Source organism: Musca vetustissima, unplaced genomic scaffold, assembly GCF_032173495.1.
Source record: "Musca vetustissima isolate MV318-11 ecotype Yass unplaced genomic scaffold, APGP_CSIRO_Mvet_v1 utg17544, whole genome shotgun sequence".
Lineage (NCBI taxonomy): Eukaryota > Metazoa > Arthropoda > Insecta > Diptera > Muscidae > Musca > Musca vetustissima.
In genome coordinates, this window is record NW_026874082.1 from 18,844 (window position 1) to 157,291 (window position 138,448).

Genomic DNA, 138,448 nt, shown 5'->3' on the forward strand with positions numbered 1-138,448 from the left:
ATAGTAAACAGGCAATAATCAATTTAGTGTAAATTATCGTTGCGAGATGTTAGCGGGTATGTGGAAGTGTTGAGAATATCGCTTCACTCCAGATAAAGCAATCAATGGAACATTTGAGGCGACGCACGCAGTTTTGAAGTGCACATTGGAAAAACCTTTATTCACTCAATATGTCTAAATTTTGAAAAATCATAAACTATGTATAATTGGTGAGCTTTCTTCGATTTATTGTGAATTCGTAATGGTCTCATTATCTATAAAAAAGTAACCTTGCTGCTTTTTATTACCATTACATTTTCATATCCCTAAAGCATTCTAGAAAAATCCCGAGTGGAAATTCGAAATAATTGCTCAACATTTTCCAACAGTCTATAAAATTAGAATTCTTCAGAAAACATATATCTGTCATAATTTCCAACATTTAAATAATAACATCGAAATCTCTTTAACATTTCTTTAAAACAGCTTAAATTGTTAAAAAAAAGTAAAACAAATATAAAGTCTGTTCTTGGTAACAAAAAACTTAATCCTACTCACCTGTAATTTGTAAATAATTACAACAGAAATATCTTGCAAAGAGAGCGGTAGGGGAAAACAATTATAAGACGATTCAAATTGAAAAACAAACACATATATACACGTTAAAATAATATATATAAATCTTCATACATGCATATTCTACCGAAAGTAAATGTATGTGCCATACGACGACTGTTTTATTTCATTGCTTGCACTTTATTGCTGGGGAAATAAATTTTATACTCGTTTCGCAACATAAATTACATGGCATTGCTGTTGAACACCATGATAAACGTAATTAGTATTGTGTAGTACAAAAAAAAAAAAAAAAAACAGTAAGGAAAGCAGTAAAGTCGGACGGGGCCGGCTATATGATCCCTTCACCACTTTGGGTATATTCAACAGATGAATCCTAACAGGCGTCGCATTTTTAAAGGACCAGTAAAATTAAGTTGGATCCATTAACATGTCATTCTGCAACCGATACTAAATTTTTCATTTGGTCAGATATAGAAGCTATATCTAAATCTATACCGATTTCAGGAAACTTAACACACATAATTCTATACCTAATTCATTACGCTGTGCCAATTTTCTTACAAATCGAACGATATATAGGGACTTTAGTGCACCATTTACCTTAAATCGGACGGAGATATATATGGGAGCTATATGTAAATCTGAACCGATTTTCAGGAAACTTAACACACAATATTCCATACCTAATTCATAACGCTGTGCCGAATTCCGAGGAAATCGAAAGATATATAGGGACCATGGTGCACCATTTACATTAAATCGGACGAAAATATATGGGAGCTATATCTAAATCTGAACCGATTTTCAGGAAACTTAACACACGCTGGCCAAATTTCGTGCAAATCTAAAGATATATATGGACTTTGGTGCACCATTTACATTAAATCGGACGAAAATATATATGGGAACTATATCTAAATCTGAACCGATTTTCAGGAAACCTAACACACATCATTCTATCCTAATTCATTACGCTGTGCCAAATTTCGTGCAAATCGGAAGATATATAGGGACTTTGGTGTACCATTTACATTAAATCGGGTGAAAATATATATGGGAGCTATATCTAAATCTGAACCGATTTTTCCCAATTTCAATAGGGTTTGTCCTTGGGCCAAATAAGTGACCTATGTCAAATTTCATCCAAATCGGATCATAAATGTGACCTGTACTTTGTTCACAAAAATACAAGGACAGACGGACATGCATAAATCGACTAAGAAAGTGATTCTATGCATATTCTCTAAAGGAAACATGTGTCTATCCCGTTTCCTTTTGCCTGTTACAAACATATGCACAAAGACATAATACCCTGTACCACAGTGAAGGGTATAAAAATCCTACTGAACAGACTCCAGTACTTGTAATGTAATTTAGGAACATTTAAGAAAATACTATTTGGTTTATTGTACTAAATTAAGTATTTAACCCTACCATTTGCACTGTGAGTATTAAACGGTAATAATTGTAAGGATGGAGATTTTTTTTCTGGATAATTTGTATTATTCGTGATGGTAGTGAGGAACATTTAATTTGATTATACATTTTCAAGCGAAAATATATTCACCTCAGTGTGTATAAGACTTTTTTATACCCTTCACCACACTGTGGTACAGGGTATTATGTCTTTGTGCATATGTTTGTGAATGGTGCACCAAAGTCCCTATATATATTTCGATTTGCACGAAATTTAGCACAGCGTAATGAATAAGGTCAGGAATGATGTGTGCAAAGTTTCGCGAAAATCGATTCAGATTTAGATATAGCACCCATATATATCTTCGTCCGATTTAAGGTAAATGGTGCACCAAAGTCCCTGTATATCTTTCGATTTGCCCGAATTTTGGTATAGGGTACTGAATTAAGTCTAGAATAATGTTGCTTAGCTTCGTGAAAAGATCCATAGCTAGGCCGATTGACACAACGTACTGATGTTATATAAATTAGCCTCTGGCAAGTTTCCCTGAAATCGGTTCAGATATAGATTTATAACAAACCGCGTCATCTGTTAGGATACATATAAAATATACCCAAAGTGGTGAAGGGTATCATATAGTCGGCCCAGTCCGACTTTACTACTTTCTTTACTGGTTTTGTTTTGTATTGAAAGACTTTTGGGCTGTTGATACAGAATGATTTTAGTTTTCTATAACAGGGCCTATTATCTTCTATTAGTAGAACGTATGATTTTTTGTAGAAATAACTTTTATTTCCTATAAGCAGATGTATCTTAATATTCTTTAAGAACAATTGGTCTCCTATAAGAATATCTATTAGTTTTCTATAAGAAGACCTATTGGTTTTTTTTATAAGAAGGCCTATTGGTGTTCTTAAAGAAGATCTTCTATTAGAAGTTTTATTGGTCTCCTATAAGAAGTTTTATTGGTCTTCTAAAAGAAGACCTATAGACATTCTGTAAGAAGACATTTTGGTATTCAATAAATAAACCTATTGGCCATTTGTTCTACCATTAGGATACATTTGGAAATTATAAGAAAACGTATTGGTTTTCTATGAGAAGATATTTTGGTTTTCTAGATAAATATCTTCTTCTAAAAGGAAAATTTGGATTTCTATAGGAAAATCTTTAGGTGTCATAGTATAAGATTTTTTATATTCTACAAGACAACTCTAACTGCTTGATTTGTATACAGATATATATCTGTATACAGAGATATATATAGCAGATAATATTCTAGTCTTTCATGACAAAAATTTCTCAATGGTTTTCTCTAAGAAGTATTTTTCCTGTATTATGAAGATCTATTGGTATTACCCAAACAGACCGATTATTTTTCTAAAAAAAACATTGGTATTCTTTAAAAAATATATATTTGGTTGTATTGTATGATCTTCTCTAAAATGATTTTTTCTATAAAATTTATATTTTGTTTTTTTTTACAGAATTATACTATGTGAGTCTAATTAGAGTTTCAACTGTGAAATAAATCTTCAGTTCATTTTAAAAACGTCTTGCTTTTCTATCATTCATTCATTATCGTCCAACAAATACACTTCTAATCTTTCATCAAGGTGATCTACCTTTATTTTCACAATAATTTTTGTAATAATTAATTACTATTTTTTCTCTCACACACACAAAACCTTATTAGGAATTCCACTGAAATTATTTTATAACAAGCGACATTTTATGTCAATGCTATTATATAATGAGCAAAAATAAAACCCACAACATATTTATTGTTTGTGTGTGGTGGCGAACAAAACGAAAAACCTGCTAAGCTCATATAGCATTTTCCACACAATTACCAAAAGCCCTCCACACCACTTGCCCATGACATCTACCTGTAGCCCATAAGTGGTGTAAAACCTTCTTGAAATACTAATGACCAGAATTGTAGCCATGGCAAAAATTAATAACTGTTTTGCTACAAAACAGAATAAACAAGACAAAAATGACAGTGTGGAGCATAAGTGTTTGTGTTGATGTTGTTGTTGTTTGGTTTCCATGTTTTGTCATCTTCTTCTATGCCCTCTCTGTAAAGAACACATTCTAAATGAAATTCTGTGAAAATCTACCCTCTTGACTTTACGCACACATATACATTTTTATTTAAATGGAAAACGCAGATGTATATGTGGGTATTCGGAGTAGGCGGAAATTGGGTTGTCATTTGAGTAAGGATATCATTTTCACACCCAGTACGTCATTCAATAAATGATAAAATGTTATAAACCACAAATTAATGGCATAATTGTAGAGAACACCTTGTAACCATTGGTTGTATAAATGGAACTGATTAAGTAGATCTAGCTTAGGTGTAAGTGGAACATTTCAATTTGCTGTGCCAGATTATTTAAATATTCAGACACAATTGTATGATGGACCAGTGAGCGGAGCAGTATAGCCGGGCGAGGCCGACCATACGATACCCTACGCAACTACCACAAAACTCTTTTTGCCAATTTTTTTATATTTCCTGATAGTTGTACCCTCTTTCCCGATTAGAGGTCAACAGCACCTCTTCCTTACACTGACATATTTTCCGAATATTACCAATATTCAGCACAGCCCTTCTAATTACTTGTCCATATTCCCTTCACCGTGGGTTGTGTTGTGATTTTCGGCTTATAATTGTAGCCTATAGATCGAATCGAAAAAAAACAAAAAATAAGTTTTCGGTCCAATTCATCCCAAAATTATTATCTGATCATCACCGAAAATTATAGGCGTGGTCCTTGGTTTATTAAAAAATATCTGAATACGTAAGTACCTATAAATATTTACGTATAACTCCCACATTCGAGTACATACGACAATATAATTGGTATCAATTTAAAGGGCAATCACTCATCTTGGATATACTATCAACTTCTCGGCTCTATGTCCTACAGGAGTAAATATATACGCTGTAGAATACAAATTTTGTCATTTTCACACAAAAGACAGAGTCCATTTGGCCCGCTAAATATTGGCCGATCTTTATCAAAAAAGACATGCTTCTTTATGTAATAATTCGAGATGTTTGGGTCATAATTGCAGCCTCTGGAGCGACCAGAAAAACCGACAAAAATTAAGTATTTGGTCCATTTCATCCCCTAAATATTAACCGATCTGTACCACAAACAATAGGGGTCTTCATTGGCCCAAACGCATCCTACATGCAAAATTTGGTGAAGATTGGTCCATAACTGTGGCCTGTATCGTGTTTACAAATTATAATGGACAGACGGACGGACGGACACACATGTCTAGATCGACTCAGCTAGTCGAGATATGACGATCGGTATACTTAAAGGTGGATCTAGGACCAATATTTCGCGGCGTTACAAACTCTTGGGGCTGCACAAAGATATAATACCCTGACAACAAAGTTGTGTAGGGTATAGAAGTATTATATGGCATAGGTATAAAAATGTTTTGTTCTAATTAAGACATAAATGAGTTAATACTATACGCATAAATATTTCCTAGAGGGAATATTATTTTTGGATTGAAATCGATTATTTTTTTATACGAAGATATTCCAGAATAAAAACTAATGTACTATATATAGGCCACGTAAATTGTGAACAATTCTCACCTTTTTTTTTGTTATAATAAAACACAGCGTTGACTGATTGTGTGTACACTGTGGCGTATACGCATTATTGCCATTCGTAAACAATTTGCTATATAAATCATACGCCACGGTGGAACCCTTGACAAACCCTTTGAACGTAAACGATAATGTATTGTTGGTAACTATTAATAATTTATTAGCTGACAAAAAATATCAACAGGTGTTTTATTCAAATAAAACACCCATTGAATATTGAACAAGTTAAAAAGCGTTAACTTCGGCCGGGCCGAACTTTGGATACCATCCACCATAGATATACTGACAGGTACTGCACGCCATGTCCAATATTGTGCAAATCGAAAGATATATAGGGACGTTGGTGCACCATGCCAAATTTCGTGAAAATCGAAGGATATATAGGGACTTTGGGGCACCATTTATCATAAAATCGGACGAAGATATATATGGGAGCTATATCTAAATCTAAACCGATTTTCAGGATAATTAACACACATCATTCTTGACCTAATTCAATACGCTGCGCTAAATTTTGTGTAAATCGAAATATATATTGGGACCTTGGTGCACCATTTACATAAAATCGAACGATAATGTATATGGAAGCTATATCTCAATCTGAACCGATTTTACGGAAACTCAACATGCACCATTCTAGACTTAATTCATTACGCTGTGTCAAATTTCGTGCAAATCGAAAGATATATAGGGACTTTGGTACACCATTTACATTAAATCGGACGAAAATATATATGGGAGCTACATCTAAATCTGAACCGATTTTTCTCAATTTCAATAGGGTTCGTCCTTGGGCCAAATAAGTGACCTATGTCAAATTTCAGCCAATTCGGATCATAAATGTACTTTGTTCACAAAAATACATGGACAGACGGACGGACATGCATAAATCGACTTAGAAAGTGATCCTATGAATATTCTCAAAAGGAACCATGTGTCTATCTCGTCTCCTTTTGCCTGTTACAAACATATGCACAAAGACATAATACCCTGTACCACAGTGTGGTGAAGGGTATAAAAACAGGGTTATACGACTACAAAATGCCAAATTGCAGCAAATTCGGTTGGAAAAGGCGCTCAAAAACCCCAAAATACCGATAAATGGTTTTACCCTCCGAAAAAATTTACCTATTTCCATAATTCTTTGTGGAGATATTCGGTACCCATTAAGAACTCAAAATACTAAATTACAGCTAATTTGACAGAAAAATACGATCAAAACCCCCGAAATATTGAAATTAGATGCTACCGTTATATGGGGGCTACCAGAAAAATAGACCTATATTTATAAAAAAGGGGGGTAACCTTATAGGGGTGGTATCAAAAAAATAAAATAATAAAATTGTCCACTACTTGCTACTTTTATTATTACAAAAATCGAATTCAAATTATTTCGAAAAATTAAAGAAACATGTCGGATTTTAATTTATAAAAAAAATAAACATTGCACTTTGAGAGTTTTCAAGCACATATACCAACCAGAGACCCTGGATTCTATATTAAATTTGTCATTAGGTGTTCACGACATGGAAATATTCTGCGGAGATAAATATAAACTGGGTGATCCAAGTAGACTTACATTTTTTAATAACTCTTTTTTGACACATCACGTGATATTCGTGTCATGCTATGTGACTGTAGTCTGGCGTTTCCGGTTCATGTAGTGTGAAGAATATATAGAACGTATTCAATATTGATCCATGTTTTGAGATAGTTCCCATATAAATGAGTTCCCATTTAATGACGTTTTTACTTGTTAGAATAAAAAAAAAACACTTGATGAACACTAAATGATGAATATGAGTTCGCACTTTATTGCAAACATCCTGTATCCTTCGCCGTGATTTTTCAAAGCATTGCTACAATTTTAAAGAGGTGTAACCTTCACCTTGAAATCTCTGACGGATAGGAGGGTTTTAGTAGCAACAAGTGAATTTACATCGCCCGAGAGCGTTATTTATATATATTGCCATTGAACTGTTTTGAACTGGATGTCTTCCACTTGATGTGTCAGCAAGCTGTGTGTAAACCTACCTCTAGAAAACTGGTTATAGTCTCCAAAGTGTTACGTTCACACTTCAGTGCAAACATCCTGCATAACTGCGCTGGGATTTCGAATTTTTATTTCCTGTTGAAAATGCGCCTGCCCGGTAAGTTTTTTTTTGTTGCCAGTATAGAATTTCCACCATATACAGTCCAACCTGAAAATGTTTTCCTCGAAGCCTTGGCGGAGTTGAATGTCTAAACAGTGGTACAGTGGGTTCCGCTTTTAAGTTTGAAGTTTGGATCTACGTAGAGACAACACAAAAAGTTCTTATATTGAATACACATATCTCAGGCAATTATTGTCCGATCGACTCGAAATACGTGCAGCATATTTTGTAATTTTTTATACCCTTCGCCACACTGTGGTGGTTTGTAACAGGCAAAAGGAAACGAGATAGACACATGGTTCCTTTTGAGAATATGCATAGAATCACTTTCTGAGTCGATTTATGTATGTCCGTCTGTCCGTCCGTCCATCTGTCCATGTTAAATTGTAAACAAAGTGCAGGTCGCATTTATTATCCGGATGAGATGAAATTTGGCACAGATCATTTATTTGACACAAGGACGAACCCTATTGAAATTGGGAAAAATCGGTGTCGATTGGCACGAAATTTTGCACAACGTATTGAAGTTAGAATAGACTAACGTGTACCAAGTTTTATTGAAATCGGTTCAGATTTAGATATAGCTCCCATATATATGTTCGTCCGATTTTTCGCAAATGGTGCACCAAAGATTTAAAGTGTGTCCGATAGACACAACATTACGCTCAACGTATCGAAATTGGCCTGGGTTAACCCTTATATGGGGGCTACCCGAAAAGTGGACCTGCAGGCAAGAGACAACTTTATGCAAAATTTTGGCGATCATTCTCGAAAGTCGGTCCCATCCGACTTTACTACTTTCCTTACTGGTTTTTACTTTAAATTAGATTTTTTAAAGTGGTAATAACCCCTAATCATGTGGTGCAGATTAATTTGTTGCATCAATCGTACGCAATGTAAGAAATTTGATGTGTTCCTCAAATTAAGAGATGTACTGATGTCCAATTTAAATGATAACCTATTTATAACCTATTTGAATCCCAACAAAAATATCAACATCATCCGCAGATTATTGTGAATTTTTATGAAATGTTAAAATATTTATAGAACAATAAAAAACTTCAGGAATGAAATAAATAATTCATCTTTTTCATCAGTGGTGTGTGTGTATGCGTAATTCACAAATTAATTCCTTAAGTATACATCACTTTCACCACCACCAGATCGTGTATTCAACAACCATTGACTGCTGCCTACATTCAATTCTGTTTGAATTCCTCGCAATACTTTTTTATAAGTATGAATTATATGTCTTTGAAAATGCTTATGTTTGTTTCATGAAAAAAAAACATTGTATGTGTTATACCAATTATCTCACACATATGCAAGCTCTTCACGCAAATGAGATATATTTTAAGGATGATTCCAATAATAATTTTGTTCTAGTGAAGGCGATGAAATACTTGTTAAATGGAAATTCTTTTCTTGGCTGTTTTACTGTATTCTTAAATGGGATAATCCAAATCACACCTCCTGGTTTGGATTATCCTATTTATGAATATTCAAAGTGTAAAACTTTTAAGAATCTTTTTAATTCAATATGGATGAACAATCCATTGGAATGTCCGATTTGATCCAAAGGTAAGTCGTAAATCGTAACACTTTTATCAAATGTAGACCATGGGGACCATTGGTTATATATTTTTAAGGCATCATTGTGAAAGTAATAATCTTGTCCGAACAAGTGAAGTGGAATTAAAAATATTAATTTACAAAAAGTGGCAAGAAGTCAAAGTCAAAATTTCTATCTAAAAAAATGAACATTTTTTATCCGTGAAAACAAAGAGAAAAAAAAACATTTTTTGTCTGATAGATTTTAAAAATTTTTCCATGGGAAAATAAATTTTAAAAATCGGCATTCTACTTTAGGTTCCAGAAAAAATTATCTTCGAAAAATACACGCCTCATTTGGCCTTTGAAAAAATAAAATTTAAACCAGTGAGCGGAGCAGTATAGTCGGACGGGGCTGACCATACGATACCCTACACAACTACCACGGAATTCAAATTTTCTGCGGATGTTTATTCCGAGTCTGGGCAATATTTGCACCCTCTTGCCCGATTAGAGGTAAATAGCGCCTCTTCCTCACACTGACATATTTTCCGAATATTACGAGTATTCAGTACAGCTATTGTACAGATTCCCTTCACCGTATGTTGTGTTGTGATGTTCGGCTTTCATTTGTGGTTTATAGATCTTCTCGAAAATAACACAAAAAAATTAAGTTTTCGGTCCAAAATTATTATCTGATCATCACCGAAAATTATAGGCGTTGTCCTTGACCATAACTGGAACCTCATAGAACATTTCAAATCGATCAGCGCTATAGTTCCGCTCTCTAGAGTGATAATGGGGTTACTACATAATATATGAATACGGAGATACCTGTAAATATTTTGGTGTAACTCCCACATCCAAGGACATACAACAATATAACTGGTATTAATTTAAAGATCAACCACCCCTCTTGGATATAATATGAACTTCCCGGGTCTATGTCCTTCAGGGGTAAATCTATACGCTATACAATACAAATTTTGTCATTTTTCACACAAAAGTCAGGGTCAATTTGACCAGCTAAATATTAACCGATCTTTATCAAAACTGGCATGCTTATTCTTTGGCCCGATCCCCTTCTCCATGCAAAATTCCACGATGTTCGGATCATAACTGCGGCCTCTGTATCGACCAGAAAAACTGACAAAAATTTAGTATTTGGTCCATTTCATCCCCTAAATATTAACCGATCTTTCCCAAAAACAATAGGGGTCTTCATTGGCCAGAACCCATCCTACATGCAAAATTTCGTGAAGATTGGTCCATAACTGTGGCCTGTATCGTGTTTACAAATTATAATGGACAGACGGACTGGCGGACGGACACACATGTCTAGATCGACTCAGCTAGTCGAGATATGACGATCGGTATACTTAAAGGTGGGTCTAGGACTAATATTTCGCGGCGTTACAAACTTTTGGGGCTGCACAAAGCTATAATACCCTGACAACATAGTTGTGTAGGGTATAAAAATTGTTTTAATTCAAAAATTCATTTATTTTATTTTCCGATATCTTCATGTTTCTATTTGTTTTTCGCGACTATTTAACCGCATTTCAGTGTGATTTGACTAGTATGCAAAGAAAACAATGGTGTTTAAGCATTTGTGAAGAAATTCGCGAATTACAACGAATAGGAATTCATTTATATTTAAAATACGAGATTTAAAACCGCTATAACTTTTGTGCGCAGCATCCGAATTTGTGAACGCGAACAGATTTCGAATCAGCATATTTTTCTTAACCTATGTACCAAAAATCATAAATGTGCTCGCAAAACAATTTTTCAAAATTTTTTTTAATGGAATTTTAAAAGAATTTTGTTATTTCCCATATATCTTTCGATTTGCACCAAATTTGGCATAACGTACTGACTTGAGCCTAGAGTGATGTCTGCCAAGTTTCGAGAAAATCGGCCCAGATTTAGATAAAGCTCCTATATATAGTTTCGTCCGATTTCATGTAAATGGTACACCAAAGTCCCTAGACATCATTCGATTTGCTCCAGATTTGGCATAACGTACAGAATTGAGCCTAGAGTGATGTCTGCCAAGTTTCGAGAAAATCGGTCCATATTTAGATATAGCTCCCATATATAGTTTCGTCCGATTTTATGTAAATGGTCCAACAAAGTCCCTATATATCCTTCGATTTACACGAATTTTGGCATAACGTACTGAATGGAGCCTAGAGTGATGTCGGTCAAGTTTCGTGAAAATCGGTCAAGGTTTAGATATAGCTCTCGTTCGACCGATTTAATGTAAATTTAGTCCAGAATGATGGGTGCCAAGTTTCGTGAAAATCGTTTTAGATTTAGATATAGCTCCCTTTTATTATAGATTGATTTTAAGTAATTGACGTACTAAATTTTGTATAACCTAACTTGTGACAAGTTTCGTTGAAATCGCTTCATATTTGGATATAGCTTCCATATATATCTTCGCCCGATTTTAAGTACATTGGGCATCAAACTCCTTATGTTAGTCAGATCGAAATCAAATTTTGTACAACGTACAAAATTGAGCATAAAATTGTTGCTTTTTCAAGAAGTACAGGCATAGTCCAACGGATGACCTATTTATATTTGTTTGAAGTCGATTTACATATTTTGTCCCATTGTAACAAACGAATGATATGTTTATGGATAGATCTAGGTAGATTCACATTTAAATAAATATCATCAGCTGTTTAATATACTCATTGTGGTGAAGGGTATCATATAGTCGGCCCCGTCCGACTTTAATACTTTCCTTACTGGTTTAAGGTAGTAATTGTCAATTTTAAATCCTATAAGTCATATATTATTGTTAAATCTGATGTACTTTGTCGAGTGAACCTAACACATTTTTATAAACAAAATATTGCATTTATGTTTAAAAAAGATTTCATATGTTTTTAATTGAAACATATCTTTTGTTAGTTGATTTATAAGGGTGTTTTTTTTCATATACAATACTGGTGGGGAATTTATATTAAAAAAAGAGCAGAGAAACAATATGTTTATTCTACTAACAATGTCATAAACCATTTAACTGAATAGCAAAACAAAAAATACGACAAAAACAACAAAATGTTTAAAGCTAAAATGACAACAAAAACACGGCCAGAATAACAACAACAACAAACTCCTAGATTTGAGACAGCTGAACAAAAGACCATCAACAAGTTTGAACTTTGCCTGGCAGTTGGTACTTCTGGCCATACGTGTCGTTGGCTGTGTGTGTGTGTGTGTGCGAATGTGCGCACTCAGCGAATATATAAAGCCATACAATCAACAATGACACACAAAAATACACACGGACATACGTAGTGGATATGCGAGCGTGTCTATAAAACGTAGCGTAAGCATTAAAGCACAAGACATTGCTAAGGCCATTATCAATAACCATCTAAAATGACAACAAAAATAAAAGCGTATACATCGTTTAGTTTAGAAACTTGCAGGCAACAACCACGCATACAAGCACACTCATACATATACGCACGCCCACCCCCTTACATGACACGACCCTCTAAGCTACCCACACCAAAAAAGTTTCTTTGGCATGACATGGTGCAAAACAAGACCAACAAAAAATAAAACGAATGAACAAACGAACACATAAACGGAGATTAATATTTCAGATTATACAAACACACCTCACTTCACCTCACCACACACACAGATATATACATATAGCTTCTTTATCAGAAACGTCCCTGGGTATGGGAACGTCTCTTGGTTTGGGTAGTTGGTGAAAATATATACGTTCGTACGTGACGGTGTGTAAATATCCACTCAAGTTTTATTTATAGCAACAAGTTATGCTTACGCTTCTCTAGATGACTGGCTTTCTGTCTGTCTAGCTGCCTGCCTGTCTACTGTCTGTCCTTTTACTTCTGCTTACTTCAGTTCTGTTCATCCATTACCATTACAGTTTATCCGGTTTTCTTAAACTGGGTTAGTATGCATTCCGACATTTTGGAGGGAGGAACACATGTAAGGATATATATGGAGAAAGGTGATTTACATACATATAATATTTTATATATAAGAGAAAAATATATGTTAAAAAGAACAACAAACACATAACTTGTTTACACAACAAATGAAAGTCGAAAGAAAATTCATGGTTGCAATGAAGAAGAAAACCCTGCATTTTGTGTGTGAGTGGAACTTCTGGAGAGCAATATCCAATGGTATACTTTTTATTTTTTTAATAATTGTGACACTTTTAAGATTATTCGTAAACGTTTCCAATGCATATTGAAATATGTAATTCGTTTCTATACCCTCCACCATAGTATGGAGGGTATATTAATTTTGTCATTCCGTTTGTAACTCATCGAAATATTTATTTCCGACCCTATAAAATATACATATTCTTGATCAGGGTAAAATTCTAAGACGATCTAGCCATTTCCGTTGTAATCACGATTCTGAAGGAATTGAGATAGGGTGCTGAAATATTATTATTTTATATATTAAATCAGTTATCTAATTTGTTCCGCGTTCTGGGTTTGGTTCTAAGACTCTGTTGCAATCATTTCACCTGCGGAGGATATCGAGATACAAAAACTAGAACGTAAGGTTCGATAATAAACTATATATGAACTATAAACCGCATTTAGGCCTAGCCCCTCTTTGGGAGGTACCAGCGGACCGCTATTCCCCATCTTCGAATTTGAAATAAGTTTGGAAGAAATAATAAGATGGTCAAAGTTTGGATGAAATCAAAATTTTCTGAAACAAATTTCTAGTCTAGAACCAATATTTTCGAGGCCCATTTTCATAGTGTCAAAGTGTATACACCCTCATTAGCCATATGGCTGACGGTATAATTATCCATTAAAAAATTCTGAAATTTGTATCATGGTTTACATAATCGATTTGTAGAAATGTGGGTATGAGTCCACACAAAATGTTAAGTTTTCGGTCCACTTCATCCCAAAATTTTTATCTGATCATCACCGAAAGTTATAGGCGTTGTCCTTGACCATAACTGGTATCTCATGGAAATTTTCAAAGCGATCAGCCCTATATTTCCGTCCTCTAGTGTGGTTTTGGGTTAGTAAATAATGTCTGAATACGTAAGCACCTGTAAATATTTAAGTGCAGCTCCCACATCAGAGTACATACGACCATATAATTGGTCATTAAAGGTCATTAAAGGTCAACCACTCCTCTTGAACATACTATCAAGTTTTTGGGTATAGGTCCTTCAGGGGCAAATATATACGCCATAGATTACAAATTATGTCATTTTTTCACACAAAAGTCAGGGTCCATTTGACCCGCTAAATATTGACCGATCTTTATCAAAACAGACATGCTTATTCTTTGACCCGATCCCCTTCTATCGCGGTGTTTGAGCCATAATTGCGGCTTCTGGAGCGACCAGAAAATCCAACAAAAATAAAGTTTTTGGTCCATTTCATCCCTGAAATATTAGCCGATCTTTTCCAAAAACAATAGGGGTCTTCATTGGCCGGAACCCATTATACATGCAAAATGTCGTGAAGATTGGTCCATAATTGTGGCCTGTATTGTGTTTACAAACACACATGTCTATATCGACTCAGATAGTCGAGATATGAGGATCGGTATACTTAAAGGTTGGTCTAGGACCAATATTTCGTGACGTTACAAAAAAAATACCTTTGTAAGTTTTTTTTTCGCTGTAGGATATTTTTTTTTTTAATTTTGATTTTTAAAATTTATTGATTACAATATTACGATAATGGTCGCCAATCTTCATCAAGAAATTGAAGAAAGCTTAGTTGTCCTACCATTTCTGTTTTAACTCAACAAATTTTGTGAGAATGGAACAAAAACGATTGGACCTGGAGGCTTCATTTCTAGAATCCATCATGGTTTTGTAGAGCGTTATGATGTGTAAAGTTTTAATCAGATTGAATAATCCAATCGCTTTCTCTGGAATTAATAAATGTTCAATATGCCGGCCCTTTGTGTGGGAGATTCCCGAAGGAGTGGAACGAGAATTCTTATCAAGATTTCGTAGAAATTTTACTATGTACAAACTTTTGAATTAATTCGGATACTCCGTATACATTTTATTGTATATTTGAGGACTAGGTATTAGAATGGCCTGTGTAAGTCTCTCCATCTTCAAGTGCCGTTTAAGTCGTTGTAGACATATGTGTCCATCCGTTTGTCCATCTGTCCATTGTAATTTTTAAACACAGTACGGGCCACAGTTATGAGACAAATTTGTCATTCCGGTGCGATTCAGGCCACAAACGATCACCATTATTTTTGGCAATGATTCGTTAATATTTAGCGCATGAAATGGATCAAAAACTTTACGAAACGAATTTTCTGATCGAAGTGTCTGTACTTAGTTTCCTTAGAGGATCGAAACCTCTTGGCAGACAATCCGGACTGATTTTATGTATTTTTGAATGAACAGCTCATAAGGTTGTCATATCGAAGTCTATATACCCTCACTAGCCTTAAGAACGTCACTAAATAAAATGTTTATGTTATCATATGCTTCAAGACTAATTCATAAATAAATATATTTGCAAGTAATAAGTTCATGGCGTATTTACATACTAAGCAAAAGTTTCACTTAATTAAATTAAATATAAATCTCCAAAAAATTCCCCTCTCAACTATTTGTAAATGTACACATTCATTTGTGATTTATATAAAAGAAAATTCTGCACTCTTCTAATATAATAAATAATTCAAATATTATTACCTCGGCGCTGCCAGGATTTTTCGCCAGTGCCGGCTAAACGATAAATAAATTGTCACAAGAAACCATGATTAGGGCGTTTTACAAACTCCCCTTAGCTTGTAATATATTTACATATTTATACTCTCTATTTCTCCCCCCATGGATTATTTACAAATATTCAATTAAAATGTAAATAATTTTAAATTACAATGACAACAAGTTTTTATGCCGCGGCAGTGTGGTGGAGGGGAAATCGTTAATAGAAAAATTCCATTACAAACATCTTGAATGATTTCAATGACAGCAAGTGTGGGTAAATGTCCACCACATCTGTACTATTCGTCACATCGTCATCAGCATCGTAGCTTAAGGTCATAAATAGTATAAAAAAGTAAATTCCCTGAAATGGGGACACCAAATTCCCCGAACAATTTTCAATGTTGTTAACAATGATTAGTAGTAGCCTGGTGTTGAGACAAGTCAATATTTGTCGTTGACAAGCGTTTTATAGAATTATGGACTAATACAATTATTGTGACATTTTTTTTATGAAATTATTATGAAATTATTTAGTTTTCCTTAAGGTATTTTCAAATCGTATGTGTTTGTGTATAACTTGATTATTATCAATCAATATAATTAATAATTAAAAGTGTTTTTGCATTTGTAGACCTTGTTTATTATGGCGTGAAATTATGGCAGACTATTTATTGATACTTTTAATGATCGTATTGGTTCGTCGAAGTGTAATAAAAATTAAGTTAAATATTTTCTTTTCAGGAACAATAAAAATAGTAGATTTGTCAAAAATCGTGTTTTTAGTGTTAATAATGCTGATTTCTATACCCTACACAACTATGTTGTCAGGGTATTATAGCTTTGTGCAGACCCACCTTTAAGTATACTGATCGTCATATCTCGACTAACTGAGTCGATCTACACATATGTGTCCGTCCGTCTGTCCTTTATAATTTGTAAACAAGATACAAGCCACAGTTATGGACCAATATGCACGAAATTTTGCATGTAGGATGGGTTCTGGCCAATGAGGACCCCTATTGTTTTTGGGAAAGATCGGTTATCGGCTTTTTTCGGTTTTTCTGGTCACTCCAGGGGCCGGAATAATGGCCCGAACATCGTGAAATTTTGCATGGAGGAGGGGATCGGGCCAAAGAATAAGCATGCCTGTTTTGATAAAGATCGGTCAATATTTAGCGGGTCAAATGGACCCTAACTTTTGTGTGAAAAATTACAAAATTTGTATTCTATAGCGTATATATTTATCCCTGAAAGAAATAGACCCGAGAAGCTGTTATTATATCCAAGAGTAGTGGTTGACCTTTAAATTAATACCAATTATATTGCTGTATGTGCACGGATGTGGGAGTTACACCTAAATATTTACAGGTATCTCCGTATTCCGTATTCCCTTTATCACTCTAGATAGCGGAATTATAGCGCTTATCTCTTTGAAATGTTCCATGAGGTAGCAGTTATGGTCAAGGACAACGTCTATAATTTTCGGTGATGATCAGATAATAATTTTGGAATGAAGTGGACCGAAAACATAATTTTTTGTGTTATTTTCGAGTCGATCTATAGACCACAAATGAAAGCTGAACATCACAACACAACCCACCGTGAAGGGAATCTGGGCAATAGCTGAACTGAATACTCGTAATATTTGAAAAAATATGTCAGTGTGAGGAAGAGGTGCTGTTTACCTCTAATCGGGCAAGAGGGTGCAAATATCACGAAATATTGCACAGGCTCGGAATAAACATCCGCAGAAAATTTGAGTTCCGTTGTAGTTGTGTAGGGTATCGTATGGTCGGCCCCGTCCGACTATACTGCTCCTCTCACTGGTTTTGCTTACGGTTGTGTAAAAAATGTTGATGAATATTTCTTACACACTCTTCCTACCTACCTTGTACGTATTGAGTAAACTGAAAACTAAAACGGATTGTCTACAAAATAAATTTTTTTGGCAGCAAATAAGAGATATGTTAGAACAAATCGAACACATCAGAATAAAATGCTATGTCCACTTATCTGTATCCCTCAATTAGATAGATGAGTTGTAATTTGGCACTATGGGTTTACGAAAGGTGATAAACATCTCTGCAGGAAATGTTCTATGTCGGTCCATGGTACCATTTTCCATTATATTTTGTTGAAAGGCTTTAGGCGGACTTTTTAAAAAGAGATTTAAAGAGTGCTTAAAAAAATATGCGTGTTTTTAACTAATGAGAATTAGAGGACTCTGAAAGTGTTACACCATAAATAGAGAACCATTTTACAGATCATATCCAGACCGTTCTAGAGGACTTTTACAAATAGAGAACACTTGGAATGATGTTATATGGTACGAAGGAATTATATATTGATCGAGTTCGCCTAGCGAGGCACTCTATAGATAAATGACTTTTGTAGAGAGAATATCCTGGGATTTTACATAGAGAAAAGATCCCTAAAACTTCGTGAATAATAGAATTTCAAGAAAGCCTTCATATCAAGAAGCCCCTTACGAAATATTCCAAAGCTAGACTTTTTTAAGATCTAGTGAAGACCTCCATGAAGGTATTCTAACCACCGCCGATCCCCAGAAGACTTTCCCATCACACAACGCCTCTAAATGTTTGATCATAAGAATATTTCAAGTTCTCAGTGAAAAAATCCCCACTTCCTTCCTTTTGTCGTACCTCTCCATTTTCAATTCCCAATCGGATCTTCTATATCCCATGAAGCTATCAACCCTTTTTTGCTTCACAATTATTTTCCCACATCAATAATCGATCAATGCATCCCGAAGTCATAAAGAACAAGAAGACGACGTATATAAGAAATAAATAAGGGAGATGAAAAAGAAACAACAACAAAGAGAATACCTTCATCAACAACAAATTAAATTGTGAAGAGAAAGACTTCAAACAAATATAAATAGGTCATCCGTTGGACTATGCCTCGACTTCTAGAAAATGCAACAATTCTATGCTCAATTTTGTACCTTGTGCAAAATTTGATGTCAATCTGACTAACATGAGGAGTTTGATGCCCAATTTACTTAAAATCGGGTGAAGATATATGTGGAAGCTATATCCAAATAAGAAGCGATTTCAACGAAACTTGTCACCGGTTAGGTTATACTAATTTTAGTACGTTTTGTCCCTACCAGCCTATTGGTTCCTTGGTGCATCAATTAGTTAAAATCCATCTATAATAAAAAGGAGCTATATCTAAATCTCAACCGATTTTCACGAAATTTGGCACCCACCATTCTGAACTAAATTTACATTAAATCGGACGAAACTATATGTGGGAGCTATATCTAAATTTGGACCGATTTTCACGAAACTTGGCAGACATCACTCTAGGCTCGATTCAGTACGTTACGCCAAATTTTGTGGAAATCGAATTATATATAGGGACTTTGGTGCACCATTTACCTAAAATCGGACGAAACTATATATGGGAGCTGTATCTAAATCTGGACCGATTTTCTCGAAACTTAGCAGACATAACTCTAGGCTCAATTCAGTACGTTATGCCAAATTTCGTGCACATCGAAAGATATATAGGGACTTTGGTGCATTTACATGAAATCGGACGAAACTATATGTGGGAGCTATATCTAAATTTGGACCGATTTTCACGAAACTTGGCAGACATCACTCTAGGCTCGATTCAGTACGTTATGCCAAATTTCGTGCAAATCGAAGGATATATGGGGACTTTGGTGCACCATTTACGTAAAATCGGGCGCAACTATATATGGGAGCTACATCTAAATCTGGACCGATTTTCTCGAAACTTAGCAGACATCACTCTTGGCTCAATTCAGTGCGGTATGCCAAATTTGGTGCAAATCGAAAGATATATAGGGACTTTGGTGCACCGTTTACATGAAATCGGACGAAACTAAATATGGGAGCTATATGTAAATCTGGATCGATTTTATCGAAACTTGGCATACATCAATCTAGGCTCAATTTATTACGTTATGCCAAATTTCGTCAATATCTAAATATTTTTAGGTCTTTTGTGCACCATTTACATTAAATCGGACGAAACTATATATGGGAGCTATATCTAAATCTGAACCGATTTTTCCCAATATCAGTAGGGTTCGTCCTTGGGTCAAACACATGAGCTGTGCCAAATTTCATCCAAATCGGATTATAAATGCGACCTGTACTTTGTTTACAATTTAACAGCAACACACGGACGGACGGACATGCATAAATCGACTCAGAAAGTGATTCTATGCATATTCTCTCGATTATTTTTGCCTGTTATAAACATATGCACAAAGACATAATACCCTGTACCACAGTGTGGTGACGGGTATAATGAGCCTGAAGTTTCAAAAATAATACTTCTTAAGATTCTCTAAGGAGAATATTTTCTTAATTTTTCAATAAGATGAGTCGTTTTTTTAAGGAATGTTAATGTAAGGCAAAAGAGAAACGTGGATATTTTAAAGACAAATTTTTGAGGATCTGTAAGAAGTAGATTTCTAATAAAAAATATATTGAAAGTCTATAAAATAATATTTCTTGGCGGTCGATAAAATGCAGAATATTGTATATTTTTTTTAATTTATATAAGACGGATGTAGTATTAAAATATTTTAAAATATTTTCATACTTTACACAAGTATGTTGTCAAGATATTATATCTTAGTATAGCCCAAGAGTTTATAACATTGTGAAATTTTTGTTTTATATACCGATCGTCATATCTCGACTAGCTGAGTCGATCTAGACATGTGTATACGTCCATCTGTTCATTACATTTTGTAAACTCAGTACTATTTGGACCAAATACGCACCGTTTTATTGTATGATTTGTTGCCATTTTGTAGGTAACTTCAAAATAACTGATGCCTCTCTCATAGTCATGCTCTCTATTTGCCAAAAACTCTAGTAGTCGATTTTCACAATCATCCTAGATACCAATTTTTTATCATTAAAGAAATTTTGAAATGTAAGAAAAAGATGATAATCTCTTGGTGCCAAATCCGGACAATATGGCGGATGCATTAAAACTTCCCAACCAATCTAGAGTAATTGTAGATGTGTCTGGCCTAGCGTTGTCCTGGTGGAACACGACACCTCTCCTGTTGGCCAATTCTGGCCTTTTCCGGTCAATTGTAAATGGTTTAAAACTGTTTTATGGTACATTTTTAGCTCCTAGGCGATTTTACGACAGGTAACATGCCGGTCAACTTTGATCAATTCTCCGATTTTATCAACATTTTCGGCGACCGGCCTACCTAAAACCAAAATTGCACACAATTGGCTGTTACAGTATCGGATTCACCATTCACATTTTTAGCCGCTTCTCGTTTTTCTGATCGCTCCAGAGGCCGCAATTAGGACCCCAAATTGCCCAAAAACTTTATTTTTTTCTCGTTTTTCTGATCGCACCAGAGTTATGACCCGAACATCACGAAATTTTTCACCAGAAGGGAGTCTGGCCAAATAATAAGCATGAATGCTTCGATGAATATCCATATGTTATCCAATGGACCCCGACTTTTGTGTGAAAAATACCAAAATTGTATCCTGGGGCGTATGTATTTAATCCTGAAGGACATAGACACGAGAAGTTGAAAGTATGCCCAAAATGAGTGGTTGAAATAAAAAGAAAATACAGAATATTTGGGGTACCATTATATTGGGGCTATGATAAAAAGTGGACCAATATTAATAATTATAGTAGTGCAATTTTACACCCAATTCAAAATACCAAGTAAAAATATCATACTGGAATATGAGGTTGCAAAAAAAATCATAACCCTAGTCTACATATTTTAGTATTGATTAGTATTACCATTATCAGAATATAGGTTGTAAATAATGTAATTTTGTACTAGAATTTCGAAACTAATAGCCTCAGTATTTATGGCAAAAAAAAAATATATATTTCAATCCAATATGATACTTTTCACCCAAAATGTAGCCATTGGATTTAATATGTCGACACAAAAGCATTTGCAGATTTGTTAATACACACACATTCACATATTCGTAACAAGAATAGGTACCATTATAGGAGAAACACAACCGGAAAATAATTCCGCTGTTAGTTCCATTGAGTATTGTTATTCTATTTTTTTTATTCTATGAATGAAATGTTCGATTCGAGTATTAATTGCTCAAATCCTCTTGCTTTTATTGTTGTTGTTTTTTTTTTTTTTGTTTCTTCTTTACTAAGACAATACCGATAAAGATAGAGACTAAATGTTGCCACAACAACATAGCTCCGGGTGCCAGCTATTGGTAGATTGTGTTGTGGCAAAATGAATGTCATTGTTTTGAATAATGCTGTCGTTATTGACATAAAAGATAATGTCCTGTCGACATCGGCAACTGTGGCAATAGAAAAAAGTACAACAAAAGATGGCACACTAAAGATGTGCAACACGTACAAACATTGAAACACTCTGAAGGAGATAATTTGTGCAACGTGCCATAAAAAATGTCACAACACTTAAATGAAAATACTGAGAAGAACACAATTGAGGGAAAATCCAAACAAAGGAAAACTTAAGAAAAGTTACGAAACAGAACATAAAGAAATTATGTGTAAAGTTGCTTGTAAGAGGTTTACAAATTGATGTAGGGGAGACTGGGGCACCTTCGGCATCGGGGCACCTTCGGCAATCGCGTTTTCGATATGAAGCTCTCACCGTACATCACTAGTTTCGATACATATGTATCGAATATCGAAATAAATAACGGACACAAAGTTTGAAATTTCTAGCTAATAAGCTTATTTAGCTACATAGGTTTTTGTATTTTTGTAGATGTTTCTGTAATATTTCAATTCCATTTCGTAAGTATTTCGTGATAAAACTTTTAAAATTTTTAAGACAATATTATTAAAAAGTGGTTAACTACGATGTGTATTATTATAAAAATATTTAAAAATATATCGATTTTACAAATATTATCGAAAAAAATGAAAAAAACTATAAAAAGTACATTCGGGGTACATTCGGCATTTTAAAGTGGGGCACATTCGGCCATATACAGATTGTGCAATATTATTTCCTTAAAATGTTTTTGAGTTTGTCTTTAAAACTAATCCTTTAATATGGCTCGAAATTGCATATATAAGATCAAACGTGCTTGTTTTGACGAAAATGCGATAGAAAACCCCTATTTCTCATAGTGTGTGCGACCTTGAGATGTAAACGTCCGCCGCTAGAAAATAAAGCCCTATAATTCAAACATTGTGTGGCGTATTAAAACCAAATAGATCCTTTAGAGGATCAGCATTTCAACCAGACTGATAGCGATGACAATTACCAGGCTATGACTATGGTGCCGAATGTGCCCCATCAAATGCCGAAGCTACCCCGGGTTGGGGCACATTCGGCGAATTTGACTTTTTTTACAAAACTGTAAAATTTTTTAACTAATACTATTTTTTTATATCTTTTTGGTACTATCTTTTATAATTAAGTGTCAGAGGACAATAATCAGCCATAAAGTTGTTATATATGTTGAATAAGTACTGAGATATAGAGCTCTAAAAAAAAAGTGCCGAAGGTGCCCCAGTCTCCCCTACTATTATTTTGGTAAAGGTATTTAGCAGATATTAAATACAGCTGTTGCAGGTACTTACACTACACAAATATATTTTAGCCTAACTGATTGTGTTTTTAGGTTGAAACATCTTACACTACACAAGTATATTTTAGCCTATCGGTTGTGTTTTTATGTTGAAAAATCTTCAATTTATCCTGGCTGAATAAGGTTTTCTAGAGAAAATCGTAAATTCAGCAAAGTTAAATAAGGTTTTCTATAGAAAATCTTCAGAAAATTTTCAATTCAGCAAAGCTTAATAAGATTTTCTATAGGAAGTATACAATTCAGCGAAGCTGAATAAGGTTTTCTATAGAATATATTCAATTCAGCAAAGCTGCATAAGGATTTCTATAGGAAGTATACAATTCAGCAAAGCTGAATAACATTTTCTATAGAATGTATCAAATCAGCAAAGCTGAATAAGGTTTTCCATAGAATATATTCAATTCAGCAAAGCTGAATAAGGTTCTCTTTAGGAAGTATACAATTCAGCAAAGCTGAATAAGTTTTTCTATAGAATATATTCAGTTCAGCAAATCTGAATAATGTTTTCTATAAAAAAAAAACTGTATGACGTTTTCTATAGAAAATCTTTGATTCAGCAAATGCGAATATAAAAAAAATCTTCAATTCAGCCAGGCTGAATAAGGTTTACCAATTAAATTCTTCATTTTAGTGTATTGAATTTTCTAGCAAATTATTTGTTAATAACGCAAAATTACTATTTCCTACGGCTAATCGCAAAATCCTTCCGACAAAATATGATTCCTCTAGAGTATTTTCCAACTGTAAATAGTTGAAAATAGAATTGTTCAATGATTGATTTTAATTGTAGAAAATCTCTTGTGACAAAAACAATGCACACAGATGAGCATCCGCAGAAATATTCTAAACTTGACATTCTAACGAACAAAACTGAAGTCATTAACGGTACAATCAATGGCTCATTGTTTTTAATGTTGGGCGTTGTTATCAATATAAAATTGAATGTCCCAGCAGTGTGTAAATATAGAATCACATCCAAGAGCATGCACATAGATTGTGTGTAGGGGTACACATGCACATCAGATATAGGTTGCAGGCAGCGCGTTGCAAATGCATATAGCAACCAATTAAAATATGCGTAGTCCGTAATTAATGATAATGCGTGCTTGACAGCTATGCTGGATAACGTCCGCTACGGGCAGAAATCGGTGTGGAATAAAATGTGTGTGATATTAAAGTTTTATTACCGCAAAATATACGCCCCGTTTTCTTTAAAGTTAAATGAATTTTTAATTTTGTGAGCCATCATTTACTACACACTTATAATTAAATAAAAAACCAGTGAGCGGAGCAGTATAGTCGGATGGGGCCGACAATACGATACCCTACACAACTACCACGGAACTCAAATTTTCTGCGGATGATTATTCCGAGTCTGAACAATATTTCGAGATATTTGCACCCTCTTGTCCGAATAGAGGTAAACAGCACCTCTTCCTCACACTGGCATATTTTCCGAATATTACGAGTATTCAGTATAGCTATTGTACAGATTCCCTTCACCGTGGATTGTGTTGTGATGTTCGGCTTTCATTTATGATCTGTAGATCGACTCGAAAATAACACAAAAAATTAAGTTTTCGGTCCAATTCATCCCAAAATTATTATCTGATCATCACCGAAAATTATAGGCATTGTCCTTGAACCTAACTGGAACCTCATGGAACATTTAGTGATAATGAGTGATAATGGGTTACTAAATAATATACGAATACCTGTAAATATTTAGGTGTAACTCCCACATCCGAGCACATACAACAATATAATTGGTATTAATTTAAAGATCAAACACCCCACTTGGATATAATATCAACTTCTCGGTTCTATGTCCTTCAGGGGTAAATATATACGCTATATAATAATATAATAAAAATTTTGCAATTTTTCACACAAAAGTCAGGGTTCATTCGACCCGCTAAATACTGAACGATCTTTATCAAAATAGGCATGCTTATTCTTTGGCCCGATCCCCTTCTCCATGCAAAATTTCACGATGTTCGCACCATAACCGCGGCCTCTGGAGCGACCAGAAAAACCGACAAAAATTTAGTATTTGGTCCATTTCATACCCTAAATATTAACCGGTCTTTCCCAAAAACAATAGGGGTCTTCATTGGCCAGAACCCATCCTACATGCAAAATTTCGCCAAGATTGGTCCATAACTGTGGCCTGTATCGTGTTTACAAATTATAATGGACAGACGGACGGACGGACACACATGTCTAGATCGACTCAGCTAGTCGACATATGACGATCGGTATACCTAAAGGTGGGTCTAGGACCAATATTTCGCGGCGTTACAAACTTTTGGGGCTGCACAAAGCTATAATAACCTGACAACATAGTTGTGTAGGGTATAAACCGTAAGGGAAGTAGTAAAGTCGGACTGGGCCGACTATATGATACCCTTCACCACTTTGGGTATATTCTACATATGTATCCTAACAGACGTCTCGTTTTTGTTACATATCTATATCACATCATTCTAGACCTAACTAGACTAATATATATGGAGCTATATCTGAATCTGGACCGATTTACACGAAACTTAGCACACATCATTCTGGACTTAATTTAGTACGCTATACCAAAATTCGTGCCAATTAAAAGATTTGCAGGGATTTTGGGTCACCATTTACCTTAAATCGGACGAATATATATATATATATATATATATGGAAGCTATATCTAAATCTGAACCGATTTTCCCGCAACTTGGCACACGTCATTCCAGAATTAATTCAGTACACTTCGCCAAAATTCTTGCATATCAAAAGATTTCTAAGGAATTTAGTGGACTATTTACCTTAAATCGGGCGAAACTATATATGGAAACTATATCGAAATCTGAACCGATTTTCACGAAACTTCGCACACATCATTCTAGACCTTATTCATAACGCTGTGCCAAATTTCGTGCAAATCAAAAGATATTTAGGGACTTGGGTACACCATTTACCTTAAATCGAACGAAAATATATATGGGAGCTTTATCTAAATCTGAACCGATTTTTACGAAACTTAACACAAATCATTCTAGACCTTATTCATTACGCTGTGCCAAATTTCGTGCAAATCGAAGGATATACAGTATTGTTCGAAACCTAAGCAACTTTTTCTTAGTAAGTAATCATGGTCTTTTATTATCTTGTTAAATTGAATTATGAAAAGTACTTATTTTATTTACTATTGCATTATACAGTCGACACTCTACAGTCGACTAAGCTTTACTGAAACGGAAAAAGATCGGATTTTTGAACTGAAAATAATTTCAGTTATCCGAACTCATCATAAGTGAAACATTGTTTACTTTTACGAATTTCAATAATCTCTATATCATAGTGAATTTGTAAGTTTCGATTTTTTTAAGAAAATAGACGATAGAAATTAAAACTGGTTAACATGTTTACTGCTTATGGGAATTTTATTATGAACTGTAAAACTTATGAACTTGTAAGGAAATCCATCGTCTGCCTGTTGCAATCGTAAGACCTATCTTAAATACAACGTTTGATTTTAAGAACATAAAATATCGGCCGATTTTAAGTCTTTTTAACAGCTGGCTAAGCTGTAATACCCAATATGAGGATGTAAATGAGTATAATACTTCCTTGCAAAACTTGACACCAGACCTCAATCCCATTGAGAACCTTTTCAGCATTTTAAAACGAAGGATTGGAACACGTCGCCTTAAAAACAGACAGGAACTAATGAACTGCTTAAAATCAGTGTGGGAAGCTATACCAACAACAATTCTAACAAATCTTGTAGAATCAATGCCATAAAGATGTGTGGCAGTGATAAAAAATAACGGGTATCATACGAAATATTGAAAGTTGCTTAGGTTTCGAACAGCTGCTTTGTGAGTTAGTTTTGTTTTCATTTGTTTATTTTTTTCCAAAGAAATATAATTTAAATTTGTTGTTATTTTCAGATTATAGACACATAGTAAATAAAATATATATTTTTTATAAATCAATTTAACGATATCATATAAGACCATGACTACGTACTAAGGAAAAGTTGCTTAGGTTTCGAACAATACTGTATAGGGACTTTGATACACCATTAACCTTAAATCGGACGAAAATATATATGGGAGCTATATAAAAAACTGAACCGATTTTTCCAAATTTCAATAGAGTTCGTCCTTGGGCTAAACAAATGAGCTGTGCCAAATTTCATCCAATTCCGATTATAAATGCGACCTGTACTTTGTTTGCAATTTAAGACCAACAGACGGACGGACATGCATAAATCGACTCAGAAAGTGATTCTATGCATGTGTGAACCATGTGTCTATCTCGTTTCCCTTCCATATGAACAATAGACTTAATACCCTGTACCACAGTGTGGTGAAGGGTATAATAATATTAATAAATATTTTCCTTTACTTAAACTTTGTATAGGCAGAGTAAATAATATACATATGTCTAAATATATACCAATACCATATATAAACACGTCTATTCCATATCAGTGTATGTAATGTCGACAACACAACATATGTCATGCTATGAACTTTAATGTGAACCGTAAGACGTGATCTCATTACTCCGAAAGGTAAATGCACTCTGAAATGTGAGCTAAAAATATAACTTACCGAACTAAAGATATTAAAACAAAACACGTGCAATGAATATAAGGTAGGGCACAAATGACAGAACTTGAGAAAAAAATTAAAGCATAAACAATGTATTTTTTTAGGTCATATATTCTCAGCCGTTTTGTTCTGAAAATTTCTCATAAAAATATATGTTAAAAATTCAAAACATATTGGTCTGCAGAATTTTCATAAAAGTAGTTGTTAAAAATTCAACGTTTATTCTTCTAAAAATATTCCTTAAAAATACACGCTTCTTGGTTTGTACTAATTTCCGACTGTTGAACAGGGGATAATTGATAATTGTATTGAATTGAATTGTGAAAACACACTGAATTGTTAATTGTTAATTGTATTCTTTATTAAAAAAAATAAACATTTATTGTAATTTCAGCAACAAAAAAGGACAATAACACATTCAAAAAAATGATTGCTTTTGTTTTTTGTTGTTGTTGTATTTTATTTGTTTTACAACACAATAAAAACATTTTACACTTCATATACAAGCACAATTAGTTCATATGGCATCATTTACTCTTGACTCATGTTATGGCTCGTTGAAATGTTTTCATTCGGTTTCTGGAATTGGCTAACGCTTGTTGAACACAATCGTACACATACACCCGCATACACTTCTATACTTAAATTAGCACATTTCAAGTACCAATGTACTTAGGTCCATGATATTCATATGCATGAATAATTTTCAAAGTACCAGAACGGTAGACAAGCACACACGCACACACTCAAATACCTAAAACCACAATTCATCAGAGCATAAACAATACCCAAATTATGATACCGTATAGATGCCGACAATGAAGAATACTGAAATATAAAAGGCCATTGTAACCGTTTGACATTTTTGTCCTCAAATATTCCCATAAAAAGTTGTAGCAATGTGGCTATATTAATTCGCAGTAAATATTCAAAAGTACATTCGGTTAGGGTAGAAAAAATATTAAATTGCTTCTTAAAATATTAGGATGTCCGCATCATACAAATGTGCGCTTATTGGTCTGACATATCAGCAAAAATTGTCCCAAAATCCATAATTTTTAGTCCAACATATCCTCAAGAAATCTTCTAATTTTTCTTTTAGGCCCTAAAAAACGATGTTTATTGGTCTGATAGTACTTATGGATAATATTCCTAAATATTCAGGCCTTTAAAAAATATTGACTAAAAATCCACGTCCATTGGTGTCCTTTAAAAATATTATTTAAAAATCCACGCTCATTGGTGTCATAGTCCTTTAAAATACATTATTTAAAAATCCCAGCCTATTGGTGTCATGGTCCTTTAAAAAATATTCTTTAAAAATCAACGAATATTGGTGTTATAGTCCTTTAAAAATCCACGCCGTTTGGTGTCATAGTCCTTTAAAAAATATTCTTTAAAAATCTCAGCCTATTGGTGTCAGGGTCTTTTAATAAATATTCCTTAAAAATCCACGTCTATTGGTGTCATAGTCATTAAAAAATATTCTTTATTCATATTGGTGCCATAGTCCTTTAAAAAATAATCTTTAAAAATCTTAGCCTATTGGTGTCAGAGTCCATTAAAAAAATATTCTTTAAAAATCCACGCCCATTGGTGCCATAGTCCTTTAAAAATATTCTTTAAAAATATCAGCCTAATGGTGTCAGGGTCCTTTAAAAAATATTCTCTAAAAATCAACGACCATTGGTGTAATGGTCCTTAAAAAATACTCTTTCAAAATCTACGCATATTGGTGTCATAGTCCTTTAAAAATGTTATTTAAAAAGTCCATTGGTGTCATAGTCCTTTAAAAAATATTCTTTAAAAATTTCAGCCTATTGGTGTCAGGGTCTTTACCAAATATTCTTTAACCAGTAAGGAAAGTAGTAAAGTCGGACGGAGCCGACTATATAATACCCTTCACCACTTACAACAGATAAGTCCTAACAGACGTCGCATTTTTTTCATTCTGCCAACCGATACTAAATTTTTCATTTGGTCAGATATAGAAGCTATATCTAAATCTGGACCGATTTTCAGGAAACTTAACACACATCATTCTATCGAAAGATATGTACACCATTTACCTTAAATCGGAGGAAAATATATATGGGAGCTATATTTAAATCTGAACAGATTTTCAGGAAACTTAACACACATCATTGTAGACCTAATTCATTACGCTGTGCCAAATTCCGTGCAAATCGAAAGATATATAGGGACTTTGGTGGATCATTTACATTAAATCGGACGAAAATATATATGGGAGCTATATCTAAATCTGAACCGATTTTCACGAAACTCTACACACGTCATTCTAGGCCTAATTCATTACGATGTGCCAAATTCCGTCCAAATCGAAAGATATATAGGGACTTTGGTGGACCATTTACATTAAATCGGACGAAAATATATATGGGAGCTATATCTAAATCTGAACCGATTTTCAGGAAACGTAACACACATCATTCTATACCTAATTCATTACACTGTGCCAAATTTCGTGCAAATCGATAGATATATAGGGACTTTGGTGGACCATTTACATTAAATCGGTCGAAAATATATATGGGAGCTATATCTAAATCTGAACCGATTTTCACGAAACACACATCATTCTATACCTAATTCATTACGCTGTGCCAAATTTCGTGCACATCGAAAGATATATGGGGACTTTGGTGCACCATTCACATTAAATCGGATGAAAGTATATATGGGAGTTATATCTAAATCTGAACCGATTTTTCCCAATTTCAATAGGGTTCGGGCCAAATAAGTGACCTATGCCGAATTTCATCCAAATCGGATCATAAATGGGACCTGTACTTTGTTCACAAAAATACATGGACGGACAGACGGGCGGACAGACAGACGGACATGCGTAAATCGACTCAGATCGTGATTCTATGCATATTCTCAAAAGGAACCATGTGTCTATCTCGTTTAGTTTTTCCTGTTACAAAAATATGCACAAAGACATATTCTAAGTATGTATATTGACTTTCCCTCCAAATGTCTATTATTCGTATTCCCCACACAAAAAATAAAATCTTCTAGATTTGGTATCACACATGGTTTCTGTCTGTCTGTCGGTTTTTTTGCCACACCTTTTCACATTTGTCGTAATAATCCAGTTTCCACGGCAAACATAGAATAAAAACGTTCTCAACCCAATTCCGCTACCGTCACATGGAATGTTATTGTTTTTGTTGTTGATTGAATTTGAAAGGATTCGCCATTGGGGATATTTTTATTGTAAAATTATGAAACACGATTGTTTACTTAACACAACTGCTGGTTACAGGCGGAACGATGGCAATAACTATAGCATTGCAATCCATGTTCCCAGACACACACACACACCGACCTATACGCTAGCAGAGATATAACCGTAGGGCAATTGAAGGAGGAGAAGAGCAAACGTTGCTTAAAATCAATTCATTCAGTTTATATCAATAAAAATAAAGAACTGTCACATCGAAAATTGGGGCTTTTGATGAATATTTTTTAAAGAACTACCAAATGTAACATGTTTAAAGAAATGTTTTTAGAAAAAGAAAGAAACGAATATCTGTGGAATTTTAAAGAATAAAAAGCGTGCATTTTTTATTTTCAGAATTTTTAAAGATTATTTTAAGAGGGACTTGTGGATTTTTAAAGGAATCAGAAAGTCATTGGGATTGGATTTTAAAGAATACTTTTGGAGAAAGTAGCAGATCAATGATCGTGGACTTTTAATGAATATTTTTATGACAGTCAACTGACAAATAAATATTTTTAAAACAGTGAGTGGAGCAGTATAGTCGGACGAGGCCGATCATATGATACCCTACACAACTTCCACGAAAATCTAACTTTCTGTGGTTCTATATTCAGAGCTTTGATAATATTTCTCGTCCAATCCAATAAAACACAAAAAAATAAGTTTACGGTCCACATCATCATAAAATCCTTATCTGATCATCACCGAAAATTATAGGCGTTGTCCTGGACCATAACTGGAATCTAATGGAATCCGCCCTCTAGTGTGGTAATGGGTTACTAAATAATATCTGAATACGTAAGCACCTGTAAATATTTACGTGTAACTCCCACATTTGAGTACATACGACCATATAATTGGTATCAATTTAAAGGTCAACCACTCCTCTTCAACATACGGTCAACTTCTAGGGTCTAAGTCCTTCAGGAGCAAATATATACGCCATAGAATACAAAGTTTGTAATTTTTCACACAAAAGTCAGGGTCCATTTGACCCGCTAAATATTGACCAATCCATATCAAAATATGCATGCTTATTCCTTAAACCAATCATCTTCACCATGTAAAATTTCGCGATGTTAGGGCCATGATTGCTTTTACCAAAAACAATAGGGGTCTTCATTGGTCAGAACCCATCCTACATGCAAAATTTCGTGAAGATTGGTCCATATATATAATGGACAGACGGACGGACACACATGTCTAGATCGACTCAGCTAGTCGAGATATGACGATCGGTATACTTAAAGGTGGGTCCAGGACTAATATTTCGCGCCGTTACAAACTCTTGGGGCTGCACAAAGCTATACTACCCTGACAACATTGTTGTGTAGGGTATACAAATATTTCTAGAAACGTGGATTTACAAAAAAAAAAACTATTTTTTGAACGACCCTAAACACCAAGACGTTTGACCTTTTAAAGTATAATTATTTTACAATGACCCACAGTCCAAAAAGCGCGGATTTTTAAATGATAATTTCAGATCGACCCAAGGCTTTCTTAATGATGTTCTAGGACGACCCACAGGCCAGAAGGTGTGGATTTTTAAAGAATATTTTTAGAATAACCCACAGACCAAAGAGCGTGGCCTTTTAAAGAATATTTTTACAACAACCCACAGGCCAAGAATCGTGGTTTTCTAAAGAATATTTTTATAATCAATATTTTATAATCAATATTTTCACAATGCCTATCAGAATAATATTTTTAAAAGGATCAATCCAATAAGCGTGGATTTAAAAAGAATATTTTTTTTACAATAATTTTTACTAATAAGCACGAATTAAAAAAAAAAATATTTTACAAAAATTTTTACTAATAAGCATGAATTATAAAAAATTATTTTTACACAGACTCTAAAATTAATAATCGCGATTTTGAAGCAATATCTTTAAAGGGGCTACCAGATCAATAAACGTGTATTTATCTGAGATATTTCTACAATAACTATCATAGCAATAAGCGCGGATACTTAATAACAATTTTTGCAAGGACAATCAGACATATGAACATAGTTTTATAAAGAAGTGTGTTAATTTAATAAATATTTTCTATTTTCTAAAAATCATATCTACATCAAATCAAAAACTAACAGTTTTTATTATTAAATAAAAACAAAAACTGATTTAATGTAAAGCAAATATCAATCGGAGACCCGTTGAATATTTGGATAAATATCTGATAAACATGAGAAGTTTGGTGCACCATAACGTTCGAAATATTATTTCGAAAATATAAAAATGTCATTATGTTTTGTGCATATCGGCCACATTTACGCTAATTCGGAGAAAATATATATGTCCCTACAAAATTTCAAGTGAAAATCTCAAGAACTCTTGCAAAATATATAGCCGATTTTTTGTGTCAGCTAAAATCGGACGAAACTATATAACTTTAAACGCGTTTTATCTAAACATTGGTTTTGGGAATGGCGGGCACGATAACTCTAAAACTAATAGCCCAATCAAATCCAAATTTTTACACGTTTCTCTGTGAGTGTACAGCTATCGTATGAAATAGGATTAAGCCAATCGGTGAAAATCTTCCTTATTTTTGAACTTGGGTTTTGGTCAAAAAATCGGCGATTTTCCAAAAATATGTTTTCAAAGGTCCGCCAATTTGTTAATTTTAGAGCGAAGTCAAAAATCTTAGTTCATACGGGAGTCAGACATGTACTCTTTCTAACACCGTTGAAATTTTCGGATTCCGATGTTACAGTGAGGAGTTATCATGTCCGCCATCAAAAAAAAAGGACTTTTCTTTAATTAGTATTTATTTATTATTAATTATTTACCAGCCCATTTAAAATCTTGAAAAATTAAAATCGTATGAAATAGGGTTAAGGGGGTGTTACCCTTAAATAAAACCAATTCAAACAAAATATTAATCTGGAGATTTCTTTGCGGTTATTTATTTACTGCAATGATTGGTGATTTATATTGATTGTTGAAATTTTCTACCCAATATAGCCTTCGTTTGGTTTTGTTCATTTTCCATATTATCAGATTTAGTTGTTGCTGTTGTTCTCTATGCTAGCTTGGCATTTAAAATCAATTTGTGAATATTAGCTAACATTATTTTCTCTTCCATATTTATACTAGAGGAAAAACAAAAGCAATTTAGAACAATTTAAAACCATAGAATGAATATCTTCGACACACATACTGCAGTGGTATCGTCTGTCTGTTTTCATTCCGACAATCTTTCCGGTTGGCAAACAAACGAAAAATTCAACTTTCATTTCAATTCAATGTGACTCTTGAAGGGATTTTTATTTTCTATTGGTGCCGGTTGTTCGCCGCCATCAAGGTGAGAACGAGGGAGTTCAACCATAATAACATTTACACACATTTTTAAATTGTTTCACAATCATTTAGCCTGTTACCACCTACTACTACCCAACCGATGTTGTGATACGGAACTCGTTTTGCCGCCTTACACCCAATCGGAAAACCCGGAAATTGAAGAAAGTGAATGTGTGCGTGTTATTTGTATTCACAATATCGATAGACATCCCACCGGTATGGCTCATATCGGAATATGTTTTGCATAAAATTGTGACGCATCCTTGCTTTACATCCTCTACGAGGTTTTGTGTATTTTTACCTCCTCCTTATCACATCACCCGGTAAAGTGGGAATAAAATCGATGACTACGTTTACAGAATAATAAACAAATAGTGATAAGTGTTCCATGAGTTTCTTTCGCAGATTCGAAAAGAAACTTCTTTGTGGATTGAAACATAGTTCTGTGCTAATGAAAAGGTTAAAATAAGTCGTATGGCCAACATGAACTTTGGAAAGTTGGTGCAGCGCATTTAATGAACCCTATCCAAAATCGGCGATAATTGGTACATATTTAGATTCAGCGTCCACGTATGGTATTTCGATTTCACGTTAGAGTCCAAAAGACGTTTGTCCGACGTAGACGAAATTTTGCACAGCGTTCCAAATTCAAGCAAGAAAATTATGGCCATTTGCCACAATATTGTTAGTCCCATAAGAAAGGCATTACCTTTTACAACCAACCTAAAGGACTGCAATACCTTTCATTTACATAAAAACAGTTGAATAAATAAATATTTTAAATTTTCTGTTTATCATTTTCATGTTTTCGATTTTTTTGGCCAACATCTTATTTATCACAAATCTCAAAAGCTCTTGCAAAACATCTTCTTTAACATGGGACATGAATGGTATATTCATGTGCACCATTGCTATCTCAACTGGAATTAATTCTCTTGACGACTTTTCATGTGGCACTAAACGACGTCTTCACATTTTTATCCACAAAAATATGTAAATTTTGCATAAAGAAATAAAAAAACTTTTGCTGGAGTAGTTATGAGTATGCTTTTATGGGTAATTTGTATCCTTTACGAATAAATTGTATCCTTTACGAATAAATAAAATATTCTTTAAAAATGCACGATCTGATGGTTCCTCTAAAAATATTCTTTAAAAATCCACGCTTATTGATCTGATGGTACTTCTAAATGTATTATTTAACAAGTGAAAAGCGTTAAGTTCCGGCGGGCCGATCTTTGGATACCCTCCACCATAGATATACTGACATGTACTTGAAATGAAAATATAGGGAAAATACCAAAAAGTGGACCTATATCGACATTTCCACAAACCGGTTATGTAAAACACAATGTAAACTATAAAACAAATTTCAGAAATTTTTAATGGACGAGTATACCCTCAGCTTTATGGATAATGAGGGTGTATACACTTTGACACGGTTAAAATGGTTCTAGACCCCATGTTTCTTTGGTCCAAATTTGTTTCAGAAAATGTTGATTTCATCCAAACTTTGACCATCTTATTATTTCATCCAAACTTAGTTCAAGTTCGAAAATGGGGAATATCGGTCCAAAGAGGTGTATGTAAATCTGAACCGATTTTCACGAAACTTTGCACACATTATTCTAGATTTAATTCAGTGCGCTATCCCAAAATCAAAATATATATGGGGACTTTGGTGCACTATTTACCTAAAATCGGGCGAACTATATATGGGAGCTATATCTAAATCTGAACCGATTTTCACAAAACTTAGCACACGTCTTTATAGACTTTATTTAGTGAACTATGCCAAAATTCGTGCAAATCGACGGATTTTCAGGGACTTTGGTGCACCATTTACCAAAAATCGGGCGAAACTATATATGGGAGCTATATCTTAATCTGAAACAATTTTCACGAAACTTAGCACATATCATTCTAGATTTAATTCAGTACGCTATGCCAAAATTCGTGCACATCGAAAGCTTTTCAGGGACTTTGGTGCAACATTTACCTAAAATCGGACTAAACTATATATGGGGGCTATAGGTAAATCCGATCCGATTTTCACGAAATTTAGCACATATCATTCTAGACTTAATTCAGTACGCTATGCCAAAATTCGTGCAAATCAAATGATTTTCAGGGACTTTGGTGCAACATTTACCTAAAATCGGGCTAAACTATATATGGGGGCTATAGGTAAATCCGAACCGATTTTCACGAAATTTAGCACACATCATGCTAGATTTAATTCAGTACGCTGTGCCAAAATTCGTGCACATCGAAAGCTTTTCAGGGACTTTGGTGCAACATTTACCTAAAATCGGGCTAAACTATATATGGGGGCTATAGGTAAATCCGAACCGATTTTCACGAAATTTAGCACACATCATGCTAGATTTAATTCAGTACGCTATGCAAAAATTCATGCAAATCGAATGATTTTCAGGGACTAATGTCCTTAAATCGGGCAAAAATATATGTGGGAACTGTGTTCACAAAAATACATGGACGGACGGACATGCATAAATCGACTCAGAAAGTGATTCTATGCACATTCTCAAAAGGAACCATGCGTCTACCTCGTTTCCTTTTGCCTGTTACAATCATATGCACAAAGCCATAATACCCTGTACCACTGTGTGGTGAAGGGTATAAAAACGGGGTTATATGGGGACTACCCCAAAAAGGGGGTGCACTTTAATAATTTTGTTTAGGGAAATTTATTACCATATACGACTACAAAATACCAAACTTCAGTGAACTCGGTTGAAGAACGTGCTCAAGAATCTCAAAGTAGCGAAAATTGGGGGTACCCTTATATGGGGGCTACCAGAAAAATTGGACCTATATTTATAATTTTTGGTGGAGATATTTGGCCCCCAATACGAACCAAATGATCCAAATTTCAGCGAATTCTGTTGAAAAACGCGCTTAAGAACCCCAAAATACGGACATTTGGGGGGGGGTGTATCCTTATATGGGGGCTACAAGAAAAAATGGACCTATGTTTATAATTTTTAGATTTGGTACCCAATAAGAACTTAAAACATTAAATTACAGCCAATTTGATTGAAAACTACGATCAAAACCCCCAAAATACTGAACATTAGAGGGTAGCGTTATATGGGGGCTACAAGAAAAAATGGACCTATATGTATAATTTTTTGTGGACAAATTGGATACCCAATAGCAACTCAATATACCAAATTTCATCGAATTCGGTTGAAAACGCGCTCAAGAACCCCAAAATACGGAAAATTGGGGGGTACCCTTTACATGGGAACTATGCCGAAACGAGGACCGATATATCCCATCTTCGAACTTGACCTGCCTGCAGACAAAAGACGACTCTGTGCAGAATTTTGGCGATCTATCTCAACTCGTTTAGAGGCTAGAGTGATTACAACAGACGGACATGGTTAGATCGTCTTAGAATTTTATGCTGATCAAGAATATATATACTATATAGGGTCGGAAATGATTATGTCGATGAGTTACAAACGGAAAAACAAAATTAATATACCCTCCATACGATGGTGGACGGTATATAAATGCACGCTTATTGATCTGATGGTTCCTCTAAAAATATTTTTTAAAAATGCACGCTTACTGATCTGATGGTGCCTCAAAAAATATTCTTTAAAAATCCACGCTTATTGAAATGATCGTTCCTCTAAAAATGTTCTTTAAAAATCCAGTTTATTGATCTGATGGTTCCTCTATAAGTATTCTTTAAAAATGCACGCATATTGAATTGATGGTTCCTCCAAAATTATTCTTTAAAAATCCACGCTTACTGATCTGATGGCTCCTCTAAAAATATTCTTTAAAACTACACGCTTATTGATCTGATAGTTCCTCTGAAAGTATTCTTTAAAAATTCACGCTTATTAATCTGATAGTTCCTCTAAAAATATTCTTTAAAAATCCACGCTTATTTATCTGATGGTTATGGATCCACGGTTATGGATCTAAATGTCCTCGTAAAAATATTCCTTAAAGCCCACTCTTTCTCATATCTGCACTTTATTTAACAATTACATATCAAAATACCTTCCAGACATTATCTGCATTTTCTTCAATACACATGTTTGCATGTTCTTCATTTCATTCGATATGCTATTCGAAGGCACTTTACAAGACAATTTATTTTTAATTTATTTAATAAATTAATTCAATTTTCGGACAGAAATGGATACATGTTCGAAAGTTGAAATGAATGGCAAAAGAAGAATGTTTCATTGTCGGACGTAAACAAATAAAAGTGTATCCATTTAAAACTTTGTCACCAAACTTTGTTGTTATGGAGCGAGAGAGGGAGGGGAGAGAAAACCAAAACCATTGCATTGATATGTTTGTATTTGTATTTAAGGGAGACTGTGTGTGTATGAGTGTCTACGATTTCCATTTGTCCGTGTGACACTAATGTCTTCTGACATTCAAAACTGCCAACACGATAAGCTCCATTGACTTTTGGTTGGACGCACGCATACACAAAAGCATACACAATGGGTTTTGCAGCCGCAGTATGCAGGATGGTCTTGTATGTACTGTATATGTGTCTGGCTAACCTATGGGCAGACAGTCGGACTGGCAATGAAGGTGAAATAACTGTCACCAACAGAAACAACTGCAATATTCCTCCCAACACATACACATGCACATTTATACCTGCCGAATAACATAGAAGCGTAAACGTTTAGTTATGGTTGACCGAAAACAACCAACATTTTTGTAAATGTAATTTTCAAAAAAAAAAAAAATTAAAACGATAAACTTTTAACAATAAACCATTAAACTTCGTGACAGCTAAATCGAGGACTTAGTAGAATATTAATGAGGTACTTTTCTCATATAAACGAATTGAATTGTAAAAGTTACGATTGAAAAAACAATTATCTGATACCTGACACAGTGGTACATGTGTATTCAGCACAATGCAAAAAAACGAATCATGACATATTGCGTACAAGGTCTGCTATATACTTTTGGCTTCGACAACACCAAGTGTAGTGTGGATTGACAACTTTCGACGTGGATTATCATGACATTTTTTCATTGAACACTTCTTCCACGAACATACATTCGGAATGGCATGAACGCAGTTTTACAATCGCCAAAAAAAAAAACAAGAACAAAAATTCGCAGCTTCAAAAGACACATATATACATTTTATACAACAGCAAAACAGCAATCGGTTGTGTGTGACTTCGAAGACAAGCCAAATCCAACGAAAGTTGTTCATTCTGCTATGCGGCGATTGAACCGTATAATCAACGTAGGACGGTCAGTTCTAAATGGTACATCACAAGTTGTTGGCCTAAAGTCTCTAAAGAAATTCGAAAAACGAACAAGAGAAGACGAATCGTTGTGCATCATTACAAAGCGACTCCTCTCACACATCGGATCAAACCATTTTTAACCGGTCATCTGCCGTACAATTCTGACTTGGCACCCAATGACTCCTTTTAATTCCTGCTTATCAGAAAAAAGACGTGGTGAACGATTGCCGTTTTCAGAAGATAATACGAGCGCTTTCAAGCGCATAAAATATTATATAAATCATCATGGAATCTAATTTAAACCAGTAAGGAAATTAGTAAAGTCGGAATGGGCCGAATATATGATACCCTTCAACACTTTGTGTATATTATACATATGTATCCGAACTTAAATATGAGATATTTATCTATAAGTAAACCGAAGAACATTAATCCCAACACATGCCATTTTGCAAGCTATTCTAAATTTTGTAAATAGATTTAAAAGAAATTTTACACAATGCAAATCGAAAGATATATGGGACTTCAGTGCACCGAAAATTATTACTAATGTTCAGTACAGCCCTTCTAATTACTTGTCCAGATACCCTTCCCTTGTGTTGTGATCCTCTTATTCCTATTGGAGCCTATACATCGACTCGAAAAAACACAAAAGATTTAGTTTTCGGTCCACTTCATCACAATATAATTATCTGATCGGCACCGAAAATTGTAGGAACTAACTGGAACTTCATGGAACATTTTAAAGCGATCAGCGCTATATTTCCACCCTCTAGTGTGATAAAGGGTTACTAAAATAATATCTAAATACATAAGCACTTGTAAATATTGAAGTGTAACTCCCACATCTGAGTACATACGACCATATAATTGGTATCAATTTAAAGGTCAACCACTGCCCTTGGATATACCAACAACTTTTCGGGTCGATGTCCTTCAGGGGTAAATCTATTCGCCATAGAATACAAATTTTGTAATTTTTCACTCAAAAGTCGGGGTCCATTTGGCCCGCTAATCAAAACAGGCATGCTTATTCTTTGGCCCGATCCCCTTCCCTATGCAAAAATTCGCGATGTTTAAACCATAATTGCGGCCTCTGGAGCGACCTGAAAATCAGACAAAAATAAAGTTTTTGGTCCATTTCATCCTCTAAATATTAACTGATCTTTCCCAAAAACAATAGGGGTCTTCAATGGCCAGAACACATCCTACATGCAAAGTTTCGTGAAGATTGGTCCATAACTGTGGCCTGTATCGTGTTTACAAATTATAATGGACAGACGGACGGACAGACACTTGTCTAGATCGGCTCCGTTAGACGAGATAAGACGATCGGTATACTTAAAGGTGGGTCTAGGACCAATTTTTTGGCGCGTTACAAACTTTTGGGACTACACAAAGCTATAATACCCTGACAACATAGTTGGGTAGGGTATAATTAATACCACCTGAAGACAAATGGAAAATCATATGAAAATCATTTGATAAAGATCGGTCAATATTTAGCGGGTCAAATGGACCTTGACTTTTGTGTGAAAAATGACAAAATGTGTATTCTATGGCGTATATATTTGCCCCTGAAGGACCTAGACCCAAAATATATTGACCTTTAGTCATATAATACCCTTCGCAAATTGCGACCATATAACGGGGCCGACCATAATAATATGGTCGGCCTCGTCCGACTATACTGCTCCGCTCACTGGTTTTTAATAATAGTTAGGTTAGACTGGGTAGCATTTTGTTTAGAGCTCTGTATCTCAGTACTTATTCAACAGAATCATAACAATTTTGTGGCTGGTTATTGTCCTCAGATAGATACATACATACATACAAATTCGTATCAAAACATATTATGTATTGGTATTAGTAAAATATTTCTACAGTTTTGTCACTAAGAAAAATACGTACTTTGGGTCTTATGCTTGTAATTTCTACCCGTATTAAAGAATTTTGTAAAGACAAATATAAAAACAGTTAGAGGAAAATATTATGTTGCCATTTCAAATTGCCGAATCTACCCAAATGTATTTTTCTAGTTCTATTCAATTTTTCTCACCAGTATTCAAAAAAGATTATGGTTTTACTGATTTTTATAAGAATATACATTGCAATTAATGTTATAACATTATAACATTTTTATTTTTTAATTGGTCTTTGGATACTACTGTGTCAGGTTACTACAAATTTTAAATTTGGATAAAACATACCTGTATACAGTGGTCAATATGGGTCTAACTTTTGATTAATAGTAAACGACCATTTTCTATAATATAATACTATAATACTATAATTCACCATGGATCCTGCTCTGCCAAAAATAATAATCTCTGCAAAACATTTACCTACACCGTAAAAAGTTCTAATGGCTGATATTAATTTGACATGACTATAATTAGTCGGTACCTCCGCCACAACACGAAAGTGAACAACAACAACCCACTAAATTACCTTAACAACAACAATAATATTAAAAAATTACCAAAAACAAATACCATTTAAATGGCATCACAAGTACATACGCAATTTGCCCATAAGGATGGTATTTTATATAAAATGAGGCAGAGAGTAGGCATGACATTTTATACAGCATTAATTGGTATAAAATTCGAATAACAAGGCCATAACACAAAAAGCATAAAACACAAACACACACACGCACACGCACATAGAGCAGAAAAGCCACCGCATATTTTTCCAACTATGGAACGAATTACACAACAACAAAAAACACAAACAAACAAACAGGCAAACAGGCAAGCAAGCAGCCAGCCAACCAGTCCACCAACCACTACTAACACTAAACGCTCTAGCCTAATCAATGTGTAATGTGATTTAATAAAATACCATAATTTGATTTTATTACAGCCACAAAATTCACAACAGCATCAAGAGAGCAGTCATAACAATAGCAATAAAAACAAAACACAAACAAGTAAACAACAGCCCATACAACTAACCAACCCAACGACCGACCAACCGACCTTCCAAACCCAACTAACTAACAGCAGCCAAGCGTAGCATCCAACAAAAAATAACAACAAAACCGTTTCATCAAATGTCCAAACTAAATTTGCTAAAGCCCAAACAAGCAACAAGTGAATAGAACCAGTTCACATACACCCATACAACTGTACTAATACTATTACAACTACTAATACTACTACTTCTACTAAAACGTCAATTAAAATTTAACAAAACAAAATTTGTGTAGCCTCCAGCCAATGAGACCATAATACGACCGCATGTAATTAACATTGGCATACTTGTTCCAAAAAGCAGCATCAACAACTACAACTACAACAACGACAGAATCAACCCATCTGAATTGTTTGTGTAATACAACTCTCAAGCCTATGTATGTACGTGTGTATGTGTGTGTGCCTTTGATGCTTGATCACCGCACTCAACTTATTTAATATTGTCCTCAGTGGGCTCACCATTTAATACAACAAAAATCCTGTTAATAAAATTACACTCGCATACTGGCTCACATGTACGCACACTCACACAACAGGCACAGACACGCAACAAGGCCAGTAATTAAGTCATTCAGCGACCACAAAGAAGAATAGGCCACAGCTACAAGGACGTACACTGGGGCTATAAACCACAATAACTTATCGCAAATATTATTTGTTTGACCCACCAACAAACTGAAACACACACTTTCGGTATCTTCACAGCCTGCCATACAAAGCCCCCAACCCCTTCGGAGAACCACAAATTTTACCCTCCCACTTGATTAAGTGAAAGTTGCCAAAATAGCGCTACATTGGAGAAAATTAAAAGAGCACATCTTGCAAACACGGACCCATAAACCACATGAACAGGTCGAGGAGGCATCATTGTCCACATATCAGGCTTTTGGTGGCGATATCCAGCCAGAGCCACTGTCGAACAATCATGAAGCTATAGACAGGTTGCAGCAGCAACAAGGACAATCCCCACATCATCCTTCCCCCCATCATCATCATCATCAGCAGCAGCAACAACAGCAGCAGTATCAGTTTCAGCCATACCATCATCATACCTCTCCCTTGGCTAAAACGAATTTAGGACACCACCAACAACAACAGCAACAAAGTGCAGTTGCTGTTGCAGGTGGTTCTTCGGCCGTTTCGTCTAATTCGACAGCAACAAAAACTGCAGCCACGGCGACTACAGCGGCCAGACGATATTCCCGGTTCGAATGCACGCCAGATGAGTTGGAACGACGTGTGAGCAGTGGTAGTACAGGTGCAGCAAGTTCCGGCGGTAGTGTTGGCAATATTTTCGGACGATCAGTGGGATCCGGTGATCATCAAAATAGTGGGATTAGCAGTAGTGGTGATGTAGGTCAGAAACAACAGCAACAACATCAGCAGCAACACCAACAGGCGACACAATACATTGGTGCACGTTCCTATGCAGAGGCCAGATTTAAACGTGGCAGTGTTTACGGTGATACATCGAATAAATATTCAACGATTGGTGGCAGTAGCAGTAGTGGTATTAGTGGCAGTTATGCCAGTGGTCTGGATGCCAGTCAGAGAGGTAAGTAAAGCTAAATCGGGAATAAATCTAGGCCAATTGATAACACAAAATCGATGCGACATTAAAAAAAAAAATAAAATCGAGCAGAGTGAAATGTGTTGTATAAATTGAAATTTTACAAAAATTAGGATTAACAATTAAAATTAAAAAAAAAAATGTGAGTAACATCAGAAAACTATATTCGAAATGTAGTGGTAACTTCTTGTAGTATTTTATAAATTATTTTCTAATATGTACTTTATGTGCTGAGAAAATTTGCAGACACTGAGAGTGAAAAAATGTGGCTGGTAGCTTCAATATACAGCGAATTAAAAATGATCTTTGTAAGCGGCATATTTCTGTCCATGCATGGTCTTATATTTTCTGGACAATTTTTTTTAATCACCAGGAACTGATGATATTCCAGAGATTACAGCCACTTCGGTGGGAAAATACAATTCAAACCTTAAAAATACAGAAAATTCGGATAATATGGAGCCTATGTAAAAAAGATAAATCAATATGAAAAGCAATGTGCAAACTCGAAGAACACCATACACCAAATTCTTTTCGACGACGGACAGGGTAGGCGAATGTCAAATTCCCTCGCAATTTAAAAGAGTACATAGCTGGCTCTTTTATGAACTAGGATTATTGATTTCGCTCCAAAAATTAGCAGAATTTTGTACCCAGGAAAATTATTTATTTAAAACCCAAGGTGGAAAATAAGAAAGATATTGGAAGATTATTTTCATTTTCCCTAGTTCATACAATACATATGTAGGTCCATAATGACGTGTAATAATTTGGAACTAATTGGATTTTTTGAAACCGATAAAGGAGGAGTCCCATAAAACAGTTCACACACAATACAGCCCGAAGAAATGTTATCTGAAAAATTCACGCTTTTATAAACCGCATCTTCAATATAAACCAAACGATATTCTCTAAAATTCCGATATTAAATAGGGCCCGAAAAAATATTCCTTAAAATCCAGGGCTCTAATATGGCCCGAAATAATATTATTGATAAATTTCGCACCTTTGATATGACTCAGAAAATATATTATGTCTTGATTTAGATTAGACGAGTTTACTTGCGGCAATTCTTGTCGTTCTCTTTTGAACTTGCTTCGTGCGTTTATACAAGGCAATTCGGTTTCCAAAATATTTTTCTATTTGTTGTTTTTTCACAAACCTTTAACAGGGCCGGACAAAATATTCAAAAATTCTACATGACAAAATACAATTTGGAAACTTCAAATAAATATTATCTAAAAAATCAATTTCATTAATAGTCTCAAAAATATTCTTTAAATATTCCGTAAGGCTCAAAACAATATACCATGCATATAACACTGTGCGACCAAATTTTGGTGGGCGAAAAATTCGTATTGGGGATGAAAGACCTTGGTGAGTATATAACCAGTAAGGAAAGTTCAAAAGTCGGACGAGGCCGAATGTGATACCCTTCACCACTTTGGGTACATACAAGAAATGTTAATATCTACAATATCCTGGAGGACCCTTGAAATAAAATCGGGCGAAATAAAATGTGCTATCTATATAAATATTTGAACCAATTGAAAAACCCCATACACATACCATTCTGAAATCAATGAAAAATTTCATGTCAAACGGACAGACATGGATTCTTGGGTGTACCATTTGTATGAAATCGAGTCAAAATATGTATGGGAAATTATCCGATTTGGATGAAATATGCCATAGCTCATTTATTTTGCACAGGGACGACCCCTATTGGAATTGGGTAAAATCGGTTCAGATTTAGATATAGCTCCCATATTTATTTTCGTCCGATTTAAGGTAAATGGTGTAACAAAGTCCCCATAAATATGTTTCGATTTGCACGAAATTTGGTATAGCCTATTGAATTAGGTCTAAAAATATGTGTGCTAAATTTCGTGAAAATCGTTTCAGATTTAGATATAGCTCCCATATATAGTTTCGCCCGATTTTAGGTAATTGGTGCACCAAAGTCCCTGAAAATCATTTGATTTACACGAATTTTGGCATATCGTATTGAATGACGTGAGCTAAGTTTCGTGAAAATCGGTTGATATTTAGATATAGCTTCCATATAAGGTTTAGCCTGATTTTAGGGAAATGGTGCACCAAAGTTCCTGCAAATATTTTGATTTGCATGAATTTTGGTATAGCGTAAGTCTGGTATGATGTGTACACCTCCTATATATATTTTCGTCCGATTTTAAGTTAATGGTACACTAAAGATCCATAGCTAAACCGATTGACACAACGTAGTGAAGTTAATATAAATTAATCTCTGGCAAGTTTGCTTGAAATCGGTTCAGATATAGATATATCGTAGCTTCCATATATATTTTCAACTTATTTATGTTAATTGTACACCAAATAATCAATAAGTGTCTGATTGAGAATAAATTTTAAACAGTGCAGCGTACCGAATAGCCTGTGTCAAGTTTGCTTAAAATCGATTTACACAAATCTGCCCTCCTGTGCGCAAACGACTCTAAACTTGCCCAAATGAAATGAAATTTAGCATAGGTTTCAGAAAGACATAAAAGTAACATATTTAAGTTCGTTCAATTTGAATTCCTTCAAAAAGGCGACGTCTTTCCGGATAAATGTGTAGAATATACCCAAAGTAGTGAAGGGTATCATATAGTCGGCCCAGTCCGACATTACTACTTTCCTTACTGGTTTGTAATCACTATATTAAATTTAATACCCTCTGCCAAATTTCGTGTAACCACCATTTACATAAAATCGAACGAAAATATAAGACCCAAAAATTTGAACCGATTTCAACAAACCTTATCACGCATCATTTTTTTCTCAATATCATTCAAATATTGGGAGTTTGGTGTATTATTCACAAAAAAATGGACGAAACTATATGTAGGACCTATATCTGAACAGATTTAAAAAAAACTTCGCAGATATCAGTCTGGATCTAATGCAATACTATGTGCAAATTTTGTCCCAATCGGACAAATATTGGGAGTTTGGTGTATCATTCATAAAAAATCGGACGAAACTATATATGGGAGCTATATCTAAATCTGAACCGATTTTTCCCAATTTCAATAGGGTTCGTGCTTGGGCGAAATAAGTGACCTATGCCAAATTTCATCCATTTCGGATCATAAATGAGACCTGTACTTTTTTAACAAAAATACATGGACGGACGGAAGGACGGACGAACGAACATGCATAATTCGACTTTAAAAGTGATTCTATGCATATTCTCAGAAGGAACCATGTGTCTATCTCGTTTCCTTTTGCCTGTTACAAACATATGCACAAAGTCAGTGTGATGAAGGGTATAAAAATACCTCTGAAAATTGCTAAACATTTCTTTAATATGACAATGACACCCATTCTTGTTTTTTTATCGTTGGAGGTTCTAACTATGTTTTCACTTATTTCAATGTTAGAAGAATAAGAATACATTTAAGAATTATTTGTACTCAACCGGACATTTTTACAGGATTACAGAAAACCCTGAAAAGTCTATTCAATAATTAAATGTAAGTTAAAACCGTTTTCCCTACTCCAAGCTTCCAAAACTCTAGGCCCATAAATGAAATAGAATGTTTTGGCGAAGAGATTTGTCACATGGGTACAACTACTATCCAAAAGTCAGTTTACACGTTATAACCACAAAATTATCTGTCATATCATGTGGCCCAACAACATTCGAACTCGAAGTTGTTGTTGTTGTTCTATAGCTCTTGTTATGGCTGCTGTTGACAATTTCATATTTGGGAATTTGAACTTGAATTACACTCCACAAATACACAGTGTCCAATGAATAACAAATTATGACAAATGGATGACACTACCGTATACCCACATAGAAGATAGGTAAACTCTAACCAAAATGTGTATGTAAAGGTGCAGAACTAACATTGGAATGATAGAAATTAAATTTTGCTAAAATTTGTAGATAGAACAATTGGGCATAACACTAAATTATTAGAAATACCTCTATTAGGTTCAAGTTCAAACCAGCATTTAACCTTACATGTCGTAGAAAACGCGCCGTCTATCGACGGTATTGGTCTTACGCATAGATTCACGATTCGTAACCTGTGATTAAAGTCTTCTGAAGTACCGAGATCATATTTTTTCTACGCACGAACCCATCGAGATCAAAAGCTTTATTCTGCCACCAGGTGTTCATGTACTATCGAACGCATACTGGGGGAAAAATGCCCAAGGGTGCCTCCTACTCATGGTTTGCCACATGACGATCTTGATTTAGCACATTACCCACTATATTCGCCTTTGAGCTTGTGTTGGCTATGATTGAATTCAATAAAAAAAGTTAATTAGATTCGTTATAGAATCGTTGACGCAGAAGTCAACATAGAGTCACTTGAGGGTAATATTTATAGACGAACCGATCATCGAAGACCAATATCGTCGATAGACGTTTTATACACATACGCAAAGATTCACGCCGATTCGCCTCTTGTGATTCAAGTCTTCTGAAGTACGGCGATCGTATTTTTTCTACGCACGAACCATTTTCTGGACATCAACAAGAACCTTTTGTGCAGAGAGAACAAAACCTTTGTTAACAGGAGACAAAAATCGGGTGTCGGAGAAAAAAATTATAATATTTCTGCGAATGAATATATTTTGTATTATGATAATATATTTTTCAAAATTATTTACGCAGTTTTGCCATATGTTTATATTTATAGTCTAATTCTGAGCAATGACTTTATAATTTCTAATTACCGACAATTTTTTGTATGGTAAGAGGGGTTTGCAACACATCATGCCAATTACGAACTTTATTTCAAAAAAAAAGAAATGTTACCAGAAATGTCCATAAACAACAAGCCCAATGGAATTTAATCCCAAATTAATTATGATGACATACTGAAATGTCTAGTCTCCTCCATTGACAATTTTCTTTTCATGCCAAAACTCGGCCACAAAATGTTGTTCGTTTTTAGTTTACCATGGAAAGGAAAATAACCGTAACCATGGTACGATTCTATGAATTTATGAGTGAACATAACTCTGCTATTGCACAATGCCCCCACTCTCATTCTCACTCCCTCTCTTATTGTTCGTCTTCTTCCAGGTACTGTGAATGGCTATGAGGTAACATCTAGCAAGCATACGGATGGTGATGGTCCAAAACGAGCACAGCAGGCACACACAGACGGTAGTAATACAGCACCAGCATCGTCATCAGCAACAGGTTCATATTCCGCAAATAGTTGTACCAACACACCTCTGAGGCAACGCCTGCCCTCGCAAGCCGGTCTCAGTGATCTGAGTGCAGCGAATCCTGGTATTTTTGTAGGTGGCATTGGCGGCAGCAACATTTATTGCAACAACATCCAGACACCCAGCACATTTAATAGCAGCAATCTAGGTGTCAATTATTCCAGTGTAGGCGGTGGTGGTGGTCCCAGTGCAGCAAGTGGAACCAACATCAACAGTAGTGGAGGCGGAGGTGGAAGTGGCGGTGGGGCAACTGGTACAGCATCAGGTCCTGTGGGTAGTGGCACAACCGGAAGCGGAGATTGTGGTACAGCATCTGCATCGGCAGCAGCAACAGCCTCAACACCATCAGGTGGCGGTGGCAACAGTGTTCCCAGACGCCAGGGCAGTTTTACGAATGTATTTTCGAAAATAATTGATGGTATGCCAGCCGGAACAATGTTTTCGAAATTCAAAAACGTCAACACCCCCGTTGTCCAGCAGACTGTCATCGATGGCAATCCCATTAAACAGTATTTTGACATTGGCAAACAGGTTGCCTGTGCTGGGCCAGAGTTGGCATGGAAAATCCATGAGGGACACCGGAAAAATGACGGAAAGGTAGGTTGTTGTCGGCAATACAATGGGTATATGTCGACTAACTGCAAATTCATTAGGGGGTAGACTAATGCTCACAAACAAAATGCACACACACACACAAATATATCGACCCGCATGTGGATGTGAACTGAGATGAATGCTGTTGCATTTCTTGAGTGACTGACTGACTGACTGACCGACAGACTGATTGTTTGTCTGACAGCATACAAATTGTTCTGTTGTTTCAATTATGTTTTCATTTTCATGCTGCCGTTGTTGTTGCTGTTTTTGTTTACCACCACATTCTGTTTTGTTACAGGAATGTTCAATATTTGTATTTGAGAAGAAAATTGCTGAAAAACTGCACAAACCGAGACGCAAAGAAACCATTACGGAAATTTTAAAAAATTCGGTAAAAAATTTGGAACGATTTCGACATCCAAAGGTATGTTGGTGTGGATTTAAATAAATGAAATGCAAAAATCTGATCCCTTGGTAATATTTAAATAAAAAAACAATTATTGTGTGATGTTCTCTACGGCAATCTTTAATTAAAATGCAAATAAATAATTTACACGAGGGAATCTTTTGTAGGCGAGGTGAAAGAATTTTTTTTCTGTGGGTGAGTCTTTGGTAGACGAGTGGAAGGGAGTCTTTATAGAGGTACTGAAGAGATTCCTTAAATAATCGTTGACACAGAAGTCAACATAGAGTCACTTGTGGGTAGTATTTATCAACGAACCAATGAGGGGTATTTTACAACTTATGAAGACAATTTTTGTAGAGCCAAGCCATAACGTATTTATAGACTAGCGGAAGAAAGGCTGATTAATACACGAACTTATTGCAAGCTGAACAATTTTTACCACGTTTTTGAGAAATCCAAAAAATAGTTTTATCAATGGTTCTGCTGCTTGTGTAACACACAGCGTCCTTTTGTCGAAAGTAACCCTTGACCAGGATCAATTCAATCCAAATCCGATTTTAAAACTGTTAATTTAACTACATTTGCAAAAAAGTCCTCCAAACCGGCCAGTCAGAAGCCGGAGGCTTTTCAACCATTAGGGATTGTTAGAGGTTGAAATCCGAATCCAAAAATGGAGTATTCCAGATATGTTAGTTAATTAGTTGCGGAATCTGTGCACCATCGACCATTATATTCCAATCGTGGCGGATATTTACATGGTGGTTTGCAAAGATCTGCGGAATCACTATCGAAATGGAACATTTTTAATTTACGTTTTTTTTTTTTTTGGAAATAGAAGCAAGGGAAGCAGGGACCGAACTTAAGGGGACCCCTCCATTCTCGGGGTCAAAATTTTTGTTGATATAATTCGAATCTATACTGATTAAAGAATGTCTCTACAAAATTTCAAGTGAAAATCTCAAGAACTCTTGAAGATATAGCCGATTTATTGTGTCAGCATCAAGTGACGGCTGAAGTGGCTTCTCAAACTTTAAACGCATTTTTCTCTAAACATTTTTTTGCGAATGGCGGGCACGATAACTCAAAAACTAATAATCCAATCGGTTCCAAATTTTGCAACGTTTCTCTGGGAGTGTATAGCTCTCATATGAACTAGGATAAAGCCATTCGGTGAAGATCTTCCTTATTTTTTAACTTGGTTTTTGGTAAAAAATCTGCGATTTTCCAAAAATATTTTTTCAAAGGTCCGCCATTTTGCTAATTTTAGAGCGAAGTCAATAATCCTAGTTCATACGAGAGCCAGACATGTACTCTTTCTAACACCGTTAGAATTTTCGGATTCCGATGTTCCAGTGAGGAGTTATCATGCCCGCCATCAAAAATAAGGACTTTTCTTTAATTACAAAAAACAACAACAAAACAATAACAAACATTTTTTGTAAATTATTTTTTTTCTATTTTAAATCTTCAAATATATATGTGCAAAGTTACAAACCTTAACAAGCATTGGTATTGATTTACCAGCCCATTGAAAATCTTGAAAAATTAATATCGAGAATGGGTGGGGTTCCCTTAATTGGAGTTTGATAAATATTGCGATGTGCAAAGTTTGGATGAAATGGTTTACTACCTTCCAAAGCTATAGTGTACAGGAACGGATAGTTGTAGGGTATATAACCTACGTATTGGTGAGGCACATTTTTGCTGTAGTAAAGGATATAAAATTCCAGTTTCATTGCCGAATAATATTTCGATTCTTGATTAGAAGAACAATTATCTGGAATAATTTAAAAATTCTGTTATCACAAAAAATCCTTTTATTTATTTTTTTTTTTTTTTTTTTTTGTAATATTTTCCTATTTTTAAATTCAAAATTCCTGATTATATTAAACAATGTTCAACCTATAAATATCATCAAAAAAATGCTAATACTATTTATTTTGCTTGACTTTCTTTCGTGTAGATGTTGCAGGTCATTCACACAGTTGAAGAATCGTCTGACACTTTAGCATTTGCCACAGAACCTGTTATGGCCAGTTTGGCAAATATTTTGGCATATCATGTAAGTATTTGAAACTGTGTTCTATTAAAAAACATACAGACATATTTATGTGGATGTGTAAAAAAATCAGGTTTTTATTATATGGACATGTGTATGTTGTAGACTATTCAAAAAACAAAATAACCTATGTCATATCTATTTTAAGATTTTTCTAAAAAAATTGTCGAAAATCATATGGCATTTCTTGTGGTATATTATGAAGTGGTATTATTATGTTATTGGTATGTAAATAAATATGTTGGACAAAAATGTTGATGAGGATACATATGTATCCTAACATATGTAGAATATATCTGAACCGATTTCAGGAAAACTTGCCGGAGACTAATTTATATTACATCAGTACGTTGTGTCAATCGGCCTAGCTATGGATCTTTTCACGAAGCTTAGCAACATCATTCTAGACTTAATTCAGTACCCTATACCAAAATTCGTGCAAATCGAAAGATAAATAGGGACTTTGGTGCACCAATTACATAAAATCGGATGAAAATATATATGGGAGCTATATCTAAATCTGAACCAATTTTCACGAAACTTAGCACACGTCATTCTAGCCCTAATTCAGTACGCTATGACAAATTTCGTGCAAATCGAAGGATTTTCAGAGATTTTGGTGCACCATTTACCTATAATCGGATGAAAATATTTATGGGAGATATATCTAAATCTGAGCCGATTTTCACGAAACTTTGCACACATTATTATAGACGCAATTCATTACGCTATGTCAAATTTTGTGCAAATCGAAAGATATATATTGACTTTGGTGCACCGGTGCATAAAATCGGACGAAAATATATATAGGAGCTATATATAAATCTGGACCGATTTCCAGGAAACTTAACACACATCATTCTAGACATAATTCATTACGCTATGCCAAATTTCGTGCAAATCAAACGATATATAGGGACATTGGTACACCATTTACCTTAAATCGGACGAAAATATATATGGGAGCTATATCTAAATCTGGACCGATTTTTCCCAGTTTCAATAGGGTTCGTCCTTGGGCCAAATAAGTGACATATCCCAAATTTCATCCAATTCGGATCATAAATGCGACCTGTACTTTGTTTACAATTTAACATGGACAGACAGACGGACGGACATGCATAAATCGACTTAAAAAGTGATTCTATGCATATTCTAAAAAGGAAACATGTGTCCATCTCGTTCCCTTTTGCCTGTTACAAACACATGCATAAAAGACATAATACCCTGTACCACAGTGATGTGAAGGATAGAAAAAGTACTGGAACAGACCATATGTTAAAGAATTTGGAAGCCTCTTGTTTTTAACAGTTTGTTATGTTTAAAACCAGTAAGGAAAGTAGTAAAGTCGGACGGGGCCGACTATATGATACCCTTCACCACTTTGAGCATATTCAACAGATGAAATAGAAGCTATATCTAAATCTGAACCGATTTCAACGATTTCAGGAAACTTAACACACATCATTCCAGACCTCATCCATAACGCAGTGCCAAATTTCGTGCAAATCGAAAGATATATAGGGACTTTGGTAGACCATTTACATTAAATCGGACGAAAATATATATAGGAGCTATATCTAAATCTGAACCGATTTTCAGGAAACTTGACACACACCATTCTATAACTAATTCATTACGCTGTGCCAACTTTGGTGCAAATCGAAAGATATATAGGGACATTGGTGCACCATTCAGATTAAATCGGATGAAAATATATATGGGAGCTATATCTAAATCTGGACCGATTTTCAGGAAACTTAACACACACCATTATATTCCTAATTGATTACGATGTGCCAACTTTCGTGCAAATCGAAAGATATATAGGGACTTTGGTGCACCATTTAAATTAAATCGGACGAAAATATATATGGGAGCTATATCTAAATCTGAACCGATTTTCAGGAAACTTAACACACATCATTCTATACCTAATTCAGTACGCTATGCCAAATTTCGTGGAAATCGAAAGATATATAGGTACTTTGGTGCCACGTTTACCTTAAATCGGACGAAAATATATATGGGAGCTATATCTAAATCTGAACCGATTTTCACGAAACTCAGCACACACCATTATGGACCTAATTCAGTACACTATGCCAAATTTCGTGCAAATCGAATGATATATAGGTACTTTGGTGCCTATATCGGGCGAAAATATATATGGGAGCTATATCTAAATCTGACCCGATTTTCACGAAACTCAGCACACATCATTTTGGACCTCATTCAGTACGCTATGCCAAATTTCGTGCAAATCGAATGATATATAGGTACTTTGGTGCCTATATCGGGTGAAAATATATATGGGAGCTATATCTAAATCTGAACCGATTTTTCCCAATTTCAATAGGGTTCGTCCTTGGGCCAAATAAGTGACCTATGCCAAATTTCATCCAAATCGGATCAAAAATGCGACCTGTACTTTGTTCACAAAAATACATGGACGGACAGACGGACGGACGGACGGACAGACGGACATGCGTAAATCGACTCAGAAAGTGATTCTATGCATATTCTCAAAAGGAACCATGTGCCTATCTCGTTTCCTTTTGCCTGTTACAAACATATGCACAAAGACATAATACCCTGTACCACAGTGTGGTGAAGGGTATAAAAATTGACGCAAAGGCAACTCAGGTCGTTACCTCACATGAAGCTCTTTTTTTACAGATTTTATCGTTACAAAATCAAACACTGCAAAACCAACGCTCAACTATTGTTCATTGTTATGTATAATAATTATATGTATCTTACATCTAAACAATGTTGACAAAGCTCTTAAAAAGGGTTCATATTGCCCTGCACAGACATGTAATTTGAAAAGTTTTTTTTTTCTGTTGCCCGGTTTTTCTACTTCCGTTGTCACAACTAAAGTCATTTGGTTACAGACATGTCGTGAACAGACATTTACAAAATTGTATATTAGGTTGTTCCGATACTATAGGATAAAAACTATCCAAAATAATAATTATAAAAATTGGAGATACATTTTTGGTCATATGTAAAAACCTAATTGATAAAGTAATCGGAAAAGTCATAGGAACATTTCCGGGAAAAAGTCAATCAACGCCGAAGATTTGTATTTCTTTAAATGTACTTAGATAAGTGTAGTTATGGAAAAAAAATACAAAGAAAGACGACATCTGTTATTATAAACTGCAGTAAAGTCGGGCGAGTGGCACTGAAATCGTTGGCGAAAAGGGAAAGGACAAGTTTTGACAAAAACATAAGGCCAATTGTGAGTGATGTGCCAGAAAGAGTGGACCGATGGGTCCCAGCTTTGGATTCGCTCTCGCCTATGTAACAATATTACGATGGGCAAATATTGGATGAAATTTTGATATTCCGTACGCTTTATATAAGTTTTACAAAGTTTTAAAATGTTTACCCTTTGTGAGGGGGGTACTAGAAGAAATAGACCGACAATATACAGTTATGGTGAAAATATTAGTTTGTGCAAAGTTTGATTTAAATCGGATGGAATGTTACCACTATATTTTAAAATAATTGTACAGCGAAATATTTACAATTTTGTTGGATAGGTATCGGAAGGAGTGGACAGACTTTCCCCATCTTCGAACTTAATTTGTGTTTGAAATAAATTTAGATCAAATTCCGACATGTTATTAGCCAAATATTGGATTTATAAAATATTAAAAATGTTGTTCGTTCGCATTATTTTATTAAATTAACTTTTCAGCAAATTTTTGCCTCATTAGCTGAATGTATAATTACGCTGAATTTTTTTTTTTTTTTATTTTTACTAAGGAACAGGAATCGGTTAAAAAAATTAGTAAGGAAAGTAGTAAAGTCGGACTGGGCCGACAATATGATACCCTTCACCACTTTGGGTATATTGTACATATGTATGCTAACAATTGCTTGTATATGTTCCCTCTTTCTCCAACCTATTCTAACTTTAATTTCATTCGAGCAGATTTGGAGCCGCCTGTGTAACATGGGAAAAATTTATGGAAAACGATTTATAGCAAAATGTATACACGCTATTCGGTACGCCCCGTTGTTAAAAATATAACCTATATGTGGCAGCTATATCTAAATCTGAACCGATTTTCACGAAAATTAACACACATCTTTCTAGACTTAATTCAGTAAGCTAAGCCAAATTTTGAGCAAATCGAAGCATATAAAGTGACTTGGGTGCACCATTTACCTTAAATCGGGCGAAAATATATATGGGAGCTATATCTAAATCTGAACCGATTCTCACGAAACTTGACACACATCATTCTAGACCTAATTCATTACGCTGTACCAAATTTCGTACAAATCGAAACATATATAGGGACCGTTTACAGTAAATCGGACGGAAATGTATATGAGAGCTTTATCTAAATCTGAACCGATTTCCTCCAATTTCAATAGGGTTCGTCCTTGGGCCAAATAAGTGAACTGTGCCAAATTTCATCCAAATCGGGTCATAAATGCGATCTGTACTTTGTTCACAAAAATACATGGACGGACAGACGGACGGACGCACAAAGACATAATACCCTGTACCACAGTGTGGTGAAGGGTATAAATAGAATAGAACGATGAAACCATATAAACATAGATTTCTGGTATTTGGGGACCCTATTTAATCTATTATAGATTTTATTATTAATTCAAGAAAATAATTTTTCCAATGACGAGTTTTCCTTTTCATATTCTAAATAGACTTCCAAATTGTCTTTATATATCGAAGGAATTTCCTACACACCCAACGTCAACATTCAAAGGAATATTCTGTATTCATTTATTTATTTTTTTTTAGAAGATCCTTTTTTCAAAATACCAAATTCCTACCATACATTCAGACATCAATAGCGAAGGGTGCCCAATTTGTGGTTGGTTGCTTTTTCTTCTAGGCTCTTATATTTTTCAGAAATAAATAAATTTTACTAATTTTTGAATTCTCCAAAATTGTGTACCCACGAGCAATTACGTTCCATATATTCCAAATAATGCTATACAAACCAAAAATCAACATCTTCTTTTCAGGATCACGTTTGTACAATAGCTTTGCCACTACTATATTTATACCCTTCACCACAGTGTGGTACAGGGTATTATGTCTTTGTGCATATGTTTGTAACAGGCAAAAGGAAACGAGATAGACCCATAGTTCCTTTTGAGAATATGCATAGTATCACTTTCTGAGTCGATTTACGCATGTCCATCTGTCTGTCCGTCCATGTATTTTTGTGAACAAAGTACAGATCGCATTTATGACCCGATTTGGATGAAATTTGGCACATTTCCCTTATTTGGCCCAAGGACTAACCCTATTGAAATTGGAGGAAATCGGTTCAGATTTATATATAGCTCCCATATATAGTTTCGTCCGATTTTAAGTAAATGGTGCACCAAAATCCCTATATATCTTTCGATTTGCACGAAATTTGGCATAACGTACTAAATTGAGCCTAGAGTGATGTCTGCCAAGTTTCGTGAAAATCGGTCCAGATTTAGATATAGTTCCCATATATAGTTTCGTCCGATTTAATGTAAATGGTGCACTAAAGTCCCTATATATATCGATTTGCCTGAAATTTGGCATAACGTATTTAATTGAGCCTAGAGTGATTTATGCCAAGTTTCGTGAAAATCGGTCCAGCTTTAGATAAAGCTTCTATATATATAGTTTCGTCCAATTTTATGTTAAAGGTTCACCAAAGTCCTTATAAATCTTTGGATTTGCACGAAATTTGGCATGGCGTACTGAATTTAGTCTATAATAACATGTGCTAAATTTTTAGATATAGATTCCATATAAATTTTCATCCGATTTAATAAAAATAGTGCATCGAAGTCCCTATATTTCTTTCGATTTCCACGAAATTTGGCATATCGTTCTGAATTAAGTCTATAATGATGTGTGGTAAGTTTCGTGAAAATCGGTGCAGAATTAGATATAGCTTCCATATATATTTTAGCCCGATTTAATGTTAATCGTGCAAATCGAAATATATATAGATACTTTATATATTTCGATTTGCACGAAATTTAGCATACTGAATTGAGCCTGGAATGATGTGTGCTGAGTTTCGTGAAAATCGGTTCAGATTAATATATATATATATGGGCAATATTGCCAATTTTTTAACATAGCTGAAGCGGAGGTTCATCCCTTTATAACTCGGGAACTACTTAAGTATATGAAAAAAAGTGAATAGTTTTGGGTTAATTGATCTGTCGTTGCAAACTGTTCATGATACTGACCTCCAATCTTTATGTTGGTGGAAGCTGTGTCTACTTTAATGTAAAAAAATGTGTAAAAACAGGTTGAGGCGAACCAGTTTTTTTATGTTCTCTATCGATTTGTGACTAAGCCACTCATTGCACGGTCTTCGTGTCAAAATAAAACTAGAAGCCAACAAAATGGGGACTACGGCCCTTATGTATCATTTTTAAAAATTTTAACTGCATCTACCTTTAAATGATGCTGACATTTTGATGCTCGATTTTGAGTGTTTTTTTAATGTTGCTTCTAGCTTTAATACGCAAACAGGAATTTATAAAAATCGATTATAAGATTATTGTAGTCGTGAATCTGCGTTATCTGATATGTATTTTGTGTATGTAGTATGCACAGCTTCAGAGTAATACTCATCCGAAGGTGTGAATTTTGTGCGATCAAATTTTTAAAAAACCTATTTTTTGGGCCAAATTTTTAGATCTGTCAACTGAATGATATGGGTACCCGCGATCAATAAGGTTTTTTACGTTTCGGATGATATAAAATCTTCTTCGTGAAAATCCATCTACTAGAACGGCGGGAACTGGCCTTCCAAAAACACGAAATTTGGCAAAAAATGTTTTTGAAAATATCGCGGATTTATTTGCGTTTTCTGTGTATCATTTGCGCTTCAATAAATGACCTCAAATGGATTTTGATCTTTTTCGAAAAGAGAACTTTAAAAACTTCACGCGAAAGAGAGATGTACGCAATTTATCTCAAAAATAGATTGTGCTGGCACATCCATGGTTCTTAATGGACCACATTGAAATCGGTATAGATCGATGTATTTTTTTAGGGTGCACACCGAAATCGGATGCGCGTTTATGGCATATGGAGTTTTTGGAAATTATTCGCGTTTTACGATTTTTAGGGTACTTCAATGTAACGTGTGGCACATCTTAGCCGTCAAATGAAATTTCGCAAAATATATATGGATTGGAAGATAAACATCAATACTTCATGGAAACCGCATGCGCATCAAATGATTTTGAGAATTACGCGATTTAGACGCAATTAATCTCAAAAATAGTGTGATCGGGCACATCCATGGTTCTTAATGGACCACATTGAAATCGGTATAGATCGATGTATTTTTTTAGAATTCACACCGAAATCGGATGCGCGTTAATGACATTTGGAGTTTTTGGAAATTATTCGCGTTTTACGATTTTTTGGGTACTTCAATGTAACGTGTGGCACATCTTAGCCGTCAAATGAAATTTCGCAAAATATATATGGATTGGAAGATAAACTTCAGTACTTCCTGGAAACCGCATGCGCATCAAATGATTTTGAGAATTACGCGATTTACACGCAATTTAAAATGTATATTTCAAAATATTATATTATTTTAGGATTCATTCCTATTTATAGAATTCTAAGATTTATAGGAAGGGTCTTGATATAATCCGAAAGGCGTATACTTATACACAAAAAGTGATTATTATTATATATGTCAATTTTTCGGCGAAATTCGGGTAAAATAGCAGAATAACCCCAACATTTTTTTCTGAAATTTCTTGTATACAATTAAAAAAATAAATATGATGACATTATTTTTTCGAACCAAAAACCAATATTTTTCCTCAATATCTTGTTTTGTTGTCGCTTTGATTTAGAAACCACTACACGGACTTGTGTGATTTTGATATCATTTGATTCATCATGGTGTTTAGATTATGTAGATATTTTTAAATTATTTTTTAGGTGTATGTATGTCATTAATATATTGAATATATTGACGTAATCTCCTACATTTTTATTATTTTTCTCATATTTCGCGAAGATGTGCAACTTTTTCGCGATTATTATAATATATTCATATTCTTATTTTACGGAGGAAGATATATATCAACGCTTTTGGTCAATATAATAAACGGCGTAATTTTAAGATTTTTTCTTATGCCCAAAATTAAAACCTCGATAACTTTTGCGCGCATCAACCAAAAATTTGATCGCGAACGGTTTCGGAGTCAGAACATTTTTCTCTATATGTGTACCAAAAATCATTGATGTGTCACAAAAACAAAAAAGCTGATTTTTTGAAAATGGAATATTAAAAAATTGGCAATATTGCCCATATATATATATATATATATATAATTTAATGTAAATAATGTATCAAAGTTCTAATATTGCATAGATCGATTGATTTTAAGTAATTGACGCACCAAGGAACTAATATATGGTTGATAGGAACAAAACGTACTGAAATTAGTATAACCCAACCTGTGACAAGTTTCGTTGAAATCGGTTCATATTTGGATATAGATTCCACATATTAAATCATTGCTTTCAAAAGTATTGCAGAAATTTTATCCTCTTGGGTTTCGCAATGTTCTCAATTTACCAATTTTCCGAATTCATGTCGAACAACTCTATTATTTAATAGAGATATTACAAAATGTTTTATGCTTGTACAAAAAAAAATAATACCCCTAGACTAACTATGACATTTGGCATGTTTTACATTTTTTTGTTTTCCATTGTACAAAAACATTTTTTGAAGCATTGTTGGCATATCTCGTGTCAGTCCAAGAAATAATCCCCACTACTGTAACCAACACAAGCAACCACATAAAAACCAACATGTTGAATATTTCAACATGTTGTTGATGTTATTTAAAAACTTTTTCTTTTTTTTAGGGAGATCAAAGATAACAACAGCAACAACATAAGAAATTTGTTTTATTTTTTAATTGTAAAACTGGACCAGTAAGTCATTCGTTTGACCCAGTTCTTTTTTTTAAACCAGACTAAACAAATAAATAGACATGGGTTTTGAACAAAATATTTTATGAAAATGAATTTTCCAGCCTAGCATTTAATTTTTGTTCTTTTGTTTTATGGAAACCATAAATGGTCTGTCATTTATTTGTTGTTATATGTATATGCAAAATAAAGTAATTCTATTTTAGTGCTATTTAAATAAATATTCTATCTTTGTTTTCTTTCCGTTTGATTCCAGGAATCCAAAACCTATGAAAATGTTATGCCACCAAACTCGGGAAATAATCAAAACGCCCAACCCAATCAACCTGCAGTACCACAGAGACCTGCACACGCCAAAGAGTATACATTTTTGGATATTGAATTGAAGTGTGGATTTTTACAGGTAAATAAATAATTTTGCTAATATAATAACCAACAACAAATACAAAAACCAGTGAGCGGAGCAGTATAGTCAGACGGGGTCGACCACCATCATACCCTACACAACTTCCACGAAAATATAACTTTCTGTGGTTCTATATTCTGAGCATGGGCAATATTCCGCGATATTTGCACCCTCTTCACCGACTAGAGGTCAACCAATATTAAAAATATTCAGTACAGCCCTTCTAATTACCTGTCCAGATGCCCTCGACCGTGGGTTGTGTTGTTATGTTCGGCTTATAATTCAAAAAAAAAAAAAAACCAAAAACAAAAAAAAAATTTTCGGTCCACTTCATACGAAAATTATAATCTGATCATCACCGAAAATTATAAGCGTTGTCCTTGACCAGAAACGGAACCTCATGGAACATTTTAAAGCGATCAGTGCTATATTTCCGCCCTCTAGTGTGGTAATGGGTTACTAAATAATATATGAATACGTAAGCACCAGTAAAAATTTAAAAGTAACTCCCATACGACAATATAATTGGTATCAATTTAAAGGTCATCTTGGATATACTATCAATTTCTCAGGTCAATGTCCTTCAGGGGTAAATATATACGCTATAGAATACACATTTTTTTAATTTTTCACACAAAAGGCAAGTTCCGATCTTAATCAAAACAGTCATGCTTAGTCTTTGGCCCGATCCCCTTCTCCATGTAAAAATTCACGATGTTTGGGCCATAATTGCGGCCTCTATAACGACCAAAAAATCAGACAAAAATAACGTTTTTGCTCCATTTCATATATATTCTTTAAAACATCCACGCCTGCATTGGTCGTGAATCTATCTAGATCTATCCATAAACATATCACTCGTTTGCTACAATGGGACAAAATAATGTAAATCGACTTCAAACGGGAGCTATATCTACATCTCAACCGATTTTCACGAAACTTGGCACCCATCATTCTGGACTAAATTTACATTAAATCGGACGAAAATATATATGGGAGCTATATCTAAACCTTGACCGAATTTCACGAAACTTGACCGACATCACTCTAGGCTCGATTAAGTACGTTATGCCAAATTTCGTGCAAATCGAAGGATTTATAGGGACTTTGGTGCACCATTTACATCAAATCGGACGAAACTATATATGGGAACTATATCTAAGTCTGGACCGATTTTCTCGAAACTTGGCACATATCATTCTAGGCTCAATTCATCACGTTATACTATATTTCGTGCAAATCGACAGACATATATGGTCTTTGGTGCACCATTATCCTTAAATCGGACGAATATATATATAGGAGCTATATCTAAATCTGAACCGATTTTTCCCAATTTGAATAGGGTTCGTCCTTGGGCCAAACAAATGAACTGTGCCATATTTCATCCAAATCGGATTACAAATGCAACATGTACTTTACAATTTAACACCAACAGACGGACAGGCGGACGGACGGACATGCATAAATCGACTCAGAATGTGATTCTATGCATATTCTCAAAAGGAACTATGGGTCTATCTCGTTTCCTTTTGCCTGTTACAAACATATGCACGACGACATAATACCCTGTACCACAGTGTGGTGAAGGGTATAAAAATACACGTCCATATTAGATTTTTAAAAAATATTGTTTAAAAAATTCGAGGTCTGGATAGGTACATGCAAAAATATTATTCAAATCATTCATGCCTATACTGGTCCATGAATAAATATTTAAAAAAATCACTTCCAAAAACATTCGTTAAAATCTACTCCTGTATTGGTCCTTAAAAAACATTCTAAAAACCCAATGCTTGAATTGGTCTATGAACAATTATTTTAATAATTTTGGGCTATACTTGTCCTTGAATAAATATTATGACTACTTTGACTACTCACTACTTTTACAATATTTTTTACAAAATTTCAAGCTTTATTAAGCCTTCAAAACACATGTTTAATTTATTTCATGCTTGTATTGGTATTTTGGAAAATTCTTGCAAAAAAAAAACGATACTTTTATTAGTCTTTGAGAAACAGTATCGATTATTATCCCTACAAAGATGATTAAATTATTAAAAATGTTGGTCAGTATCGATCCTCCTATATTCTTTAAAAATCCTGTTTATTTTTATTTCATTTCAGTTAGTGGAGGCGATAACATTCCTTCATTATTCGGGGCATGTTATACATCGGAACATATGTCCGGCATCAATATTTATAACAAAAAGGGGTACCTGGAAATTAGGTGGCTTAGAATTTTTAGGTAAGTCTATTTCTTGTTTTACAATTTAACGTAATTTGATAAATTAGCATTCTAATATTTTTATTAATTCAATAATATTTTTATTCTTCCTCCCTTGCAGAAAGAATGAATGAGACTGATATCAATGACTTTATAACATGTCAACCATGGACAACTCGCATATCAAAAATGGCACAGCCAAATTTGGATTTTATGCGTAAGTATTGTAACATTGCAAAGCCCTGCTAAGGCTCTGCAAACATTGTCACCTGATGATTTCCATAATATTTAACATCAACAAAACAAAATGTCCGTGGAATAAAAGTTTCAAATTCTTTACTTTTTCTTTTTCCCTTTTTTCTTCTCATCCTCTTTTTTGCCTTGAAAAAAAATCGACAGCACCTGAAACACAATTACATTCGAAATGTAGTCTTCTCAGTGACATGTTCTCTTTAGGTTTAGTTATTTGTGCTGTCTTTAATAGAGGTCGACCGATAATACAATCGGGAAATGTACCCGCCAACTATATCAAACAATTGGAAGCGGTAAGTAGACACTTGATGTACACAGACATATTCATTTTGAGACACTCTATTAAGTTTTATTTTTTCAGCATTTATTTGAATGGTATATTTTATAAGACAGTGGTAAAAAACTGCTGTAATTCTGATAAGATCTTCCAAAAATGAGAAAACTTTTTTTGCAGACAACATAATTCATTAACGCTACGGCTCTGTGCTTATAACTCATTACTGTGGCCTTAAAAATATACACGTTTTTTTCTGTAAAATGTTTATAAAAAACAAGCCGCGCTTATTTTTGGACCTTGAAAAAATATTCCTATAAAGTCCAGGTCTGTATTGTTGTTTAACAATCACACGTCTGTATTGCAGCTTGAAAGAATACTCTATAAAAATGTCACGCCAATATGGACCCTGGAAAAAATACTATAAAAATGTCACGCCAATATGGACCCTGGAAAAAATACTCTAACAAATCCGCGACGGCATTTGCCCTTGAAAGAATACTCTTAAAAAGCTTCACTTCTATACTGATCCTGGAAAATATTACTTAGAGTAACTTCGGGTAATGTGGACCACCATTTTCTTTTTTTGATATTGTGGGCGTACCAACGGTAAAAAGTGAAAACAAATTGTTTTCACAACTTAGTAGATTTGTTGGCTAAATATATTCCAGGTCAAAAATTATATATATTTGTCCATAAAAATGTTATTGCATTATATTTCAAAAAACTCTAAACTGCAAATAAAAATAACTTGGCGGGTAATGTGGACCAGTATGTGTGGGTAATGAGGATCAGTAAGTTAAAGGTAGGTTGTGGATTAACTGTGATAAATTTCAATTTATTGCACTCTTGGGTAACAATGAATGCAAAAATATATGGGTCCATGTTTTGGAATAGCCCCCATTTAAGGGTACCACCCCATTTGCGGTATTTTTAAGGTCCTTGCTTCATTATCCAACCGAGGCACCTATAATTTCGGATATCGAGTTTTCAGAGGATAGAATACCTCCTCGCATATTAAATGCGCCCTTGTTTCGAACTCGTCTTCATGAAAATGTCCCACTTTTTATAGTGGTCCACATTACCCGACATTGAATATTTTTATTTAAAAATAATTATCGGCTTCAAAAATGAATAAAAATTTAAAAATAACCGAAAGTAATTACAGATAAACGTGTATTTTTGTTAAAGAAAACAAGAAAACCACATAACCTCTTTATATTCGAGAAAAACAAAATGTTCGACTATTTTACAAAATCGTTCGACTATTGTGCTAAAAAATTTTCAAATCACACTTTTACAATCAGAGCTACATTTTCACTTACTAAATTTTCAACATTGCAATTATTTATTAAAAACCAAGTTTGATGGTTGTTTTCACTAATTAGGAAAACATTTATCGAGGCGGCATTGGCATATTTCAAGCATTTTCTTAGATATGGGGGGTGGTCCACATTTGACGCATGGTCCACATTACCAGAAGTTACTCTAATAAATCCACGTTTGCATAGGTCCTTGAAACAATATTCTTAAGAAGTTCACCCCTATATTAGTCCTAGAATATATATTATTAAAAGAGTCCACACCTGTATTGGTTCTTGAATATATATTCTTTAAAAACTCCACACCAGTATTTGTCATTGAAAGAATATCCTTTAACAAATCTACGCCTATATTGATATCCTCACTGAAAAATTTGTCCTTTGAAAAAGTATTTTTCAAAAATAGGTGGTCCTTGAAAAAATATTCTTTAAAAATCCACCAATATAGGTGTTTTTTTGTATACCCTTCACCACAGTGTGGTACAGGGTGTTATGTCTTTGTGCATATGTTTGTAACAGGCAAAAATAATCGAAATAGACCCATGGTTCCTTTTGAGAATATTTATAAAATCACTTTCTGAGTCGATTTATGCATGTCCGTCTGTCTGTTCGTCCGTCTGTCCATGTTAAATTGTAAACAAAGTACAGGTCGCATTTATGATCCGAATTGGATGAAATTTGGCACAGCTCATTTGTTTGGCCCAACGACAAACCCTATTGAAGTTGGGGAAAATCGGTTCAGATAGCTCCTATATATAGTTCCGCCCGATTTTAGGTAAATAGTCTACTAAAGTTCCTATATATCTTTCCATTTGCACGAAATTTGGCAGAGCGTAATAAATAAGATCTAGAATGATGTGTGCAAAGTTTCGTGAAAATCGGTTCAGATTTAGATATAGTTCCCATATATAGTTTCGCCCGATTTAAGGTAAATTGGTTAATTGTGTACCAAAGTCCCTATATATCTTTCGATTTGCACGAAATTTTGCATAGCGTAATGAAAAAGATCTAGAATGATGTGTGCAAAGTTTCGTGAAAGTCGGTTCATATATAGCTTCGTCCGATTTTAGGTAAATAGTACACTAAAATACCTATGTATCTTTAGATTTGCACGAACTTTGGCACAGCGTAGTGAATAAGATCTAGAATGATGAAATTAGTCTCTGACAAGTTTCCCTGCAATCGGTTCAGATATACATATATATATATATATGTAGGATATACCCAAAGTGGTGAAGTCGGCCCAGTTTGACTTTACTACTTTCCTTACTTTTTGTTTTTATACCCTCCACCATAGTATGGAGGGTATATTAATTTTGTTTTTCCGTTTGTAACTCATCGAAATAATTATTTCCGAACCTATAAAGTATATATATTTTTGATCAGCGTAAAATTCTATGACGATATAGCAATTTCCGTCTGTCCGTTTGTCTGTTGTAATAACTCTAGCGTCTAAACGAATATATATAGATCGCCAAAATTTTGCATAGAGTCGTATTTTGTCTGGAGGCAGGTCAAGTTCGAAGATTTATCAGTCCACGTTTAGGCATAGCTCCCATATAAGGGTACCCCCCAATTTTCGGTATATTTGGGAGCGTTGAGTTCTTATTGGGTAGCAAATCTCTGCACCAAAAATTGTAAATATGGGTCCATATTTTCGGATAGCCCCCATATAAGGGTACCACCCAATTTTGCGGAATTTTCGGGGGTTTTGTCGCATTTTTCGACCGAATTCGCTGAAATTTGATACATTGCGTTGTGGGTACCAAATTTCATCACTAAAAATTATAAATATAGGTCCACTTTTTCTGGTAGCACCCATATAAGGGTATCTCCCAATATCCGGTATTTGGGGGGGTTTGACCGGATTTTCACCGAATTTGCTGTAATATAGTAATTTCAGTTATTATTGGATAGCAAATCTCTCCACAAAAAATTATAAATGTAGGTCAATTTTTTCGTGTAGCCCCCATATAAGGGTACCCCCAATTTTCGATATTTTGAGGTTCTTGAGAGCGTTTTTTAACCGAATTCGCTAAAATTTGGTATTTTGTAGTCGTATATGGTAACAAATCTCTCCACCAAAAATTATTAATATTCACCCCTTTTTAGTGGTAGTCCCCATATAACGCCCTTTTTTATATTAAAATAGTTATCTGATCTGTTCCGTGTGTTGGGGTTGGGTAGTCGTTACGGGGAACAGCCAATTTTTACCCTACAAAGACTATTTAGCCATCTGTTGTAAGCTTTTCGCCTTCTAAAGATATTGTGATAAAAGAAAACTCAAGCATGACGATAATGAAATATATCGGCAGACATTTAGGCATCTCCTCAATATAGTGATACCTCCTGAAGGAAAGAATTGAGATAAACAATTAAATGTTGAGTTCAATATTGGCATATACCGGTCATTAATTAGGCATAGCCCTCATATAATGATATCACCAAATATTCACTATTTCCTACACTATGTAATTAATATTGGTCCTTTGGTAACTTTTTCGATATTACAGATTTTAGCAAAAATCCCCATTAAAAATTGCTGAAGTTTGTATTTGGTGTACATAATGGTTTACATAAATCGGTTTGTAGAATTATAGGTATATGCCCACTTTTTGGTATGTTCCCTATATTTTCATTGCATGTATCTGTCAGTATAACTATGGTGGAGGGTATCCAAAGTTCGGCCGAACTTAACGCTTTTTCACTTGTTGTTTTTTTTTTTTTTTTTTGAAATTCACACATATAAATTGTCTTTGAATAAATATTCTTCAAAAAAATCCACGCTTATGGATAGTCCAGGAAAATATATACTTTAAGAAATCCTTGTAGTCCTTGAAAAAATATTCTTTAAAAAATGGTCCTTGCATAATAAAATATGACTGACATTTATGACTGATCCTTGTAATAAATTCCTTAAAAATATTCACACTTGTTCACTCATTAAAACATATCATTTAAGATCTTCTCGTCTGCATAGGTTCTTGCAAAAATAGTCCTCAGAATTTACATAGATTTTAAAAAGTTCACAAGTACCAATACAGGTACTTTTGAACTTTTTAAAATCTCTCTTCTAAAATATTCCCAATTTACTTTGAAATTTAGCAACTGTCGGTGTATGTTAAACACTGTCGAAATGGTAATGCCTCCACAGACCACCATGGCCACAAGCAACAAGTAATACGCATTAAAATAATCATTTCAGAGATATTTAAGACCGTGTCGCAGCTACGGTGGTTACGGTTGTGTACGTACACATTTCGACACTCCCACTCCCACTTCCACTCCCACCACCACCACTACTACTACTACGACAACTACTTGAAAAGTTTACTCTCAACCAGGATTATTGTGCCGCCATCATCGCTTTACAACATTCGACAAAACTCAACCTCCGGCCGGCCAACAACAGACACAACTTAATACCTCCACTTGACATTGCAAGAACTTTAGAACAACAGCAAAAAAAAAAGTTCGTAAAATCTCTGAGTTGTTTGCATACTTGAAACACCTTGCGACGATAACGGCGACAACACAAGTTTTCTTATTTTAGCATTTCCTTTGATTTACTAAGGAGAAAAATATATATTTTTGTTCATGGCTTTTTCTTGGCTTTCTTTTGGGGAAGCCAACCAACCACCCAGGGAACAAACAGAGCAACCACTAACCAAGTAAAAAACCCAACAAGTCAATCTAGTTTTACTTTACTCTCTGTCTGCTTGTCTAACTGTCCGTCAGCTATTCAATTATAAAATTGGAATTAGCATACTTTCAGTTTGAAGTCAGAAATGGAAAGTGGACTTTCATTGGAGAAATGTGTGAGTGAGTGTGTGTGTGTGTGTATTTTTTCAAAAGTTAATCAAAAGTTATATTTGAATTATAACAACAGACGTATCAAAGCAAATCTAAATATTCTTGGTATTTTTGGGTTATTATTAGACATGAAAGTTTTGATTTTTTAGGACACTTACAGATAGACTGAAGAAATGTTTACTCACTAATACACTGTTACCATGATACCAATACCCATGAAGCTCGTCTATACGACGAAAGATTCTCCTCCTATCAGTCCTTTTATATGGCGGTATACTCCCTACCCATCAATCCGTCTCTATTGTGATGCACTTACTATCCATTATATTTTCTGCTGTATTGAGTGTTCATTTCACCGCGCCGATAAAAATAACAAGTGAAAAAGCGTTAAGTTCGACCCGGCTGAACTTTGGATACCCTCCACCATAGATATACTGACAGGTACGTGAAATGAAAATATACCAAAAAGTGGACCTATACCGACATTTCTACAAACCGATTATGTAAACCATAATATAAATTTCAAAAATTGTTAATGGATAATTATACCCTCAGCCTTATGGCTAATGAGGGTGTATACACTTTGACACGATGAAAATGTGCCTCGTCGAAATATATTTGTTTTAGTCCCCATGTTTCTTTGGACAAAATCCGTTTCAGAAAATTTAGATTTTCATCCATCTTACTATTTCTTCCAAACTTAGTTCAATTTCAAAGATTGGTAACGTCCACTCCTTCTGGTACCTCCCGGACAGGGGCTAGGTCTAAAAGCGTTATAGTTCATATATATAGTTCATTATCGAACCTTACGTTCTAGTTTTTTATCTCGATATCCTACGCAGGTGTAAAGATTACAACAGAGTCTTAGAACAAAACCCAAAACACGGAACAAAACAGATAACGATTTTAATATAAAAAATGGGGTTATATGGCTATGACTACCCCAAAAAGTGGGCGAATACTAATAATTTTTGATGGAGAGATTTGTTACCATATACGACTACAAAATACCAAATTGCAGCGAATTCGGTTGAAAAATGCGCTCAAGACTGAAAATTAGGAGGTACCGTTATATGGGGGCTATCAGAAAAAGTGGAGTAGTATTTATAATTTTTAGTGGAGACATTAAGTACCCAATAAGAACCTAATGCACAAAATTTCAGCGTATTCGGATGAAAAACGCGCTCAAGAACCTCAAAATACCGAAAATTGGGGGTACTGTTATATGGGAGCTATGCCTAAACGTGGACCGATATATCCCATCTTCGAGCTTGACCTGCCTGCAGACAAAAGACAAACCTATGCAAAATTTCAGCACCCTATCTCAATTCCTTCGGAAGATAGCGTGATTACAACAGACGGACGGACATGGCTAGATCGTCTTCGAATTTTACCCTGATCAAGAAGGGTCGGAAATGAATATTTCGATGAGTTACAAACGGAATGACAAAATTAATATACCCTCCATACTATGGTAGAGGGTATACAAACTCAATTTATATATATATATATATATATATATATACAGCTATAGCTTATGTTTCAGTTTTCTAACTATTCCGAACGTATTAAATTCGACAACCGATTGACAAAACCACAATGCTATAATTAACATAATTATTAAAGCATAAAATTAATTTCCACTCGTGGGAGCTTTTCACAAATCACCGTTGCTAACCGTTTCTAATCCTATAATTAATTTGAAATTGCTGTCGTTTGAATTTTCATGGAGGATTAACATTTTAATTAACTCTTAATTAAATTAAAGACAACAACAAAGCAAAACGACGAAAATTGTAAAATGAAATCCCCACAACATGCCAGACAGAGAAACGTTGCCAAACGTTCGCTTAGCAATCAAAATCTCCTAACATGGCAACAGAATTCTTTCATAGTTTAGACAAATTTTATGTTTAATTGGATTTTGTGCCAAAATGAAAATAAACTGTAAATAACGACATACTGACAAGCTAACTAAATTACCGACTAACTACCTCCCAGTCCGACTGGTTGACTTAGTTAACTGCAACCATTGTTTCATTTTGCTCCGTTTTTTAATTTCCATCAAAAAATTGAAATTATCTGTTTCACTTTCCCCTAATGTCGGTGTATTATCGTCATCGTAGTGAACTTTCCCCACAATTTTTAATAAATTCTAAGAAAATAATGAAACTAATGAGTTCTGCATCTGGCATTTTTATGGAAAATGCTTAGACCACTGTCTGTACAGATATGCTAAAAGTTATCGAAAAAAAAATATTACGGCAGTCACCTTGAACTTGAACAGTACATTTAACACACATACACATTTTGTCGAATTAACTGAGGCATTTGTTTTTAGAGGGAGTCATCGTACGAGCTGAAAGAATGCCTATCGTCATACAGGCAACTTGGGATGGACTCTATCTCCATATAGGTGAGCTGAAAGGTAGTTTATATTCGGGGGAGTCTATCTTCACCTAGGCGAGCATAAAGGGAGTTGATCTCCATATAGGTGAGCTGAAAGGAATCTATCTCCACATAGTCGAACTGAAAGGGAGTTTTTTCCATCTAGACAAACTTAAAGGGAGTCCGTATCTACATAAGCGAATCTATCTCCACAAAGGCGAGTTGAAAGGCAGTATCTCCATATAGGTGAACTGAAAGGGAGTCTATCTCCATGCTGAGGGCGGTCCATCGTCATATAGACGAACTGAAAGGGAGTCTATCGTCTTATAGACGAACGGACTATAAGACGATAGACTCCCTCAGGAGGCAAACTGAAAGGGAGCCTATACCCACCAAGGCGTGCTGAAAGGGAGTCTATCTCCACCTAGGGAGTCCATCTCCACCTTAAAGGAAGTCTAGTCTCACATATGCGAGCTGAAAGGCAGTCTATTTCCATATAGGCGACCTGAAAATAACTCTACCTCCAACTAGACTAAGTTAATGTTAGTATATCTCCGTGAAGGTGAGCTGTAATAGATAGGGAATTATGTCTTCGTGCATTTGTTTGTAACAGGCAAGAGGAAACGAGATAGGCCCATAGTTCCTTTTGAGAATATGCATAGAATCACTTTCTGAGTCGATTTATGCATGTCCGTTCGTCCGCCGTCTGTCCGTCTGTTGGTGTTAAATTGTAAACTAAATACAGGTCGCATTTATAATGCTCATTTGTTTGGCCCAAGGACCCTATTGAAATAGATAAAAATCGGTTCAGATTTAGATATAGCTCCCATATATATTTTCGTCCGATTTAAGGTAAATTGTGCACCAAAGACCCTATATATCTGCCGATTTGCACCAAATTTAGCACAACGTACTGAATTGAGCCTAGAGTGATGTCTGCCACGTTTCGTGAAAATCGGTCCAGATTTAAATATAGCTTCCATATATAGTTTCGTCCGATTTAAGGTAAATTGTGCACCAAAGACCCTATATATCTGTCGATTTGCACGAAAGTTAGTATAACGTACTGAATTGAGCCTATAATGATGTCTGCTAAGTTTTGTGAAAATCGGTCCAGATTTATATATAGCTCCCATGTATAGTTTCGTCCGATTTCATGTAAATGGTGCACCAAAGTCCCTATATATATTTCGATTTGCACCAAATTTGGCACAACGTACTGAATCGAGCCTAGAGTGATGTCGGTCAAGTTTCGTGAAAATCGGTCAAGGTTTAGACATAACTCCCATATACATTTTCGTCCGATTTGATGTAAATGGTGCACCAAAGTCCCTATATATCCTTCGATTTGCACGAAATTTGGCATAACGTACTGAATCGAGCCTAGAGTGATGTCGGTCAAGTTTCGTGAAAATCGGTCCAGATTTAGATATAGCTCCCATCGCATCGTCCGATTTGATGTAAATGGTGCACCAAAGTCCCTATATATCCTTCGAGTTGCACGAAATTTAGCATAACGTACTGAATTGAGCCTAGACTGATTTCGGTCAAGTTTCGTGAAAATCGGTCAAGGTTTAGATATAGCTCCCATATATATTTTCGTCCGATTTACTGTACATGTAAATGGTGCACCAAAGTCCCTATAGTTGCACCAAATTTGGCATAACGTACTGAATTGAGCCTGGAGTGATGTCTGCCAAGTTTCGAGAAAATCGGTCCAGACTTATATATAGCTCCCATATATAGTTTCGTCCGATTTGATGTAAATGGTGCACCAAAGTTCGTATATATCTATCGATTTGCACGAAATTCGGCATAACGTACTAAATTGAGCCTAGATTGATGTATGCCAAGTTTCGAGACAATCGGTCCAGATTTAGATATAGCTCCCATATATGGTTTCGTCCGATTTAATATAAATTTAGTCCAGAATGATGGGTGCCAAGTTTTGTGAAAATTGGTTGAGATTTAGATATAGCTCCCTTTTATTATAGATTGATTTTAAGTAATTGACGCACCAAGGAACCAATAGGCTGGTAGGAACAAAACGTACTAAGATTAGTATAACCTAACCTGTGACCAGTTTCATTGAAATCGCTTCATATTTGGATATAGTTTCCATGTATATTTTCGCCCGATTTTAAGTAAATTGCGCATCAAACTCCTCATGTTAATCAGATTGACATCAAATTTTACACAACGTACAAAATTGAGCATAGAATTGTTGCGTTTTCTAGAAGTACAGGCATAGTCCAACGGATGACCTATTTATATTTGTTTGAAGTCGATTTACATATTTTTGTCCCATTGAACGAATTATATGTTTATGGATAGATCTGGGTAGATTCACATTTAGATAAATATCATCAGCTGTTTAATATACCCATATTGGTGAAGGGTATCATATAGACGGCCCCGTCCGACTTTACTACTTTCCTTACTGGTTTCATGTAGGCGAGCTGAAATGTAGCGTTTCCCATATATGTGAGTTGAAAGGGGCATTTTGATTTATTTACAAAACCTTTTTATGATGAACAGATTATAATTATGCTCAACGATAAAAAAATTCAGACAACCATTTAGTTGTTGGTACATCTTTGATAAATTTATGTTTAACATATTTCTCGGCAGGTTCAAAACATATTTAACAATGCCTCTTCCCCAAAATTTGTATTTAGTTGAGAAGGTCATGATTTAGCAATTAACCAGCAAATGGTATTCATATACCTCAACACACATAATCTACCTTTTCATTCTAAAAATACTTATCCTTAACTTCTTCTTGGTAATTTCAGCTTTGTGTGTCTGGTTAGTATTTCAATCATTCATTTTCTTCGAATTTCACAATTTCATATGCAACGAATACACAGGCCATTAGCAAAAATGAAAATTTCTCCATGATAAACCACAGCAGCGCACAAATTAAGCTGATGGCTTATGAAAATCAACAGTCTGGCCAATGCCAGGTAAAACACACAGCCTTATTATCGCCACCACATAAGGCGGTGGCATAATCAAATCGGTAGGCAGGCGGCGAGACAGCCAGCCAAACGTCAAGGTGAAACAAAATCCACTCACACACAAATAAAACTAACGTATTGCATTCCGTAGCCGCAACATTTGCTTCGTCAACTGCTAACAGCTGCAATCTACGACACGACGACGATTAATGAACGAATGAATGAATCCGACAATGTTTTTGCAATCAATTATCCATCATTCACTTCTCAAGTTACTAATGAACTCTTTTGCTATCAAGTTCTTCGGTATTCCTATGCAGTCTAGAGATCTCATCGTTTGATGTGATATTACTTACCGCACAGCCAGCAGATATAGTAGATGACTGATGTCTTTTAGGGTTGCTCTCAAAGTTATCTCTGGTGTGCAATGATAAACAAAAGTGGTCGAAAATTTTAGCTGGTTTTGGTGCTGAGATATTCTGCTTATTTTTTGACTGACTTAACAATTCATCAACGTCCAGAAGAAATATCTGAAGCTAGAATCGTGAAATTTTGGGTGAGAGTCACTCTTACTCCAAAGGTATCTGATAAGGCTGGTATTGGAAATTCGTAATAGAACGGCACGAAAAATGCTAAAAAAAAATACTAAATATGGTGTCATTTGTATTTGGCGAACTGGTGCAGCTGGAACGCTTAAATGTAATTACTTACATACTTACTTAGCTGACTTGTTACAGAACAGTTGTTCCATAAGCCGAGCTTAAAAAAGATTTCCAAGCGCGTCGGTCTTGTGCGCAAGTCCACCAATTTGAAAGACCACGTTCCAAGATGTTGTTTTCTACTTAGTCTTTCCATCTAATTCGTGGCCTTCCCCTCCTTTTTTCTGAAAACACGTTTCTCCTCTCTCCCTTTCTCCCGATAATTCTCCATCACGTTACGTGTTGCTACTGTCTGCAGGGTTGCCCTATACGCTGCGTTTTTCCCATCAGTAGCATTACGACACTCCTGATCGTACCATGGGTTTCTTGGTGGTGGTTTTTGGTACCCAATTGTTCCTTTTGCTGCAGTTTGTAGGGATTGGGCAATTCTTTGCCATTGTGCTTCTATACTATTATCGGGACAAGAAGAGCTTTCTTCAAGCAAATGGGTAATTTGAGCGGAGTAGGCCTCGGCTACCTGTTGTGTTTGCAGCTTTTCGACGTCGAGTTTCCGTGTTGTATTAGATCGCACCTTTGTTGAAACATTAAGACGGGTGCGTACCTTGGCTGCCACAAGGTAATGGTCCGAATCGATATTCGCTACTCGGATCGATCGGACGTCTAAAACACTGGATGAATGCCTTCCGTATATCACAACATGATCAATTTGATTTCTCGTTACTTGAAGTCAATCAACCTCATGCCGTTGTCGGATGTTTCTTCATGAAGGCTGAATTTTCCGACGGTGGGGCCAAAGATATTTCCCTTCCGATTTTTTGCATTAAAATCTCTTAGCAGAATTTTAATGTCATGGCCAGGGAGACGGTCATATGCTGTTTCTAGGCGCTCGTAAAATATGTATTTGATTTGCTCATCTTTGTCTTCGGTCGGAGCATGGGCGCAAATGAGACTGATGTAAAAGAACTTCGCTTTTATACGGATTATAGCAATACGCTCATCTACTGGAGTGAATCTGGAGGTATTTTATTCTCCTGTTAACCATAAATCCGCAGCCAAATTCATGTCTCGTTTCATGGCAGCTATAATACAGCGCGTAATCGTCTAATTTACTTACGCCTGTCCCTTTCCATCGCATTTCCTGTAAGTCAATAATATCGGCTTTGTACTTCTTAGGTATATCCGCCAAAGCGAACACTGCGCCTGTTCTGTACAACGTACGCACATTCCAAGTGCAGATTGGCAGATCGTGGTTCTTTATACATTAGGGGGGTTTGTTTTTTTTCTTAGCTTTTTCATAGTAGGTTGGATTTTCCGAGAGTGGGCAACTAACCCGACGCCTCAACCCATTTTTTATAGTTCTTATGGGTGAACTCGCGGCTAATGAGAATAGCTCCCCAGGTGGCACCGCGGGTAGGTCAGTGTCCACAATTGAGATGAAGGAGGGACCAAGATAAGCCTGGACTTCGCCATGTTAAAGCCAATCAGAGCCGTTGCTTGGTATCTGTCATCCCCTACGCCACCCACGCTTAAATGTACTCAACTTTTTTAGAAAAAAAATTGTACTAAATTTGGTGCAATTTCGTAGCATGAACGGATAGGGCTAAGTTTGTAATTTTGAAAAGTAGGGTTGATATAAGGGTTGAAGTACCACATGGTACTATATTTGGTACATATTAAATCTGGGAGAGCTGGAATCCTGAAATTTGAAATTGACTTTACTTTCGAAGTGTATCGATATGTAGGTAGTTGTAGAAATTTCTACTTATGTGTACAATAAGTACTAATGGTACTATATTTGGTACAATTTGGATTTTGGATGAAACGAAATTTTGGATTTTGGGATCCTCAAATTTGGTGTTAGGATTGGAGTGGAATTGGAATTGTTGGAGTGGAATCCTAAATCTGGGAGAGCTGGAATCCTGAAATTTGAAATTGACTTTACTTTCGAAGTGTATCGATATGTAGGTAGTTTTAGAAATTTGTACTTATGTGCACAATAAGTACTAATGGTACTATATTTGATACAATTTGGATTTTGGGTGAAACGAAATGTTGGATTTTGGGATCCTCAAATGTTGTATTAGGATCATTGTTGGAGTGTAGGCTTGGGGTATGTAGAAAGTTTTGGAAATATATACTAATGTGTACTAAATGGTACTAAATTTAAATTTTGGGCAAATTGACAGAACTGATTAATGTGCACTCAATTTGCTACAGTTTAAATTTTGGGTGAACCGATAGATTTAGAATCCTGAAATTTTGGGTCAATATTGGGGTGTAGGATTTGCAAATTTGTACTAATGTGTACTAAATGATACCATATGTGAATTCATAGAGCTTGAATCTTAAAATTTGGAGTTAGGATCACTGTTCAGGTGTAGGATTGGGCTATGTATGAAGTTTTGTAAATTCATACTAATGTGTACTAAATATGGTACAAATGAAATTTTGGGCGAACCGATAAAGCTGGAATCTTGAAATTTTAAGTTAGTATCACTGTTGTTATATTTGAGTGAATCGATAGGGCTGGAATACTGAAATTGGAAAATCTGATTTCTATTGGATTTATATTAGTGTATACTATATGGTACTAAATTGAGTATAATTTAGACTTAGATGAACCTATAGAACTCGAAACATGAAATTTTGAATTAGTTTTGGAAATAAGTACTCCATGAATACAAATGTTAATAAAGGATACCAAAATTAGTGTAGAGCTAGATTTGTATTGCGATCAGAATTGCGGTGTAGTGTTAAGATGTGGAGGTAGTTTTGGAAGTACGTACTATAAAGGAACTAAATGGTACTAAAAATTTAACTATGGTCAATATTGGTGTGTACATTGATTAACAATCCTGCCATATGCAGTTCTCGGTGAAAATTACATTATACCATTATCTTATCTATATCAAGTTTTGTATAAATATTTTTAACACCATCAAATATGTTTGGTATAAAATTCCAAAATCACTAACGGCAACATTGCTTGCTTTACGTGTTTATTCAATTTTGTTGTTAATTTTGTTTTTTTTTTACCTTTTACACGTAACTCTTGCTCTGACAAGGACTAATTTTTTATGCTATGTCTTCTTCATTTTCTTTTCATGTTTTCCCCCCTTTTTGCCATTCATTTCATTGTTAATTTCTAATTCAATAACACGCAGCTGGATGAAAATGTACAAAAGATGTTGCCCCGAGTACCGGTGCCATTACAGGAAGCCACATCTCGTCTAGTGAATCGAGATCCAACAGCCCGACCGACAGCTCAACTTTTGCAGTTGATTAAATACTTTGTGTAAGTAATCACATACACAGAAACGCACACACTTACACCAATACATACGTTTTTTATACAATAAGATAATTGAATAGACACACACATACATAGATATAGAAATATCGGTATAGCTACCTACCTTGTTATGAATTATTCCAACTACACGACCATATCCACCAGAGTTTGTAATTAAGCAATCTGTAAATTCAATTGGGAAAATATTATATTTCTGTTGTTTTTTTTCACAATTGAAAATGAAATTAAGAAAAATTAAGATTCAATTTCGTAGAGAGACAATATAATAAAATAAAAGAAGAATAGAAACCGAATAAATTGAATGAATAAGTTCAGTTTAAAAATTAATACTTTTGCGTATTTCTTAAAAGATAACATCATTACTTTCAGTCACTAATTCAATGAAAAAAGGATTATCACACTTGCTACTATCCCCTAAGTCGAACAGTATCCTTGAATCATTCAAATTTACTTTAAAATTAATATATACAGCAACTATAAGAAGACTAATACTAATACAGGTGTTAATAAGCTACTTGTCAAACAATAAGTAACACACACACAATGACAGAAGAACACAGACTCTTCCAGAATAGTTCAGGTAGAATTTTTTTGCCTATTGGAGACACTGAACACCAACACAATAGCTCTTTTGTGAGTCATTTCCGTTTCCGCTTGTGAAAGGAGAACAATTTGTATACCCTTCACCACACTGTGGTACAGGGTATTATGTCTTTGTGCATATGTTTGTAACAGGTAAAAGGAAACGAGATAGACACATGGTTCCTCTTGAGAATATGTATAGAATCACTTTCTGAGTCGATTTACGCATTTCCGTCTGTCCGTCCGTCCATGTATTTTTGTGAACAAAGTACAGGTCGCATTTATGATCCGATTTGGATGAAATTTGACATAGGTCACATATATGGCCCAAGGACGAACCCTATTGAAATCGGGAAAAATCGGTTCAGATTTAGATATAGCTCCCATATATATTTTCGCCCGATTTCATGTAATTGGTGCACCAAAGTCCAATATATCTCTCGATTTACACGAAATTTGGCACAGCGTATTGAATTAGGTCTAGAATGATGTGTGCTAAGTTTCCTGAAAATCGGTTCAGATTTAGATATAACTCACATATATATTTTGGCCCGATTTCATGTAATTGGTGCACGAAAGTCCTATATATCTCTCGATTTACACGAAGTTTGGCACAGCGTATTGAATTAGGTCTAGAATGATGTGTGTTAAGTTTCCTGAAAATCGGTTCAGATTTAAATATAGTTCCCATATATATATATATATATATATATATCCGATTTAATGTAAATGGTGCACCAAAGTCCTACATATCTCTTGATTTAAACGAAATTTGGCACAGCGTACTGAATTAGGTCTAGAATGATGTGTTTAAAATCGGTCCAGATTTAGATATAGCTGTCATATATATTTTCGACCGATTTCATGTAATTGGTGCACCAAAGTCCCTATATATCATTCGATTTGCACGAAATTTGGCACAGCGTACTGAATTAGGTCTAGAATGATGTATGCTAAGTTTCCTGAAAATCGGACCAGATTTATATATAGCTCCCATATAAATATTTTCTTCCAATTTTATGTAAATTGTGCATCAAAGTCCCTATATATCTTTCGATTTGTACGAAATTTGGCATAGGGTAACTAAATAGGTCTAGAATGATGTGTGTTAAGTTTCCTGAAAATCGGTCCAGTTTTAGATATAGCTCCCATATATTCGTCCGATTTATAGTAAATGGTGTACCAAAGTCCCTATTTATCTTTCGATTTGCACAAAATTTGCACAGCGTACTGAATTAGGTCTAGAATGATGTATGTTAAGTTTCCTGAAGTTGATCCCGATTTAGATATAGCTCCAATATATACATTTTCGTCCGATTTAATGTAAATGGTGCACCAAAGTCCCTATATATCTTTCGATTTGCACGAAGTTTTGCATAGCGTAATGACTTAGGTCTAGAATGATGTGTGTTAAGTTTCCGGAAAATCGGTCCGCATTTAGATATAACTCCCATATATATTTTCTTCCGATTTTATGTAAATTGTGCACTTGTGTGTCCGATTGCCACACAATTTTGTACAATGAACTGTAATTAATCTCTGCCAAGTCTCATTGAAATCGATTCTGATTTTGATATAGCTTCTACATAATTATTTTCGTCCGATTTAATGCCAAATTGACACATATTTTGCACAACGTACTGAAGTTAGTATAACGTAGTGGTAGGATATAAATGCTTCAACAAGGTGGGTCCAATCGCCACAAAATATTGCTCTACGTACAGAAGTTACTATAACATAAGAAGCAATCCTTTATCTGGCCAAATGAAAAATTTAACATAGGTGGCAGAATGACATGTTTATGGATCCATTTTTATGGTTATAGTCCTTCAAAAATTCGACGTCTGTTAGGATTCATCGGTTGAATATGCCAAAGTGGTGAAGGGTATCATATAGTCGGCCCGTCCGACTTTACTACTTTCCTTACTGGTTTTATTTTAAAACTTGTTATTTTTAACATCGTCCTTCAACTATTGTGATGTGTATTTCTATAGAACAAACAACAAATCTACCATGAATGGAGATAAAACACAAGCGATAGTATTTCTTTTTTTAAGACTTTTTTTAAACAATGCTAGTACCTTTAGGACTGACCAATAATCAAAACATTTCCCTATCACACGCCTAAGGGTCTGGGGTAAAAAAAAAAAATAAATGGAACGAGATGTATATTCTATTTGCTAAAACTATTTCGATTATTTCAGTAAAATACTGTGATGTTCGAAGTCTAGATCTAATCGAAAACACGTTTGAAAGGATATATTTGTTTTCGCTCTTCACTATATTGATCTTTTTTATGGAGTAAATACTAGAAGTTACGAACTGGCAGGGTCTATCATCTGTCCATATTTGGAATTAATGTACGATATCAAAAGTTTCGAACATATCAGTTATGCCCTTCGTGCACTAGTCATATAGATGGAAGGACATTTTAAAAGAGACTCCAACCTGCCTGGAACTAAGGTCGAACTTAGGGTCAGAAAGCGATATTTGATGAGACAATTTTTGTTCGTTTCAAAGTTGTTATACCATTATTCGTTTTCATGTTAAAGGGTTAAATAATTAAAATGCCAAAAGCTCACTCAAAACTAACAAAAAATAAACTTTGTTAGTCTAACTTACTTAAAAACGTAAAAATCCAACAGTTTACTTCCATAATCGGAATATTTTCGTCTATCATTAGAAGTTAAGTTAAGTCAAGTAAAGTGAATAATTTCATGAACTTTACCATGGCCACTTCTTGTCCCAACCTTTGAAATATATCCATAACTAACAAAAAACAATTCAACACCTGTTCACCAAACAACACAATAAATTCTATGTTCTTGAATGTTATGAGAGGTGTTAGAGGGCTTATTTCCACTCTCTTACATAGCATTACTATAACAACATTTTGTGTAATATAATACTTGAAAAATGCTAACAAGCTTCTTGTTAAACAAACTGGACAAAGGAAACTCTCAATGAACGACAAACCGACAGACAAACGGACTAACTGCCATTTGTCTATTGTGTACTAAATAAGAAATATCAAAGCTATACTCTTTAGCATTTCCGTTTCCGGTAAAATTTCCAAACACAAACTAATGGCAAACAGCTATTGTGCCAAGGTGCTCTTGCCGGACACTTTTAAACTTAATTTAATATCACTGAGATACGAAATAGAGAAATACATACACATATACACACTTGTTTTTTTTTTTTTTTTTTTTTTTTTTTTTTTTTTGGTTTTTGTAGTTTTCATTGATTTGAGGAATTGTTTGGCAAATAAGAAAATTAATTAGGAAATACTATTGAATTTATGAGATTCTTAGAATGAGAATATAATACGACAATTTCATTTCCGGGCTATAGTTTATATGTTACCCACTTTTCACTCACAATTTGTATGTATAGGTTTCCTCAGTCCATGAATATTTTTCAGGGCATATTTATGGCAGCAGATTTTTAAATAATATTTTTCGGGGCATATTTATAGGCTTAGAATTTTCAGAGTAAATTTTGTAGGCGTAGAATTTAAAGAAACCCTGTGAGCGGAGCTGTAAAGTCGGACGGAGCCGACCATACGATACCCTACACAACTACCACGAAACTCGGATTTTTATTCCGAGGCTGGGCAATAGTTCATGATATTTGTCCCGGCTTGCCCGTTTCGAGGTCAACAGCACATCTTCCTTACAGCCCTTCTAATTACTTGTCCAGATTCCCTTCACGGTGGGTTGAGATCTGATGTTCGGCTTATATTCAACTAGAAAACACACAAAGAAATTAAGTTTTCGGTCCACTTCATATCAAAATTTTATTCTGATCATCACCGAAAATTATAGGCGTTGTCCTTGACCATAATTGGAACTTCATGGAAAATTTCAAAGCGATCAGCGCTATATTTCCACCCTCTAGTGTGGTAATGATTTATTAACTAATATCTGAATACGTAAACACCTGTAAATATTTAAGTGTAATTCCCACATCCGAATAGATATATCAATATATTTGGTATCAATTTAAAGGTCAACCACTCCTCTAGGATATACTATCAACTTATCGAGTCTATATCCTTCAGGAGTAAATATATAAGCCATAGAATTCAAATTTTGTAATTTTTCACACAAAAGTCAGAGTCCATTTGACCCGCTAAATAATGACCGATCTTTATCAAAGCAGACATGCTTATTCGTTGTCCCGATCCACTTCTCCATGTAAAATTTCTCGATGTTCGGACCCTAATTGCGGCCTCTGGATCGATCAGAAAACCCGTATTTGGTCCATATCATCCCCTAAATATTAACTGATCTTTAACAAAAACAATAGGGGTCTTCATTGGCCAGAACATATCATACATGCAAAATTTCGTAAAGATTGGTCCATAACTGTGGCCTGCATCGTGTTTACTAATTATAATGGACAGACGGACACACATGTCTAGATCGACTCAGCTAGTCGAGATATGATGATCGGTATACTTAAAGGTGGGTCTAGGACCAATATTTCGCGGCGTTACAAATTCTTGTGGCTGCACAAAGTTATAATACCCTGACAACATAGTTGTGTAGGGTATAAAAATCCAGGGCATATATATAGGCGTAGATTTTCAACAAATATTTTTCAGAGCAAATTCATGGGAGTAGATTTTCAAAGAATATTTTATAAGGAGTTAATATTTTAAGACAACGACTCTTCACGGTAAATTTTTAGGCGTAGATATTTAAAGAATATTTTTCAGGGCATAATTATAGGAGCAAATTATTTTGTTCGTTCTACCCACGTCAGGGCATAATTATAGGAGCAAATTATTTTGTTTGTTCTACCCACGCCAATCACATCCGCCCCAACCGACCGAGAGGGCGACCCCCCTATCGTAGGCACCACATACGTTTAAGGCTTACATTTTCCAGAGCTTATTTATAGGGAATATTGTTCTTGATAAAGATCGGTTAATATTTAGGGGATGAGATGGATCAAAAACTTTATTTTTGTCTGATTTTCCAGGCCGAAATTATGGCCCTAACTTCGCGAAGGGGATCGGGCCAAAGAATAAACATGCCCGTTTTGATAAAGATCAGTCAATATTTAGCAGGTCAAATGGACCTTGACTTTTGTGTGAAAAATTACAAAATTTGTATTCTATGGCGTATATATTTGCCCCGCAAGGACTTAGATCCGAGAAGATTAATAGTATATCCAAGAGGAGTGGTTGACCTTTAAATTGATACCAATTATATGGTCGTATGTACTCAGATGTGGGAGTTACACCTAAATATTTACTGGTGCTTACGTACTGAGATATTAATTAGTAACCGATTACCACACTAGAGGGCGAAATATAGCGATGGTCGCTTTGAAATTGTCCATAAGGATATAGGTATGGTCAAGGACAACACCTTTAATTTTTGGTTATGATCAGATAATAATATTGGGATGAGGTGGACCGAAAACTTAATTTTTTTTGAGTCTACCTATAGGCCATTTGAAAACCGAACATCACCACATAACCCACGGTGAAGGGAATCTGGACACGTAATTAGAAATGGCTGTACTGAATATTAGTAATATTCTGAAAATATGACAGTGTAATGAAGACCGACCTCTAGTCGGTCAAAAGGGTGCAAATATCGCGAAATATTGTTCAAGCTCAGAATATAAAATCACAGAAAGTTAGATTTTCGTGGAAGTTGTGTAGGGTATCATATGGTCGGCCCCGTCCAACTATACTGCTCCGCTCAGGGAATATTTTCTATTTTGAATTTTGTAGGTCGTTTCCTAGGCTTGGATGTGTAATCCTTCAAGATTGTTTTTTGAACACATCTTTTTGGGGATTAAATTCAAAATAGTTTTTTTTTGGTATATTCTTAGGTGTGGATTTTTAAAGAATATTATTGGGGTCATATTTGATAGCGTGGAATTTTAAGGAATATTTTTAGGTACAATTTTAGTTTTCAAGGCTTATATGTAGAGGTAAATCTATAAAGAATAATGTTTAGGGTAATTTGTGTTTCAAGAACATTTTAGGGGTATTTTTTGAGGGTTGGATTTAAATCGATAATCGAGGGCATATTTATAGGCTGTATGTTTTTAAAGACGTATTTGTGGGAATATTTTTGAGGGCATCGTTAGAGGCATGTTTTTTTATAATACTTTTGTGGACATATTGGTAAATGTCCAAGTTTTGAGAATATGTTTTTAATAGTCTACTTTTCGCCGCTTTGAAAATTGTTTTTGAGGGTATCACTATTGTTTTATATGTATTGAAGCCATATTTGCATAATTGTGCATTTTTGAGCCATTTCCCTTCTTTCTGACTGACTTCCTTAAAAATATATATTTTTAGGCATAATTATTTATGGACATATTAGGAATATTTTGAGAGCATATGTGGGCACACTTTTAGACGCCAAAATTGAAGTATTATACCAGATACATCCTAGGCGTGGATTTTACAAGATTTTTTAGTATAATAACATTGGTTTTGACTGACAATTTGTAGGTGTAATAGGGAGTTATGTTCGTGGTTATTAAAGGTCTTAAGTATGGGAACCCAATTCTTCTTTCTTGAAGTCTTCTTTAAAAAAATATATATTTAATGGCTTTCATCGAGAGATTAACTTTTACCTTCCCTTTAATCCCTTTACCCCGTTAACCTCTGCTCAATTTTTTTATTTATAAAAAGCTATAAACAAAATATCTCTGTATACCAACACAAAAAACAAAACAAAAATACATTGTCACCCACTTAGTTGGGGGAAAATGCCATTCTTGGTTTCATTTCTGAGTTTGTTTATTATTTATGGCGAATTGTTAAAAGCATGTCTGTCGTCCTGCCAGTTTGGCTGTATTCAAAGAAATATTTCACATTTCGTTATTATTGCTATTGTGATTTAAGCTGTCACAGTTTTTAGTACACTTTGTCTTTTGGTCCTTCATGCATTTATTTATGTTGATTTGTTGTCCTTGAGTGAATGAGATGGCAGGACGAGTGTTGTTTTATTCCGCCATGCTCGTAATGCGGACACATTGTCAAATTAAGCTTTTTTTAAATATTTATTTGGTCGTATGTTTATTGTTGATGGGATTTGTTTGTTTCACTATTCATTTTGCTGTTGTTGTTTTTGCTTTCTTTTCATCTTTCATTTGCAGCGATCCTGCGGTAAATGCCCTCAAGTTTCTCGATGTGGTTAACATGAAGGATACATCGCAGAAAACCCAATTTTATAAAGTTACCTTAATGGAAAGTATGCCGCTAATACCAAAGGTAAGTAAGCAACAAATGTTTTGCAGAAAAAAATAAATAAATAAAAAAAACAACAAAAAGGGTAGGAATTTCCTTTTTTTTTCTCTCTTAAATACACAAACACACTCACGGCCTACTGACAACACAACATAAGCTATTGTCCTTTCCGGCCACAATGTACACAGGCATCGTAAAAAAGGATTTACTTTTGTAACAACAGGATATTAAAACAATAATAATAACAACAACAACAAAACCATCCTGACAAAAACAAAGGCAAACAAACAACACCTGCTGCAGCCACAACAAACATACACAGTTCACCCACAAATGGCTAGGGACCTTTCTGTTATGAATGAATAACCAACCGGTCGAAAGCACCGAAGGAACGATCCATCGTACAACAACGGCATTGGTGTAAATTTGTTTAACATTCCAAAATTACAAACAAACATACAATTCAACAGAGGCTTCTTTGGGATATTTTAGGGTTTTCCTTTTTTTCTGAAGCCATAAAAATTTACTTTTGTAGCCATAAAACGTTTATTTTCACATCACTGGTTATTTGGTTTTGACATTACTTATTGCACCCTACATATTGGTCGAATAGCTTTGTTGGTTATTTTTATCGGCTGTAATAAAGTGTATTTTCTGCTTTTCAGCTTTAGTTTTGGGTAGCACCAAGGCTGTCAATTTAGAGGTATTTTTTTTTTAATTTATTCGCAGCGGATTATATTACTAATCGATTTTTTTTTTTTTTTTTTTGAAAACTGTTCGATAGGACTGTTGTTTAGAGTCTATGTTTTGTGAGTCTCTCTGCCGCTCGAGGGCAAGATATTTCCTGTTCAGTCTGATTCTCTAAAAAAAAAAAAAGAATGTTATCTGTAGCTCCGCGATCGTTTTTTATGTTGGACAGAAAGGTGGAATTCGAAGCAGTACATGTCTGGCTATGGTATGAACTAGGACTATTAACTTTCCACAATTAAAAAATTGTGGAGATATAATTTTTTTTTTTTTTTTTTTTTTTTGGAAAATCCTCTATTATTGATCCCAAACCATGTTAGAAAATAAGGAATACCTAAACCGATTATATGTATACTAGATCATACGATGTTAACATGTTATTCTTTATTATTCTTTACATACATAGGTAACGACTAACGTGTTAACATTAGGAACCGATTGGATAACCAGTAAGCGGAGCAGTATAGTCCACGAAAATCTAACTTTCTGTGATTCTCTATTCTGAGCATGGGAAATATTTCCCGATATTTGCACCCTCTTGACCAACTAGAGGTCAACAAATATTACTAATATTCATTCATATTCTAATTACTTGTCCAAATTCCCTTCACCCGGGGTTGTGTTGTGATGTTCGGCTTTCAATTGTGGCCTATAGGTCGACTCGAAAAAACACAAAAAATAAATGTTCGGTTCATTTCATCCCAACATTATTATCTGACCATCACCGAAAATTATAGTCGCTGTCCTTTACCATACCTGGATCCTCATTGAAAATTTCAAAGCGATCGGCGGTATATTTTCGCCTTCTAGTGTGATAATGGTTTACTAAATAATGTCTGAATATGTAAACACCTATAAATATTTACGTGTAACTCGCACATTCGAGTACATACAACAATATAATTGGTATCAACTTAAAGGCCAACCACTCCTCTTGTATACACTATCAACTTCTCGGCTCTATGTCCTTCAGGAGTAAATATATACGCTATAGAAAACTCATTTTGTAATTTTTCACACAAAAGTCAGAGTCCATTTGACCCGCTAAATATTGACCAATCTTTATCAAAACAGGCATGTTTATTCCTTGGCCCGATCCCCTTGTCCATGTACAAATTCGCGATGTTTGGGCCATAATTGCGGCCTCCGGAGCGACCAGAAAACCCGACAAAAATAAGTATTTGGTCCATTTCATCCCCTAAACATTAACCGATCTTTACCAAAAACAATAGGGGTCTTCATTGGGCATAACCCATCCTACATGCAAAATTTCGTGAAGATTGGTCCATAACTGTGGCCTGTATCGTGTTTACAAAATATAATGGACAGACGGACGGGCGGACGGACACACATGTCTAGATCGACTGAGCTAGTCGAGATATGACGATCCGTATACTTAAAGGTGGGTCTAGGACCAATATTTCACGGCGTTACAAACTCTTGGGGCTGCACAAAGCTATAATACCCTGACAACATAGTTGTGTAGGATATAATTAGTTTTTCAGTTATTGTGCCCATCATTTCTAAGAGCACTGTTTCGAGAAAAACGCGTTTAAATAATAAAATTTGTGAAGCACTCTTGATTCCGGCACAATAAATCTGCTATATCTTTAAGAATTTTTGAGATTTTCACTTGAAAAGTTAAAGGGATATACTTGAGTTAGCCTAGGTTCGAATTTAATATGAAATCAAAATTCCAATTTTTGAGACCGAGAATGGGTGGAGTCCCCTTAAATAGTGCTGGGTATTTTTATATTCTTCTTAATCAGCTATGAGTTAATAAGCATATCGAATATGTCCCCTAAAATAAGATCAGATGCCATAAGCGTACATTTAATTTTTCTTTTCTACTACACGGCCAGTTCCATTTAATTCCTCTGATAAAAGATCCACCTATGACAACCAATATCCGCTGCTAGCGAGATAAGAAATATACGAATCCTATAGTCTTGCGTTCACCCCATCATTAACAAATATTATGGCCAACCATTAGTTGAGGACATTTGTCAGACATTTCACTTTTGATTTCTATCTACATCGCCAAACGATATTCCATTAGAATCAAGTACTATGGCTGGTTATATGCCTCTACGATGACATTCCGCAAAATTCTTCGTCGTAACTGGCAGTGATATCTTCTACATGGACTAAAGAGATCGTTCACCATACGACAATATTTTTCTCGGCCAGGTGATCTTGGAGTAGTCTATGCATTTCGCAAATTCTCTGATGTGGGGTAGCAATAATCCGTGATGTCTGCCTTTAGGAATCACCTTTACTGACATCCCATTTTTAGCCACTGTGATCCAATAGCCAGCTATTATATTTCTGGTTCATTCAGATCAATGGATTTGTATGATATTCCCATTGTAAATTGGGGTACCTCTTCCTTGTCTGCCTAACGTAATTTTCTTCGATCGATTAAAATAACGTATTGATGGAAATTGTAATAGAGATAGGTGAAATAAAAAGCTTCCATATTACGTGATTTATAAAATCTGGCGATACGATCGGTATGCGGCAGCCTCGCCATAGGTAGGCTTTGTGTTCCATTGGCTGGTTCTATGCCATGCCTTCTGTACGTAAATAAAGGAAGTCTTCTTCCGAAGAAAAACAAGGTTAGTAGATTATTTATAGGAAAAAAGAGAGTTCAAAAAAAGACATTCGAGACAAAGAATATTTCTGAAGGTGTTCTACCTCTGTAGCTCTTTCAGGTGTATATACATACACACCTATATATATACATATTTTTTTAACGTTTATATAGAGCATATCCTCTGTTGTTCTTCAATACATGGAAACATGTAGGACTTTTCGAGATACAAGACGTTCTTCCTATCTTATAATAACAATTTTTTATGGATGAAATACCCATCGCTAGAGAATATTTGATATTCGTATTTGTATATAGGCGACTTTATAAATATCTTAAGGAAACGTTTCCCAGTTTTTTTTAATTAAAAATATTTTCTCTCTATTTCTGATTTGGTCTCCACATATATATTTTTGCAATTATTTAATGACATGAAACGCATCACACAGTCGCCAATGCCTGCAATTTTGTTTCTCTTTGCCCAAGCAGATTTATTATGTGTTTAATTTTTGTTCTTTAATAAATTTAATACCTGTTAAAGATGTAACTGACAAGCCAGCTATTTGGGTAATGTACGAAATATACAAAAGCTGGGTCTACAACGTTTTATACACACCAATACACACTCATACACCAAAACAAGAAACTCCCCCCAATGTTTTCTTTAGAAATAAAAATTACTACCTTTTCTTTTTTCATTACTCCTCCCATTTCTTGTTGTTAAATATTTCATTTTTGTTTTTTTTTCGATATTTAATGTTTTTATCGCATTCCCTGCTCACCCTCTCTTCTTTGTTTCGTTTTCCTATAACCCATACAGAAATTATGGTGGCAAAACCTATGGCCAATGTTACAATCGGAAATTAGCAACGGCGAAGTGCTGGCAGCTGTCCTACACCCGGTCCTTACTCTATTACAGGATGCATCAAAGCAGGAATATGAAAGTGTTATGGCGCCAACAATGAAGTGAGTTTACGATTTAATTATTCGATAAATAAAAACCACACATACACACAAAAACTGAAATGTATATACCGAGATACCTGTCCATGGGATAGGTATTTAAAGCGAGGATGGAATGGTGGTGGGAAGTTAGAAAGCCATTCGAAGATAATATCAAGAATTAAAAATATTTACCGACTTATTTTAAACTCAGTTAAGTATTAATATTTACATATTGGACACTTCTATGGGGTTTCTTTACAAAAGAAAATCTATTCAATACGTAGAAAGTTATAAATGTCTAGGTTATATTTTATGAGTGTTCCATAAAAACAAGACGTTAATGAGAATTCTACATAGGTCCCCTTTTTATATAGAAGATCATCCTTAGTTTTTTATACAAAAGAGACCCAATCAAGTCCGCACTCTTCTCTTCATTTGGCTTCTATACAAATAAGTCCTAAAATAAATGGGACGCTTTGGAAGGATATGCGGGACCTCCTTATAGTTCTTCTATATGTAGAAACCCCTCTCTAAGTCTATTATAAATATTTTATATAGTAAAGACTATCTATAGCTCTTATGAACATAGAAGTCCATCCATAGGTCTTCAATGCATAAAATACAATCGATTATTTTCCAGAAAAAACCCAATACAGGCTTTTCTACAGACAAAAGTCTCTAGAGGTGTCTTCTATACCCTATAATAATCTTAAGTCAATAGTTAAGGGTTCCAGCTCTATCATTTTACCAACATCCAAAGTGTACCAAATTGTACTTACTTTTCGTAATGTTCAAATTTTTAATATTAATCAAAAATTTTAGGGTCCTAGCCCTATTCGTACACATTGTTCTAAATTGTACCATATTTAGTACCATTTAACACTTTTGGTATTTAATCATGTAATGTTAATTCCAAATATACGTTTTCCATCGCAACAGTTCACTCAAATCTAAATTGTATTATATTTAGTACATTTTATTCCTATAATTACGAATTTCCTAAACTTCCTCAAACCTACACTCTAACAGTAATTTTAATTCCAAAATTATGGAGTCCAGCCTATTCGTTTGCACATAATCAAGTTGTACCCAACACCGTACCATTCAGTACAAATAAGTACTATACTTTCATATCTCAATTCTACACTTCAACAGTAACTAATATCGAAATTTTAGGTTTCTAGGTCTCCCCGTTCATCCAAACCCAAATTGTACCAAATCTATTGTCATTTAGTACTTTTCGTACACATAAATATCATTTCCCAAAGCTGTCTCTACAGCACAATCCTCAATTTTATTCCAAATTTTAAACTTTACTCCATTTAGTAAAATTTAGTACTTTTCGTATCCATAAGTACAAATTTCCTCAAACAGTCAGTAATTCCCAATTACAAGACTCCAGATCTATCTGTTAACCTTAATTCAACTTGTACCAAATTTAGTACTTTTCATACACATAAGTACGATTTTGTAATGCTACCTCAATCCTATACTCCAATAGTAATTCTAATTCCTATCTTTAAGTATCTCTATACGCTCAACTAAATGCAAATATTGCCAAATTTAGTACCATTTAGTAATTTTCATGCACATCCTTAATCCTTAATGCGGATTAAGGTCTAATCCGCTGTCAATGACCTTTAATCCGGTGTCAATGACCCTTAATCCAGATTAAGCCTTAATCCGGGGTCAATGACCTTTAATTTTGGTGCAATGACCTTTAATCCGGATTAAGGGTCACTCACACCGGAATAAAGCTTAATCCGAGTTAAGGATCATTGACCCCGGAATAATGCTTAATCCGTATTAAGGGTCATTGACCCCGGATTAATGTTTAATCCGGGTTAAGGGTCTTTCACCCCGGATTAAGGGTCATTCATCCCGGATTAAGGCTTAATCCGGATTAAGGGCCATTGACCCCGGATTAAGGGTCATTGACCCTTGATTAAGGCTTAATCCGGATTGTGGGTCATCGACCCCGGATTAAGACTTAATCCGGATTAAGGGTCATTGACCCCGGATTAAGGCTTAATCCGGATTAAGGGCCATTGACCCCGGATTAAGGGTCATTGACCCTGGATTAAGGCTTAATCCGGATTGTGGGTCATCGACCCCAGGTTAAGACTTAATCCGGATTAAGGGATATTGACCCCGGATTAAGACTTAATACGGATTAAGGGTCATTGACCCCGGATTAAGGCTTAATCCGGTTTTAGGGTCGTTGGCCCTGGATTAAGGCTTAATCCGGTTTAAAGTCCATTGACCCCGGACTAAGGGTTAATCCGGATTGAGGGTCATTGACCCCGCATTAAGACTTAATCCGGATTAAGGGTCATTGACCAGTCCAGCCTAACCGTTTGCACGTAATCAAGTTGTACCCAACACCGTACCCCGGATTAAGGGTCATTGACCCCGGATTAAGTCTTAATCCGGATTAAGGGTCATTGACCCCGGATTAAGGCTTAATCCGGATTAAGGGCCATTTGACCCCGTATTAAGGCTTAATCCGGATTAAGGGTATTTGACCCTTGATTAAGACTTAATCCGGTTTAAAGTCCATTGACCCCGGATTAAGGGTCATCGACCCCGGATTAAGACTTAATCCGGATTAAGGGTCATTGACCCCGGATTAAGGCTTAATCCGGATTAAGGGCCATTGACCCCGGATTAAGGGTCATTGACCCTGGATTAAGGCTTAATCCGGATTAAGGGTTATTGACCCCGGATTAAGACTTAATCCGGATTAAGGGTTATTGACCCCGGATTAAGACTTAATCCGGATTAAGGGTCATTGACCCTGGATTAAGGCTTAATCCGGTTTTAGGGTCATTGACCCTGGATTAAGGCTTAATCCGGTTTAAAGTCCATTGACCCCGGATTAAGGGTTAATCCGGATTGAGGGTCATTGACCCCGCATTAAGACTTAATCCGGATTAAGGGTCATTAACCAGTCCAGCCTAACCGTTTGCACGTAATCAAGTTGTACCCAACACCGTTCCCCGGATTAAGGGTCATTGACCCCGGATTAAGGCTTAATCCGGATTAAGGGTCATTTGACCCCGTATTAAGGCTTAATCCGGATTAAGGGCCATTTGACCCCGTATTAAGGCTTAATCCGGATTAAGGGTCATCGACCCTGGATTAAGGCTTAATCCGGATTGAGGGTCATTGGCCCCGGATTAAGGGTCTTTGACCCCTGATTAAGACTTAATCCGGATTAAGGGTCATTGAACCCGCATTAAGGCTTAATCCGGATTAGGGTCATTGACCACGGATTTAATCCGGATTAAAGGACATTTACCCCGGATTATGCCTTAATCCGGATTAAGGATGTGTATGAAAAGTATTAAATGGTACTAAATTTGGTACTAAATGTTACGAAATTTAGTACAATTTGGATTTTGGGTGAACGGATGTAGCTGAAAACCTGAAATTTGGAATTAAAATTACTGTTGAGGATTGAGATATGAAGACAACTTTGGGAATTCGTATTTATGTTTACGAAAAGTACTAAATGGCACTAGATTTGGTACAATTTGGGTTTTGGTAATGGAGAGAGCTGGAAACCTAAAATTTGGTATTAACTGGTACACATTTGAAATGTGTGTGGATGGAACTAAATGTGGAACCCTCCATTGTCATACTATGCATAGAATATTCCTCTTTAGAATGGAATATTCCTCTTCGAATATCCTCTCCTGGTCCTTGTCTCTATTTAAATATTTCTCCATCGGTTTCCTGTACAGAATCCATCAATTCTTAATTCTTATTCCAAGAACATTAATTTCACATTCGCCTTTCATAAATGTTATTTTCTTTCATTTCGCAGAGTCATACTGAGCGGTCCGAAATCAATACAGGCCACCGTTACCCTGCTGGAGAATTTACATTTGGTTATTGAAAAGACACCAGCAGCTGATATTGTCACCGACATAATGCCAATGTTATTTTCCTCCTTTGAAAGTTCAACCATACAAGTTCAGGTAAGTGGAAGAATAACAACAACTACAACAGCAACAACACGAAGAGTTTCATCGCAATGTTCGGAATTCAAGCAACACCAAACAAATGTGGCTATCGAACATAGTTGGCATTCAGTCATGCAGGGATAACACCGAACAGAAGTGCTACAATGCTGTTAGTGTGGAGAACCCTGCTAACATACTTAGAAGTGAAGGTCAGAATAATGTGTGAGGCGGAAGGGAGGACGATATGAGATATTGTGTCCATGGCTAAGTGCATGAGAGGGATTTGATTTTTTTTGTTTGTTGCTTCATCCAGTGTTTTGCTTGAGCAATTTTTAGATGTAAGCAAAAGTAAAATTTCTTGTTACTGAATGCTGTTGTTGTAGCAAGTGCAGCAACAACAACGATGACAAGAATAACCAGAAAAGTATTCTTAACATGCCATACATAAAGCATTTAGGTCGAAGGCCTTATGCAAAATAGAAAGAAAGAAAAAATCAAAATATAAAGCCCGAGAAGAAGAAAAAACATAAAACTGTAACTTTATCAAAGGAAAATAGTTTTCTTTAGTGGTTCTGCAGAAGCAGCTACAAAACTGAACCATAGATGTTTGCATCCGGCCTTTACAAAAACACAACAGCTAAGCACCCAAGTATGCAAAAACAATCTCTTCAGATGATGTTGGAATTCTTGTTGTTTTGTTTCTTCTTTGTTTTGCCCAGGAGAATTTCAGGCAGGAGAAACAAATATTTCAAACACTTGTTGATGTCTGGCAACGGGGCCAGCAGGCATGCTCGCAAATATCCGTATTTTAGAGCTTAAGTTGTATTTTTTCGCTAACACAATTGTATTGGAATTTTCCAGCAAGAATTTCATGAGAAGTAATTGCAACAACAAGAACATATAAACAACATCAATGATTTATGCGACCTAGTTTCAGAAATTATAATGGCGAATGTAGTCTTCTAAAATAGAATTACGGTATTCGAATTTATTATAATTGAGGAATGAAAATATATGAGTGAGGATATATAAGTCAGTTCTTGTTTTTATACCCTTCACCACACTGTGGTACAGGGTATTATGTCTTTGTGCATATGTTTGTAACAGGCAAAAGGAAACGAGATAGACCCACGGCCCTTTTGAGAATATGCATAGAATCACCTTCTGAGTCGATTTATGCATGCCCGTTTGTCCATGCTAAATTGTAAACGAAGTGCTGGTCGCACTTATTATCCGAATGAGATGAAATTTGGCTCAGATCATTTATTTGTCCCAGGGACGAACTCTATTGAAATTGAAAAAAATCGGTTTAGATTTAGATATAGCTCCCATATATATTTTCTTCCGATTTTTAGCAAAGGGTGAACGAAATGGCACGAAATTTTGAACAACGTACTGAAGTTAGGATAGACTAACGTGTGCCAAGTTTTATTGAAATCGGTTCTGATTTAGATATAGCTCCCATCGTCCGATTTTTCGCAAATGGTGCACCAAAGAGCCATATTTAGGTCGATTGGCACGAAATTTTGCACAACGTACAGAAGTTAGGATAGACTAACGTGTAACAAGTTTTATTGAAATCGGTTCAGATTTAGATATAGCTCCCATATATATTATCGTCCGATTTTAAGCAAATGGTGCACAAAGGAGTCAAAATGTGCAAAATGAAAAAAATCTCTGTTGCAAACATAAATTTACTGTAAAAAAAAATCATTTCGGGCGGTGCCCGGGCCCCCATGGCCGCCCGCCTGCGTTCGTCCCTGGCTCCCATATATATGTTCGCCCGATTTTTCGCAAATGGTGCACCAAAGAGCCAAATTTAGGTCGATTGGCACGAAATTGAGCACAACGTTCCGAAGTTAGGATAGACTAACGTGTAACAAGATTTATTGAAATCGGTTCAGATTTAGATATAGCTCCCATATATATTATCGTCCGATTTTAAGCAAATGCTGCCCCAAAGCGGAGTTGCACAAAAATTTTCAGTTCAGATTTAGATATAGATCCTATATATATTATCGTCCGATTTTAAGCAAATAGTGCACCAAAGAGTCAAATTTAGGCCGATTGGCATGACATTTTGCACAACGTACTGAAGTTAGGATAGACTAACGTGTAACAAGATTTATTGAAATCGGTTCAGATTTAGATATAGCTCCCATATATATTATCGTCCGATTTTAAGCAAATGGTGCCCCAAAGCGGATTTGCACAAAATTTTGCAGTTCAGATTTTGCGGTTCAGATTTAGATATAGCTCCCATATATATGTTCGTCCGACTTTTCGCATATGGTTCACCAAAGATATAAAGTGTGCTCGATTGGCACAACATTACGCGCAACGTATCGAAATGATGGGTCTGGATTAACCGTTATATGGGGACTAACCGAAAAAGTGGACCGATATTAATAATTTTTAGTGAAGACATTTGGTACGTGGACCGATAAAGCTCATCTTCGGACCTGCAGACAAGAGACAACTTAATGTAAAATGTTGGCGATCTATCTCAATTCATTTAGACGCTAGAGTGATTACAACAGAAAGACGGACCTGCATAAATCGTTATAGAATTTTACGCTGATCAAGAATATATATTCTTTATACAAATATACCCGGTTATTGATCGTTGGATTAAGTCGATTCACATATAGACACAGGTCAAATATTTAACTTAGTCGAATTTCATGTCAATGGTCCTTCAAAAATTCAAAGTTTGTAAGGATGTATTTCTTGAATATAGACAAAGTGGTAAAGGGTATCATATAGTCGGCCCCGTCCGACTTTACTACTTTCCTTACTGGTTTAATTTTAACTTTAAATAAATTAAATACAGAAAGCTTTCTATAAATCATCTATTAGTAGAAGGTCCGCTACAGATTTTCTAGAATGTCATTCAAATGATATTAATATATTGAGGACCCTCATTAAGTCTTGTGTGTATAGAATACCCTTATTTCATAGAAAACCATATATATGTATTCTATAACTGTTTCTGTACACAGAAGAAGCTCTTTAAAAAGAATGTATCTAGGTCTATTGTCATCGTTTATTATCTAATTCCAATCAATTTTACATGCTAAAACTTATTTTGGTGGATGATATTGTTGTCCATGTAGATGTACTTTGGGACGTATATGTGTTGTCATCAATCATACGCCACTGCCGCTTCCATATAAAGACCATAGTAATAAATAGTTAAACAGGACCTAATATCTAAGTACGCTTATACTAGTCCCGGAAAAGACGGACTGCGTTTAGATTTACGAAAATTACTCGATATCAAATGTCAATTCCATAGCGAATACGTCAAATATAATCCATAGGATTTATAAACATGAATATAGCTTATACGTCAACTTGAGCTATGGAAATGACATATAAGATCCAGTGGATTTAGTAGTCTAGGACTCCCACAAATGTTTTTTTTTATTGTGAGATTAATTACTTGTTCTCCAATAAATTGTGTTATTTTAATATGGTAGTCAAAGAAAAATGTTAAATGTTTAGGGTATTTGCGGTATTAAATAAATATCAAGTAAAACCATTTATCATAATTGTATTCTTAATAAAAGCGTACTTAAATCTGTCCTTTAAAATACCTATTGTTATCATCAATCGTAATGCACTTCTTCCTTATGTAAATGAAGTACCATTGGGCGTATATATGCTGGCATAATCATACGCTACAGATTATCTGAAAGAAAATGTCGATTTATACATGGTACTTTTAACATTCAAACCCATCAATTTATTCTGTTTTTACTTATATTAAACTTGAATTTCAAGATGAGATTCGACTGGTATAGATATTGAAAAGTATTGTACGCAATGATAGAAATCAGGGTACCACAATGCGTATATGCTTTTGCCAGAACTCATACCGCACCAAGGAACTTTTCAAAAATGAATTTATTTAAGTAATTCTAAAAAATAAAAATTCTGTAGAAAGTACAGTAGTAGTACAAATTCTTCGAATGCAACAGTTTCAATAACCGATCAATCCATTTAATACGAAATAATGCATTGTCAACCAACCAGAACCCACGAACCACACTAAACACGAAGTCGGGCACTTGACATTTACAAAATAAGTCAACGACTTTTTACAAGATGTTCGAAACCATTCAAATCGCGAAAATCTAAAAGGGGAAATCAGCTGACATTTTAAGTATAGTTGAATAATGTACTACCCCAATCGAAGAAGCAACCATATAGAAAATAGGCGCCATCCACAGTTGCAGGAAAAAACATCAGCTGTCATTGATCAAACATGGAATTGTCCACGTGCAACTATCCACCTGCCCAAACAAAAACCATTTCTAAATTTATAGTTGGAAACAGTACCGTATTCGAAACCAGTGAGCGGAGCAGTATAGTCGGACGGGCCGACCATATGATACCGTACACAACTTACACGAAAATCTAACTTTCTGCGGTGTAGTTCTGAGCTAGGGTAATATTTCGCGATATTTGCACCCTCTTGACTGACTAGAGGTCAACAAATATTAATAATATTCAGTACAGCTCTTCTAATTACTTGTCCAGATTCCCTTCAACATGCGGTGTATTGTGATGTTCGGCTTTCAATTGTGGCCTATAGATCGACTCGAAAAACACAAAAAATTATGTTTTTGGTTCACTTCATCACAATATTATTATCTTATCATCACCGAAAATTATAGGTGTTGTCCTTGACCATACCTGGATCCTCATGGAAAATTTCAAATATATTTCCGCGCCTGTGGTGTGGTAATGGGTTGCTAAATAATATATGAATATGTAAGCACCTGTAAATACTTACGTGTAACTCCCACATCCGAGTACATACGACAATATAATTGGTATAAATTTAAAGGTCAACTACTCCTCTTGGATATACTATCAACGTCTCGGGTCTATGTCCTTCAGGAGCAAATATATACGCTATAGAATACAAATTTTGTCATTTTTCACACAAAAGTCAGGGTCCATTTGACCCGCTAAATACTTACCGATCTTTATCAAAATAATCATGCTTATTCTTTGGCCCGATCCTCATCTCCATGTAAAAATTCACGATGTTTGGGCTATAATTGCGGCCTCTGTAGCGACCAGAAATACCGACAAAAATTAAGAATTTGTCCATTTCATCCCCTAAATACTAACCGTTCTTCAATAGCTATAATACCCTGACAACATAGTTGTGTAGGGTATAAAAACTACGAACTAACTCTGGTCTTTAAATGCATAATTATACCCTACACAACTATGTTGTCAGGGAATTATAGCTTTGTGCAGCCCCAAGAGTTTGTAACGCAGCGAAATATTGGTCCTAGACCCACCTTTAAGTACACCGATCGTCATATCTCGACTAGCTGAATCGATCTAGACATGTGTGTCCGTCCGTCTGTCCATTATAAATTGTAAACACGATACAGGCCACAGTTATGGACCAATTTTCACGAAATTTTACATGTAGGATGGGTTCTGGCCAATGAAGACCCCTATTGTTTTTGGGAAAGATCGGTTAGTATTTAGGGGATGAAATGGACCAAATACTAAATTTTTGTCGGTTTTTCTGGTCGCTCTAGAGGCCGCAACAATGGCCCGAACATCGTGAAATTTTGCTTGGAGAAGCGGATCGGGCCAAAGAATAAGCATGCCTGTTTTGATAAAGATCGGTCAATATTAGGGAGTCAAATGGGCCCTGATTTTTGTGTGAAAAATGACAAAATTTGTATTCTATAGCGTATATATTTACTCCTGAATGACACAGACCCAAGATGTTGACAATATATCCAGGAGGAGTGGTTGGCCTTCAAATGGATACCTATTATATTGTCGTATGTACTCAGATATGGGAGTTACACGTAAATATTTGCAGGTGCTAACGTATTCCAATATTATTTATTAACCCATTACCATGAGGTTTCAATTATGTTCCATGAGGTTCCAATTATGGTCCAGGACAATGCCTATAATTTTTGGTGATGATCAGATAATAATTTTGGGATGGGACCGAAAACTATTTTTTGTGTTTTTTTTTTATTCAATCTGTAGGCTACAATTATAAGCCTAACATCACAACCAACGGTGAAGGGAATACGGACAAGTAATTAGAAGGGCTGTAGTGAATATTGGTAATATTCGGAAAATATATCCGTGTAAGGAAGAGGTACTGTTGACCTCTAATCGGCAAGAAGGTGCAACTATTACGAAATACCCAGACTCGGAAAAAAATCCGCAGAAAGATAGAGTTCTGTGGTAGTTGTGTAGGGTATCGTATGGTCGGCCACGTCCGACTATACTACTCCGCTCACTGGTTCTATTTATCTTCAAAACATTGAACAACTGTAATCATTCATTAAAAATTACTGCAAATAAAAATCCTTTTCTTCTCAGTTTATTTTCCACTGCAACATTTTTTAAATCCTTTTTCCCCTCTACTTTCAGAATGCAGCAGTTGTTGCCGTAACAAACGTCTACGATTGTATCACAGAAATGTCAATTAAACGCTTAGTATTGCCGAAGGTAAAATCTGTTTTCGAAAAGAATTTAAACGATCCGAAAATTGTGCAAAATGTTCTCATCTGCATAGAAAGTCTTATGGATAAGATGGACAAGCCAGAGGTAAGTGAATGAAATGTCGAAAAATGCACAAATTCAATGCTGAAGTGTCCAGTACAACACAATAAAAATAATCCATACAAGAATATTTAATTTTATTTGTTTTATTGTCATAATTTCGAATTAATTTTCAAGCCCATATCTTTTGTTTTGTTTTGTTTTTTTTTTTTTTTTTTTTTATTTTAACATCATTTTTAATTTTTTTATGTTAACATCATTTTACTACCGGAACATTAAGTGAATAATAAATGCACATATCATCGATTTTATACATAACATAAATACGAATATGTATGATTTGTGTGTGTGTATGTGTGCAATTGAATAAAGATTTCCGTTTGCTTACCATGTTGAGCAACAGAAATATATTGCGATGTCCTTGAAGTATCTAAGCAATGTTATATACATTTTTAATACTTTTCATTTGCAGAAAATTCGAGAATTATTCTAAATAAACAACAAATAAATACTGAACAATTATTTTCAATAGTCAATTTTGTTCATTCGAGCGTACAACATTGCATATATATGTGCTGTCATAACTCATACGCCACATATTATACTGCGTATAAGCTCTGGCATAATTCATACGCCACCAATGCTCCCTTTACTATTGAAATTCTGTAAATAACTGTTAAATATAAAATGTCAGTAGAACCTATTGTCGAAATGTGCATTCTCATATTGGACATTCTTGAAATGTACCAGTCGAATAAGCGATCAATCAATGTGATACGATGCGATGCATTGCCTTTCAGAATTGTGGTCATGTGGTTAATTTTTGGAAATATTAACATCTTGTGAATTGTGAAATTGTATGCATGTATGTGGAATTTCAAATCGGATTTTTATTTAATTAAGAATATCGACAAATCATGTGCCAACACAGTGGTTTTAATTTGAAGTCACATGCGATGGGCAAAAGCGCATATAAAGAACCAGTGAGCGGAGCAGTATAGTCGGACGGGGCCCACCATATGATACCCTACACAACTTCCATGAAAATCTAACTTTCTGTGGTTCTATACTCTGAGGTTGGGCAAAATTTTGCGATATTTGCACACTTTTGACTGGCTAGAGGTCGGAAAATACTACTAATAATCAGTACAGCCCCTTCTAATTACTTGTCCAGATTTCCTTCACCGTAGGTTGTGTTGTGATGTTCGGCTTTCGACTCAAAAAGTACAAATAATTAAATTTTTGGTCCACTTCATCAGAAAAATTATTATCTGATCGTCACCTAACATTTAAGACGTTGACCTTGACCATAACTGGAACCTCATGGAACATTTCAAAGCGATCAGGCAATATATCCACCCTAAAGTGTGGTAATAGGTTACTAAATAATATATGAATATGTAAGCACCTGTAAATATTTAAGTGTAACTCCCTCATCCGAGTACCTATGACAATATGATTAGTATCAATTTAAAGGTCAACCACTCCTCTTGGATATACTATTAACTTCTCGGGCTTATGTCCTTCAGGAGTATTTACTCCTGAATAAAAATTTTGTAATTTTTCACACAAAATTCAGGGTCCATTTGACCCGCTAAATATTGACCGATCTTTATCAAAATAGGCATGCTTATTCTTTGGCCCGATCCCCTTCCCCATGTAAAGTTTCGCGAAGTTCAGGTCATAATGGCGGCCTCTGAAACGACCAGAAAATTGGACAAAAATAAAGTTTTTGGTCCATTTCATCCCCTAAATGTTAACCGATCTTTACCAAAAACAATAGGGGTCTTCATTGGTCAGAACCCATCCTACATGCAAAATTTCGTGAAGATTGGTCCATAACTGTGGCCTGTATCGTATTTACAAATTATAATGGACAGGCGGACTGACGGACGGACGAACACACATGTCTAGATCAACTCAGCTAGTCGAGATATGACGATCGGTATACTTATAGGTTGGTCTAGGATCAATATTTCGCGGCGTTACAAACTCTTAGGGCTGCACAAACTATAATACCCTGATAATATTGTTGTGTAGGGTATAAAAATCCACACAAGTATTGGTCCCTAAAAAATGCACAAAGTATTAATCCTTGCAAAAATCTTCTTTAAAAAATCCATGCCAATATTGGCTCATGAAAAGATTCCCACTTGTATCGGCCCTTTGAATACACCTTCTTTAAAAAAAGTATTGGACCTAGAAAAAATTCTAACTGGTATTGGCCCTTGAAAAAAATATTTTATAACAAATCCACACCAGTATTGGTCCTTAAAAAATATTCTCTAACAAATCCATGTCAGTATTGGTCCTTGAAAAAATCTATAAGAAATCCATGCCAGTATTGGTCCTTGAAAAAATCTTTTCTAACAAATCCATGACAGTATTTGTTCTTGAAAAAATCACGCCTGACAGTGTTGGTCCTTGAAAAAATCACGTTTGTATTGGTCCTGGAAAAAATCTGTATGGTGTATGGTTCCTTACAAAAATCTTCTTTAAAAAATCCACGCTGTATTGGTCCTTGAAAAAATCTATACTGTATTAGTTAAATATATTCTTTTAAAAATCCACGCTTTGATGGTACTTGAAAATATTCTTTACAAAATCCAGGCCTTTTTTTGTCCTGGAATGATAAAGTCAATGCATCATAAAGCCAATGCTTTATTGGTCCTTGAAAATATTTTTTTAACAATCCACGCTTTGATAGTCCTTCAAAATATTCTTTAAAAAATCCACATTTTGATGACCCTTAAAAATATTCTTTACAAAATCTTCATTGCAAAACCTCTACATGATTGGTCCTTGAAAAAAAAATCGTCTCTAAAAAATTCCACACTGTATTAGTCCTTGAAAAAATCCACGCTTTAATGGTCTTTAAAATATTATTTTAGTAATCCAAGCTTTGATGGTACTTGAAAATATTCTTTAAAAAATCCGGGCCTTTATTGGTCCTAGAATCATAAAGCCAATGCATCATAAATCCACTGCTTTATTGATCCTTGAAAATATATTTTTTTTAACAATACACGCTTTGATGGTCCTTCAATATATTCTTTTAAAAATCCACACTTTGATGACCCTTTAAAATATTCTTTACAAAATCATCATTGCAAAACCTCTCCTTTATTGGTCCTTGAAAAAAAATCGTCTCTAAAAAATTCCACGCATGTATTAGTCCTTGAAAACATCTTCGTTAAAAATCCACGCCTGTTCTACCCCTTGAAAAAAATATTCTTTCTCAATTGAAGATTGAGTAATTTAAATCTCGTCATTAAACAGTATGCTTCGTTTTCTCTTATAACTTTACCTGATAATATTACCAATCATCGAAACCCACATACATACACACAATTAATTTTCACTTGCATTCATTTATTTCGTTGTTGTTGTTGTTTTATTTTCATCTTTTATCCACATACATAAATATGCTCTTCATTAATCATTTTGGTTGCTCATGGATGTACATTTTCATTTGCATATTTTTTTGTATCCTTTCTCCCCTTCTTCTCGTTATGCATATTTTACGATTATTTGCGGCGGCGGCGGCGATAACGGCATCAGGTCACAGAGGAAATACTGACGATACTTGCTGGTGTCGAAATACCGGATCCAGATTTAATTATGCGTTCAGTGCGTAAGTATTTATTCAGGCATGCATCCGCTGTGTTTCTTTTTTCTCCGTTTTGCATTGCCCGCGATTTATTTCATCAACCAGCTTCATGTGTCGAGAGGTGGCAAATAAATATGCAATCGAAACGATGATTTTCCCATGAGTTTTCTGTGTATGTGATGGGAGGGTGTCGTAATGCATGGATATTTCATGGATCAGACATTTTGTTTTCATCTTTTACTATGTACTTTATTTTTGTAATTTATCCCATTATGTTTATGTGTGTGTATTTCTCTTATTTTCTGCTCTGTCTCTCTCCCGCGTCTTGTCATCTATCCTTACAGGTATTTATCAAAGGCTATTTTGCGATTCTGCATATGGCTTAACAACGGAAGCGGTTGCCAATAATGTGTTGCCCTTGCTGATACCGCACACCATCAATCCGCACTTGAATTTGGATCAATATTGCTTTTTACTGGAGGTAAGTAGAAATGTGTGAATGTCTGAGAGTATGTATGTGTGAAGGTGTGCCATAATAAGCATGAATATGTCAATGGTTCAATCTCATTTTTATTGCATAAATTGAAATGGTGCAGTTTTACGCTACATTAAACGCCGCGATAATATGCCATCGCGCGCAACGTAAATTAAATTGCATTGCAAAGGTCAATAAGTCAGAAAACCAGTAAGTCAGGGTGCCAGCCAGCCACTTATTAAGTTGGCAATCGAAATGTTTTTAATAAAACGATTCTTACGAATTGTGGTGAAAGGGTAAAAAAGTGTAGTGCAATTAATTGAAACATCATCATGTGGCCGGCCACAGCTTAATTATAGTATTTTTTCCCTTTTAAAGTGTCTTCCTTGAGGAGGGCTAATGGCGAAGGTGTGTAATTGAAGAAAATGGATTTTTTTAGAAGACCAATAAGAGCTCATATATGCAAAAGTCTTGTAGAATATCTTCCTTTTAAAGGAGGATTGGTCCATAAATGTGGCCTGTATCGTGTTTACAAATTATAATGGACAGACGGACGGACACACATGTCTAGATCGACTCAGCTAGTCGAGATATGACGATCGTTATACTTATAGGTGGGTCTAGGACCAATATTTCGCGGCGTTACAAACTCTTGGGGCTGCACAAAGCTATAATACCTTGACAACATAGTTGTGTAGGGTATAAAAACCCACACAAGTATTGGTCCCTAAAAAATGCACAACGTATTAATACTTGCAAAAAGCTTCATTAAAAATCCATGCCAATATTGGCGCATGAAAAGATTCCCACTTGTATCGGCCCTTTGAATACACCTTCTTTAAATATCCACGACAGTATTGGACCTAGAAAAAATTCTCACAGGTATAGGTCCTTGAAAAAAATATTTTATAACAAATCCACACCAGTATTGGTCCTTAAAAAATCTTCTCTAACAAATCTAATCTAACAAAAGGAAGGAGAAGTTGTGAAATTGAAGAAAATTGCATTTTTTAAAGTCCAATAAGAGCTCATATATGCAAAAATCTTGTAGAATATCTTCCTTTTAAAGGAGGTCTTTAATTGGCAATATTTCTGTAGAATTCCCTAAAATGGACCACATGAGATCTGTAGAACTACTACTACAATTTTTATACCCTTCACCACACTGTGGTACATGGTATTATGTCTTTGTGCATATGTTTGTAACAGGCAAAAGGAAACGAGATAGATCCATAGCTCCTTTTGAGAATATGCCTAGAATCACTTTCTGAGTCGATTTATGCATGTCCGTACGTCCGTCTGTTGTTGTTAAATTGTAAACAAAGTTCAGGTCGCATTTATAATCCGATTTGGATGAAATTTGGCACAGCTCATTTGTTTAGCCCAAGGACGAACCCTGTTGAAATTGGGAAAAATCGGTTCAGATTTAGATATAGCTCCCTATTGTGCACCAAAATCCCTATATATCTTTCGATTTGCACGAAATTTAGTATAACGTACTGAATTGAGCCTAGAATGATGTCTGCCAAGATTCGTAAATATCGGCCCAGATTTATATATAGCTCCCATATATAGTTTCGATTTACACGAAATTTGGCACAACGTACTGAATCGAGCCTAGAGTGAAGTATGCCAAGTTTCGAGAAATCGGTCCAGATTTATACATAGGTCCCATATATAGTTTCGTCCGATTTGTATATCTGTCGATTTGCACGAAATTTAGTATAACGTACTGAATTGAGCCTAGAATGAAGTTTCGTGAAAATCGGTCCAGATTTATACATAGGTCCCATATATAGTTTCGTCCGATTTGATGTAAATGGTGCACCAAAGTCCCTATATATATTTCGATTTGCACCAAATTTTGTCATAACGTACTGAATTTAGCCTAGAGTGATGTCTGCCATGTTTCGAGAAAATCGGTCCAGATATAGATATAGCTCCCATATATAGTTTCGTCCGATTAAATGTAAATGGTGTACCAAAGTCCCTATATATGTTTCGATTTGCACCAAATTTGAAAATCGGTCCAGATTTAGATATAGCTCCCATATATAGTTTCGTTCGATTTCATGTAAATAGTGCACCAAAGTCCCTATATATCCTTCGATTTGTACGAAATTTGGCATAATGTACTGAATCGAGCCTAGAGTGATGTCGGTCAAGTTTCGTGAAAATCGGTCAAGGTTTAGATAAAGCTCCCATATATATTTTCGTCCGATTTGATGTAAATGGTGCACCAAAGTCCCTATATATATTTCGATTTGCACCAAATTTGGCATAACGTACTGAATTGAGCCTAGAATGATGTCTGCCAAGTTTCGAGAAAATCGGTCCACATTTAGATATAGTTCCCATATAAAGTTTCGAGAAAATCGGTCCAGATTTAGATATAGCTCCCATATATAGTTTCGTTCGATTTCATGTAAATAGTGCACCAAAGTCCCTATATATCCTTCGATTTGTACGAAATTTGGCATAATGTACTGAATCGAGCCTAGAGTGATGTCGGTCAAGTTTCGTGAAAATCGGTCAAGGTTTAGATATAGCTCTCATATATATTTTCGTCCGATTTGATGTAAATGGTGCACCAAAGTCCCTATATATATTTCGATTTGCACCAAATTTGGCATAACGTACTGAATTGAGCCTAGAATGATGTCTGCCAAGTTTCGAGAAAATCGGTCCACATTTAGATATAGTTCCCATATAAAGTTTCGAGAAAATCGGTCCAGATTTAGATATAGCTGCCATATATAGTTTCGTCCGATTAAATGTTAATGGTGCACCAAAGTTCCTATATATCCTTCGATTTGCACGAAATTTGGCATAACGTACTGAACCGAGCCTAGAGTGATGTCTGCCAAGTCCAATCTCTCCAGACTTAGATATAGCTCCCATATATATTTTCGTCCGATTTAATGTAAATTTAGTCCAGAATGATGGGTGCCAAGTTTCGTGAAAATCGGTTGAAAGTTAGATATAGCTCCATTTTATTATAGATTGATTATAAGTATTTGACGCATCAGGGAACCAATAGGCTGGTAGGAACAAAACGTACTAAAATTAGTATAAACTAACTCAGGTTAGCCTTCACAAGGCACAGATCTAGAGTGAAAAATGAACTTCGTGGATAATCTCTAACGATTTTATTTAATGTATGGAGCTACCCAAATTTTCGTACAATTGTGCCCCAAATGCGCAACTTTTGTCCGATATAGACGAAATATTGCACATCGTACCAAATGGAGCCCAGGATGATATTTATAAAATCGTGTTTAAATCAATTCAGATTTAGATATAGCTCCTATGTATTTTTTCGATCAAGTTTGGCAAAAAATTACTCCAAATGTACAATATTTGTTGAATTGTTGAAAAAAATCGCACACCGTAACCAATTAAGACTAGACCGAGCTGTATTTTCGAACGATTTCATCTAAATTGTACACCGAAGTCCCTGCGGCTGTCCCATTGTCATGACAGACCAACACTCTAGTCACATTCGACTTTGATCCTCTCTTTGCTGGTTATATCTACTCTGAACGTCATCATAAATCCGATTCAAAATACAACCTATACGATAAGGCGGCCAACTAAGTTATAAAAAGTCGAACTTTATAAATAATCGAAATGAAAATATTTTAAAAATTAAATCATTAATTTTTTCTCATCATTAAATTTTCTTTAAAATGTCTTAAAAATATAAATGTTTGAATATTTTATAAATTTCCCACGAAATTAATAGTTATTTTTCTTTTCTCTTTTATCCTTATCTATCTTTCCGCCACAGGCAATTCATGCATTTTTGGATAGTATCGATCGCCAACAAAAGACCCGCTTGAAAATGGAAAACCTTTCAATGTCATCACCGGAACGGCATCGAACACTGCGTCATCAGTATTCGACAGATAATATGAATGCGATACCACCCTTTAATATACCCAATTTGCGCATTGATCAGCGTAAAACATCCAGTGCCGAAGATATGGCCAGAAAGAATTCTGGAGGTAATATTAACAAACTTTGTAATATTAAGTGTGTACGTGTGAGTGTGTGTATGTGGGTGTGTCTAAAACTTTCGTGACCTTGGTTAATAAATAATTGTATGTTAATGAAGATGCTTTAAGTAGGGATGTTAATAAAGATAAAGACTTTGATGTTTTGGGGGTTGTCAGGCATCCAGCCTAACTGGCTGTCTAACCTACACAAACGAAGCACACACACACACGAACACAAGCCTAAATTAAGTGCTACACAAAAAGAGTGCTCGGTAAAATTATATATACAAAAGTTAGTTGGAAACTTGTGTAATACATACAATCAATGAAGTGAAAGAGATAAGCGGAGGGTATGGTGGGGAATGCGGACTCCATGAATTTGTTATCCCTTATATACCCTTCGGGTAAAACTTGAAAATTAATTATGTCGACAACAAGCATTTTGTAAATTGTAACTTTTCCGAATATTTATGATATCTAATAGACACACACACACACACGCACACAAACAACCACATACTATGTATGACATGTCAGCTATTCAGCAAATTAAAATGAGATAATTGACATTTATCTGTTTAACTTCATCACAACTAGTAGTTTGTCAACATCAATGGATTGACTGGGTGGGGGTGTATTCAATGACAGGTATTTGTGGTATGGGTGCTGGCCATATGACAGGCCGACACCACCCAATAATTAGTCCCAGAAAAAACCTCTTAATCAGGCTGGTAGGCAGACTCGTTAGATGAATTTATTGTAATCATATTAGCAGTTTCCATGGAAATCGAACAAAAGGAAAGTAACCTTTTATGCCTGTTTAAAGTTGTCATGCTGTTCGAAGAATGAACGATTTTAATGAAGAATTGTAAGATTTCCAAATAATGGAAATGCAAAATTAGATTTAAAATTTATTATTTGCTAAATTGATTAAAAAAGGAGGCGCCAATTATGAAAAAGTTTTTATCCTTGATAGATAAACGACTATTGGCGCATTTATAAATAAACCAGTAAGGAAAGTAGTAAAGTCGGACGGGGCCGACTATATGAAACCCTTCACCACTTTGGGTATATTCAACAGATAAATCCTAACAAACGTCTCATTTTTAAAGGACCAGTAAAATGAAATTGAATCCATAAACATGTCATTCTGCAACCTATACTGATTTTTTCATTCGGTCAGATATAGAAGCTATATCTAAATCTGAAACGATTTCAACGATTTCAGCAAACTTAACACACATCATTCTAGACCTAATTCATTACGCTGTGCCAAATTTCGTGCAAATCGAAGGATATATAGGGATTTTGGTGCACCATTTACATTAAATCGGACGATAATATATATGGGAGCTCTATCTAAATCTGAATCGATTTTTCCCAATTTCAATAGGGTTCGTCTTTGGGCCAAATAAGTGACATATGCCAAATTTCATGCAAATCGGATCGTAAATGCGACCTGTACTTTGTTCACATTGACGGACAGACGGGCATGCGTAAATCGACTCAGAAAGTGATTCTATGCCTATTCTCAAAAGGAACCATGTGTCTATCTCGTTTCCTTTTGCCTGTGACAAACATATGCACAAAGACATAATACCATGTGCCACAGTGTGGTGAACAACAGGCCTATCAAGCAGGATTGAATCGTATTCACACGGACGCAGTTGAGGAAGCAGTTCAAGAATATCGTTTGAATACCATCCTCGGAGACCATCCGCCTTTGATAGCTGCAGAAGAGCAGCAGCTACCTCGACAAACTAGAATGGTCTTGGCACAACTGAGATCTGAATGGTGTAGCCGCGTCAATTCTTATTGAGCACGAATTGATGGAGAGGTCGACAATGTCTGCTCGGCATGTGGTAACGGACCACATGACATGCTACATCTGTTCAACTGCCCAGCCAAACCAACTCACCTAACCCCATCTTCCCTCTGGACTCAACCAATACAGGTCGCAGACTTCCTGAACTTGGAGTTAGAGGCAGAACCAGGTTAAAGAAAATAGAAAGATACATAGCAGTACAATCTGCTAAAACAACAACAGTGTGGTGAAGGGTATAAATAGTCCATCGAATGATATGTGTATTGATAAATAACCTACAATAATTTTCCATGATTAAGACTATTGATCCGTGATCAATATATTGATTCATGATCAATACTATTGATCCATAAGCAATCGTGTCGATTTAAAATCAACAGAATTAAATGAATTTATTCCTATTAAATTGATTACGCTTAAAGGTCATACCGAACAAATTCCATAATGAATAGTTGAAATCTCCATGCCATTGTTATTTGCAAATATTTATCCAGACCAATACAAATGTTCATAATAAATAAATATTTCATTAATGTTGTCTCTCAATAGGCTCTGGCATGTTGGGTGGCTGGTGGTTTGGCTGTTCACCATCATCGCCGGATAGCAATTTTTTGCGCGTCGCCAATGCATTCCCGAATCGACGGCTCTCGGACAATACGCTAATGACACCCAAAATACGTATTGCACCATCGTGCGCCTCATCGCCGGGTGGTACACCGGGCAGTGGTCTGCCAACGCGTCGCCACTCCAGCATAGGACCACAGGAGAGACGTGGCTCAACCATAAATCTATCGCCGCCTACGGTAAGTTGTAATTTATATTCGGTGTCTGTGTTTATAAATGATTGCATGTGGAGGCAGGCAATGCCTCTGAAATGGATGCAATGATGTTGGGTTGGGTGGTGATGGATATGAATTGCATTGCTTGCTCAATGCCCTTGACAATGAAGGGAGCGAGTAATGGCAAGGAAATGGAAAGAAGAAGAAAACTATAAACAAACAATTGAAGGATAATATTTAATATTTATTTGTTTTTATTTCATACAAGGGTTCATTTGGAATCTATTATTTTTTTATTTTATTATTTGAAATTTTTCAATTGTTGTTGTTGTTCGTAATGATTTTGTTTTTTGTGCCATTTTTAATTTGATTTTTATTAAGCCGTGATTGTTTGTATGAATTGAAATGATTTATTGGCAAACAATAGAAGTGTGTATGTATTTAAACACATATATTTATACATACACAAGCTAATAACCATATCATTTACAAAACAATTGATTCTGTCATCGCTCATTATAAACATGCCGCTGCAAAAAAAAAATCAGAACTATTCAACGATAGAAAGGGCATTACATGTTGTGGTAATGGTTTTCAGTTTATTACCAATGCACAGTTAATGAAAACATGTTTTTTGCAGTAGAAGAAAAATGAATTTCAATCTGCAATAAGCTAATAATAAAAAATGTCCCGAATGGGATTAAAATAGGAAATTGTTCTTAATGGCGACTTTAAAAAATAAACTGGGAGAATTGAAAAAAATCGTGAACAAATTGAAGTAATCTGATTTGGGCATATTGTAATCTGAAATTTATTGCTAGAACTTGCATAAAACTTTGAATTTTAATTTGATTTTCATAGAAAAATGATCTAATGTTTACGCCACGAAATATTGGTCCTAGACACACCTTTAAGTATACCGATCGTCATATCTCGTCTAGCAGAATCGATCTAGACATGTGTGAACAAATCAGATAACTATCCATTATAATTTGTAAACACGATGCAGGCCACAGTTATGGACCAATCTTCATGAAAATTTGCATGCAGGATAGCTTCTGGCCAATGAAGACCCCTATTGTTTTTGGCAAAGATCGGTTAGTATTTAAGGGATAAAATGGACCAAAAACTTTATTTTTGTCTGATTTTCTGGTCGCTCCAGAGGCCGCAATTACGGTCCAAACATCTCGTATTTTACATAGAGAAGGGGATCGGGCCAAAGAATAAGCATGCTTGTTTTAATAAAAATCGGTCAATATTTAGTGGGTCAAATGGACCCCGACTTCTGTGTGAAAAATTACAAAATTAGTTTTCTATAGATTATATATTTACTCCTGATGGACAAATATCCGAGAAGTCGATAGTATATCCAAGAGGAGTGGCTGACCTTTAAATTGATACCAATTATATGGTCGCATGTACTCAGATGAGGAAGTTACACGTAAATATTTACAGGTGCTTACGTATTCATATATTATTTAGTAGCCCATTACCACACTAGAGATCGGTGGTAATGGGCTTTGAAATTTTCCATGAGGTTCAGTTATGGTCAAGGAGAAGGCCTACCATTTTCGGCGATGATCAGATAGTAATTTTGGGATGAAATGAACCAAACTCTTAAACATCACAACACAACCCACAGCGAAGGGAATCTGGAAAAGTAATTAGAAGCGCTATACTGAATATTACTAATATTTGGAAAATATGTCGGAGTATGGAAAAAGTGCTGTTGACCTCTAATCGGGTAAGAGGGTGCAAATATCACGAAATAATGCCCAGGCCCGGAAAAAACATCCGTGGGAGTTGTGTAGGGTATCGTATGGTCGGCTCCGTCCAACTATACTGCGCCGCTCACTGGTTCCATAATATATTCATGAAAAAGTTATGTATACGATGGGTTCACGAATTCTATCCTTGAGGACTACAATCGTTAATGACCTTTGGGGTTGTGATCCCCACCACTCTTTTTGGTAAATCATTACCCCACCAGCCTTAAAGCTAATTAGGGTATACCATCAAAAAAGTGCCTCATGGAAATATTGGGTTCAAACCCCAAGTGCTTTCGATCGAATCATTTTCAGAAAATTTAAAATTCCTTTTGATCGAATTTTTGTTTATAAATTCTAGGTCAAATCCGCTATCAATAAAGGGATTGCAGTTTCCGATTTTACTAAGCTTGGTTTATCAAATCCGTTTCAGAAATTTTAGATTTCATCCGAACTTTGCTCATCTTATTATTTCATCCTAGTTTAGTTCAAATTCGAAGATGGGGAATATCGGTCCACTCCTTCTGGAACCTCCAATCAGGGGCTAGGTCTAAATGCGACTATAGTTCATTATCGAACCTTACGTTCTAATTTTGTATCTCTCTATCCTCCGCAGGTGAAATGATTACAAAAGAGTCATAGAACCAAACTTAAAACGCGGAACAAATCTGATAACTATTTTAATATAAAAAAGGGGGTTATATGGGGACCACCCCAAAAAGGGGGCGAATATTAATAATTTTTGGTAGGGAGATTTATTACCATATACGACTACACAATACCAAAGTGCAGCAAATTCGGTTCAAAAACGCGCTCAAGAACCTCAAAATACCGAAAATTGGGGGTGCCCTTATATGGTGGATATCCGAAAAAATTGACTTAAATTCATATTTTTTGTGGAGAGATTTGGAACCTATTAAGAACCCAATGTACCAAATTTCAGCGTATTCGGTTGAAAAACGCGCTCAAGAACCCCAAAATACCGAAAATTGGGGGGTGGCCTTATATGGGGGATATCCGAAAAAATTGACCTATATTTATAATTTTAAGTGGAGAGATTTGAGATTTGTACCAAATTTCAACGTATTCGGTTGAAAAACGCGCTCAAGAACCCCAAAATACCGAAAATTGGGGGTACCCTTATATGGGGGATATCCCAAAAAATTGACCTATATTTATAATTTTAAGTGGAGAGATTTTGTACCTATTAAGAACTCGAAATACTAAATTACAGCCAATTCGGTGAAAAATACGATCAAAACCCCCAAAATACTGAAAATTAGGAGGTACCGTTATATTGGGGCTACCAGAAAAAGTGGACCTATATTTATAGTTTTTTGTGGGTAGTACCCAATAAGAACGCAATGTATCAAATTTCAGGGTATTCGGTTGAAAAACGCGCCCAAGAACCCCAAAATACCGAAAATTGTGGCGTACTGTTATATGGGAGTTATGCCTAAACATGGACATATATATCTCATTTTCGAACTTGACCTGCCTGTAGACAAAAGGCAACCCTATGCAAAATTTCAGCACCCTATCTCAATTCCTTCAGAAGATAGCGTGATTACAACAGACGGACGGACGGACATGGAACTTGACCTGCCTGCAGACAGAGACGGACATGGCTAGATCGTCCTAGAATTTTTTCCTGATTAAGAATATATATATTTTATAGGGTCGGAAATGAATATTTCGATGAGTTACAAACGGAATGACAAAATTTATATATTTTTATACCCTCCACCATAGTATGGAGGGTATAAAAATATTCATAAAATACCATACATTCAAAATTATATTTCAGCAAATTGCAAACACATGCAACATCTGCGAAATAAACAAACACAATCACGGCTTAATGTAATATTAGTGAAAAATATAATCATATAAATATTTTTTGAATATACAGTATTTTTTTAATAGTAGTCGATAACAATCAAACGAACATAAAATATTTTTCATTAAATTCTACTTTTTTTATTTCTCAACGTCTATTAAGTTTAGTACATTTTCATTTCGTGTATGATTATTTCTATGACAAAGGAGGAAAATAAAAAAATACAATCCTAATATCCATTTTTAAATTAACTCATTTCCTTTATATCCTTCCGCTTTGAGAAAAAAAATTAAAACAATCTACACAATAAATAAAATCAAAAATCCCTTTTTAAAATAAAACACTTTACAAACACAAGCACATACAATGATTTGAAAACAAACATCCTTTACCCTATTCACACACACTCTAATAACACTAATACCTAAACACTTGTTCATAATCACACGGTAATATAAAAACCAAATATATACGATTGTTGTACACACTTACATATTCCTCACTCTCTGGCTCTTTCATTTTTGTAAATCATACAAAACACACAAAAACCCAAAACTAATTCATGAGGAGATTTGGAGACTATACAAGCCATGAGATTTAAAAGGGTCCATTTACAATTTACTTTGTGGGCCTGAGAAAATAAAAAAGGACTTGCCTTATCCTTGCACTCAAAAGGTAATTTACTGAAATGAGTTACAATGTCCTTTTTCTCAAGTCTGTTTTTGTTAACTCCTGTTGACTGTGTATTTATTATTTTAACAACCTTGACGTAAAGGATTAGTTTATGTGATTTTGTTGCCATATCTCTAAAGGATGGTTATGGTTATTACTACAAAAATAAATAGCAACAAGTTGTTGTTATTGAGAATTTTTATCATTTTCAAATAATAGAAGTAAATATAAGTTTAATCATTCAAAAAAAAATCGCATCATATAAATACTTAAAAAAAAATCATAAATAAAAAATAAAATTTAATATTTAATACCATAGAAATTTATTATTTCACCCATATTCCCAATACCACCTGAGCGTATACACACTGTCATAGTGTATACGCCATATTGTATATGGATAATTGGATCTTACTTTTTGAAAATGAGAATGGATTGTAATAACCAAAACCTGTATAAGTTGTCTTATATTAGAATGTTCTTCGTGCGCCTATGAGAAGAATTTGTGATTTTCTATGGGACCCTAACGCCTTCCAAATATAAGACTCTGTAGACTTCCATTCGAGTATATGGAGATCTTCATAGGGAGATATTGTGATCTTCTGAAATTTTCAATGAGGAGAGGAGTAATTCCATAGATATTCTATATGAAGATCCTCACACTTCTACAGAGCGTTCCTTTGATCTTCTGTAGGAAGATAATAAAACATTCTGTATGAAGGCATGAGAACATCTATAAGATGGTCTTGTCTATTCTTTAGATATAACGTCTTTGAGAAGACCTTCAGTTCTTCTACGGGAAGATCTACAGCTCTTCTATGAGAAGTCCTATAGCTCTTCTATCAGAAGATTTTAAACTCTTCTATGAGAAGAATTACAACTCATCTATGAGAAGATGTAGAGTTCTACTATCAGAAAATTTTTAGTTCTATCTAGTTCTACGAGAAGATTTGCATCTTATCTATGAGAAGACCTAGAGCTCTTTTGTGAGAAGGCCTACAGCTCTTCAATGAAAGGACTTACAGCTCCTCCATAAGAAGAACTACAGCTCTTCTATGAGAAGACCTACAGCTCTTCTATGAGAAGACCTACAGCTCTTCTATGAGAAGACCTACAGCTCTTCTATGAGAAGACCTACAGCTCTTCTATGAGAAGACCTACAGCTCTTCTATGAGAAGACCTACAGCTCTTCTATGAGAAGACCTACAGCTCTTCTATGAGAAGACCTACAGCTCTTCTATGAGAAGACCTACAGCTCTTCTATGAGAAGACCTACAGCTCTTCTATGAGAAGACCTACATCTCTTCTATGAGAAGACCCACAGCTTTTCTATGAAAAGACCTTCAGCTCTTCAGTAAGAAGGCCTACAGCTCTTTAATAAAAGGACTTACAGCTCCTCCATAAGAAGAACTACAGCTCTTCTATGAGAAGAACTACAGCTCTTCTATGAGAAGAACTACAGCTCTTCTATGAGAAGACCTACAGCTCTTCTATGAGAAGACCTACAGCAGCTCTTCTATGAGAAGACCTACAGCTCTTCTATGAGAAGACCTACAGCTCTTCTATGAGAAGACCTACAGCTCTTCTATGAGAAGACCTACAGCTCTTCTATGAGAAGACCTAAAGCTCTTCTATGAGAAGACCTAAAGCTCTTCTATGAGAAGACCTAAAGCTCTTCTATGAGAAGACTTACAGCTCTTCTATGAGAAGACCTACAGCAGCTCTTCTATGAGAAGACCTACAGCAGCTCTTCAATGAGAAGACCTACAGCAGCTCTTCAGTGAGAAGACCTACAGCAGCTCTTCAATGAGAAGACCTACAGCAGCTCTTCTATGAGAAGACCTACAGCAGCTCTTCTATGAGAAGACCTACAGCAGCTCTTCTATGAGAAGACCTACAGCAGCTCTTCTATGAGAAGACCTACAGCAGCTCTTCTATGAGAAGACCTACAGCAGCTCTTCTATGAGAAGACCTATATCAGCTCTTCTATGAGAAGACCTACAGCAGCTCTTCTATGAGAAGACCTACAGCAGCTCTTCTATGAGAAGACCTACAGCTCTTCTATCAAAAACCCTTCAGTTCTTCTATCAGAAAACTTTCAACTCTTCTTTGAGAAGATTTACATCTTATTTATGAGAAGTCTTGTAGCTCTTCTATGAGAAAATGTTAAAATGCTCTTCTATCAACAAATTTTTAGTTCTTCTATGAGAAGATGTACATCTTATCCGAATACCTTATACATTAAATATTTAATTTGTAAATTATAATTATATTGTTATAGCAACTGACCCCTTTAAATCTCATACTTGTATTAACCAGCTTCCAATTCCAACAACAACAAAAAATATTCTTAAACATAATTTTTTTATTCAACAATAATTCAATTTTACTCATACATAAACAATTCTAAACTCACTTATACTAGGCATATGGTTTCGGTGCAAGAGGTGGCTCAGGATCAAGTCTTTCGGTTCCCTCATCGTCTGTCTATGTAGTAAGTCTAAAAAACTTAAAATCATCTTCTGACAACAACAAAAAACAAAATCAAAAAAAAAAACTATATGAAATGCTTGTGCGCGTTTGAATGAATGGTTGTGTGGTCGGTTTGGATGGTTCGTTGGTTTCATGCTGCGTGTTTCGACGTTCGTTTTGTTAACCTCTGCTAAATATGTTGTGTTCTTCCTGCTCATTTTATGTTTTGTTTTTGTTTTTCGTCTTCTTCTTCCTCCTTTCTGTTTAAGTGGTAAAGGCATATAATAACACCTGGAGTTGAATTTTATTTCTAAGTTAAACCCGCCAGCGGGGTTAAAGTCTTTTGCATTTTGTTTTTTAATTGCATTTTTGTTGCTTTTTTTGTTTCATCTGTTGGGGAAAGCAAACTGCTTCGTCTGTGGCTGTTTAAGCCCTCTATACCATTTGATTTTTCAGTTGTTGATGTTGTTGCTTTTAACTTGTGTTTGTTGGAAATCTTGAAACAAAAAAAAACTCTATTCCCCTAGCAAAAACATTACAAGCGACAGCTGATGAATTACCGGGCACAAAACAAAAAAGCAAATCCTTGTGGCAAAATTACAGCATGGATGGAGACCAGGATAAAACGATGCAAATCAGGTGGATGTTTTTTTTTTTCATGGTGAAAGTGGATAACAGTATTAAACTGGGCTCTGGCCCTGTCTAATCAGAATGCAATGAATTGCGATGACCCTAGACACTTAGAGACGAGCAATACCTCATTCATGTTTTCATATTTATTTTTGTTTGCATTTTTATGTTGCTGCTTAATAAGACTAAAGAGAGGGAGAACATCCATTCAACAAGTTGACGTTGTAATGGAAACATCAAATATAGCTCCCCTGCATTAAAAAGTCATGAATATTTATGTGAAACATAAACAAAAAACAATGGTTTTGTTTTAAGGAAAGAATATAGCTAAACAACAACTATCACTCGGCATTTGCATGAACCTTAAGCATGAACCGCGCTTTTTAATATTTAAACATGTAACAAACCCTCAAAGCGCGTGTTCCAACAAAGTGTAAAGGGCTTCAAGTTTTCCCTGCTTATGTCCACGATGCCAAACGTGCAAACGTGTTGGTGTGTTCCACCATTAAGAATGCTTGTGATTTATTTTGATGTAAATCAGATTTTAATGTGATTTTATTTACATGCTGAATGCAATGGGGATAACCAGTTAGAATATCTGCAATAGCTATTCGGGAAACACGGGGTCATTCAAAATACATCAAAGTGAAATATATAAATATAATATTTAAATCCTTTTAACGAAAAAATGCCTTTCTTAAATACATCGCATATCTGTCATTGTATTTATGAGACATGTGTGAGACCTATCGGTAGTTTGGGCAGAGGATTCGATGGGAGACCACTCAGACGTCTTCTCTAAGAAACATTCTGTAGATATAGAAGAATTCCAAATATCTTAAGTATACATACGGCCATCTAAAGATCCATGCCCACCATAAGAAATACTCGAAATATTCACCAGAGACCTCATACAGCTTATACATTCGTGATCGGAATAAAATCCGAAAAAAAGCTAGCAATATTTCGCGAATGTTTTCAGAAAATTAGTCTGTTATTTTTTATGTTGGGTATTCAAAATCTACTTACAAAATGAGTTTATTCTATCATGTTTAAGGGTCCAAAGCCACAAACAAATATTGACTCTAATTTCAGGGTAGACCTCATAAAATGGTGTCTTCCTTATTATATTTATACCCTTCACCACACTGTGGTACAGGGTATTATGTCTTTGTGCATACTTTTGGAACAGGCAAAAGGAAACGAGATAGACATAGGATTCCTTTTGAGAATATGCATAGAATCACTTTCTGAGTCGATTTACGCATGTCCGTCTGTCCGTCCATGTATTTTTGTGAACAAAGTACAGGTCGCGTTTATGATCCGATTTGGATGAAATTCGGCATAGGTCACTTATTTGGCCCAAGGGCGAACCCTATTGAAATTGGGAAAAATGGGTTCAGATTTAAATATAGCTCCCATATATATTTTCGTCCGATTTAATGTAAATGGTGAAGCAATGAACCTATATATCTTTCGATTTGCACGAAATTTGGCACAGCGTACTGAATAAGGTCTAGAATGATGTGTGTTAAGTTTCCTGAAAATCGGTCCAGATTTATATATAGCTCCCATATATATTTCCTCCCGATTTAATGTAAATGGTGCACCAAAGTCCTATATATATCTTTCGATGTGCACGAAATTTGGCACAGCGTAATGAATTAGGTATCGAATGATGTGTGTAAAGTTTCCTAAAAATCGGTTCAGATTTAAATATAGCTCCCATGTATATTTTCGTCCGTTTTAATGTAAATGGTGCACCAAAGACCCTATATATCTTTCGATTTGCACGAAATTTGTCACAGCGTAATGAATTAGGTCTAGAATGATGTGTGTTAGGTTTCCTGAAAATCAGTTCAGATTTATATATAGCTTCCATATATATTTTCGTCGCATTTAATGTGAATGGTTCACCAAAGTCCCTATATATCTTTCGATGTGCACGCAATTTGGCACACCGTAATGAATTAGGTATAGAATGATGTGTGTAAAGTTTCGTGAAAATCGGTTCAGATTTAGATATAGCTCCCATATATATTTTCGTCCGATTTAATGTAAATGGTCCACCAAAGCCCCTTTATATCTTTCGATTTGCATGAAATTTGGAACAGCGTAATGAATTAGGCCTAGAATGACGTGTGTAGAGTTTCCTGAAATCGGTTCACGTTTAGATATAGCTTCTATATCTGACCAAATGAAAAATTTAGTATCGGTTGCAGAATGACATGTTTATGGATCCAATTTCATTTTACTGGTCCTTTAAAAATGCGTCGTCGGTTAGGATTCATCTGTTGAATATACCCAAAGTGGTGAAGGGTATTATATAGTCGGCCCGTCCGACTTTACTACCTTCCTTCAGGTTTTAAGATATCTTATACCGATAGGCCCTAATTCGATATTTAAGGTTCTCATTCACACTAATTGACGGAATTTTATGTCTTTATAAGGAATGCATTCTGTAGATCATCTATGATTAGAAGATGTCTAATAGGGATTTGTATGAGTAATAAAAAAAATTACAAGTTTTTTTTTTACAAGTTTACAAGTTTTTTTTACAGTATTTTACATACAACATAAAATAAAATAATAATATAAGCCTTCGATTATTGGAAAACATTTTCTATGGATGGAAAAACTTCTCATCTCATCAGAACGTATTGGATTAACAAGAATATTCTATTGAATCTATCTGTAGAATTTTTGTAAACATCTTCTGTATGTAACACCTAAAAATTTATTCTACATATAGAAGTATTTTTATGGATTCTTTATAAGTAGAACACCTTTACAACATCCTGTATTGCATCGCCTTTATCCTGATAAACTTATTATTCAATGTCAATGCCCAGAAGATTCTAGTGTAGGTATGACTGGGACGTTAGCTATTACGTATTTCCCTTCCAGCAATCTCGTTTTTAATCACTCACTCTCCAAAAGCGTTTCTGATACAAAATGTATCCTTGAAATAAATACATATAATAAATATATCGCTAATGGTTTTATGTTTTTTATCCTCGTTACTTCGATATTTTGTATACTAACATGTGTCATTTTTCCAAAAAAAAATAAATTGTATCAAAACCTCGCTACTTTTTTACCAAAATACTTGCCTTGTCTGTCTGTTTGTTACATACCCTTTGATGAATGAAAATAAGAAACTGTGTGAGTGTGGGTGTGTTTATTGCTGCATTTTCTTTGATCGTACGTTCATTCGACTGCTGCGTTTCGTTGTTGTTTCTGAGTTTTGCATTCAAATTGTTGATTTCATTTTTTTTTAAATTTTTCTTCTGTCCATATTTTGTTTGTATGAATTTCATTGATGTTTTTTGATTTACGTTCCACGTATTAATTGATATTTTCAACCCACTTATTGTTTCCATTAATTGGTGTCATTTAATTTGAATTAAAAATCTATCGTTAATCAGCAAGAGATGTCAAATTGCTATTGTAATCTATTCAATTGGATTACAAGGAACAATTAATTGTAATTATAATAAAGTAAATATATAAAATTAAAAAAATATAAGAAGTGAAATCGTTAGGATAACATTATTTTATTTCATAAAGATTCATAGAGAATTAATTATTATTGTTTTATATGGCAAAAATTGCGATACTATCATTTTTGGCCTAGAAAAAAAATTGATACAATAACACATTTTTGGGGGTGTGGAAACCCTTGGCGACTATATAGAGTTCCAAAGGGACAATTACACCATCTTTTTTTCGATGATAAGCATAAAGTCCATGAAGAAATCGTTTAACATTTTTCTTTGCGGAAATAGCAGTTTATTTTTGAGATGATATGCCAACCGATGAGGATTTTTTAATAAAACATATCATCACTCTATTTCGAATCCTTATGCGCCTCTTTGTCACTCAAAACGAGATTTTTTTGCATTCACATGATGTACATAATCGGTTGATTAAAATCGGTACAAAAATTGAGTTTATTGTCCAGTCGTTCTGTGTTTAGTATAATGATATTAAATTTATGTTAAAGATTTCAGATGAATCCGACACTTTTACAATTTATAGGAAATTTTATACGAAATTTAATAGAGTTCGGAGATATAAGGTTCCCTGAGCAAAAGTGAAAAAGATAATATATAAAATGATGAAAATATCGATTTCTTGTCTTTGAGAATCTAATCTACGACATTATTGTAGAATATTTGTAAAATCTAGACTTATTGTATTTGATTTACGATTTAACCATGGCCAAAAACATAATTATAAAGCATTTCCTTGGTGAACTTGAATAGCAAAAAAATCCAAATTCAAAAACTTCACCTATAACCAATTGGACATTTTGGCATCATAATATATTCGATAAGGGACAGATATATACCCTCAGCATATGAGACCCTGTTGTAAAATATACTATGAGAAGTAGACCGAAATATTAATATTAAATTATATTTTTTTCCAAAATATAGACCATTTTTGAGGGAGGTAACGAAGGAAGTGGCCCAATATTTCCATATTCGAAGAAATATAACGATGTGCAAGGATTGGATGTAATCGATTGCTACCTTCGATAATTGTCGTTTGCACCAGTTATTTAGGCGGACGAACGAAATGGATTTGGCCAAACGATTTTTGACGAAGCCCCCAAATTACTCCTTTTTCGGTGTTATAAAATTTTTCCACCGAAGAGGCTATAATTCTGCATTTTTGCTTACTTTAGGGTAATACTAGCATATGCCCGCAACTTCGTTAGCGAATCTAGAAAATATTTAAACGTGTATTAACATCGACCATAAATTAAATTTGAGTACCATTTAATACCAAATTTCATGATTCGAGCTCTAAAGGTTCAACCAAATCCAAATTTTCCAATTAGCACACATTATTTCCATAAGTACCCTGTTCAACCATCCCACAATGATTCCAGATTAAAATTTCAGGATTCCAACTCTATTGGTTCACCCTCAATTTAAATTGTACCAAATTTAGTACACATTAGTACAAATTTCCAAAACTTCCTAAATACCCCAATCCTACACCCCGACAGTGATTCTAAACCCAAGTTTCATAATTTCAACTCCATAGGTTAACTCACACAACTATGTTGTCAGGGTACTATAGCTTTGTGCAGCCCCAAGAGTTTGTAACGCCGCGAAATATTGGTCCTACACCCACCTTTAAGTATACCGATCGTCATATCTCGACTAGCTGAGTCGATCTAGACATGTGTGTCCGTGAGTCCGTCCGTCTGTCTATTAAATTTTGTAAACACGATACAGGCACAGTTATGGACCAATCTTCACGAAATTGTGCATGTAGGATGGGTTCGGCATAATGAATACCCCTATTGTTTTCGGTAAATATCGGATAATATTTAGGGGATGAAATGGACCAAATACTTAATTTTTGTCCGTTTTTCTGGTCGATTCAAAGGCCGCAATTATGGCCCAAACATCTCGAATTGTTCAATGGAGAAGGGAATTAGACCACTACTCCTGAAGGACATAGAGCCGAGAAGTTGATAGTATATCCAAGAGGATCGGTCTTTAAGTTGATACCAATTATATTGTGGTATGTACTCGGATATGGGAGTTACACTTAAATATTTACAGATACTTATGTATTCAGATATTATTATATATTATAAACTTATAAACCCAAGTTTCATGATTTCAACTCCATAGGTTAACTCACAATTCAAATTGTACCAAATTTTGTACACAGTAGTACTAATTCCAAAACATCCTATACACCCCATTCTACACTCCCACAGTTATCCTAAATCCAATTTTCAGGATTCCAACTCTATTGGTGCACCCGCTATTCAAATCGTAACAAATTTAGTACATAGTTGTACCAATTTCCTAAACCTCCTACATACCCCAATCATACACCCCCACTGTGATCCAAAATCCAAGTTTCAGGATTCCTACTTTATCGGTTGACCCACAATTCAAATTTTACCAAATTTAGTACACAATAGTACGAATTTCAAAAATTTCTTACTTAACCCAAACCAACATCCCTACAGTGATCCTAAATCTAAGTTTCAGGATTCAAACTCTATCAGTTCACCTACAATTAAAATTTTACCAAATTTAGTACAAAGTAGTACGAATTTCCAGAACCTCCTTCTTACCCCCAAACCAACACCACCACAGTGATCCAAAATCTAAATTTCAGGATTCCAACACTATCGGTTCCACCCACAATTGAAATTGTACACTATTTAGTACACAGTAGTACAAGATTTCCAAAACCTACCAAAATTTCATGATTCCAATTATACCGCTTCACCCACAATTTAAATTGTACACATTAGTACAAATTTCTAAAACTACCTACATATTTCAATCTTACACTTTAACAGTGATCCTGACTCCAAATTGCATGATTCCAGCTCTATTGGTTCACCTAAAATAAAAATGTACCAAATTTAGTACCATTTAGTACCCATAAGTATTAATTTGTTAAACTGAATCCTGTCCCTAATCCTACACCCCTACAATAATCCTAACTCCAAACTTCATTTTTCCAGCTCTATCGGTTCACCCAAATCCAAAATGTACCAATTATAGTACGATTTAGTACTTTTCGTACACATAAGTAAAAATTTCCAACACTTGTTACTTTCAATTTTAAGAATTCCAGGTCGATTTGTACCTCCAAATCAAATGTGTACCAAATATAGTACCGTACATTTCGTACACATGAGTACACGCTTTTCAAACTCTCCTCATATCGACCCTAATTCTCAACCTTAATTTGCATTCCAAATTTAGTACATTTCAGTACTTTCGGGTACTTATAGTTCGATACTTATACTTATAGACGAATTTCCAAAAACCCAGCCTTATCTGTCACATTTGGACCAAGAGTGACCCTCACCCAAAATTTCAAGATTCTAGCTTAAGCCGTTTCGTTTGGGCGTTGATGAATCGTTAAATCAGTCAGTCAGTAATCATTTTACTCTTTTATTAGTATAGATTAGTACTATTCGTACCGTTCTAGTACGAATTTCCAAAAACCCAGCCTTATCTGTCACCTTTGGACCAAGAGTGGCCCTCACCCAAAATTTCAAGATTCTAGCTTCAGTCGTTTCGTCTGGGCGTTGATGAATCGTTAAATCAGTCAGTCAGTCAGTCAATCACTTTACTATTTTATTAGTATAGATTAGCACCTTTTAGTACTTTTCGTACCGTTATAGTACGAATTTCCAAAAACCCAGCCTTATATGTCACATTTGGACCAAGAGTGACCCTCACCCAAAATTTCAAGATTCTAGCTTCAGCCGTTTCGTCTGGGCGTTGATGAATCGTTAAATCAGTCAGTCAGTAATCATTTTACTCTTTTATTAGTATAGATTAATACTTTTCGGACCTGTTCTAGTACGAGTTTCCAAAACCCAGCCTTATCTGTCACCTTTGGACCAAGAGTGACCCTCACCCAAAATTTCAAGATTCTAGCTTCAGTCGTTTCGTCTGGGCGTTGATAAATCGTTAAATCAGTCAGTCAGTCAATCACTTTACTCTTTTATTAGTATAGATTAGAACCTTTTAGTACTTTTCGTACCGTTATTGTACGAATTTCCAAAAACCCAGCCTTATCTGTCACATTTGGACCCTCACCCAAAATTTCAAGATTCTAGCTTCAGCCGTTTCGTCTGGGCGTTGATGAATCGTTAAATCAGTCAGTCGATCACTTTACTCTTTTATTAGTATAGATAGATATAATAATAATTTCAGAAAATTATTCCACTGATAAATGTGTGATAAATGTCTGTGTGGGTATTATTTGGCATTCCATTTTTATGTATCTTAAAAAAAAAAATCGGAGCATAAATAATAATTTACTATGACATGTTTCGCATATAAAGGTCCCGAGAGATTTAAGGAATGCACATCACACACAATTTTCGGCACCGCAGAACTTATCAATGCTTTTACATGCTCTATTTATTACCGGATTAAGGTTCAAATTTGAAAGACTTGTAACTTTGTTCACATGTGTTTTAAGAAGAAAATAAATTGAAAAATGTTGTTGTTTTTTGTAAGTAAATAAAAGTTCGATCACTAGACATCCGAATCTCAAAATCTCAACGAAAGACTACATATCTGGTGCTGGACTAGAATTGTTGTATTCGCTCGAAATTTATTAACAAACATTTTTTTAATTGCCTATTTTCGGACAAAAACAAAGTTAGAAAATAAAGAAGATCTTCACCGATGACATAATTTGCTGACTAGCTGTTGCTGATAATATTTGGATTAATTTTATTTGATTTGATTATGCAAAGAATGAAAAAAAAGAAAAAAATACTTTTATTAACATAATTTATGTCGGTGTTTCTAAGTTTGTGTGATTATTTCTTTTTTTCCACTGAAGTTTGCTTTTCTCGTTCATTTTTATTTATTTATTCATTTTTTTTCGTTTTGTATGTCTGCTTCTGGTTGTCTGGCGGAATTGTTACAGATTTGTTTCTATTCGTAAAAAATATCCACACACTAACACCACAGTTATGCACAAATGTTGTTACTACTACATACACAAGTCAACATACAAATACTAACGCCTCACTCTCGCTCTCTCTCTAACACACACACTTATACTAACTGTCTGGAACCATGAAGTACCCAAAAAAAAATTCCCCCGAAACAAATAGTATTTGTATGTTGACACAAGTCAACATACAAATACTAACGCCTCACTCTCACTCTCGCTCTCTCCCTAACACACACACTTATACTAACTGTCTGGAACCATGAAGTACCCAAAAAAAATTTCCCCCGAAACAAATAATCATATCCCGTATTCTAAGAAATAAAACAATAACAACTACAAAAATATGATTTTTTAAGAAGATTAAGATTACGAAGGTAATGATGAATATGATGACGACGACGATGTCGATGAAAACGAAAATTACATGAAAACAAGATTTAATTCAACTAAAACCTTAATTCGATTTGAGTGTGTTCTTCTGCATTTTTGTTGTATTCCTGTGAAATATAATTTGATGTGATTTTCTGTGTCTGATTTATATGATAAGCGTTGCCCGCCCCGGCCCTTTTACAACGTCATCATGTTCATTGACGAAAAGAAGATTAAATAAAATGAAAAAAAAAAAAAAAAACAAAAACCCAAAAAACCGAAATGCAAATATCGTTCCCAGACAAATTCCTTTATTTTTGTTGTCCAAATACAATGTGGTCTTCTTCCTTAAGATGTTAATAATGATGTTTGGTTCCTTGTCTCTGTTCTGATTTGTATTTATTGATTTTTGATTGTTTTCGTTACCATAACATTCAATCTGTATTATCTGTTATGTGTTGTATTTGTTTTGTTTTCTTTTTTCTTCTTCTTTTCCGTTTAGTTATTTGTAATAATTTCCATTTATCTGAAAATCCGATTCTGTTCAGTTTTTTTGTTTGATCGTCTAATATCATAAATATGTCAAAAAAATAAATAATTACTAATATATATCCAAACAAAAGACGAAGTAATATGACATCAGCTTTCTCTACTTATATACATAACTGCTATTTACTATTTACTTACTTATATGTATGTATTATCATTTGTTTCTTCTCTATCTGTTTATGGTGATGATGATGATGTTCCTTTTTGATTTTTGATTGGGTTTCATTACTTTCGTACGTGTACTACATTTTATACAAATATAAAATAAAACAAAAACTAAAAATGGAATATATTGTAAAAAATCGAATCAACGCAGCTTGCACGGAGCATGATCGTGAGTACACGTTTTCATTTCTTTTATTTACTCTAATAATTTTTTTATTATATTAAATAATTATTTTTACTACCTTTCAATAACTATATTTAGATGTATTATACCAAAAATTGTTATTATTGGAATTATTTCGGATATATATATATATATATATGTTTCTGATTATGCATTAAGGGGACCCCCCCATTCCGGAGTCAACATTTTTTTTTTTTTGATGTGCATATGTTTGTAACAGGCAAACATAATCGATATAGACCCATGGTTCCTTTTGAGAATATGCATAGAATCACTTCCTGAGTCGATTTATGAATGTCCGTCCGTCTGCCCATGTTAAATTGTAGACAAAGTACAGGTAGCATTTATGATCCGAATTGAATGAAATTTGGCACAGCTCATTTGTTTGGCCCAAGGACGAACCCTATTGAAATTGGGAAAAACCGGTCCAGATTTAGATATAGCTCCCATATATATTTTCCTCCGATTTAAGGTAAATGAGGTACCAATATCCCTAAATATCTTTCGATTTGCACTAAATTTGGTATAGCCTACTGAATTTGGTCTAGAATGATGTGTGCTAAGTTTGGTGAAAATCGGTTCAGATTTAGATATAGCTCCCATATATATTTTCGTCCGATTTCAGGTAAATGGTGTACCATTGTCCCTATATATCCATAAATTTTCACGAAATTTGGCATAGCGTACTTAATTAAGTCTAGAACGATGTGTGCGAAATTTCGTGAAAATCGGTTCAAATTTAGATATAGCTTCCATATATAGTTTCGCCCGATTTAAGGTAAATGGTGTACCAAAAGTCCCTATATATATTTCGATTTGCATGAAATTTGGTTTGCTTCCAATCGGTTTACATATAGATATCTTGTAGCTTCCATATATAATTTCGACTTATTTATTGAGATTAAATTTTAAACAGTGCAGCATACCGAATAGCGTGTGTCAAGTTTGCTTCAAATCGATTTACACGAATCTGTCCCACTGTATGCAAACGACTCTAAACTTACCCAAATGAAATGAAATTTAGCATAGGTTCCAGAAAGATATAAAAATCACATATTTAAGTTCGTTTAATTTCATGTCAAAATTCCTTCAAAAAGGCGACGTCTTTTCGGATACATATGTACCCAAAGTGGTCAAGGGTATCATATAGTCGGCCCTGTCCGACTTTACTGCGTTCCTTACTGGTTTAACTTGAATTTTGGTAAAAAATCGGCGATTTTCCAAAAATATTTTTTCAAAGGTCCGTCATTTTGTTAATTTTGGAGCGAAGTCAATAATCCTAGTTCATACTAGAGCCAGACATGTACTCTTTCTAACACCGTTGGAATTTTCGGATTCCGATGTTCCAGTGAGGAGTTATCATGCCCGCCATCTAAAATAAGGACTTTTCTTTAATTACAAAAAACAACAACTAAACAATAACATCAATTTTTTGTAAATTTTTTTCTTCTCTTTTAAATCTGCAAAGTTACAAACCTTAACAAGCATTGTTATCGATTTACCAGCTCATTGAAAATCTTGAAAAACTAAAATCGAGAATGGGTGGGGTTCCCTTAAAGCTAGAAGTAAAAGGTACATGCAGATAAATTTTTTTTTGTAGGTTTCCACTTTTACTTAAGCACGAAGGCCGTGATATGGGCGGCTTAGTAACAAATCGAAAAAAACAGTGAGCGAAGCAGTATAGTCGGACAGGGCCAACCATACGATACCCTACGCAACTACTACGAAACTCTATCTTTCTGTGGATGTTTATTTCGAACTTGGGCAATATTTCGTGATATTTGCTCCCTCTAGCCCGATTAGATGTTCCGAATATTACTATTCATATTCAATACATATTCCCTTCACTGTGGGTTGTGTTGTGATTTTCGGCCTATTATTGGCATCGCCTCGAAGAAACACAAAAAATAGTATTCGGTCCATTTCATCCCATAATTATAATCTGATCATCACCGAAAGTTATAGGCGTTGTCCTTGACCATAACTGGAATCTCAAGAAAACTTTCAAAGCGATCAGCGCTATATTTCCGCTCTCTAGTGTGGTAATGGGTTACTAAATAATTTCTCAGTACGTAAGCACCCGTAAATATTTAAGAGTAACTCCCACATCTGAGTACATACGACCATATAATTTAAAGGTCAACTACTCCTCTTGAACATACTATCAACTTCTCGGGTCTAGGTCCTTCAGGGCCAAATATATACGCCATAGAATACAAATGTTGTAATTTTTTACACAAAAGTCAGGGTTCATTTGACCAGCTAAATATTGACCAATCCTTATCAAACTAGGCATGCTTATTCTTTGGCCCGATCCCCTTCTCCATGTAAAATTTCGCGATTTGCGGGCCGTAAATGGAGCAACCAGAAAAATGGACAAAAATTAAGTATTTGGTCCATTTTATGCCCTGAATATTCACCGATCTTTACCAAATACAATAGGGATCTTCATTGGCCAGAACCCATCCTAAATGCAAAATTTCGTGAAGATTGGTCCATAACTGTGGCCTGTATCGTGTTTACAAATTATAATGGACAGACGGACGGACGTACACATATGTCCAGATCGACTCAGCTAATCGAGATATGACGATCGGTATACTTATTGTTGATTTGTTGTTGATTTTTTGCCTAACATTTCTTTAGGTTGCAAAAAAAATATATTCGGGCCGAATCCGGAGACTCAGACGAGTAAAATTATACAGCTGTATTCGAAGTCTAGCCCAAAATAAATCTACTACACAGCAATGTAAAAAACTCCCTTTTTGGTTTTTTTCCAAGATAGTGGACTACATTTATTCTAAAATACAACAAATCCAATTATGTAATTCATAAACAAATTGGTATAATACATTTAATAAATAATTTTTGTGTAAATAACTATTTTTTGTGATTTTAACTATCATCAACTTAATTATCCATATATCACACATAAATATCTCTCTGTATATTAGTTTATTTAACACATTATTTTGATCCAAATTATGTATTCGATTTTTTTAATTGTACATCTCTATCACATTATGCAAATAAAGGATAAATAATTTATGTTTGTTGTTTCTGTTTCTCTTGTTTTTTGTTTTGTTTTTGTAATTGACGTTTTATTGAGGTTTTGATTTGAGTGACTTCATTGAAAATGTCATGTGGTTTTTGTCTGGTTTTTTTGGATTGCTTTACGTTTTCAAAAATTTTATGTTGTGGTTATTTCATGGTTTTTCTTTAAATTGTTGCAATAAAATTGAAACAAAATGCATTGGATTGAAAACGATACAGAAAAGAATAACATATAAAAGTAAAAAACTTACACTCATAAACATGCTCTACAAATATTCGTATACCAATCTGTGCATTAAAATTGTTATACAATAAAATATAAATACACACACACACATATACATATATAAATATATACATGAGAATTTATGTCCAAATTAGCATTTAACAATGTAATTTTAAAAATCCCTAAAACTACATTTATTTATTACCATTTTTTTAATTTAAATAAAAAATGCCAAAACAAATTATAAATAAACAGAAATGTGTGTTTAGTAGGAAAAACAATGTTAAGCAATTAAACAAATGCATTTGAAAATTCTAGTCTTTAATTCTATAGAAATAATTTGTCTAAATTAAACAAATAAAAATAAAAATAAACCAATGAGCCGACCATATGATACCCTACACAACTTCCACGAAAATATAACTTTATGTGGTTCTATATTCTGAGCATGGAAAATATTTCCCGATATTTGCACCCTTTTGACCGACTACAGGTCAAAAAATATTACTAATATTCATTCATATTCTAATTACTTGTCCAGATTCCCTTCACCGTGGGTTGTGTTGTGATGTTGGGCTTTCAATTTTGGCCTATAGATCGACTCGAAAAAACCACAAAAAATTAAGTTTTCAACCCACTTCATCCCAATGTTCTGATCCGATCATCACCGAATGTTATAGGCATTGTCCTTGATCATACCTGGATCCTCATGCAAAATTTCAAAGCGACCAACGGTAGTGCGATAATGTTTTACTAAATAATATCGGAATACGTAAGCACCTATAAATATTTACGTGTAACTCCCACATCCGAGTACATACGACAATATAATTGGTATCCTCTTGGATATACTATCAACTTCTCGGGTCTATGACATTCAGGTGTAAATATATACGCCATAGAATACAATTTTGTAATTTTTCACATAAAAGTCAGGGTCCATTTGACCCACTAAATATTGACCGATCTTTATCAAACAGGTATGCTTATTCTCTGGCCCGATACTCTTCTCCATGTAAAAATTCGCGATGTTTGGACCATAATTGTGGCCTCTGTAGCGTTCAGAAAAACCGATATTTACCAAAAGCAATAGAGGTCTTCATTGGCCAGAACCCATCCTACATGCAAAATGAAAATTGGCCCATAACGGTGGTCTGTATCGTGTTTATAAATTATAATGGACAGACGGACGGACGGATGGACACATATGTCTAAATCGATTCAGCTAGTCGAGATATGACAATCGGTATACTAAAAGGGTGATCTAGGACCAATATTTCGCGGCGTTACTAACTCTTGGGGCTGCACAAAGCTATAATACCCTGACAACATAGTTGTGTTGAAGATCTTCAAAAGCTATTTTTTTTATTCTAGAATATCCTTTTGTATGTAGAATACCTACTAGAAGCCTGTAAATATGGAATACCTTTTGAAGGACTTGTACACATACGTGTAGTAGGTATTATACATACAAAAGGATATTCTGGTATTCGTTTATATATAGAAAGCCTCAAATAGATCATTTACAAGATCCGCAATGCGGTAATGAGATTAAATATATACATATAACTCCTCCAGGACGTTCCATAAGTTCATAATCTTATCTATATAAGAACTACATATATATATACACTGAAGATCTTCAGAAACTCTCCAGCTCTGTATATATGTGTAATATATAACATATCCTATATAGGATATCTTATATTAAGGTGAGGAAAAAGAAATCCCTTATTTTTATATGAACTATAGGAATTTGTTTAAACATGCATCGGAATGTCCGATTTGGGCCAAATATGCATCGTTTTTTGTATGATTTGTTGTCATTTAAAAGGTAACGTCATAATGCCTTTCTCATAGAAATCCTGCTCCTTATTTGCAAAAAAAAAAACTCTAGTAGTTGATTTTCAGAAACCTCCCTAGCTAAAAATTTTTTATCATTAAAGAAATTTTACAATGCAAGAACAATATGATAATCGCTTGATTCCAAGCCCAGACTGTACGACGGGTGCATTAAAACTTCCCAACCAAGCTCCCCAAGTTTCAGGCGAGTCACTGTAGATGTTTGTGGCCTAGCGTTGTCCGGGTGGAACACGACACCTCTCCTGTTGGTCAATTCTAATCGTTACTGGTCAATTGCTATCTTAAAACGGTCCTGTTGTGGACAGTAGATAGATAGATTTAGCGTTTGGCCATACGGAAGCAACTCATAACCAGTGAGCGGAGCAGTATAGTCGGACGGGGCCGACCATACGATACCCTACACAACTACCACGGAACTCAAATTTTTTTCGGATGTTTATTCCGAGCCCGGGCAATATTTCGTGATATTTGCACCCTCTTGCCCGATTAGAGGTAAACAGCACCTCTTCCTCACACTTTTCCGAATATTACGAGTATTCAGTACAGCTATTGTCCAGATTCCCTTCACCGTGGGTTGTGTTGTGATGTTCGGCTTTCATTTGTGGTCTATAGATCGACTCGAAAATAACACAAAAAATTAAGTTTTCAGCCAACCATACGATACCCTACGCAACTACTACGAAACTCTATCTTTCTGTGGATGTTTATTTCGAACTTGGGCAATATTTCGTGATATTTGCTCCCTCTAGCCCGATTAGATGTTCCGAATATTACTATTCATATTCAATACATATTCCCTTCACTGTGGGTTGTGTTGTGATTTTCGGCCTATTATTGGCATCGCCTCGAAGAAACACAAAAAATAGTATTCGGTCCATTTCATCCCATAATTATAATCTGATCATCACCGAAAGTTATAGGTGTTGTCCTTGACCATAACTGGAATCTCAAGAAAACTTTCAAAGCGATCAGCGCTATATTTCCGCTCTCTAGTGTGGTAATGGGTTACTAAATAATTTCTCAGTACGTAAGCACCCGTAAATATTTAAGAGTAACTCCCACATCTGAGTACATACGACCATATAATTTAAAGGTCAACTACTCCTCTTGAACATACTATCAACTTCTCGGGTCTAGGTCCTTCAGGGCCAAATATATACGCCATAGAATACAAATGTTGTAATTTTTTACACAAAAGTCAGGGTTCATTTGACCAGCTAAATATTGACCAATCCTTATCAAACTAGGCATGCTTATTCTTTGGCCCGATCCCCTTCTCCAAGTAAAATTTCGCGATTTGCGGGCCGTAAATGGAGCAACCAGAAAAATGGACAAAAATTAAGTATTTGGTCCATTTTATGCCCTGAATATTCACCGATCTTTACCAAATACAATAGGGATCTTCATTGGCCAGAACCCATCCTAAATGCAAAATTTCGTGAAGATTGGTCCATAACTGTGGCCTGTATCGTGTTTACAAATTATAATGGACAGACGGACGGACGTACACATATGTCCAGATCGACTCAGCTAATCGAGATATGACGATCGGTATACTTATTGTTGATTTGTTGTTGATTTTTTGCCTAACATTTCTTTAGGTTGCAAAAAAAATATATTCGGGCCGAATCCGGAGACTCAGACGAGTAAAATTATACAGCTGTATTCGAAGTCTAGCCCAAAATAAATCTACTACACAGCAATGTAAAAAACTCCCTTTTTGGTTTTTTTCCAAGATAGTGGACTACATTTATTCTAAAATACAACAAATCCAATTATGTAATTCATAAACAAATTGGTATAATACATTTAATAAATAATTTTTGTGTAAATAACTATTTTTTGTGATTTTAACTATCATCAACTTAATTATCCATATATCACACATAAATATCTCTCTGTATATTAGTTTCTTTAACACATTATTTTGATCCAAATTATGTATTCGATTTTTTTAATTGTACATCTCTATCACATTATGCAAATAAAGGATAAATAATTTATGTTTGTTGTTTCTGTTTCTCTTGTTTTTTGTTTTGTTTTTGTAATTGACGTTTTATTGAGGTTTTGATTTGAGTGACTTCATTGAAAATGTCATGTGGTTTTTGTCTGGTTTTTTTGGATTGCTTTACGTTTTCAAAAATTTTATGTTGTGGTTATTTCATGGTTTTTCTTTAAATTGTTGCAATAAAATTGAAACAAAATGCATTGGATTGAAAACGATACAGAAAAGAATAACATATAAAAGTAAAAAACTTACACTCATAAACATGCTCTACAAATATTCGTATACCAATCTGTGCATTAAAATTGTTATACAATAAAATATAAATACACACACACACATATACATATATAAATATATACATGAGAATTTATGTCCAAATTAGCATTTAACAATGTAATTTTAAAAATCCCTAAAACTACATTTATTTATTACCATTTTTTTAATTTAAATAAAAAATGCCAAAACAAATTATAAATAAACAGAAATGTGTGTTTAGTAGGAAAAACAATGTTAAGCAATTAAACAAATGCATTTGAAAATTCTAGTCTTTAATTCTATAGAAATAATTTGTCTAAATTAAACAAATAAAAATAAAAATAAACCAATGAGCCGACCATATGATACGCTACACAACTTCCACGAAAATCTAACTTTCTGTGGTTCTATATTCTGAGCATGGAAAATATTTCCCGATATTTACACCCTCTTGATAGACTAGAGGTCAACAAATATTACTAATATTCATTCATATTCTAATTACTTGTCCAGATTCCCTTCACCGTGGGTTGTGCTGTGATGTTCGGCTTTCAATTTTGGCCTATAGATCGACTCGAAAAATCCACAAAAAATTAAGTTTTCAACCCACTTCATCCCAATGTTCTGATCTGATCATCACCGAATGTTATAGGCATTGTCCTTGATCATACCTGGATCCTCATGCAAAATTTCAAAGCGACCAACGGTAGTGCGATAATGTTTTACTAAATAATATCGGAATACGTAAGCACCTATAAATATTTACGTGTAACTCCCACATCCGAGTACATACGACAATATAATTGGTATCCTCTTGGATATACTATCAACTTCTCGGGTCTATGACATTCAGGTGTAAATATATACGCCATAGAATACAATTTTGTAATTTTTCACATAAAAGTCAGGGTCCATTTGACCCACTAAATATTGACATCTTTATCAAACAGGTATGCTTATTCACTGGCCCGATACTCTTCTCCATGTAAAAATTCGCGATGTTTGGACCATAATTGTTGCCTCTGTAGCGTTCAGAAAAACCGATATTTACCAAAAGAAATAGAGGTCTTCATTGGACAGAACCCATCCTACATGCAAAATGAAAATTGGCCGAT

General features: G+C 34.9%; 2 protein-coding genes across 2 annotated transcripts; both read left to right on the forward strand.

Annotated features, from left to right (window-relative positions):
• Positions 1-43,918: 43,918 nt before the first annotated feature.
• LOC133330761 (AF4/FMR2 family member lilli-like) lies at positions 43,919-50,265 on the forward strand (the record flags this gene model as incomplete). The annotated part of the gene is made up of 3 exons (XM_061539173.1): positions 43,919-44,621; positions 49,705-50,123; positions 50,179-50,265. Coding segments are annotated over 3 exons (1,209 nt in total), but the record flags the coding sequence as incomplete, so codon positions are not given.
• Positions 50,266-50,273: 8 nt separating this feature from the next.
• Positions 50,274-119,577, forward strand: LOC133330750 (SCY1-like protein 2; the record flags this gene model as incomplete). Its single annotated transcript, XM_061539164.1, has 17 exons — positions 50,274-50,450; positions 50,749-50,874; positions 52,820-52,918; positions 62,137-62,283; positions 64,414-64,534; positions 64,635-64,730; positions 64,913-65,058; positions 79,346-79,476; positions 87,211-87,325; positions 91,462-91,607; positions 95,416-95,569; positions 101,987-102,163; positions 105,680-105,752; positions 106,073-106,209; positions 109,994-110,210; positions 112,576-112,829; positions 119,509-119,577. Coding segments are annotated over exons 1-17 (2,385 nt in total), but the record flags the coding sequence as incomplete, so codon positions are not given.
• Positions 119,578-138,448: the final 18,871 nt, after the last annotated feature.